Here is a 144,179-nt window from a genome sequence, read left to right on the forward strand (position 1 = left end):
ATCTAATCTCTACAGTAATCCCACATATCTCTACAGTAATCCTACATATCTCTACAGTAATCCTACATATCTCTACAGTAATCCCATATATCTAATCTCTACAGTAATCCCATATATCTAATCTCTACAGTAATCCTACATATCTATACAGTAATCCCACATATCTAATCTCTACAGTAATCCCACATATCTAATCTCTACAGTAATCCCACATATCTAATCTCTACAGTAATCCCACATATCTAATCTCTACAGTAATCCTACATATCTAATCTCTACAGTAATTCCACATATCTCTACAGTAATCCTACATATCTCTACAGTAATCCCATATATCTAATCTCTACAGTAATCCTACATATCTCTACAGTAATCCCACATATCTAATCTCTACTGTAATCCCACATATCTAATATCTACAGTAATCCCACATATCTAATATCTACAGTAATCCCATATATCTAATCTCTACTGTAATCCCATATATCTAATCTCTACTGTAATCCCTTATATCTAATCTCTACTGTAATCCCATATATATAATATCTACAGTAATCCCACATATCTAATCTCTACAGTAATCCCATATATCTAATCTCTACTGTAATACCATATATCTAATATCTACAGTAATCCCACATATCTAATCTCTACAGTAATCCCACATATCTAATCTCTACAGTAATCCCACATATCTAATCTCTACAGTAATCCCATATATCTAATCTCTACAGTAATCCCACATTTCTAATCTCTACAGTAATCCTATATATCTAATCTCTACTGTAATACCATATATCTAATCTCTACTGCAATCCCATATATCTAATATCTACAGTAATCCCACATATCTCATCTTTACTGTACTCCCACATATATAATCTCTACAGTAATCCCACATATCTAAAATCTACTGTTATTCCACATATCTAATCTCTACAGTAATACAACATATCTAATCTCTACAGTAATCCCACATATCTAATCTCTACAGTAATCCTACATATCTAATACCTACTGTAATCCCACATATCTAATCTCTACAGTAATCCTACATATCTAATACCTACTGTAATCCCACATATCTAATCTCTACAGTAATTCCACATTTCTAATCTCTACATTTATCCCACACAATTTCTTATAAATAAGATTCCCAGATATCAAATGATGAACAGCAATCATCTGCAGTAATCCCATATATCTAATCATCTGCACTAATCCCATATATCTAATCATCTGCAGTAATCCCATATATCAATTATTAACAGTAATTATTAATCCCAAATATATTATCATCCTCCCTAATCCTAGGTGTCTGATCATCAATAATAATTCCAGATATATTCTCCTTAATCCCAGGTGTCTGATGATCTATAATAATCCCAGGTTTTAATTTATGACTAATCCTGGACTTAAAAAAAAAAGAATTTTATATTACAGAATTGAACCCAGGGGAAATAAAGTATTGGTTAAGTAATCAGCACATGATAATCCGGGTATAAATGGTGGATAAATCCCTGCACAGAAGAGGATGTCCAGATGGGAAGAAACACAAGTTCAGATGACTGGAAAAGGCGCAGAATGACCTCTGGGTATTAATGCTGTCGGAGGCGTGCAATAATCTGCCGCAATCTGATCTAGAGAATACAGACTGACAGCAGTGTCTCATCCAGATCCCAGCACTGCACTCTTCAGGAATGATGATTAATAATGTAATAATAGCAATCATACTGCTCTGTGTGAGGTGTTTGTTCCTGTGGACCCTCTCTACACTATACACTATGCTGTGCACTATGATGACATCACTGTTCTGTGTGAGGTGTTTGTTCCTGTGGTCCTTCTCTACACTATACACTATGCTGTGCACTATGATGACATCACTGTTCTGTGTGAGGTGTTTATTCCTGTGGACCCTCTGTACACTATACACTATGCTGTGTACTATGATGACATCACTGTTCCGTGTAAGGTGTTTGTTCCTGTGGTCCTTCTCTACACTATACACTATGCTGTGCTCTATGATGACATCACTGTTCCGTGTAAGGTGTTTTTTTCCTGTGGACCCTCTCTACACTATACACTATGCTGTGCACTATGATGACATCACTGTTCCGTGTAAGGTGTTTGTTCCTGTGGACCCTCTCTACACTATACACTATGCTGTGCACTATGATGACATCACTGTTCTGTGTAAGGTGTTTGTTCATGTGGTCCTTCTCTACACTATACACTATGCTGTGCACTATGATGACATCACTGTTCTGTGTAAGGTGTTTGTTCATGTGGTCCTTCTCTACACTATACACTATGCTGTGCACTATGATGACATCACTGTTCTGTGTAAGGTGTTTGTTCATGTGGTCCTTCTCTACACTATACACTATGCTGTGCACTATGATCAAGTCACTGTTCTGTGTGAGGTGTTTGTTCCTGTGGACCCTCTCTACACTATACACTATGCTGACATCACTGTTCTGTGTGAGGTGTTTGTTCCTGTAGACCCTCTGTACACTATACACTATGCTGTGCACTATGATCAAGTTACTGTTCTGTGTGAGGTGTTTGTTCCTGTGGACCCTCTCTACACTATACACTATGCTGACATCACTGTTCTGTGTGAGGTGTTTGTTCCTGTAGACCCTATGTACACTATACACTATGCTGTGCACTATGATGACATCACTGTTCTGTGTGAGGTGTTTGTTCCTGTAGACCCTCTGTACACTATACACTATGCTGTGTACTATGATGACATCACTGTTCCGTGTGATGGGTTGTGTTTGTCCCTATGGACCCTCTCTACACTATACACTATGCTGTGCACTATGATGACATCACTGTTCTGTGTGAGGTGTTTGTTCCTGTGGTCCTTCTCTACACTATACACTATGCTGTGCACTATGATGACATCACTGTTCTGTGTGAGGTGTTTGTTCATGTGGTCCTTCTCTACACTATACACTATGCTGTGCACTATGATGACATCACTGTTCTGTGTGAGGTGTTTGTTCCTGTAGACCCTCTGTACACTATACACTATGCTGTGTACTATGGTGACATCACTGTTCAGTGTGATGGGTTGTGTTTGTCCCTATGGTCCCTCTTTACACTATACACTATGATGACATCACGGTTGTAGTGTTCCTATGCTCTATACTAAATGCTGGTGTCACTATACTATATACTGCGGTGCAGTCGTGTTATAATACATCTTCTCTCTCCATATTATGATGTGTTTGCATCCAATGAAATCTATGTTCTCTACAAGAATAATACATGCGATAATGAGAACAGATGTATAGCGTTACTGTTATGTTTCTGACTGTTCAGTATTCTGTACCATGATGATATTACTGCCGTGATATTATACGTGTGGTTTTGGTGTGTTCTCATGCTTTTATCTGCTTTTCTCTGTGTCGCTGGGTAGACAGGGAGGGTGATATCCACGTGTTCTCATTGTTCGGCATGTATCCACTATATACTGTATACTATAGGATTATATTCTGGGGTTATCCTTGTGGTGTTTGTATCCTCTATATCTCTCATCTTTTAAATGGGCGGGCACTGTGGAGGTCACTGTTAAAGGGGCAGGCACTATTAAAGGGGTGGGCACTGTAGAGGTCACTATTATGGGGGAAACTGTCGATATCTTTTTATGACACACGGAAACATAAAATGAAAGATTAAATATCCCCGTGTGAAGCCGGGTCCTTCCGCTGGTCTCTTATATATACAGTTGCAAGAAAAAGTATGTGAACCCTTTGGAATGATATGGATTTCTGCACAAATTGGTCATAAAATGTGATCTGATCTTCATCTAAGTCACAACAATAGACAATCACAGTCTGCTTAACTAATAACACACAAAGAGTTAAATGTTACCATGTTTTTATTGAACACACCATGTAAACATTCACAGTGCAGGTGGAAAAAGTATGTGAACCCCTAGACTAATGACATCTCCAGTAGCTAATTGGAGTGAGGTGTCGGCCAACTGGAGTCCAATCAATGAGATGAGATCGGAGGTGTTGGTTACAGCTGCCCTGCCCTATAAAAAACACACCAGTTCTGGGTTTGCTTTTCACAAGAAGCATTGCCTGATGTGAATGATGCCTCGCACAAAAGAGCTCTCAGAAGACCTACGATTAAGAATTGTTGACTTGCATAAAGCTGGAAAAGGTTATAAAAGTATCTCCAAAAGCCTTGCTGTTCATCAGTCCACGGTAAGACTAATTGTCTATAAATGGAGAAAGTTCAGCACTGCTGCTACTCTCCCTAGGAGCGGCCGTCCTGTAAAGATGACTGCAAGAGCACAGCGCAGACTGCTCAATGAGGTGAAGAAGAATCCTAGAGTGTCAGCTAAAGACTTACAAAAGTCTCTGGCATATGCTAACATCCCTGTTATCGAATCTACGATACGTAAAACACTAAACAAGAATGGATTTCATGGGAGGATACCACAGAGGAAGCCACTGCTGTCCAGAAAAACCATTGCTGCACGTTTACAGTTTGCACAAGAGCACCTGGATGTTCCACAGCAGTACTGGCATAATATTCTGTGGACAGATGAAACCAAGGTTGAGTTGTTTGGAAGAAACACACAACACTATGTGTGGAGAAAAAGAGGCACAGCACACCAACATCAAAACCACATCCCAAATGTGAAGTATGGTGGTGGGGGCATCATGGTTTGGGGATGCTTTGCTGCGTCAGGGCCTGGACGGATTCCTGTCATCGAAGGAAAAATGAATTCCCAAGTTTATCAAGACATTTTGCAGGAGAACTTAAGGCCATCTGTCCACCAGCTGAAGCTCAACAGAAGATGCAACAGGACAACGACCCAAAGCATAGAAGTAAATCAACAACAGAATGGCTTAAACAAAAGAAAATACACCTTCTGGAGTGGCCCAGTCAGAGTCCTGACCTCAACCCGATTGAGATGCTGTGACATGACCTCAAGAAAGCGATTCACACCAGACATCCCAAGAATATTGCTGAACTGAAACAGTTCTGTACAGAGGAATGGTCAAGAATTACTCCTGACCGTTGTGCGCGTCTGATCTGCAACTACAGGAAACGTTTGGTTGAAATTATTGCTGCCAAAGGAGGTTCAACCAGTTATTAAATCCAAGGGTTCACATACTTTTCCCACCTGCACTGTGAATGCTTACATGGTGTGTTCAATAAAAACATGGTAACATTTAACTCTTTGTGTGTTATTAGTTTAGGCCGACTGTGATTGTCTATTGTTGTGACTTAGATGAAGATCAGATCACATTTTATGACCAATTTGTGCAGAAATCCATATCATTCCAAAGGGTTCACATACTTTTTCTTGCAACTGTATAAAATTGAATTCCTCTCTGTCCGGACGTTCTTTATGCGCGACCAAATGACTGGACTGATCTTCACCAAATTTGGCACACAGGTACATCAGGTGTCCGGGAAGGTTTTAGACCTAGGACGTACCGTTTCTGAGATATTCCCAAAAAATGAGCCCCCCCAATACCAGCCTGCAAATCTTTCTCTTCAAATACCAACTGCCATAAACACGTTCTTTATGCGCAACCAAACGACTGGACTGATCTTCACCAAATTTGACAGGCACAGTGGAGGTAACAGTTATTAAAGGGGCAAGCTCTATGAAGGTACCTGTTAAAGGGGCGTTGACTGTGAAAGTCACTGTTAAAGGGGCGGTGACTGTGAAAGTCACTGTTAAAGGGCTGTCACTGTGAAAGTCACTGTTAAAGGGCTGTCACTGTGAAAGTCACTGTTAAAGGGGCGGTGACTGTGAAAGTCACTGTTAAAGGGCTGTCACTGTGAAAGTCACTGTTAAAGGGGCGGTCACTGTTAAAGGGGCGGTGACTGTGAAAGTCACTGTTAAAGGGGTGGTGACTGTGAAAGTCACTGTTAAAGGGGCGGTGACTGTGAAAGTCACTGTTAAAGGGGCGGTCACTGTTAAAGGGGCAGTGACCGTGAAAGTCACTGTTAAAGGGGCGGTGACTGTGAAAGTCACTGTAAAAGAGGCGGTCACTATGAAAGTCACTGTTAAAGGGGCGGTCACTGTTATAGGGGCGGGCACTGTGAAAGTCATTGTTAAAGGGGCAGCCACTGTGAAAGTCACTGTTAAAGGGGCGGTCACTGTGAATGTCACTGTTAAAGGGGCGGTCAGTAAGAAAGTCACTGTTAAAAGGGCAGTCACTGTGAAAGTCACTGTTAAAGGTGCGGTCACTGTGAATGACACTGGTAAAGGGGCGGTCAGTAAGAAAGTCACTGTTAAAAGGGCAGTCACTGTGAAAGTCACTGTTAAAGGTGCGGTCACTGTGAATGACACTGGTAAAGGGGCGGTCAGTAAGAAAGTCACTGTTAAAAGGGCCGCCGCGGTTAAAGGGGCTGTCACTGTTAAACGGGCGGTCACTGTGAAAGTCACTGTTAAAGAGGCGGTCACTATGAAAGTCACTGTTAAAGGGGCGGTCACTGTGAAAGTCACTGTTAAAGGGGCAGTCACTGTGAAAGTCACAGTTAAAGGGGCGGTCACTGTGAAAGTCACTGTTAAAAGAGCGGTAACTGTGAAATTCACAGTTAAAGGGGCGGTCACTGTGAAAGTCACTGTAAAAGGGGCGGTCACTGTGAAAGTCACTGTTAAAGGGGCGGTCACTGTGAAAGTCACTGTTAAAGGGGCGGTCACTGTGAAAGTCACTGTTAAAGGGCCGGTCACTGTGAAAGTCACTGTTAAAGGGGCGATCACTGTGAAAGTCACTGTTAAAGGGGAGGTCACTGTGAAAGTCACTGTTAAAGGGTCGCCACTGTTAAAGGAGAGGGCACTGTGAAAGTCATTGTTAAAGGGGCGGTCACTGTAAAAGTCACTGTTAAAGGGGCAGTCACTGTGAAAGTCACAGTTAAAGGGGCGGTCTCCTTGAAAGTCACTGTTAAAGGGGTGGTCACTGTGAAAGTCACTGTTAAAGGGGCAGTCACTGTGAAAGTCACAGTTAAAGGGGCGGTCTCTGTGAAAGTCACTGTTAAAGGGGTGGTCACTGTGAAAGTCACTGTTAAAGGGGCGGTCACTAAGAAAGTCACTGTTAAAGGGGCGGTCACTGTGAAAATCACTGTTAAAGGGGCTGTCACTGTTAAATGGGCGGTCACTGTGAATGTCTCTGCTAAAGGGGCGGTCACTGAAAGTCACTGTTAAAGGGGCGGTCACTGTGAAAGTCACTGTTAAAGGTGCGGTCACTGTGAAAGTCACTGTTAAAGGGGTGGTCACTAAAATTCACTGTTAAAGGGGCGGTCACTGTGAAAATCACTGTTAAAGGGGCTGTCACTGTTAAATGGGCGGTCACTGTGAATGTCTCTGCTAAAGGGGCGGTCACTGAAAGTCACTGTTAAAGGGGCGGTCACTGTGAAAGTCACTGTTAAAGGAGTGGTCACTGTGAAAGTCACTGTTGAAGGGGAGGTCACTGTGAAAGTCACTGTTAAAGGGGTGGTCACTAAAATTCACTGTTAAAGGGGCGGTCACTGAAAGTCACTGTTAAAGGGGCAGTCACTGTGAAAGTCACTGTTAAAGGGGCGGTCACTGTGAAAGTCACTGTTAAAGGAGTGGTCACTGTGAAAGTCACTGTTGAAGGGGAGGTCACTGTGAAAGTCACTGTTAAAGGGGCGGTCACTGTGAAAGTCACTGTTAAAGGGGCGGTCACTGTGAAAGTCACTGTTAATGGGGTGGTCACTGTAAAAGTCAATGTTAAAGAGGCAGCCACTGTGGAAGTTAATGTTAAAGGGGGGAACTGTGGAGGACATTGTTAAAGGGGCGGGTACTGTAGAAGTCACTGTAATGGGTGAAATTGCACATTAAAGGCATGCTTAAAGGGGTGTTCTGGTTTACGCAAATGTAGTGCAGTACTGCAGACTGCAGTCATTATATAATAAAGCATTCGGTAACTTTCCAATATCTGTTATGTTTCATTTCCTCACAAGGGGGGTGGGGGGGGGGATCTGTGGTGGGTTGCCCAGGTCCAATCAATACTAATGGGCCTTGGAATAGCCAAATAATAAAAAAAATATGCTACCAGGCCAGCATAACATTCGGGGCATTGGACAAAACATCCGGGGCTCAAGCCCTGAATGTTTTGATCTAACGACGCCCCTGTTGTGGAGGTCACTGTTATTAAAGGGGTGGGCGCTATGAAGGTCCCTGTTAAAGGGGCGGGCACTGTTAAAGTCACTGTTAAAGGGGAGGTTACTGTGAAAGTAACTGTTAAAGAGGCGGTCACTGTAAAAGGTGCGGTCACTGTGAAAGTCACTGTTAAAGGGGCAGTCACTGTAAAAGTCACTGTTAAAGGGGCAGTCACTGTGAAAGTCACTGTTAAAGGGGCGGTCACTGTGAAACTCACTGTTAAAGGGGTGGTCACTGTGAAAGTCACTGTTAAAGGGGCGGTCACTAAGAAAGTCACTGTTAAAGGGGCGGTCACTGTGAAAGTCACTGTTAAAGGGGTGGTCACTGTTAAATGGGCGGTCACTGTGAATGTCTCTGCTAAAGGGGCGGTCACTGAAAGTCACTGTTAAAGGGGCGGTCACTGTGAAAGTCACTGTTAAAGGGGCGGTCACTGTGAAAGTCACTGTTAAAGGGGCGGTCACTGTGAAAGTCACTGTTAAAGGAGCTGTCACTGTTAAAGTCACTGTTAAAGGGGCGGTCACTAAGAAAGTCACTGTTAAAGGGGCGGTCACTGTAAAAGTCACTGTTAAAGGGGTGGTCACTGTTAAATGGGCGGTCACTGTGAATGTCTCTGCTAAAGGGGCGGTCACTGAAAGTCACTGTTAAAGGGGCGGTCACTGTGAAAGTCACTGTTAAAGGGGCGGTCACTGTGAAAGTCACTGTTAAAGGGGCGGTCACTGTGAAAGTCACTGTTAAAGGGGCGGTCACTGTTAAACGGGCAGTCACTGTGAATGTCACTGTTAGCCTCTTATATATATAAAAATGAGTCTCTGTCTGTCTGTCTGGACGTTCTTTATGCGCAACCAAACGACTGGACTGATCTTCACCAAATTTGACACACAGGTACATCAGGTGTTCGGGAAGGTTTTAGACCGGGTCTCATCTCTCTAGGACATACCGTTCCGGAGATATTCCCAAAATATGACCTGCATTAGCCAATAGAAGCCAGCAAGCCTTTCACTTAAATCCGAACTGCCAATTACACGGTCACATGTCCCTTATTAGCCAATAGAAGCTTGCAGGTCCTACTCCAGGCTGCTATAACAACTGATCACAGGTTTTAGCAGTTTGCAGGTCCTTAAATATTCAGTCATATGACGTATGACGGCACAACTACACTGCTACATGCATGGGGGCAGGGGCCACTATTAAACGGACGGCCGCTGTGGAGTTCACTGTTAAAGGGGCGGGCACTGTGGAGGTCTCTGTTAACGGGGCGGTCACTGTTAAAGGAGGGGGCATTGTGGATGTCACTGTGGAGGTCACTGTTAAAGGGGCGGACACTGTGGAGGTCACTATTAAAGGGGTGGGTACTGTGGAGGTCACTGTTAAACAAGCGGGCACTGTAAATGGCTCTGTTAAAGGGGCGGGCACTGTGGAAGTCACTGTTGAAGGGGCGGGTACTGTGGATATCACTATTAAAGGGGCGGCCATTATGAAGGTCACTGTTTAAGGGGTGGTCAATGTTAAAGGGGCCGGCACTGTGGAGGTCATTGTTAAATAGTCGGACACTGTGCAGGTCACTTTTAAAGGGGCAGGCACTGCGGAGGTCACTGTTAAATGAGCGGGCACTGTGGAAGTCACTGTTAAAGGGGTGGGTTCTGCTGAAGTCACTGTTAAAGGGGCGGGCACTGCGGAGGTCACTGTTAAAGGGGCAGTCACTGTAGAATTCACTGTTAAAGGGGCGAGTACTGTGGAAGTCACTGTTAAAGGAGAGGCCACTAGGAAGGTCACTGTTAAAGAGGTGGTCATTGTTAAAGGGGCGGGCACATTGGAGGTTACTGTTAAAGGGGCTGGCACTGTGGAAGTCACTGTTAAAGGGGCAGCCACTATGAAGTTCACTGTTAAAGGGGTGGTTAATGTTAAAGGGGCGGGCACTGTGGAGGTCACTGTTAAAGGGATGGTCAATTTTAAAGGGGCGGGCACTGTGGAGGTCACTGTTAAAGTGGCAGGTACTGTGGATGTCACTGTTAAAGGGGTGGACACTGTAAAGGGCACTGTTAAAGGGGCGGGCACTGTGGAGGTTACTGTTAAAGGGGCGGTCACTATTAAAGGGATGGGCAATGTGCAAGTCACTGTTAAAGGGGCGGGCAGTGTTAATGGGGCGGGCATTGTGGAGGTCTCTATTAAAGGGCTGACACTGTGTAGGTCACTATTAAAGTTTTGGGCACTGTTAAAGTGGCGGTCACTGTTAAAGGGGCAGGCACTATGGAGGTCACTGTTAAAGGGGCAGGCACTGTGGAGGTCTCTGTTAAAGGGGCAGGCACTGTGGAGGTCTCTGTTAAAGGGGCGGGCACTGTGGAAGTCACTGTTAAAGGGGCCGGTACTGTGGAGGTCACAGTTAAAGGGGCGGCTACTATGAAGGTTACTGTTAAAAGAACAGGCACTGTGAAGGTCACTGTTAAATGGGCGGCCACTATGAATGCCACCGTTAAAGGGGTGGTCACTGTTTAAGAGGCGGGCACTGTTAGAGGGGCGGGCACTGTGGAGGTCCCTGTTAAAGGGGCGGGCACTGTGGAGGTCACTATTAAAGCGACAATCACTGTTAAAGGGGTGGGCACTGTGGAGGTCTCTGTTAAAAGGGCAGGTACTTTGCAGGTAACTGTTAAAGATGCGGTCACTGTTAAAGGGGTGGCACTGTTGAAAACAATGTTAAAGGGGCAGGCACTGTGGAGGTCAATGTTAAAGGGGGATATTGTTGATATCTTTTTATTACACACGAAAACATGAAATTAAATAGATTAAATATATCCGTGCGAAGCCGGGTCCTTCTGCTAGTACTGTATACTATATGGTGTCTGTATCCTCTATATACTGTATACTATATGGTGTCTGTATCCTCTATATACTGTATACTATATGGTGTCTGTATATTCTATATACTGTATACTATATGGTGTCTGTATCCTCTAGATACTGTATACTATATGGTGTCTGTATCCTCTATATACTGTATACTATATGATGTCTGTATCCTCTATATACTGTATACTATATGATGTCTGTATCCTCTATATACTGTATACTATATGGTGTCTGTATACTCTATATACTGTATACTATATGGTGTCTGTATCCTCTATATACTGTATACTATATGGTGTCTGTATACTCTATATACTGTATACTATATGGTGTCTGTATCCTCTATATACTGTATACTATATGGTGTCTGTATATTCTATATACTGTATACTATATGGTGTCTGTATCCTCTATATACTGTATACTATATGGTGTCTGTATCCTCTATATACTGTATACTATATGATGTCTGTATCCTCTATATACTGTATACTATATGGTGTCTGTATCCTCTATATACTGTATCCTATATGGTGTCTGTATCCTCTGTATACTGTATACTATATGGTGTCTGTATACTATATGATGTCTGTATCCTCTATATACTGTATACTACAGTGGAGGAAATAATTATTTGACCCCTCACTGATTTTGTAAGTTTGTCCAATGACAAAGAAATGAAAAGTCTCAGAACAGTATCATTTCAATGGTAGGTTTATTGTAACAGTGGCAGATAGCACATCAAAAGGAAAATCGAAAAAATAACTTTAAATAAAAGATAGCAACTGATTTGCATTTCATTGAGTGAAATAAGTATTTGAACCCTCTAACAAAAAAAGACTTAATACTTGGTGGAAAAACCCTTGTTTGCAAGCACAGAGGTCAAACGTTTCTTGTAATTGATGACCAAGTTTGCGCACATTTTAGGAGGAATGTTGGTCCACTCCTCTTTGCAGATCATCTCTAAATCCCTAAGGTTTCGAGGCTGTCTCTGTGCAACTCTGAGCTTGAGCTCCCTCCATAGGTTTTCGATTGGATTAAGGTCCGGAGACTGACTAGGCCACTCCATGACCTTAATGTGCTTCTTCTTGAGCCACTCCTTTGTTGCCTTTGCTGTATGTTTTGGGTCATTGTCGTGCTGGAACACCCATCCACGACCCATTTTCAGTTTCCTGGCAGAGGGAAGGAGGTTGTCGCTCAGGATTTCACGATACATGGCTCCGTCCATTTTCCCGTTTATGCGAATAAGTTGTCCTGTGCCCTTAGCAGAAAAACACCCCCAAAGCAAAATGTTTCCACCCCCATGCTTGACGGTGGGGACGGTGTTTTGGGGGTCATAGGCAGCATTTTTCTTCCTCCAAACACAGCGAGTTGAGTTAATGCCAAAGAGCTCTATTTTGGTCTCATCAGACCACAGCACCTTCTCCCAGTCACTCTCTGAATCATTCAGGTGTTCATTAGCAAACTTCAGACGGGCCTGCACATGTGCCTTCCTGAGCAGGGGGACCTTGCGAGCCCTGCAGGATTTTAATCCATTGCGGTGTAATGTGTTTCCAATGGTTTTCTTGGTGACTGTGGTCCCTGCTAATTTGAGGTCATTAACTAACTCCTCCCGTGTAGTTCTAGGATGCTTTTTCACCTTTCTCAGAACCATTGACACCCCACGAGGTGAGATCTTGCGTGGAGCCCCAGAGCGAGGTCGATTGATGGTCATTTTGTGCTCCTTCCATTTTCGAACAATCGCACCAACAGTTGTCACCTTCTCTCCCAGCTTCTTGCTAATGGTTTTGTAGCCCATTCCAGCCTTGTGCAGGTCTACAATTTTGTCTCTGACATCCTTGGACAGCTCTTTGGTCTTTCCCATGTTGGAGAGTTTGGAGTCTGCTTGATTGATTGATTCTGTGGACAGGTGTCTTTTATACAGGTGACTAGTTAAGACAGGTGTCCTTAATGAGGGTGACTAATTGAGTAGAAGTGTCTAACCACTCTGTGGGAGCCAGAACTCTTAATGGTTGGTAGGGGTTCAAATACTTATTTCACTCAATGAAATGCAAATCAGTTGCTATCTTTTATTTAAAGTTATTTTTTCGATTTTCCTTTTGATGTGCTATCTGCCACTGTTACAATAAACCTACCATTGAAATGATACTGTTCTGAGACTTTTCATTTCTTTGTCATTGGACAAACTTACAAAATCAGTGAGGGGTCAAATAATTATTTCCTCCACTGTATATGATGTCTGTATCCTCTATATACTGTATACTATATGGTGTCTGTATCCTCTATATACTGTATACTATATGGTGTCTGTATCCTCTATATACTGTATACTATATGGTGTCTGTATCCTCTATATACTGTATACTATATGATGTCTGTATCCTCTATATACTGTATACTATATGGTGTCTGTATCCTCTATATACTGTATACTATATGGTGTCTGTATCCTCTATATACTGTATACTATATGGTGTCTGTATCCTCTATACTGTATACTATATGGTGTCTGTATCCTCTATATACTGTATACTATATAATGTCTGTATCCTCTATATACTGTATACTATATGGTGTCTGTATCCTCTTATATACTGGTATACTATATGGTGTCTGCATATTCTATATACTGTATACTATATGGTGTCTGTATCCTCTATATACTGTATACTATATGGTGTCTGTATCCTCTATATACTGTATACTATATGGTGTCTGTATATTCTATATACTGTATACTATATGGTGTCTGTATCCTCTATATACTGTATACTATATGGTGTCTGTATCCTCTATATACTGTATACTATATGGTGTCTGTATCCTCTATATACTGTATACTATATAATGTCTGTATCCTCTATATACTGTATACTATATGGTGTCTGTATCCTCTATATACTGTATACTATATGGTGTCTGTATCCTCTATATACTGTATACTATATGGTGTCTGTATCCTCTATATACTGTATACTATATAATGTCTGTATCCTCTATATACTGTATACTATATGATGTCTGTATCCTCTATATACTGTATACTATATGATGTCTGTATCCTCTATATACTGTATACTATATGGTGTCTGTATCCTCTATATACTGTATACTATATGGTGTCTGTATCCTCTATATACTGTATACTATATGATGTCTGTATCCTCTATATACTGTATACTATATGGTGTCTGTATCCTCTATATACTGTATACTATATGGTGTCTGTATCCTCTATATACTGTATACTATATGATGTCTGTATCCTCTATATACTGTATACTATATGATGTCTGTATCCTCTATATACTGTATACTATATGATGTCTGTATCCTCTATATACTGTATACTATATGATGTCTGTATCCTCTATATACTGTATACTATATGGTGTCTGTATCCTCTATATACTGTATACTATATGGTTCTGTATCCTCTATATACTGTATACTATATGATGTCTGTATCCTCTATATACTGTATACTATATGGTGTCTGTACCTCTATATACTGTATACTATATGGTGTCTGTATCCTCTATATACTGTATATTATATGGTGTCTGTATCCTCTAGTATACTGTATTTACTTATACTATATGGTGTCTTGTATCCTCTATATACTGTATACTATATGGGTGTCTGTATCCTCTATATACTGTATACTATATGGTGTCTGTATCCTCTATATACTGTATACTATATGGTGTCTGTATCCTCTATATACTGTATACTATATGGTGTCTGTATCCTCTATATACTGTATACTATATGGTGTCTGTATCCTCTATATACTGTATACTATATGGTGTCTGTATCCTCTATATACTGTATACTATATGGTGTCTGTATCCTCTATATACTGTATACTATATGATGTCTGGATCCTCTGTATACTGTATACTATAGGATGTCTGTATCCTCTATATACTGTATACTATATGATGTCTGTATCCTCTGTATACTGTATACTATATGGTGTCTGTATCCTCTATATACTGTATACTATATGGTGTCTGTATCCTCTATATACTGTATACTATATGGTGTCTGTATCCTCTGTATACTGTATACTATATGATGTCTGTATCCTCTATATACTGTATACTATATGATGTCTGTATCCTCTATATACTGTATACTATATGGTGTCTGTATCCTCTATATACTGTATACTATATGGTGTCTGTATCCTCTATATACTGTATACTATATGTCTGTATCCTCTATATACTGTATACTATATGGTGTCTGTATCCTCTATATACTGTATACTATATGGTGTCTGTATCCTCTATATACTGTATACTATATGGTGTCTGTATCCTCTATATACTGTATACTATATGGTGTCTGTATCCTCTATATACTGTATACTATATGATGTCTGTATCCTCTATATACTGTATACTATATGGTGTCTGTATCCTCTATATACTGTATACTATATGGTGTCTGTATCCTCTATATACTGTATACTATATGGTGTCTGTATATTCTATATACTGTATACTATATAATGTCTGTATCCTCTATATACTGTATACTATATGATGTCTGTATCCTCTATATACTGTATACTATATGATGTCTGTATATTCTATATACTGTATACTATATGATGTCTGTATCCTCTATATACTGTATACTATATGGTGTCTGTATCCTCTATATACTGTATACTATATGGTGTCTGTATCCTCTGTATACTGTATACTATATGGTGTCTGTATCCTCTATATACTGTATACTATATGGTGTCTGTATCCTCTGTATACTGTATACTATATGATGTCTGTATCCTCTATATACTGTATACTATATGTCTGTATCCTCTATATACTGTATACTATATGGTGTCTGTATACTCTATATACTGTATACTATATGGTGTCTGTATCCTCTATATACTGTATACTATATGATGTCTGTATCCTCTATATACTGTATACTATATGATGTCTGTATCCTCTATATACTGTATACTATATGATGTCTGTATCCTCTATATACTGTATACTATATGATGTCTGTATCCTCTATATACTGTATACTATATGGTGTCTGTATCCTCTATATACTGTATACTATATGTGTCTGTATCCTCTATATACTGTATACTATATGGTGTCTGTATCCTCTATATACTGTATACTATATGATGTCTGTATCCTCTATATACTGTATACTATATGATGTCTGTATCCTCTATATACTGTATACTATATGTGTCTGCTATCTCTATATACTGTATACTATATGATGTCTGTATCCTCTATATACTGTATACTATATGATGTCTGTATCCTCTATATACTGTATACTATATGATGTCTGTATCCTCTATATACTGTATACTATATGGTGTCTGTATCCTCTATATACTGTATACTATATGGTGTCTGTATCCTCTATACTGTATATATATGATGTCTGATCCTCTATATACTGTATACTATATGATGTCTGTATCCTCTATATACTGTATACTATATGGTGTCTGTATCCTCTATATACTGTATACTATATGGTGTCTGCATATTCTATATACTGTATACTATATGATGTCTGTATCCTCTATATACTGTATACTATATGGTGTCTGTATCCTCTATATACTGTATACTATAATGTGTCTGTATCCTCTATATACTGTATACTATATGAGTCTGTATCCTCTATATACTGTATACTATATGATGTCTGTATCCTCTATATACTGTATACTATATGGTGTCTGTATCCTCTATATACTGTATACTATATGATGTCTGTATCCTCTATATACTGTATACTATATGGATGTCTGTATCCTCTATATACTGTATACTATATGGTGTCTGTATCCTCTATATACTGTATACTATATGATGTCTGTATCCTCTATATACTGTATACTATATGGTGTCTGTATCCTCTATACTGTATACTATATGATGTCTGTATCCTCTATATACTGTATACTATATGTGTCTGTATCCTCTATATACTGTATACTATATGGTGTCTGTATCCTCTATATACTGTATACTATATGGTGTCTGTATCCTCTATATACTGTATACTATATGGTGTCTGTATCCTCTATATACTGTATACTATATGATGTCTGTACCTCTATATACTGTATACTATATATGTCTGTATCCTCTATATACTGTATACTATATGTCTGTATCCTCTATATACTGTATACTATATGGTGTCTGTATCCTCTATATACTGTATACTATATGGTGTCTGTATCCTCTATATACTGTATACTATATGATGTCTGTATCCTCTATATACTGTATACTATATGGTGTCTGTATCCATCTATATACTGTATACTATATGGTGTCTGTATCCTCTATATACTGTATACTATATGGTGTCTGTATCCTCTATATACTGTATACTATATGGTGTCTGTATCCTCTATATACTGTATACTATATGATGTCTGTATCCTCTATATACTGTATACTATATGGTGTCTGTATCCTCTATATACTGTATACTATATGGTGTCTGTATCCTCTATATACTGTATACTATATGGTGTCTGTATCCTCTATATACTGTATACTATATGGGTGTCTGTATCCTCTAGATACTGTATACTATATGATGTCTGTATCTCCTATATAACTGTATACTATGGTGCTGATCCTCTATATCTGTATACTATATGTGTCGTATCCTCTATAATACTGTATACTATATGGTGTCTGTATCCTCTATATACTGTATACTATTGAGTCTGTATCCTCTATATACTGTATACGATATGGTGTCTGTATCCTCTATATACTGTATACTATATGATGTCTGTATCCTCTATATACTGTATCTATATGATGTCTGTATCCTCTATATACTGTATAACTATATGATGTCTGTATCCTCTATATACTGTATACTATATGGTGTCTGTACCCTCTATATACTGTATACTATATGGTGTCTGTATCCTCTATATACTGTATACTATATGGTGTCTGTATCCTCTATATACTGTATACTATATGATGTCTGTATCCTCTATATACTGTATACTATATGATTGTCCTGTATCCTCTATATACTGTATACTATATGTGTCTGTATCCTCTATATACTGTATACTTATGGTGTCTGTATCCTCTATATACTGTATACTATATGGTGTCTGTATCCTCTATATACTGTATACTATATGGTGTCTGTATCCTCTATATACTGTATACTATATGGTGTCTGTATCCTCTATATACTGTATACTATATGGTGTCTGTATCCTCTATATACTGGTATACTATATGATGTCTGTATCCTCTATATACTGTATACTATATGGTGTGCTGTATCCTCTATATACTGTATACTATATGGTGTCCTGTATCCTCTATATACTGTATACTATATGATGTCTGTATCCTCTATATACTGTAACTATATGATGTCTGTATCCTCTATATACTGTATACATATGGTGTCTGGATCCTCTATATACTGTATACTATATGTGTCTGTATCCTCTATATACTGTATACTATATGATGTCTGTATCCTCTATATACTGTATACTATATGGTGTCCTGTATCCTCTATATACTGTATACTATATGGTGGTCTGCATATTTATATACTGATACTAATGATGTCTGTATACTGATATAATGTCTGTATCCTCTATATACTGTATACTATATGGTGTCTGTATCCTCTATATACTGTATACTATATGGTGTCTGCATATTCTATATACTGTATACTATATGGTGTCTGTATCCTCTATATACTGTATACTATATGGTGTCTGTATCCTCTATATACTGTATACTATATGGTGTCTGTATCCTCTATATACTGTATACTATATGATGTCTGTATCCTCTATATACTGTATACTATATGATGTCTGTATCCTCTATATACTGTATACTATATGGTGTCTGTATCCACTATATACTGTATACTATATGATGTCTGTATCCCTATATACTGTATACTATAGATGTCTGTATCCTCTATATACTGTATACTATATGATGTCTGTATCCTCTATATACTGTATACTATATGATGTCTGTATCCTCTATATACTGTATACTATATGGTGTCTGTATCCTCTAGTATACTGTATACTATATGTTCTGTATCCTCTGTATACTTGTATCCTCTGTATACTGTATACTATATGGTGTCTGTATCCTCTATATACTGTATACTATATGATGTCTGTATCCTCTATATACTGTATACTATATGGTGTCTGTATCCTCTATATACTGTATACTATATGATGTCTGTATCCTCTATATACTGTATACTGTATGATGTCTGTATCCTCTATATACTGTATACTATATGGTGTCTGTATCCTCTATATACTGTATACTATATGGTGTCTGTATCCTCTATATACTGTATACTATATGATGTCTGTATCCTCTATATACTGTATACTATATGGTGTCTGTATATTCTATATACTGTATACTATATGGTGTCTGTATCCTCTATATACTGTATACTATATGGTGTCTGTATCCTCTATATACTGTATACTATATGATGTCTGTATCCTCTATATACTGTATACTATATGGTGTCTGTATCCTCTATATACTGTATACTATATGGTGTCTGTATCCTCTATATACTGTATACTATATGATGTCTGTATCCTCTATATACTGTATACTATATGGTGTCTGTATCCTCTATATACTGTATACTATATGGTGTCTGTATCCTCTATATACTGTATACTATATGGTGTCTGTATCCTCTATATACTGTATACTATATGGTGTCTGTATCCTCTATATACTGTATACTATATGGTGTCTGTATCCTCTATATACTGTATACTATATGGTGTCTGTATCCTCTATATACTGTATACTATATGATGTCTGTATCCTCTATATACTGTATACTATATGGTGTCTGTATCCTCTATATAGTGTATGGACTATTTCTATTTGGCAGCCGGCGGGCGATGCCGGTGGGCGCTGGGCACTCAGATACCCCCGTGGCATGGACATAGAAAGTCCTCAGACAGATGGAGACCTTCATGCCCCTGCACAGAGCCCTGGATACATGTGAGTGCGGGCAGCCTTGCCATCTGATGGGGCAGGTGCCATGTCAGAGTCTGATGCCCAGGTCGGTCCTTACTGCCACTGACAGGACCATCCAGAGGACATGGCAGCAGAGCGGAGCCCCATCAGCTGGAAGTATAACCACCAGCGTCCCCCTCTTGAGCTCTGAGGGTGTAACCTGATAGACCTTGTTGTCTTCTCCTGGCTCCCTGCATGTGGAGGACCTCAGGGTGGGGGATCTCTGGACTCTTCTGCACATTGATAAGAAGCAGCAGAAGTCCCTGGACCCTGACTGCAGCCTCTTCAGGGGGAGGGGGCATTTGTTTTGGAAGGACCCCCCCCCCATTATCTGGCACTGAATATTCATTAGGGACAGCTCACGGTGGGTGGGGACCCGGCCAAGTATTCATTCTATAAATGCAGGATTGTTTGCCTTGTCAGGGACTGCTTTGAAAAATTGCCACAATCTGATTTGATTCCCCTGCCCCAAGCCAAGTGCTGCTCCTGGAAGGTAAGTGCTGCTGCTGTGCTACTTACCTGTGTGTGTGATAGGGGGAATAGCTGAGGGGCGTCTTCTAATGGGCGTTAAAGAGTCAACATGAAAATGGGTAAAAATAATATAGAGAAGGAAAAAGACTGAGCAAGAATGGAAATAAAATATGCAATAAATAAAAAAACTGGGAGATAAAATATATTTTTAAAAGGCCAGAAAATGCTAAAATTAAGGAACATTTTTTAATTAAAAAGATGGAAAAAAGAATCATTTTTAGAAGACAGTAAGACCCCAAAATGCATGAATGGAATCATCAGCTGCCTTGTAGAGAGCTGCTGCAGTGTAAAGTAATTCCTTCTGCTCCTATCATTACTCCAGGGGGGGGACAATGAGCAGATAATGGAATTACAGTGACTTGGCTGCTGATTGCCGAGAAGCAATATCGTTCCGTTTCGTTAAGGCTCTAATGAGCGGAACGGCGCGCGGCTCGGCGGCTGCGCAGATGGTTTACATGCGAATGGTCGAATGCGTGCGCAACAATTTCTGGTTTGCTTCACGTTATTGTCTTTTTTTTTTTTTTTTTATTAACTTACCGCGTTGTTTTAAGAGAGGGCGATACGTTAAGAAATGTAAAAAAAATACCCCAAATCTTGATGCATTTTAGAGAATTTGGAGGGATGCTCACCTCAGCTCTGCTACACTGACGAGCTCAGCTCTGCTACACTGACGAGCTCAGCTCTGCTACGCTGACGAGCTCAGCTCTGCTACATCTGTATTAATACTGCAATGGGAAGTGAAGTTGATACGTTGTACAATGCCGGCGTGCTGCTGGGGGACGTTATTTTGAGGTGTGCGATCCGTTGTCGTTGACGGTTTTGTGGTTTCATGATCGGATCCGTTCGCCTGATCCGTGATTCCGTAGTAGCGAGCGGTTTGGAATTGATTCTGTCACAGCAAACACTTCCGTGAATCAGTCCCAGCTGCACAATCCGGTATAAAAAAATATAATGTTCTCGCCCCCTCTGTGTTCTGTAACCTGTGGTGTAGCAGAGCTGAGTGTGTTAAGCTTTTGTTTTCACAAGGCTTTACGTGATGTAGCAGAGTCAGCAGAGCTTTCTGTCTGCATTGCTATAATTAGCTGCAGTCCTGTGTAAAAGCGTACTTGGAATTTGGGCACCTTCCACTCATCTGCGGTGGAGCGGCAAATTATCAGGACCTGATGGTCACACGCTGAGCGGCAGGTGCTGTCACATCATCATCCTACTGTACGAGGGAAGGGTTAACCGCACGATTATTCGGAACACGCAGCCGATGAAGGAGCCGGCTTTCTGTCATCAGGACGGCAGACGCGCGATTACCGGCCGCACAGCTCCACGTGTAATCCGGGACGGAGCAGAACGGGGGAGGAAGGAATCGTGCGTCAGGCAGTGCGAGAACACTTTACATGACGGATGTAGCAGAGCTAACAGTCATAGCTATATGTGATACCAAGTGTGTGTTAGCTCTGCTACATCTGTATATAGGAGGACAGTATATGGTGCCACGTAATGGTTGTGCTTCTAAAAGACGGGCACCGAGATACCAGGCAGTTCAGGGCATTAATGTCATTCTGACTCTGTTTAGTGCATTGTGATAATGTAGCAGTTTGTACCTGCAGTCCTATGTAACGCCACACATAACACAGTGATAACTCTCTGAGTACAGATAATGTAGGAGATGTCACCTGCAGTCCTATGTAACACCACACATAACACAGTGATAACTCTCTGAGTACAGATAATGTAGGAGATGTCACCTGCAGTCCTATGTAACACCACACATAACACAGTGATAACTCTCTGAGTACAGATAATGTAGTAGATGTCACTTGCAGTCCTATGTAACACCACACATAACACAGTGATAACTTTCTGAGTACAGATAATGTACCAGATGTCACCTGCAGTCCTATGTAACACCACAGATAACACAGTGATAACTCTCTGAGTACAGATAATGTAGTAGATGTTACCTGCAGTCCCATGTAACACCTCAGATAACACAGTGATAACTCCCTGAGTACAGATAATGTAGTAGATGTCACCTGCAGTCCCATGTAACACCACAGATAACACAGTGATAACTCTCTGAGTACAGATAATGTAGTAGATGTTACCTGCAGTCCTATGTAACACCACACATAACACAGTGGTAATTCTCTGAGTACATATAATGTACCAGATGTCACCTGCAGTCCTATGTAACACCACAGATAACACAGTGATAACTCCCTGAGTACAGATAATGTACTAGATGTTACCTGTAGTCCTATGTAACACCTCAGATAACACAGTGATAACTCTCTGAGTACAGATAATGTAGTAGATGTTACCTGAAGTCCTATGTAACACCACAGATAACACCGTGATAACTCTCAGAGTACAGATAATGTACTAGATATTACCTGCAGTCCTATGTAACACCACAGATAACACAGTGATAACTCTCTGAGTACAGATAATGTACTAGATATTACCTGCAGTCCTATGTAACACCACAGATAACACAGTGATAACTCTCTGATTACAGATAATGTAGCAGATTGTACCTGCAGTCCTATGTAACACCACAGGTAACACAGTGATAACTCTCTGATTACAGATAATGTAGCAGATTGTACCTGCAGTCCTATGTAACACCACACATAACACAGTGATAACTCTCTGAGTACAGATAATGTAGTAGATGTCACCTGCAGTCCTATGTAACACCACACATAACACAGTGATAACTCTCTGAGTACAGATAATGTAGGAGATGTCACCTGCAGTCCTATGTAACATCACAGATAACATAGTGATAGCTCTCTGAGTACAGATAATGTAGGAGATGTCACCTGCAGTCCTATGTAACATCACAGATAACATAGCGATAGCTCTCTGAGTACAGATAATGTAGTAGATGTCACCTGCAGTCCTATGTAACATCACAGATAACATAGCGATAACTCTCTGAGTACAGATAATGTAGTAGATGTCCCCTGCAGTCCTATGTAACATCACAGATAACATAGTGATAGCTCTCTGAGTACAGATAATGTAGTAGATGTCACCTGCAGTCCTATGTAACATCACAGATAACATAGCGATAACTCTCTGAGTACAGATACTGTAGTAGATGTCACCTGAAATCCTATGTAACACCATGAGTACAGATAATGTACTAGATGTTACCTACAGTCCTATGTAACACCTCAGATAACACAGTGACAACTCCCTGAGTACAGATAATATAGTAGATGTTACCTGCAGTCCCATGTAACACCACAGATAATAACACTGATAACTCTCTGAGTACATATAATGTAGTGGATGTCACCTGCAGTCCTATGTAACACCACAGATAACACAGTGATAACTCTCTGAGTGCAGATAATGTAGTAGATGTTACCTGCAGTCCTATGTAACACCTCAGATAACACAGTGACAACTCCCTGAGTACAGATAATGTAGTAGATGTCACCTGCAGTCCCATGTAACACCACAGATAACACAGTGATAACTCTCTGAGTACAGATAATGTAGGTGTCACCTGCAGTCCTATGTAACACCACAGATAACATAGTGATAACTCTCTGAGTACAGATAATGTACTAGATGTTACCTGCAGTCCTATGTAACACCTCAGATAACACAGTGACAACTCCCTGAGTACAGATAATGTAGTAGATGTCACCTGCAGTCCCATGTAACACCACAGATAACACTGATAACTCTCTGAGTACAGATAATGTAGGTGTCACCTGCAGTCCTATGTAACACCACAGATAACACAGTGATAACTCTCTGAGTACAGATAATGTACTAGATGTTACCTGCAGTCCTATGTAACACCTCAGATAACACAGTGACAACTCCCTGAGTACAGATAATATAGTAGATGTTACCTGCAGTCCCATGTAACACCACAGATAACACTGATAACTCTCTGAGTACAGATAATGTAGTGGATGTCACCTGCAGTCCTATGTAACACCACAGATAACACAGTGATAACTCTCTGAGTACAGATAATGTAGTACATGCCACCTGCAGTCCTATGTAACACCACAGATAACACAGTGATAACTCTCTGAGTACAGATAATGTAGTACATGCCACCTGCAGTCCTATGTAACACCACAGATAACACAGTGATAACTCTCTGAGTACAGATAATGTAGTAGATGTCACCTGCAGTCCTATGTAACACCACACATAACACAGTGATAACTCTCTGAGTACAGATAATGTAGGAGATGTCACCTGCAGTCCTATGTAACATCACAGATAACATAGTGATAGCTCTCTGAGTACAGATAATGTAGGAGATGTCACCTGCAGTCCTATGTAACATCACAGATAACATAGCGATAGCTCTCTGAGTACAGATAATGTAGTAGATGTCACCTGCAGTCCTATGTAACATCACAGATAACATAGCGATAACTCTCTGAGTACAGATAATGTAGTAGATGTCCCCTGCAGTCCTATGTAACATCACAGATAACATAGTGATAGCTCTCTGAGTACAGATAATGTAGTAGATGTCACCTGCAGTCCTATGTAACATCACAGATAACATAGCGATAACTCTCTGAGTACAGATACTGTAGTAGATGTCACCTGAAATCCTATGTAACACCATGAGTACAGATAATGTACTAGATGTTACCTACAGTCCTATGTAACACCTCAGATAACACAGTGACAACTCCCTGAGTACAGATAATATAGTAGATGTTACCTGCAGTCCCATGTAACACCACAGATAATAACACTGATAACTCTCTGAGTACATATAATGTAGTGGATGTCACCTGCAGTCCTATGTAACACCACAGATAACACAGTGATAACTCTCTGAGTGCAGATAATGTAGTAGATGTTACCTGCAGTCCTATGTAACACCTCAGATAACACAGTGACAACTCCCTGAGTACAGATAATGTAGTAGATGTCACCTGCAGTCCCATGTAACACCACAGATAACACAGTGATAACTCTCTGAGTACAGATAATGTAGGTGTCACCTGCAGTCCTATGTAACACCACAGATAACATAGTGATAACTCTCTGAGTACAGATAATGTACTAGATGTTACCTGCAGTCCTATGTAACACCTCAGATAACACAGTGACAACTCCCTGAGTACAGATAATGTAGTAGATGTCACCTGCAGTCCCATGTAACACCACAGATAACACTGATAACTCTCTGAGTACAGATAATGTAGGTGTCACCTGCAGTCCTATGTAACACCACAGATAACACAGTGATAACTCTCTGAGTACAGATAATGTACTAGATGTTACCTGCAGTCCTATGTAACACCTCAGATAACACAGTGACAACTCCCTGAGTACAGATAATATAGTAGATGTTACCTGCAGTCCCATGTAACACCACAGATAACACTGATAACTCTCTGAGTACAGATAATGTAGTGGATGTTACCTGCAGTCCTATGTAACACCACAGATAACACAGTGATAACTCTCTGAGTACAGATAATATAGTACATGCCACCTGCAGTCCTATGTAACACCACAGATAACACAGTGATACCTCTCTGAGTACAGATAATATAGTACATGCCACCTGCAGTCCCATGTAACACCACAGATAACACAGTGATAACTCTCTGAGTACAGATAATGTAGTGGATGCCACCTGCAGTCCTATGTAACACCACATATAACACAGTGATAGCTCTCTGAGTACAGATAATGTAGTGGATGTCACCTGCAGTCCTATGTAACACCACAGATAACACAGTGATAACTCTCTGAGTACAGATAATGTAGTGGATGTCACCTGCAGTCCTATGTAACACCACAGATAACACAGTGATAACTCTCTGAGTACAGATAATGTAGTAGATGTCACCTGCAGTCCTATGTAACACCACAGATAACACAGTGATACCTCTCTGAGTACAGATAATATAGTACATGCCACCTGCAGTCCTATGTAACACCACAGATTACACAGAGAAATCCTGAAACCAGGGAGAAAGGCTGAAACCTGTACAGACCCCACACTGTTCACAGCTGAGGGTCTGTTACAATAGCATCCAGTCTCCTCCGATATCTTGTTACAATGTATCAGTGCACAGAGCAAAGTTTAGACTGAATACGATTGTAGCAAGCTGTAAGCCATGAGAAATGGTGGGCTGTATGGGTTTCATTCATAAGAATGTTCTCATTCACTGACAGCAAGCAGACATCTTGTAAATGAGGAACTGAGAAGCAAATCCTGTTTGCAGAACCTCATTAAAGGGGTATTCTGCTATGAATTGATAACCTATGCAGTAAACAGGTGATGACCGCTGGGTCCTGTGCCCCCCATTTGGATGGAGGGGTGGTCACGCATGCACACTGTAGTCTATATAGTCGGCTTGGGATTAGGGCGCCGGCCCTTTAAGAATCCCCGGTGGCTTTGGTCAGGTGCTGTTCTGCATCCACGCAGACAGGGATGATTCTGAAGTGGCTCGGCAGAAGGGGATTCGTGGCCGTGGTACAAAGCGGGGCAGTGGTCAGGCAGATTGTGTGGTTTAACCCCTGACTGACTGCACATTGTATCACTGTTGACAAACAATATCTGATCATGGCGACCATCATCAGTACGATCAGATCTGATGAAAAATACTCCCCAGCCACCATTAGTGCTAAGAGAACGGTGACGGATGGGACTGATCTCCTCTGGTGCTCGGGAGTAGGAGGTCCCCACCCATCACTGTCCCACCGGGGCTCAGGGCTCCGGACTCGGCCATGTCCAGGACCCGAAAACTCAATGGAAAGGTGGAAAAATCCATGGTCCAAAAATGTCCTGCTCTTGTTTATGGGAAAAGGAAGGAGCGTGGACCTCAAATATGACTGTGTAAGTGTTCTCTTCTCTGTATACTCTCTATACACTCTCTGTATACTCTCATCATACTCTCTATACACTCTCTGTATACTCTCTATACACTCTCTGTATACTCTCTATACACTCTCTGTATACTCTCTGTATACTCTCATCATACTCTCTATACACTCTCTGTATACTCTCTGTATACTCTCATCATACTCTCTATACACTCTCTGTATACTCTCTGTATACTCTCATCATACTCTCTATACACTCTCTGTATACTCTCTATATACTCTCTGTATACTCTCATCATACTCTCTATACACTCTATGTATACTCTCTATATACTCTCTGTATACTCTCATCATACTCTCTATACACTCTCTGTATACTCTCTATACACTCTCTGTATACTCTCATCATACTCTATACACTCTCTGTATACTCTCTATACACTCTCTGTATACTCTCTATACACTCTCTGTATACTCTCTATACACTCTCTGTATACTCTCTGTATACTCTCTATACACTCTCTGTATACTCTCTATACACTCTCTGTATACTCTCTATACACTCTCTGTATACTCTCTATACACTCTCTGTATACTCTCTATACACTCTCTGTATACTCTTATCATACTCTCTATACACTCTCTGTATACTCTCTATATACTCTCATCATACTCTCTATACACTCTCTGTATACTCTCTATACTCTCTGTATACTCTCATCATACTCTCTATACACTCTCTGTATACTCTCATCATACTCTCTATACACTCTCTGTATACTCTCTATATACTCTCATCATACTCTCTATATACTCTCATCATACTCTCTATACACTCTCTGTATACTCTCTATACACTCTCATCATACTCTCTATACACTCTCTGTATACTCTCTATATACTCTCTGTATACTCTCTGTATACTCTCATCATACTCTCTATACACTCTCTGTATACTCTCATCATACTCTCATCATACTCTCTATACACTCTCTGTATACTCTCTATATACTCTCGTCATACTCTCTGTATACACTCTCTGTATACTCTCTATACACTCTCTGTATACTCTCATCATACTCTCTATACACTCTCTGTATACTCTCTATACACTCTCTGTATACTCTCATCATACTCTCTATACACTCTCTGTATACTCTCTATATACTCTCATCATACTCTCTATACACTCTCTGTATACTCTCTATATACTCTCTGTATACTCTCATCATACTCTCTATACACTCTCTGTATACTCTCTATACACTCTCTGTATACTCTCATCATACTCTATACACTCTCTGTATACTCTCTATACACTCTCTGTATACTCTCTATACACTCTCTGTATACTCTCTATACACTCTCTGTATACTCTCTGTATACTCTCTATACACTCTCTGTATACTCTCTATACACTCTCTGTATACTCTCTATACACTCTCTGTATACTCTCTATACACTCTCTGTATACTCTCTATACACTCTCTGTATACTCTCTATACACTCTCTGTATACTCTTATCATACTCTCTATACACTCTCTGTATACTCTCTATATACTCTCATCATACTCTCTATACACTCTCTGTATACTCTCTATACTCTCTGTATACTCTCATCATACTCTCTATACACTCTCTGTATACTCTCATCATACTCTCTATACACTCTCTGTATACTCTCTATATACTCTCATCATACTCTCTATATACTCTCATCATACTCTCTATACACTCTCTGTATACTCTCTATACACTCTCATCATACTCTCTATACACTCTCTGTATACTCTCTATATACTCTCTGTATACTCTCTGTATACTCTCATCATACTCTCTATACACTCTCTGTATACTCTCATCATACTCTCATCATACTCTCTATACACTCTCTGTATACTCTCTATATACTCTCGTCATACTCTCTGTATACACTCTCTGTATACTCTCTATACACTCTCTGTATACTCTCATCATACTCTCTATACACTCTCTGTATACTCTCTATACACTCTCTGTATACTCTCATCATACTCTCTATACACTCTCTGTATACTCTCTATATACTCTCATCATACTCTCTATACACTCTCTGTATACTCTCTATATACTCTCGTCATACTCTCTGTATACTCTCATCATACTCTCTATACACTCTCTGTATACTCTCTATACACTCTCTGTATACTCTCTATATACTCTCATCATACTCTCTATATACTCTCATCATACTCTCTATACACTCTCTGTATACTCTCTATACACTCTCTGTATACTCTCTATATACTCTCGTCATACTCTCTGTATACATTCTCATCATACTCTATATACTCTCATCATACTCTCTATACACTCTCTGTATACTCTCTATATACTCTCGTCATACTCTCTGTATACACTCTCATCATACTCTCTATATACTCTCTGTATACTCTCTATACACTCTCTGTATACTCTCTATATACTCTCATCATACTCTCTGTATACTCTCTATACACTCTCTGTATACTCTCGTCATACTCTCTGTATACTCTCATCATACTCTCTATACACCCTCTGTATACTCTCTATACACTCTCTGTATACTCTCTATATACTCTCATCATACTCTCTATATACTCTCATCATACTCTCTATACACTCTCTGTATACTCTCTATACACTCTCTGTATACTCTCTATATACTCTCGTCATACTCTCTGTATACATTCTCATCATACTCTATATACTCTCATCACACTCTCTATACACTCTCTGTATACTCTCTATATACTCTCGTCATACTCTCTGTATACACTCATCATACTCTCTATATACTCTCATCATACTCTCTATACACTCTCTGTATACTCTCTATATACTCTCATCATACTCTCTGTATACACTCTCGTCATAATCTCTATATACTCACTGTATTCTCTTTATATACTCTCTATATCATCTCTTTATTCTCTATATTCTCTCGTCATACTCTATATTTTCTCTCTATCTCTGTATTCTCTCTATATGCTCTTGTCATACTCTATATACTCTCTGTATTATCTATATATTCTCTCTATATACTCTGTATTCTCTCTATATGCTCTTGTCATACTCTATATACTCTCTGTATTATCTATATATTCTCTCTACATACTCTGTATTCTCTCTATATGCCCTCGTCATACTCTCTATATACTTTCTCTATATGCTCTCATCATACTCTCTATACACTCTCGTCATACTTTCTATATACTCTCTGTATTCTCTATATATTCTCTCCACATACTCTACTCTCTGTATTCTCTCTATATGCTCCCATCATACTCTCTGTACACTCTCATAATACTCTCTATATGCTCTCATCATACTCTATATACTCTCTGTATTCCCTCTTTATGCTCCCGTCATACTCTCTATATACTCACTGTATTCTCTTTATATACCCTCTGTATCATCTCTGTATTCTCTCGTCATACTCTCTATACACTCTATATGCGCTTGACTCTCTATATACTCTCTGTATTATCTATATATTCTCTCTATATACTCTATACTTTGTATTCTCGCTATATGCTCTCATGATACTCTCTATGTACTCTGTATTCTCTCTATATACTCTATACTCTGTATTCTCTTGATATACTTTCTCTATATTCTCTCTATATGCTCTCATCATACTCTCGTCATACTCTCTATATACTCTCTGTATTCTCTATATATTCTCTCCATATAATCTATACTCTCTGTATTCTCTATATATACTCTCTGTATTCTCCCGTCATACTCTTTATATACTCTCTGTATTCTCTATATATTCTTTCCATATAATCTATACTCTCTGTATTCTCTATATATACTCTCTGTATTCTCTATATTTTCTCTCTATCTCTATATTCTCTCTATATGCTCTTGTCATACTATCTGTGTACTTTCTCTATACTCTCTGTATTCTCTCTTCATGCTCTCGTTATACTCGCTGTATTCTCTATATATTCTATACTCTCTATATTCTCTGTTCATACTATCTATATAATCTCTATATACGCTACCCACTATTTGTATAATACATACATCTTTTCTATATACCCACTAGAAAATATATATACTTATTTACTATGGATAGCATGTAAACTCTCTATATACACTCTATATACTGTTTACTATGTAGACTCCCTATATACCCTCTATATACTGTTTACTATGTAGACTCCCTATATACACTCTATATACTGTTTACTATGTAGACTCTCTATATACACTCTATATACTGTTTACTATGTAGACTCTCTATATACACTCTATATACTGTTTACTATGTAGACTCTCTATATACCCTCTATATGCTGTTTACTATGTAGACTCTCTATATACCCTCTATATACTGTTTACTATGTAGACTCTCTATATACACTCTATATACTGTTTTCTATGTAGACTCCCTATATACACTCTATATACTGTTTACTATGTAGACTCTCTATATACCCTCTATATGCTGTTTACTATGTAGACTCCCTATATACACTCTATATGCTGTTTACTATGTAGACTCTCTATATACCCTCTATATGCTGTTTACTATGTAGACTCCCTATATACCCTCTATATACTGTTTACTATGTAGACTCCCTATATACCCTCTATATACTGTTTACTATGTAAACTCTCTATATACACTCTATATGCTGTTTACTATGTAGACTGTATTTAGTGTCTATCATCTATAGACTATTTACTTTGTATACTCTCTATATACCTGCTATAATCTATAAACTCTTTATGTACTGTCTATACTCTCATATACTATTTATTCCCTGTCTATATACCTGATATAACCTATAAACTCTTTATGTACTGTCTATACTCTCATATACTATTTGTTCCCTGTCTATACTCTCTATATACCTGATATAACCTATAAACTCTTTATGTACTGTCTATACTCTCATATACTATTTACTGTCTATACTCTCTATAAAGAATCTACCTACTATATACTCTGTGCTCCCTATACACATCTATAGACTCTGTATTTACTCTCTATATTCTAGATGTACTATTTACTGTCTATACTCTCTATATACATTTTATAGACTGCTTTCTATATTCTCTAAATACACTAGAAACTCTTTATATACTGTCTACACTCTCTATATACCATGTTTAATCTCTATACATGCAATATATAAACTCTGTATACCCTATTTACCCTCCAATACCTACTCTATATATACTCTACACCATCTTTATTTACTGTCTATGCTTTCTATACTGTTTTCCATATATACCCCAGTATAGTCTCTATACTCTATATATCTGTCATAAACCTGCTGTCTAAACTCTAGATATCCCCCGTATTCTCCATGTTCTCTCTATACACTCGTTATTATACTACCCTCTCTATAATGTCTATATATTTTCTGTATATTGCAGTCTATACTGTAGGTACTCTCAGTACTCTGTTTTCTCTGACTCCACTCTTTATCTTCTGCCTATACTCTCTATGTCTTTATACTCTATATACTCTCTATAATATCTTTATACCCTATATATTCTCTGAGCACTCTCTTCATGCTCTAGATGCACCTTAAATGGTTTCTGCTCCTGAAAACATCTCAAATCTTAGTATTTAAACAAATAAAACATAACTATGATGCACATTAGATGTATGGTGTCTAAAGCCATTGATTTCTGTGAAATGGGACGATCATCGGAAGTGTATGGGGCCTCCAGACTCTCCCCTGATGGCGGACCTCAGGGACAGAAGATTGGACAGTTGGATTTCAACTTGCTCAATCCTTTTGTTCTCAAGTGGTGTCATGCGGTGGCTTTCTCACCTCCCCCATTCATGACACTTGCATGCTCGGCTGAGGGTGTATGTGTATAAGGGAATTGGTGGAGGTAGCTATGGACTGGTTGAGTGTTTGGCAGACAGGAGCATTTCAGAGCCTACATGTAGTCTTAAAGAGATTGAATCGCCTTGTAAAGACCATGATCATACACATGAGATGACTACCAGCCAGGTGTTGCCCCTCTTGAAAAGCATCACTTATGAATATGGCTGATATGATGGACTCCTCAGTTGTTGGGAGCGGTCTGTCAGGTCACACCTATAGTATATGGTAAGGAAAGTCCATATATTGGTGGAGGACACTTGTACTCCACTACTGGGAGCTGATAGGGCAGGATACTGGAGGACATCTGTATCTAAAGATATTTATCTGTCCAGGCTGAGGGGCAGCGCTATTGACAGAATCCAGACCTCTAGCTGCCATCATATGAAGAGCTCCAAACTATTTTAAGAGCTCTATTAGGTGTTAATGTAGGTGGCCCCCATTCTCATTGATTAGAGAGACTCTTATGCTGAGGACCTCTTAGTGGTACGGCCCATTATCTTCAATAAGAACAGTGCAATGCTTCACTTCACCAGTGGTGGTGCTGAACTTATGCTGCTGGGCATCCAGACCACCCGCTCTCCCACCTGCGTAAATAACCTTCAAACTCCTAGGTGGGAGCCAATTGAGTAGCCGGAGCAGAACCCAAAGGGGAGTTGTATAGCCACTATGTGAACCCAAGAGTGCTCTCCTAGACCTCCCTCCACGTGTCCACCACCATGATTTACAGGAGGGAATAACTGGAATATTCTGGGATAATTCTGTACCAGCATATAGATGGTGGATGTAGAGGAATCCCAAGGTAAGCGCCTGTTTAGTTTCAGTTGGTTCTTGTCTTCCATAGTATGGCTCCAGACGTAGACTGGGTCAGGAGTCTCCATCAGGAAGAGCAGGAGGTTCTCAGTTTGGCTCATTTTGATACATTGTTCTTATTGAGGCCACAACAGTGGAAAACAGTGTATTAAAATGTATCAAAAAGAGCAAAAATAGAATCTTGAAGGATCTCTGATCTACATTCCTACCCCATCACCTTCCATGCATTTTCATGAATCATTGCTTCACCTGAGCAGTTAGAAGAGATGATGAACCTTCAGGCTCTGCTCCATGGGAAGAACATCTAAAGATAACCCCTGGAGATGGAGCTTCTATGTGGCATAGGCTTCGGGTGATGCAATGCTTTCTTCTACACCTTTGATTGGTCACCTCAATGAAGGCTTGGGTTGTCCTGGACCAATTACCAGGGAAATTCTCATTGTATCCTCAGATTATAGAAGCACAGAATTTCTTGGACTTTGTTAATACTATTGGATCCTGGGGAACTTCAGAACCACCATTCCAGAGTCCAAGGCAGCTTCCATCTGAGGTCAAAGACTGAAGGGCGTTCTCCGCTGCCAAGTCCACATTCAAAACTCCCCACTGTCTTCTTCAGTAGCTGATTGGAAAACCTCTGGAGAAGTGACGTCTTCCTTCTTGGAAGCAGATTTGATTGTGGATTTTTATAGAAGCCAAAGGAGAAGCAAAGAAACCTCAAAACTCTTCTAATAATCTTGTAAAAACTCCTCTAAAACTTCCACCAAACTACAAATCTGCCACCAAACCACCTGTTTTCAGCAACCGATTTTTCAGCTGTGGATTTTAGACGTGTGAACACATCCTGAGAGTAATATAGTGTAAGGAGCGGGCAGGGGCGGATTGGCCATAGATCTTACAGGGAGATTTCTGGGAGGACCGAAGCCCAGAGGGCCGCCTGGGTCCTCCTCACGGCAGGCCAGTGGAAGTATTTGGGTATGTATTTTGTGCTGCTGGCAGTATTTTGTGATGGACTGTGGTATTTGGCTCTGTTTGGGCGGTATAATGTGCCCCAATATGGTATTGCTGGCCCTTCCTTCCATCAATTTGGACCCGACTATGAAAATGGGCCACTTTTAGTATTTCTTCCAGGGCCACTTTTAGGTTCCCAGTCCGCTCCTGGGAGCAGGACACTCGGCAACACAGAGTATTTTAGCAGCAAAGGGTGCAGATTTTAAAATTACATAATGGAGGGATTAAGTACCCCATCAGCACAGAGTATTTAAGCAGAGGAGTGTGCTGATCTTGTGGAAGTCACAGGCTGAGAGTTACATAGTAGATGGAGCAGGATCCTCCCAGCAGCACAGAGGATTTCAGGAGAGGAGTGTGCTGATCTTGTGGAGGTCACAGGATGAGAGTTACATAGTGGAAGGAGCAGGGTCCCAGCAGCACAGAGGATTTCAGGAGAGGAGTGTGCTGATCCTGTGGAGGTCACAGGATGAGAGTTACATAGTGGAAGGAGCAGGGTCCCAGCAGCACAGAGGATTTCAGGAGAGGAGTGTGCTGATCTTGTGGAAGTCACAGGCTCAGAGTTACATAGTGAATGGAGCAGGATCCTCCCAGCAGCACAGAGGATTTCAGAAGAGAAGTGTGCTGGTCTTTTGGAGGTCACAGACTGAGAGTTACGAAGTGGGAGGGGCAGGGTCCTCCCAGCAGCACAGAGGATTTCAGGAGAGGAGTGTGCTGATCTTGTGGAAGTCACAGGCTGAGAGTTACATAGTGGATGGAGCAGGATCCTCCCAGCAGCACAGAGGATTTCAGAAGAGAAGTGTGCTGGTCTTTTGGAGGTCACAGACTAAGAGTTACGAAGTGGGAGGAGCAGGGTCCTCCCAGCAGCACAGAGGATTTCAGCAGAGGAGTGTGCTGATCTTGTGGGAGGTGAGAATAGTAATATGAAGCCCCCATCTTATAGTATTGGGGGGCTGTGATGTCAGACTATGTATAATATAAAGGTCATACGCCCAACAGATATAAATTCTTTTGGAAACAGTAAATATCAAGCGAAGGTCAACTACATTCCTCCCTGCTGCGTCCCGCTCAGGTGAAGGCTCGGGTGGGGTGGGGTGATGGCTCCCAGGCTTCTCTCGGGTGAGGAATGCCATAGCTGACCGTCCAGGTCTTGCTTTCATGATGTAATTGCTGCAGTCAACACTGTACTGTGACCTTTCTATCACTTAGGAGGCCATGAGGCTCCATACTGGGTCCCGCTGGTCCACACCGGCAAGGACAAGCAGATGTCCCACCATATTTCAGGAAGTAAAATTAATTATTGATGATAGATCACAATCGTCAGCTCCCAGTCCAGCTTTCTGTCTCATCCAGTCCTTTGGCTTGGGCCATCACCTTCAGATACAAGGAGGAAAAATGTGGACTAATGATGGCCATTGACTCATCAATCCATGGAAGACCAAATGTACGTAGAGGGAGAGAGGCAGCTGTAGGCTATGGGCGATGTGACAATGTTCTGGGTACAGGTGGTGACGGGGACATGGAGAGAGGTTGAAATCCATATGTAGTCTATGATTCTGAGTCTATGGTGGAAGAAATGGGTGTTTGGTGGAGGATGTGGGTGATATTGGGTATATTGTAGAGGATGGGGGTGATATTAGGTATATGGTAGAGGATATGGGTGATATTGGATGTATGGAGGAGGATATGGGTGATATTGGATGTATGGAGGAGGATATGGGTGATATTGGGTATATTGTAGAGGCTGTGGGTAATATTGGATGTATGGAGGAGGATGTGGGTGATATTGGGTATATGGTAGAGGATGGGGTAATATTGGGTATATTGTAGAGGCTGTGGGTAATATTAGGTATATGGTAGAGGATATGGGTGATATTGGATGTATGGAGGAGGATATGGGTGATATTGGGTATATGGTAGAGGCTGTGGGTTATATTAGGTATGTGGTAGAGGATATGGGTGATATTGGATGTATTGGAGAGGATGTAGGTGATATTGGAGAGGATGTGGGTGATATTGGTTGCATGGAGGATATTGGATCAACTTGCAGGATAACAGGCCGAACTGGATGGACAGATGTCTTTTTTAGACCTTATATACTATGTTACTATGATATGGGTGATATTGGAGAGGATGTGGGTAATATTGGTTGTATGGAGGAGGATATGGGTGATATTTGGTGTATTGTAGAGTATTCGGATGATACTGGGTCTATAGCAGGTGGCGTAACTACCATAGCGACAGACCATGTGACTGCTTTGGGGCCCAGGGCAAGAGGGGGCCCAGTCTTAGTTGGGATTATCTCATCTTCTACTGGAGGTGAAAACTTGGTCAGGATTCTACCCTCTAAAGGAAAAACTTTTAGCAAATGAGGCAGGGTCATTGAAAAGGGTTTAGGCAGAAACCCTTCTGTCCTGTGTGGGGGGCCCGGTTTGATCCTTGCTATGGGGCCCTTACTTCTCTATGTACGCCACTGGTCTATGGTAGAGGATGTGGGTGATATTAGATGTATTGGAGAGGATGTGGGTGATACTGGGTATATGGTAGAGAATGTGGGTGATATTGGGTGTATGGAGGAGGATATGGGTGATATTGGGTGTATGGAGGAGGATATGAGTGATATTGGGTGTATGGAGGAGGATATGGGTGATATTGGGTGTATGGAGGAGGATATGGGTGATATTGGGTGTATTGGAGAGGATGTGGGTGATACTGGGTATATGATAGAGGATATGGGTGATATTGGGTATATGGTAGAGGATATGGGTGATATTAGATGTATTGGAGAGGATGTGGGTGATACTGGGTATATGGTAGCGGATGTGGGTGATATTGGGTGTATTGGAGAGGATGTGGGCGATACTGGGTATATGATAGAGGATATGGGTGATATTGGGTATATGGTAGAGGATATGGGTGATATTAGATGTATTGGAGAGGATGTGGGTGATACTGGGTATATGGTAGCGGATGTGGGTGATATTGGGTGTATTGGAGAGGATGTGGGCGATACTGGGTATATGATAGAGGATATGGGTGATATTGGGTATATGGTAGAGGATATGGGTAATATTAGATGTATTGGAGAGGATGTGGGTGATACTGGGTATATGGTAGCGGATGTGGGTGATATTGGATGTATTGGAGAGGTTGTGGGCGATACTGGGTATATGATAGAGGATATGGGTGATATTGGGTATATGGTAGAGGATATGGGTGATATTAGATGTATTGGAGAGGATGTGGGTGATACTGGGTATATGGTAGCGGATGTGGGTGATATTGGGTGTATTGGAGAGGATGTGGGCGATACTGGGTATATGATAGAGGATATGGGTGATATTGGGTATATGGTAGAGGATATGGGTGATATTAGATGTATTGGAGAGGATGTGGGTGATACTGGGTATATGGTAGCGGATGTGGGTGATATTGGATGTATGTGGGCGATACTGGGTATATGATAGAGGATATGGGTGATATTGGGTATATGGTAGAGGATATGGGTGATATTAGATGTATTGGAGAGGATGTGGGTGATATCGGGTGTATGGAGGAGAATATGGGTGATATTGGGTGTATGGAGGAGGATATGCGTGATATTGGGTGTATGGAGGAGGATTTGTGTGATATTGGGTGTATTGGAGAGGATGTAGGCAATACTGGGTATATGGTAGAGGATCTGGGTAATATTGGGTATATGGTAGAGGATATGGGTAATATTGGGTGTATGTACAGTATGTGCTTGATGTTACTGGGTGCACAGGATAAGATGAGAGTGATTCTAGGTCTATGATGGAGGATGAGGGTACTGATATCATTAGTCTGTAATATAAAAGTCAACCATTGTGTGACCTTTGAAAAAAGCCAAGAGATATTTTACAGTCCTTTCACAGTCTGGTCTGCACATGTTCTCCTAGGATTGTCCACCATCTTGCTTCTTCTAGGACACTACCACATGAGCCCATGTACAGATGTCAGCCTTAATGATCCTTCTCCAAATCTGGTGCCTCTTCTCATATTTTGGAGAAGCAAAGCCCAGCCTGCTCTCCATAGTCATCAGATTGCTGGAGCTCATGTCTACGGCCAGTCATGGTGATGATGTCTTAGTCTTTCCTCCTTGCAGGAGGTCAGGGGTCAGCAACCTCCGGCACTCCAGGTGCAGTGAAACTACAACTTCCAGCATGGTCCATTGACTTACATGGGAGGTCTGAGAACAGCTGAGCACATGCTGGTAGTAGTGGTCTCACAATAGCTGACGTAGTGAAGTTGCTGTAGTAGCTATGCTCTAATGTTTGGTCAGTCCCAGTAGAGGTGTCTCCATGACAGACACAGGAGCCTGCACCCGGGACTATTAGATACATGGAGACACTGGGAACGCGTGGTGCCAAATCCCTGCCCTTTGATCACACGGGAACGTCTTCCTGTCAAGAGGCTCAGTGACAACTTGTTAAAACAGGCAGAAAGTAATTACAAGCGGGTAATTAAGAGCGAGGATCTAATCGCAGCCGCCAGCGCAGCGTCTGGACTGACAATAAATCAGTGGATATTCGCTGTGACATCACGTCTGCCGCCATTAATACTGCGAGCAGTGTCTGCTAAGTGTCTAGTGCTGGATACCATTACTACTACTGCAACTACTGTTAATACTACTGTTACTATTACTGCAACTACTGCTACTATTACTACTACTGCTATTATTGCTGCAACTACTACTATTACTGCAACTACTGCTACTATTACTACTGCTTCTATTACTATTACTGCAACTACTGCTACTATTACTACTGCTATTATTGCAGCAAATACTTACTATTACTGCAACTACTGCTACTATTACTACAGCTTCTATTACTATTACTGCAACTACTGCTACTATTGCTATTATTGCTGCAACTTCTTACTATTACTGCAACTACTGCTACTATTACTACAGCTTCTATTACTATTACTGCAACTACTGCTACTATTGCTATTATTGCTGCAACTACTACTATTACTGCAACTACTGCTACTATCACTATAGCTTCTATTACTATTACTGCAACTACTGCTACTATTGCTATTATTGCTGCAACTACTACTATTACTGCAACTACTGCTACTATCACTACTGCTTCTATTACTGCAACTACTGCTACTACTGCTATTATTGCTGCAACTACTTACTATTACTACAACTACTGATACTATTACTACTGCTTCTATTTCTATTACTGCAACTACTGCTACTATTAATACTACTGCTATTATTGCTGCAAATACTTACTATTATTGCAACTACTGCTACTATTACTACAGCTTCTATTACTATTACTGCAACTACTGCTACTATCACTACTGCTTCTATTACTATTACTGCTACTACTGCTATTATTGCTGCAACTACTTACTATTACTACAACTACTGATACTATTACTACTGCTTCTATTTCTATTACTGCAACTACTGCTACTATTAATACTACTGCTATTATTGCTGCACATACTTACTATTACTGCAACTACTGCTACTATTACTACAGCTTCTATTACTATTACTGCAACTACTGCTACTATCACTACAGCTTCTATTACTATTACCCTGGGTTCACACCTGGGCGTTTTACAGCGCGTTCAAACGCGCTGTAAAACGCTTAAGACATGAAAACCAATGCTTCCCTATGGGAAGGGTTCACACCTGGGCGTTTTACAGCGCGTACGAACGCGCTGTAAAACGCCCGACGCTCAAACAAGTACTTGAGCTTCTTTGGGGCGTTTTGACGCGCTTTTGTGGCCATAGGACAATGACACAAACGCGCGTCAAACGCGCGTTTACTATTACAAAAAACGCGCGACAAAAACGCGCGTAAAACGCGCGTTTGAGGAACGCTCAGGTGTGAACCCAGGGTTACTGCAACTACTGCTACTATTACTACAGCTTCTATTACTATTACTGCAACTACTGCTACTATCACTATAGCTTCTATTACTATTACTGCAAATACTGCTACTATTGCTACTACTGCTATTATTGCTGCAACTACTACTAATATTACTACAGGTTCTATTACTATTACTGCAACTACTGCTACTATTACTACTACTGCTATTATTGCTGCAACTACTACTTTTACTGCAGCTACTGCTACTATTTTTTACTGCTACTATTACTGCTGCTACTTGTACTGCAACTACTATTACTACTACTGCTATTACTGCAACTACCACTACTTTCATTACTACTATTACTACCATGGCTACTACTACTGCAACTACTACTATTACTGCTTAATTTATTACTACTGCTACTACTAGTACTACTGCATCTTCTGCTACTATTAGTAATAATGCTACTATTACTGCAAGTACTACCACTGCTGCTACTTCTACTGCTGCTATTACTGCTTTATACCACTACCGCAACTACTATTACTACTGCTACTTCTACTACTACTACTACTACTATTACTACTACAATTACTGCCACTATTACTACTACTGCTACTACTATTTCTACTGTTATGACTACTGCTATTACTTGTTTTATTACTGATACTAATAAGATTACTGATGCTATTACTACTTCTATTATTACTACTAGTACTACTATAGTTACTACTGCTACTATGAGTATTGCCCCTACTATTTATGCTACTGATACTACTTATTCTATTGCTGCTGCTTCTATTGCTACTACTACTAGTACTTCCACAGCTACTACTGCTACCATTACTAGTAATAGTATTGCCACTAATAGTTCTACTACTGCTGTTGATATTTATTCTATTACACCTACTGCTGCTTTTATTACTACTGTTACTACTTCTAATATTACTACATCTACTATTGCCACTATTTCTACTGCTACGGTTCTTACTTGTTCTGCTACTTTTAACTATTGCTTTTACTACTACTAAAACTACTACTGTTACTACTGCTAATACTTAATTCTACTGCTGCTTCTATCACTACCATTACTAATACTGCTACTATTACTGATATTACTTGTTCTGTTACTTCTGCTGCTTCTATTACTACTGTTACTACTACTTTTTCTACTAGTAATACTAAAGCTACTACCGATACTTACTGCTGCTATTACGACTATTGCAACTACTATTTCTACTACAACTAAGATTACTACTACTAGTACTACTTGTTCTATTACTTCTACTGCTGCTTGTATTATTATTACTAGAACTACTGTTACTACTACTAGTAATACTTCTATTACTACTACTCCTGATACTTCTGCTATTACTCCTCCTACTAGTGCTGCTACTTCTAGTGATACTTCTATTACTACTGCTGCTACTATTACTGTTGGTAATACTTTATTTATTACTGCTACTAGTAGTACATACTAACATAGTACATAAGGTCGAAAAAAGCCCTCTGTCCATCCAGTTCGGCCTGTCATCCTGCAATTTCATCCAGAGGAAGGCAAAAAAAAAAACCCTGTGAGGTAGAAGCCAATTTTCCCCACTTTGGGGGAATAAAAAATTCCTTCCCGACTCCAATCAGGCATCAGAATAACTCCCTGGATCAACGACCCCTCTACTACTACTGATATGAATGTTTTTAAATACTTCTACTACTGCTACTAGAGCTAATAATGCTACTGCTTCTAACACCACTGCTACTATTACTGCGACCTGTATTACTACACCTACTACTACTTTTACCACTACTGCTACTACTACAGCTATTATTACTGCTAATTCTATTACTACTGCTACTACTACTGCCGCAATTAATACATCTATTACTGCTTTTAGTACCAACAATGCTACTGCCTCTATTACTACCAAAACTACTACTAGTTCTATTACCACAAAAACTAGTACTACTGCAACTATTACAACTGTTCCTACTTCCACTATAGCTACTGCTATTACTACTCTTACTACTAATACTGCCACTGTAACTAATGGTATTATTAATTCTGCTTTTATTACAACTGGTGTTTGTACCACTGTGACTACTGGTGTTACTATTATTAACTACTACTGTACTACTAGAACTATGACTGATATTACTACTACTGTTACTACTAGTATTACGGCTACTGCTCCTATATCTACTGTTATTACTACTGCAATTACTGCTGGTAGTATTAATGCTGTTACTATGACTACTGGTATTACTCCTACTTTTATTACTACTGGTATTAGTACTCATTATTACTACTGCTACTATGACTACTAGTATTACCTCTACTTCTGTTACTAACACTACTGGTATTACTACTACTACAAGTATCACGATTATTACTTCTACCGCAGGTATTACTATTACTAGCATTGCTGTGAGGGGGCAGCCTCTCTGCGGTCAGCACTGCTGAGGTGTGGGCATGGCACTGCAGTGCTATTAAAGGGGCAGTGAGGGTAGACCACCAGGATATGCCTCACTTGTAATTGTGGGGCTGACCTCTGGGAAATCATAGGCGGTTTGGTGGCGGTATTTGCCACATCATGTCCTCCTATATTATGCCGTGAGGGTACTGGCTGGTGGGTATAGAATGAGATGGGGCTGTACCACATGTGACCACTAGGTGGAGATACAGGGTAAAAAGTGAGAATACAGTGTTCACTTCCAGCAGCCAAGACCTGTGCTTCAACTTTACAACATAGAGGGACATAGAGGAGGAGGAGGGGGAGGGAAAGGCACACAGAGGTCTATTCTCACTCCACACTCTTAGATAGAAGTGGTTTTGGGGAGGGAAATTAGATCCAGTTCACCCAAACACACACAGGGCGCTCACAGACCCGGCGCGGCCCCGCTGCAGAACAATGTGACGGACACGAGAGGTTCACATTCCTCGCTTACATCCAATAGACTTAAAACAGCTGGAGAGGTGGACGGCGAATCAATGAACTTTTGTTTTCCCGAAATGTAAAGCAAATGCGGCGGTGAATTGGCCCTCTGTGGCACGCTGGCCGTCTCCAACAGGCGTGTGGCTGTATCATGCTGCTAGGCACACACGTGGTTAATCCACGGCCGGACACAATCCCTCAAAGCGCCCCCACTGTCGAAATAACTGTCTACGTCATACCGGCACAAGAGAGGCGATAGTTGGAGATGTAGGTGAACAGGTCTTTCCCCTGAGCGATCGGCAGACAGAAGAATGCCGCGTCTTCCCAGGATGCAGCCGGATGACTTCTTATTGAAGCTCCGATAGGAGGAGAAGCTAGCTGCATCCTGATTCACCGAGGCTCTGGATGAACTACACGCTCCAGACTCGTTTTATTTGTCCAAAGAAAAAAACTCCAGAGATCAGATCATGTTTCACATTCTACAGACACAGATACAATCATGTCCTAACTGCCAGGAAGAGCTTATGGAGGATCGACTGGGCGACAGAGCCGTCCCATAAGAGCGGACATGACTGACCCTGGAGCCAAACTATAATCACCTTCTCCAGCACTGGTTTAATGTGTAGAGATCAAAGGTACATATAATCCCGGTCATCATGGGATAGTAATAAGATCCTGGTCATCACTGGACAGTAATGAGATCCTGGTCATCACTGGACAGTATTAAGATCCTGGTCATCACTGGGCAGTAATAAGATCCTGGTCATCACTGGACAGTATTAAGATCCTGGTCATCACTGGGCAGTAATAAGATCCTGGTCATCACTGGACAGTAATAAGATCCTGGTCATCACTGGGCAGTAATAAGATCCTGGTCATCACTGGACAGTAATAAGATCCTGGTCATCACTAGGCAGTAATAAGATCCTGGTCATCACTGGACAGTAATAAGATCCTGGTCATCACTGGGCAGTAATAAGATCCTGGTCATCACTGGACAGTAATAAGATCCTGGTCATCACTAGGCAGTATTAAGATCCTGGTCATCACTGGGCAGTAATAAGATCCTGGTCATCACTGGGCAGTATTAAGATCCTGGTCATCACTGGGCAGTAATAAGATCCTGGTCATCACTGGACAGTAATAAGATCCTGGTCATCACTAGGCAGTAATAAGATCCTGGTCATCACTGGACAGTAATAAGATACTGGTCATCACTGGACAGTAATGAGATCCTGGTCATCACTGGACAGTAATAAGATCCTGGTCATCACTGGACAGTAATGAGATCCTGGTCATCACTGGACAGTATTAAGATCCTGGTCATCACAGGGCAGTAATAAGATCCTGGTCATCACAAGACAGTAATAAGACCCTAGCCATCACAGGACAGTAATACGATCCTGGTCATCACTGGGCAGTAATAAGATCCTGGTCATCACTGGACAGTAATAAGATCCTGGTCATCACTGGACAGTAAGAAGATCCTGGTCATCACAGCATAGTAATAAGATCCTGGCCATCAAAGGACAGTAATAAGATCCTGGTCATCACAGGACAGTAATAAGATCCTGGTCATCACAGGACAGTAATAAGATCCTGGTCATCACTGGACAGTAATAAGATCCTGGTCATCACTGGACAGTAATAAGATCCTGGTCATCACTGGACAGTAATAAGATCCTGTTCATCACTGGACAGTAATAAGATCCTGGTCATCACAGGATAGTAATAGGATCCTGGCCATTACTGGATAGTAATAAGATCCTGTTCATCACTGGACAGTAATAAGATCCAGGTCATCACTGGACAGTAATAAGATCCTCGTCATCACAGGAGAGTAATAAGATCCTGGCCATCACAGGATAGTAATAAGATCCTGGCCATCACGGGACAGTAATAAGATCCTGGTCATCACTGGACAGTAATAAGATCCTGGTCATCACTGGACAGTAATAAGATCCTGGTCATCACTGGATAGTAATAAGATCCTGGTCATCACTGGGCAGTAATAAGATCCTGGTCATCACTGGACAGTAATAAGATCCTGGTCATCACTGGACAGTAATAAGATCCTGGTCATCACTGGACAGTAATAAGATCCTGGTCATCATGGGACAGTAATAAGATCCTGGTCATCATGGGACAGTTGGGACAGTAATAAGATCATGGTCATCACTGGACAGTAATAGGATCCTGGTCATCATGGGACAATAATAAGAGGCTGGTCCTCACTCGGCAGAAATAAGATCCTGGTAATCACAGTAATAAGATCCTGGTAATCAGGGAACAGTAATAAGATCCTGGTCATCACTGGACAGAAATAAGATCCTGGTCATCACAAGACAGTAATAAGATACAGGTTATCAGTGGACAGAAATATGATCCTGGTCATCACTGGATAATAATAAGATCCTGTTCATCACCTGACAGTAATAAGATCCTGGTCATCACTCAGCAGAAATAAGATCCTGGTCATCACTGGACAGTAATAAGATCCTGGTCCTCACCGGACAGTAATAAGATCCTGGTCATCACTCAGCAGAAATAAGATCCTGGTCATCACTGGACAGTAATAAGATCCTGGTCATCACTGGACAGTAATAAGATCCTGGTCATCACAGGAGAGTAATAAGATCCTGGTCATCACAGGATAGTAATAAGATCCTGGTCATCACAGGACAGTAATAATATCCTGGTCATCACCGGACAGTAATAAGATCCTGGTCATCACTCAGCAGAAATATGATCCTGGTCATCACTGGACAGTAATAAGATCCTGGTCATCACTGGACAGTAATAAGATCCTGGTCATCACTGGACAGTAATAAGATCCTGGTCATCACTGGACAGTAATAAGATCCTGGTCATCACCGGAGAGTAATAAGATCCTGGTCATCACTGGACAGTAATAAGATCCTGGTCATCACTGGACAGTAATAAGATCCTGGTCATCACTGGACAGTAATAAGATCCTGGTCATCACAGGATAGTAATAAGATCCTGGTCATCACAGGACAGTAATAATATCCTGGTCATCACCGGAGAGTAATAAGATCCTGGTCATCATTGGACAGTAATAAGATCCTGGTCTTAATTGGACAGTTATAAGACCATGATCATCACTGTAACGTAATATGATCCAGGTCATTGCTAGGCTATACTATGATCCTTGTCATTGGTTGATAGTAATATGATCTAGGTGATTACCCAACAGAAAAATGATCCTGGTCATTACTGGACATTAATAAGATCCTGGTCATCATTGGACAGTAATGTGATCCGTGTCATCACTGGACAGTAATAGGATCATGATTATTACTGTAAAGTAATATGATCCAGGTCACCACTGACCTATAATATGATCCGTATCATTGCTGGATATGATATGATCTAAGTGATCACCCTACAGTAATATAAATCACTGGACAGTAGTAAGATCCTGGTCATCGCCATAAAGTAATGTGATCCATGTCATCACCAGACATTAGTATCATCCAGGACATCACCAGACATTAGTATCATCCAGGTCATCACTGGACTGTAATATGATCTTGACCATTGCTGTGTGTGATATCATCATCATCTACTCTGCTTTCTATTCATTTGCTACCAGTGATAGTTAGATTGCTGGAGAGTGGCTGCTGGCCATGGTACTGATTTTGTGAAAGCCAATAATCTCCCCTCACATGTGATAAGTTTTTCACCGAGCATCATGAAAGAATTACTGCCATAGGGGACATGCTAAATGTGTTATTCTCCAGAAGGTCCACGGAATTCAGTCTGTTTGGAAAGTGCAGGTTTTTGGAGTCTTAGATTCAAACCAGAGCTTTACTTGTGATAGGAGCAATATTCTGCCAGAGGACACCGGGTATTATACTGATCATCAAGTCTATATGTGTAAAAACACCTGAAGACGCCCAGGTTATACCAGCATGCTCCATATCACTATATACAGAAGATGTATAACTTATACCAGCTGTACATATATAATTATATACAGGAGATGCCCAGGTTATACCAGCTGTACATATATAATTATATACAGGAGATGCCCAGGTTATACCAGCATGCTCCATATCACTATATACAGAAGATGTATAACTTATACCGGCTGTACATATATAATTATATACAGGAGATGCCCAGGTTATACCAGCATGCTCCATATCACTATATACAGAAGATGTATAACTTATACCGGCTGTACATATATAATTATATACAGGAGATGCCCAGGTTATACCAGCATGGTCCATATCACTGTATACAAGAAGATGTATAACTTATACCAGCTGTACATATATAATTATATACAGGAGATGCCCAGGTTATACCAGCTGTACATATATAATTATATACAGGAGATGCCCAGGTTATACCAGCATGGTCCATATCACTGTATACAAGAAGATGTATAACTTATACCAGCTGTACATATATAATTATATACAGGAGATGCCCAGGTTATACCAGCTGTACATATATAATTATATACAGGAGATGCCCAGGTTATACCAGCTGTACATATATAATTATATACAGGAGATACCCAGGTTATACCAGCTGTACATATATAATTATATACAGGAGATGCCCAGGTTATACCAGCATGGTCCATATCACTATATACAAGAAGATGTATAACTTATACCAGCTGTACATATATAATTATATACAGGAGATACCCAGGTTATACCAGCATGGTCCATATCACTATATACAGAAGATGTATAACTTATACCAGCTGTACATATAGAATTATATACAGGAGATGCCCAGGTTATACCAGCTGTACATATATAATAATATACAGGAGATACCCATGTTATATCAGCATGGTCCATATCACTATATACAAGAAGATGTATAACTTATACCAGCTGTACATATATAATTATACACAGGAGATACCCAGGCTATACCAGCATGGTCCATATCACTGTATACAAGAAGATGTATAACTTATACCAGCTGTACATATATAATTATATACAGGAGATACCCAGGTTATACCAGCTGTACATATATAATTATACACAGGAGATGCCCAGGTTATACCAGCATGGTCCATATCACTGTATACAAGAAGATGTATAACTTATACCAGCTGTACATATATAGTTATATACAGGAGATGCCCAGGTTATACCAGCTGTACATATATAATTATATACAGGAGATGCCCAGGTTATACCAGCATGGTCCATATCATTATATACAAGAAGATGTGTAACTTATACCAGCTGTACATATATAATTATATACAGGAGATGCCCAGGTTATACCAGCATGCTCCATATCACTGTATACAAGAAGATGTATAACTTATACCAGCTGTACCTATATAATTATATACAGGAGATGCCCAGGTTATACCAGCATGCTCCATATCACTATATACAAGAAGATGTATAACTTATACCAGCTGTACATATATAATTATATACAGGAGATGCCCAGGTTATACCAGCATGGTCCATATCACTATATACAGGAAGATGTATAACTTATACCAGCTGTACATATATAATTATATACAGGAGATGCCCAGGTTATACCAGCATGGTCCATATCACTGTATACAAGAAGATGTATAACTTATACCAGCTGTACATATATAATTATATACAGGAGATGCCCAGGTTATACCAGCTGTACATATATAATTATATACAGGAGATACCCAGGTTATACCAGCATGAACTATATCACTATATACAAGAAGATGTATAACTTATACCAGCTGTACATATATAATTATATACCGGAGATACCCAGGTTATACCAGCATGCTCCATATCACTGTATACAAGAAGATGTATAACTTATACCAGCTGTACATATATAATTATATACAGGAGATACCCAGGTTATACCAGCATGCTCCATATCACTATATACAAGAAGATGTATAACTTATACCAGCTGTACATATATAATTATATACAGGAGATGCCCAGGTTATACCAGCTGTACATATATAATTATATACAGGAGATACCCAGGTTATACCAGCTGTACATATATAATTATATACAGGAGATACCCAGGTTATACCAGCATGCTCCATATCACTATATACAAGAAGATGTATAACTTATACCAGCTGTACATATATAATTATATACAGGAGATGCCCAGGTTATACCAGCTGTACATATATAATTATATACAGGAGATACCCAGGTTATACCAGCATGCTCCATATCACTATATACAAGAAGATGTATAACTTATACCAGCTGTACATATATAATTATATACAGGAGATGCCCAGGTTATACCAGCATGGTCCATATCACTATATACAAGAAGATGTATAACTTATACCAGCTGTACATATATAATTATATACAGGAGATGCCCAGGTTATACCAGCTGTACATATATAATTATATACAGGAGATACCCAGGTTATACCAGCATGCTCCATATCACTATATACAAGAAGATGTATAACTTATACCAGCTGTACATATATAATTATATACAGGAGATGCCCAGGTTATACCAGCATGCTCCATATCACTATATACAGGAAGATGTATAACTTATACCAGCTGTACATATATAATTATATACAGGAGATACCCAGGTTATACCAGCACGCTCCATATCACTATATACAGAAGATGTATAACTTATACCAGCTGTACATATATAATTATATACAGGAGATGCCCAGGTTATACCAGCTGTACATATATAATTATATACAGGAGATGCCCAGGTTATACCAGCTGTACATATATAATTATATACAGGAGATACCCAGGTTATACCAGCATGCTCCATATCACTATATACAAGAAGATGTATAACTTATACCAGCTGTACATATATAATTATATACAGGAGATGCCCAGGTTATACCAGCATGCTCCATATCACTATATACAAGATGTATAACTTATACCAGCTGTACATATATAATTATATACAGGAGATGCCCAGGTTATACCAGCTGTACATATATAATTATATACAGGAGATGCCCAGGTTATACCAGCATGGTCCATATCACTATATACAAGAAGATGTATAACTTATACCAGCTGTACATATATAATTATATACAGGAGATGCCCAGGTTATACCAGCTGTACATATATAATTATATACAGGAGATACCCAGGTTATACCAGCTGTACATATATAATTATATACAGGAGATACCCAGGTTATACCAGCATGCTCCATATCACTATATACAGGAGATACCCAGGTTATAGAAGAATGACATATGACAAATAACACAGAAAATACCTGTGCAGCATGGAGGGGCAGTCTATTGTATAAGATGTGACAGAACCCAGTGCAGCACAGCATTGTTGTCAGCAGGTTACGGTAATCGTTACATTAGTAATAACAGGACAGAGGACTAGTATTAGTAGATGCATATTACAGAAGTAGTAATAGTAGTAGCAGCAGCAAGATTGGTATTGGTGCTAGCAGATTACAGTATTTGTAACTTTAGTAACAGTGGGGTAGAGCAGTGTTTCCCAACCAGTGTGCCTCCAGTTGTTGCAAAACTACAACTCCCAGCATGCCCGCACAGTCAAAGGCTGTCCAGGCATGCTGGGAGTTGTAGTTTTGCAACAGCTGGAGGCACACTGGTTGGGAAACACTGGGGTAGAGAATGATTAGTGGCAGATGTAGTGATAGTAGTATTAGTAGAGTATAGCCCTAGTATTGATGGCAACAGGTTACGGTAATAGTAACAGTAGATATAAAAGGGTAAAGAACTAGTATTAGTGACAGTATATTACAGAAGTAGTAATAGCAGTATTAGCAGAGTATAGAACTAGTATTGGTGGCAGCAGGTTACAGTTGTAGTAGTAACATTCGTAATAAAAGGGTAGAGAACTGGTATTAGTGGCAAAATGTTACAGAACTAGTAATAGTAGTCTTAACAGAGTATAAAATTAGTATTACTGGCAGAAGGTCACAAAAGTAGTAATTGTAGTATTATCAGAGTATAAAACTAGTATTAGTGGCAGCAGGTTGCAGTAGTAGTAACAGTAGTTATACCAGGGTAGGGCAAAAGTATTAATGGAGCAGTTTACAACAGTAGTTACATTAGTAACAGCGGAGAAGCGAACTGATATCAGTGACAGCATGTTAAAGTAGTAATAGTAGTATCAGCAGAGTAAAGTACTAGTATTAGAGGGCAGCAGATCACATTAATAGTATTATTGGTAAAATCAGGGCAGAAAACTAGTATTAGTAGAAGCATGTTACAGAAGTACTAATAGTAGTATTAGTAAAATTGTGGCAGTAGGTTACATAAATAGTAATAGTAGTATCAGCTGAGTATATAAGTAGTATTTGTGGCAGCAGGTTACAGTAGTAACAGTAATAGCAGGGCAAATAACTAGTGTTAGTGGCAGCATGTTACAGAAGTAGTAATAGTAGTAATAATTAGCAGAGTGCTAGTGTTAGCGGCAGGAGGTTATAGTAGTAGGAACTGTCATTATAGTAGGGTAGAGTACAACTGTTAATGGAGCAGGCTACAATTCTAGTTACATTAGTAACAGCAGAGTAGAGAACTAGCATTAGTGATAGCATGTTGCAGACGTACACTAATAGCAGAGTAAAATGCTAGTATTGGTGGCAGCATATTTCAGTAGTAGAAACATTAAAAATAGGAGGGCAGAGAACTAGTATTAGTGGCATCATGTTACAGAAGTGCTATAGTAGTTTAGCAGAGTAATGTGCAAGTGTTAGTGACAGCAGGTTACAGTAGTATTAACAGTAGTATTAGCAGAGTATAGCTCTAATATTAGTGTCAGCATGTTTCCAAAGTAGTAATAGTAGTATTAGCAGAGTTAAGTGATAGTGTTAGTGACAGCAGGTTACAGTAGTAGTAACAGTAGTATTAGCAGAGTATAGCTCTAATATTAGTGTCAGCATGTTTCCAAAGTAGTATTAGCAGAGTTAAGTGATAGTGTTAGTGACAGCAGGTTACAGTAGTATTAGCAGAGTGCAGCTCTAATATTAGTGTCAGCATGTTTCCAAAGTAGTAATAGTAGTATTAGCAGAGTTAAGTGATAGTGTTAGTGACAGCAGGTTACAGTAGTATTAGCAGAGTGTAGCTCTAATATTTGTGTCAGCATGTTTCCAAAGTAGTAATAGTAGTATTAGCAGAGTTAAGTGTTAGTGACAGCAGGTTACAGTAGTATTAGCAGAGTGTAGCTCTAATATTAGTGTCAGCATGTTTCCAAAGTAGTAATAGTAGTATTAGCAGAGTTAAGTGATAGTGTTAGTGACAGCAGGTTACAGTAGTAGTAACAGTAGTATTAGCAGAGTATAGCTCTAATATTAGTGTCAGCATGTTTCCAAAGTAGTAATAGTGGTATTAGCAGAGTTAAGTGATAGTGTTAGTGACAGCAGGTTACAGTAGTAGTAACAGTAGTATTAGCAGAGTATAACTCTAATATTAGTGTCAGCATGTTTCCAAAGTAGTAATAGTGGTATTAGAAGAGTTAAGTGATAGTGTTAGTGACAGCATGTTACAGTAGTAGTAACAGTAGTATTAGCAGAGTGCAGCTCTAATATTAGTGTCAGCATGTTTCCAAAGTAGTAATAGTAGTATTAGCAGAGTTAAGTGATAGTGTTAGTGACAGCAGGTTACAGTAGTATTAGCAGAGTGTAGCTCTAATATTTGTGTCAGCATGTTTCCAAAGTAGTAATAGTAGTATTAGCAGAGTTAAGTGTTAGTGACAGCAGGTTACAGTAGTATTAGCAGAGTGTAGCTCTAATATTAGTGTCAGCATGTTTCCAAAGTAGTAATAGTAGTATTAGCAGAGTTAAGTGATAGTGTTAGTGACAGCAGGTTACAGTAGTAGTAACAGTAGTATTAGCAGAGTATAGCTCTAATATTAGTGTCAGCATGTTTCCAAAGTAGTAATAGTGGTATTAGCAGAGTTAAGTGATAGTGTTAGTGACAGCAGGTTACAGTAGTAGTAACAGTAGTATTAGCAGAGTATAACTCTAATATTAGTGTCAGCATGTTTCCAAAGTAGTAATAGTGGTATTAGAAGAGTTAAGTGATAGTGTTAGTGACAGCAGGTTACAGTAGTAGTAACAGTAGTATTAGCAGAGTATAGCTCTAATATTAGTGTCAGCATGTTTCCAAATTAGTAATAGTAGTATTAGCAGAGTTAAGTGATAGTGTTAGTGACAGCAGGTTACAGTAGTAGTAACAGTAGTATTAGCAGAGTATAGCTCTAATATTAGTGTCAGCATGTTTCCAAAGTAGTAATAGTAGTATTAGCAGAGTTAAGTGATAGTGTTAGTGACAGCAGGTTACAGTAGTAGTAACAGTAGTATTAGCAGAGTATAGCTCTAATATTAGTGTCAGCATGTTTCCAAAGTAGTAATAGTGGTATTAGCAGAGTTAAGTGATAGTGTTAGTGACAGCAGGTTACAGTAGTAGTAACAGTAGTATTAGCAGAGTATAACTCTAATATTAGTGTCAGCATGTTTCCAAAGTAGTAATAGTGGTATTAGCAGAGTTAAGTGATAGTGTTAGTGACAGCAGGTTACAGTAGTATTAGCAGAGTATAGCTCTAATATTAGTGTCAGCATGTTTCCAAAGTAGTAATAGTAGTATTAGCAGAGTTAAGTGATAGTGTTAGTGACAGCAGGTTACAGTAGTAGTAACAGTAGTTATAGCAGAATGGAGCTTGAGTATTAACGCAAGCAGGTTACATTAGTAGTGGTAAGCAGTAGTATTAGACATGCTTTCAATTAAAGCAGTAGAAGTAATCCTAACATTTGTGTGTATTACTGTATGTGGGTGCAGTATTAGTAGTGGTGACAGCAGCAGTGGTAGTAACAGAATCCACACAAGGGGTAGTAATAGTAGCTTCATTAATGATGGCAGTGTAAAGCAGCAGGGATGTCAGTACAACAGGAGAAGTCATGCAGAAGTATACAGCTGAAGTAGCATTTGTGGTGACAGCATTGGTTAGAGTGTATAAAAGTATTCCTAATAATATTAGTGGTAATAAAAAATCACTAGGAACCTTAGTGATAACATTTACAGCATTACTACGGGTAGCAGCATAGATCTTACCAGTAGCCTAGCATTGGATGTATCACAGTATATTGCACTGGCAGCGCTCTCTATCAGGGGGTCTACGTTGTGGTTGGCAGAGTATAGTAGTATTAGCAGTTTATGACCCAGTAGTAGTAGCATTAGTTGTAGGGGTCTATAACTATAGTAGTATTATTACAGAGGATGGTACACAGTACTTAAAGTGTGATAATGATTGCTAGCAGTGCCCACTCTGATGCCAGCTTTCATGCCCAGAACCTGTTTGGGTCAGGCTGCGCTCCACTGTATCTGATGCGGGCATCGCCCTCTGTATGCTGGCAGTGTAAGATCCGTGGCCCAAATTTATTTTATTCCTTAAATCGCCCTTTTTCGTGCCCACTTTGATGCCCATTTTGTGCCCATCTTTCGTACTTTAATGCCGCTTCCAGCTGATTTACGTTACTGACCGCTCGCTGTAACTTTTCCCGTTACTGTAGAGAAGGTGTCCTCAAAATTCACAAAAAAAACCCCAAACTACAAATGATGTGAATAAGAAACTGCGGAATAAGAGAGAGAGTGGAGCCTGGTGTAGAGGGCTCCGTCTCCCCGCCTCCGCCAGTCCAGCAGCCAGTAGAGACAGCACCTGGCCTCCAGCCCGCAGCCTCCCTCCTCTATATAAGAGGCTGCAGTGTGTACAGGAGGAGTAGCATTAGGTGTAGTAGTAGTGTACAGTAGTAGAGGGCTCAGTCTCTCCGCCTCCCTCAGTACAGCAGCCAGTAGAGACAGTACCTGGCCTCCAGCCCGCAGCCTCCCTCCTCTTTATAAGAGGCTGTCGTGTGTGGAGCTGCAGCAGTCTGGCTGCCGGTGCTCGGTCCCTCAGTCTCTGGGCTATGAGTGACGCTCTCTCCCTCCCCAGGTGCTCTGGTCGCTGAGGATGGTGTTGTGGTGCCTGGCCGCTCTGGCCGCCTGCCTGGTCTCCGTGCTCCTGCTCCTCGCCATCTCCCAGCAGCTCTGGCAGTTGCGCTGGGCGGCTACTCGGGACAAGTCCTGCAAACTGCCCATGCCCAAGGGCTCTATGGGATTTCCACTGGTGGGCGAAACTTTCCACTGGATCTTACAGGTACTGACCTCTGTGTGAGTGTGAGTGTGCACTAGCGATATTTCTGTGGTACTTACCTGCCTGTTTTACTGTGTATGTTACCTGTCAGCCACACTAGTGACAGCAACTTACCTGTCAGCCACACTAGTGACAGCAACTTACCTGTCAGCCACACTAGTGACAGCAACTTACCTGTCAGCTACACTAGTGACAGCACCTTACCTGTCAGCCACACTAGTGACAGCTTCTTAACTGTCAGCCACACTAGTGACAGCACCTTACCTGTCAGCCACACTAGTGACAGCACCTTACCTGTCAGCCACACTAGTGACAGCAACTTACCTGTCAGCCACACTAGTGATAGCCCCTTACCTGTCAGCCACACTAGTGACAGCAACTTACCTGTCAGCCACACTAGTGACAGTACTTTACCTGTCAGCAACACTAGTGACAGTACCTTACCTGTCAGCCACACTAGTGACAGCACCTTACCTGTCAGCCACACTAGTGACAGCACCTTACCTGTCAGCCACACTAGTGACAACACCTTACCTGTCAGCCACACTAGTGACAGCACCTTACCTGTCAGCCACACTATTGACAGCTTCTTACCTGCCAGCCACACTAGTGATAGCGCCTTACCTGTCAGCCACACTAGTGACAGTACCTTACCTGTCAGCCACACTAGTGACAGCAACTTACCTGTCAGCCACACTAGTGACAGCACCTTACCTGTCAGCCACACTAGTGACAGCACCTTACCTGTCAGCCACACTAGTGACAGCACCTTACCTGTCAGCCACACTAGTGACAGCACCTTACCTGTCAGCCACACTAGTGACAGCAACTTACCTATCAGCCACACTAGTGATAGCCCCTTACCTGTCAGCCACACTAGTGACAGCAACTTACCTGTCAACCACACTAGTGACAGTACTTTACCTGTCAGCAACACTAGTGACAGTACCTTACCTGTCAGCCACACTAGTGACAGTGCCTTACCTGTCAGCCACACTAGTGATAGCCCCTTACCTGTCAGCCACACTAGTGATAGCCCCTTACCTGTCAGCCACACTAGTGACAGCAACTTACCTGTCAGTCACACTAGTGACAGCACCTTACCTGTCAGTCACACTAGTGACAGCACCTTACCTGTCAGCCACACTAGTGATAGCCTCTTACCTGTCAGCCACACTAGTGACTGCCCCTTAACTGTCAGCCACACTAGTGACAGCCCCTTACCTGTCAGCCACACTAGTGAGAGCCCCTTACCTGTCAGCCACACTAGTGACAGAAACTTACATGTCAGCCACACTAGTGACAGCCCCTTACCTGTCAGCCACACTAGTGACTGCCCCTTAACTGTCAGCCACACTAGTGACAGCCCCTTACCTGTCAGCCACACTAGTGAGAGCAACTTACCTGTCAGCCACACTAGTGACAGAGACTTACCTGTCAGCCACACTGGTGACAGCAACTTACCTGTCAGCCACACTAGTGACAGAGACTTACCTGTCAGCAACACTGGTGACAGCACCTTACCTGTCAGCCACACTAGTGATTGTACCTTACCTGTCAGCCACACTAGTGACAGCAACTTACTTGTCAGCCACACTAGTGACAGCTTCTTACCTGTCAGCCACACTAGTGATAGCGCCTTACCTGTCAGCCACACTAGTGACAGTACGTTACCTGTCACCCACACTAGTGACAGCAACTTACTTGTCAGCCACACTAGTGACAGCACCTTACCTGTCAGCCACACTAGTGACAGCAACTTACCTGTCAGCCACACTAGTGACAGCACTTTACCTGTCAGCCACACTAGTGACAGCTCCTTACCTGTCAGCCACACTAGTGACAGCACCTTACCTGTCAGCCACACTAGTGACAGCTCCTTACCTGTCAGCCACACTAGTGACAGCTCCTTACCTGTCAGCCACACTAGTGACAGCACCTTACCTGTCAGCCACACTAGTGACAGCAACTTACCTGTCAGCCACACTAGTGACAACAACTTACCTAACAGCCACACTAGTGACAGCTCCTTACCTGTCAGCTACACTAGTGACAGCTCCTTACCTGTCAGCCACACTAGTGACAGCACTTTACCTGTCAGCCACACTAGTGACAGTACCTTACCTGTCAGCCACACTAGTGACAGTACCTTACCTGTCAGCCACACTAGTGACAGCTCCTTACCTGTCAGCCACACTAGTGACAGCTCCTTACCTGTCAGCCACACTACTGACAGCACTTTACCTGTCAGCCACACTAGTGATAGCACCTCACCTGTCAGCCACACTAGTGACAGCACTTTACCTGTCAGCCACACTAGTGACAGCTCCTTACCTGTCAGCCACACTAGTGACAGCTCCTTACCTGTCAGCCACACTAGTGACAGCTCCTTACCTGTCAGCCACACTAGTGACAGCAACTTACCTGTCAGCCACACTAGTTACATAGTTGCACAGTTAATACAGTTGAAAAAACACATGAGTCCATCTAGTGACAGCAGCTCACCTGTCCTCCATACTAGTGATGCTACCTGCCTGTGACATGTTATAGTGTATATCACGGCTCTGCTGCACTAGTGACATTATAGAATCTACATGTGACCCAGGTCATGGAAAGTTACCCCTGTTTTTCACTAGTGATGTTATATCACCTGTCTGTGATTCTAGTGATATTATATTATCTGTCTGTGACACTAGTGATGGTATATGACCTGTATCTGACACTAGTGATGTGATATTATTTGCCAGTGACACTGGTTATGTTATATTGCCTCTGTCTGTGATATTATATAACCTTTCAGTGACCCTTGTGATATTGTGTTACCTTTCTGTGATACTATTGATGGTCTATATAGGACCTTATTTATGTTAGATAAATATCACAAGTGATATGATTATACCTGTTTGTGATGCTACTGATGTTATCTTACCTGTCAGTGACCCTAGTGATATTGTGTTACCTCTCTGTGACACTGGACACGTTATATTATCTGCCTATATATATGTGTATGTCACCAGTGATGTTATATTATCTATGTGTTATCCCATTGATATTATCTATAAATGACACTAGTGATGTGATATTACCTGTCTGTGACACTAGTGATGTAATATTACCTGTTTGTGACACTAGTGATGTAATATTACCTGTCTGTGACACTAGTGATGTAATATCACCTGTCTGTGACACTAGTGATGTAATATTACCTGTCTGTGACACTAGTGATGTAATATCACCTGTCTGTGACACTAGTGATGTAATATTACCTGTTTGTGACACTAGTGATGTAATATTACCTGTCTGTGACACTAGTGATGTAATATTACCTGTCTGTGACACTAGTGATGTAATATCACCTGTCTGTGACACTAGTGATGTAATATTACCTGTCTGTGACACTAGTGATGTAATATCACCTGTCTGTGACACTAGTGATGTAATATTACCTGTCTGTGACACTAGTGATGTAATATTACCTGTCTGTGACACTAGTGATGTAATATTCCCTGTCTGTGACACTAGTGATGTAATATTCCCTGTCTGTGACACTAGTGATGTAATATCACCTGTCTGTGACACTAGTGATGTAATATCACCTGTCTGTGACACTAGTGATGTAATATTACCTGTCTGTGACACTAGTGATGTAATATCACCTGTCTGTGACACTAGTGATGTAATATTACCTGTCTGTGACACTAGTGATGTAATATTATCTGTCTGTGACACTAGTGATGTAATATCACCTGTCTGTGACACTAGTGATGTAATATTATCTGTCTGTGACACTAGTGATGTGATATTACCTGTCTGTGACACTAGTGATGTAATATTACCTGTCTGTGACACTAGTGATGTTTTTTTTATCTTCTTGAGACACTACTGTCTGTGGACATTCTGTTAGTGGGTGTGATGGTGTGCCCCTTGACCCATCCTCCGCTGTCACCTCTGGGATTATATTATTCAGGGCTAAAGTTTTAATTTGTGACATCACCACCATTTGACCTGCCTCTGTTAGTGACATCACCAAGTGTTTGGGACTGGCAATGAACAGGTGCCTAACATGGAGACCTGTTGCTGGTCTATAATAAATGTCACTGATCTATAATACATATTATTGGTCTATAATATATATCGGTGGTCTATGACATACATCAGTGGTCTATAATATACATCAGTGGTCTATAATATATATCAGTGGTCTATAATAGATATTGGTGCCCTATAATACATATTGTGGTCTATAATACATATCACTGATCCCTTATAGAAATCTTTGTTCTGTAGTGCCCGGGTCTGCTCTATAGTGCCCGGGTCTGCTCTGTAGTGCTCGGTTCTGCTCTGTAGTGCCCGGGTCTGCTCTATAGTGCCCGGGTCTGCTCTGTAGTGCCCGGGTCTGCTCTATAGTTGCCCGGGTCTGCTCTGTAGTGCCCGGGTCTGCTCTATAGTGCCCGGGTCTGCTCTATAGTGCCCAGGTCTGCTCTGTAGTGCCCCGGTGTGCTCTGTAGTGCCCGGGTCTGCTCTATAGTTGCCCCGGTGTGCTCTGTAGTGCCCGGGTCTGCTCTATAGTGCCCGGGTCTGCTCTATAGTGCCCCAGTCTGCTCTGTGGTGCCCCGGTATGCTCTGTAGTGCCCGGGTCTGCTCTGTAGTCCCCCGGGTCTGCTCTGTAGTGCTCGGTTCTGCTCTATACTGCCCGAGTCTGCTCTATAGTGCTCGGTTCTGCTCTATGGTGCCCGGGTCTGCTCTGTAGTGCTCGGTTCTACTCTATAGTGCCCGGGTCTGCTTTATAGTGCCCGGGTCTGCTCTGTAGTGCCCGGGTCTGCTCTATAGTGCTCGGTTCTGCTCTATAGTGCCCGGGTCTGCTCTGTAGTGCTCGGTTCTACTCTATAGTGCCCGGGTCTGCTTTATAGTGCCCGGGTGTGCTCTGTACTGCCCCGGTCTGCTCTATAGTGCCCGGGTGTGCTCTATAGTCCCCGGGTCTGCTCTGTAGTGCCCCGGTCTGCCTTTGTAGTGCCCCGGTCTGCTCTGTAGTGCCCCGGTCTGCTCTGTAGTTCCCCGGTCTGCTCTGTAGTGCCCCGGTATGCTCTGTAGTGCCCCAGTATGCTCTGTAGTGCCCGGGTCTGCTCTGTAGTGCCCCAGTATGCTCTGTAGTGCCCGGGTCTGCTCTGTAGTGCTCGGTTCTGCTCTATAGTGCCCGGGTCTGCTCTATAGTGCCCGGGTCTGCTCTGTAGTGCCCGGGTCTGCTCTGTAGTGCCCCGGTCTGCACTGTAGTGCCCCGGTATGCTCTGTAGTGCCCCGGTCTGCTCTGTAGTGCCCCGGTCTGCTCTGTAGTGCCCCGGTCTGCTCTGTAGTGCCCCGGTATGCTCTGTAGTGCCCCGGTCTGCTCTGTAGTGCCCCGGTATGCTCTGTAGTGCCCCAGTATGCTCTGTAGTGCTTGGTTCTGCTCTATGGTGCCTGAGTCTGTTCTTTAGTGCTCGGGTCTGCTGTATAGTGCCCAGGTCTGCTCTATAGTGCTCTAGTCTGTTCTGTAGTGCCCCGGTCTGCTCTGTAGTGCCCCGGTCTGCTCTGTAGTGCCCCGGTCTGCTCTGTAGTGCCCCAGTCTGCTCTGTGGTGCCCCGGTATGCTCTGTAGTGCCCCGGTCTGCTCTGTAGTGCCCCGGTCCTGCTCTGTAGTGCCCCGTTCTGCTTTGTAGTGCCCCGGTATGCTCTGTAGTGCCCGGTTCTGCTCTATAGTGCCCGGGTCTGCTCTGTAGTGCTCGGTTCTACTCTATAGTGCCCGGGTCTGCTTTATAGTGCCCGGGTGTGCTCTGTACTGCCCCGGTCTGCTCTATAGTGCCCGGGTGTGCTCTATAGTCCCCGGGTCTGCTCTGTAGTGCCCCGGTCTGCTCTGTAGTGCCCCGGTCTGCTCTGTAGTGCCCCGGTCTGCTCTGTAGTTCCCCGGTATGCTCTGTAGTGCCCTGGTATGCTCTGTAGTGCCCGGGTCTGCTCTGTAGTGCCCCAGTATGCTCTGTAGTGCCCGGGTCTGCTCTGTAGTGCTCGGTTCTGCTCTATAGTGCCAGGGTCTGCTCTATAGTGCCCGGGTCAGCTCTGTAGTGCCCCGGTCTGCTCTGTAGTGCCCTGTTCTGCTCTGTAGTGCCCCAGTCTGCTCTGTGGTGCCCCGGTATGCTCTGTAGTGCCCCGGTCTGCTCTGTAGTGCCCCGGTCTGCTCTGTAGTGCCCCGGTATGCTCTGTAGTGCCCCGGTCTGCTCTGTAGTGCTCGGTTCTACTCTATAGTGCCCGGGTCTGCTTTATAGTGCCCGGGTGTGCTCTGTACTGCCCCGGTCTGCTCTATAGTGCCCGGGTGTGCTCTATAGTCCCCGGACCTGCTCTGTAGGGCCCCGGTCTGCTCTGTAGTGCCCCGGTCTGCTCTGTAGTGCCCCGGTCTGCTCTGTAGTCCCCCGGTCTGCTTTGTAGTGCCCCGGTCTGCTCTGTAGTGCCCCAGTATGCTCTGTAGTGTCCAGGTCTGCTCTGTAGTGCCCCAGTATGCTCTGTAGTGCCCGGGTCTGCTCTGTAGTGCTCGGTTCTGCTCTATAGTGCCCGGGTCTGCTCTATAGTGCCCGGGTCTGATCTGTAGTGCCCGGGTCTGCTCTGTAGTGCCCCGGTCTGCACTGTAGTGCCCCGGTATGCTCTGTAGTGCCCCGGTCTGCTCTGTAGTGCCCCGGTCTGCTCTGTAGTGCCCCGGTCTGCTCTGTAGTGCCCCGGTATGCTCTGTAGTGCCCCGGTCTGCTCTGTAGTGCTCCGGTATGCTCTGTAGTGCCACAGTATGCTCTGTAGTGCTTGGTTCTGCTCTATGGTGCCTGAGTCTGTTCTTTAGTGCTCGGGTCTGCTGTATAGTGCCCAGGTCTGCTCTATAGTGCTCTAGTCTGTTCTGTAGTGCCCCGGTCTGCTCTGTAGTGCCCCGGTCTGCTCTGTAGTGCCCCGGTCTGCTCTGTAGTGCCCCAGTCTGCTCTGTGGTGCCCCGGTATGCTCTGTAGTGCCCCGGTCTGCTCTGTAGTGCCCCGGTCTGCTCTGTAGTGCCCCGTTCTGCTTTGTAGTGCCCCGGTATGCTCTGTAGTGCCCGGTTCTGCTCTATAGTGCCCGGGTCTGCTCTGTAGTGCTCGGTTCTACTCTATAGTGCCCGGGTCTGCTTTATAGTGCCCGGGTGTGCTCTGTACTGCCCCGGTCTGCTCTATAGTGCCCGGGTGTGCTCTATAGTCCCCGGGTCTGCTCTGTAGTGCCCCGGTCTGCTCTGTAGTGCCCAGGTCTGCTCTATAGTGCTCTAGTCTGTTCTGTAGTGCCCCGGTCTGCTCTGTAGTGCCCCGGTCTGCTCTGTAGTGCCCCGGTCTGCTCTGTAGTGCCCCAGTCTGCTCTGTGGTGCCCCGGTATGCTCTGTAGTGCCCCGGTCTGCTCTGTAGTGCCCCGGTCTGCTCTGTAGTGCCCCGGTCTGCTCTGTAGTGCCCCGGTATGCTCTGTAGTGCCCCAGTATGCTCTGTAGTGCCCCAGTATGCTCTGTAGTGCTTGGTTCTACTCTATGGTGCCTGAGTCTGTTCTTTAGTGCTCGGGTCTGCTGTATAGTGCCCAGGTCTGCTCTATAGTGCTCTGGTCTGCTCTGTAGTGCCCCGGTCTGCTCTGTAGTGCCCCGGTCTGCTCTGTAGTGCCCCGGTCTGCTCTGTAGTGCCCCGGTATGCTCTGTAGTGCCCCAGTCTGCTCTGTAGTGCCCCAGTCTGCTCTGTAGTGCCCCGGTATGCTCTGTAGTGCCCCGGTCTGCTCTGTAGTGCCCCGGTCTGCTCTGTAGTGCCCCGGTATGCTCTGTAGTGCCCCAGTCTGCTCTGTAGTGCCCCGGTATGCTCTGTAGTGCCCCGGTCTGCTCTGTAGTGCCCCGGTCTGCTCTGTAGTGCCACGGTCTGCTCTGTAGTGCCCCGGTATGCTCTGTAGTGCCCCAGTATGCTCTGTAGTGCTTGGTTCTGCTCTATGGTGCCTGAGTCTGTTCTTTAGTGCTCGGGTCTGCTGTTTAGTGCCCAGGTCTGCTCTGTAGTGCTCAGTTTTGCTCTATAGTGCCCAGGTCTGCTCTATAGTACTCGGGTGTGCTCTATAGTGCCCTGGTGTGCTCTATAGTTCCGGGGTCTGCTCTGTAGTGACCATGTCTGCTGTATAGTGCCCGGGTCTGCTGTATAGTGCCCAGGTCTGCTCTATACTGCCCGAGTCTGCTGTATAGTGCCCGGGTCTGTTGTATAGTGCCCGGGTCTGCTCTGTCTGTGCTCCCATTACTGGTGTTTCTCAGCAGCCTGCGCTGTCACCTGCCTGTGCACTGTCACCTGTCATTACTGTGCAACCTTTCTTCCAGTCGGTGCACCTGGTATACCCCAGTAACCTGTCTGACCTGTGTGACCAAGTTATTGAGAGATTACCCATAGACTGGGGCACCCCTGCTCTACTGATAGCATTACACTGACAGTTCAATGACAATGGGCTGAGAACATTAACAGCATTAAAGACAAACCTATCAAATTCAGTGTAATATAAGAGATAAATGAAAGTAATACACAGGAAAAACACTGCATTGTCATACACTGTAATGTCAGTGACTTGTATAATACTGTAATATTATGATAGTGCTGTATACTAGTGTATAATTGGTAGGGCTGTTATACTAACGTAATATGAGTGACACTGCTGTATACTAGAGTAATATCAGTGACAGAGCTGTATACTAGTGTAGTATCAGTGACAGAGCTGTTTACTAGTGTAATATCAGTGACAGAGCTGTATACTAGTGTAATATCAGTGACAGAGCTGTATACCAGTGTAATATCAGTGACAGAGCTGTATACCAGTGTAATATCAGTGACAGAGCTGTATACCAGTGTAATATCAGTGACAGAGCTGTATACCAGTGTAATATCAGTGACAGAGCTGTATACTAGTGTAATATCAGTGACAGAGCTGTATACCAGTGTAATATCAGTGACAGAGCTGTATACTGGTGTAATATCAGTGACAGAGCTGTATACTGGTGTAATATCAGTGACAGAGCTGTATACTGGTGTAATATCAGCGACAGAGCTGTATACTAGTGTAATATCAGTGACAGAGCTGTATACCAGTGTAATATCAGTGACAGTGCTGCATACCAGTGTAATATCAGTGACAGAGCTGTATACTAGTGTAATATCAGTGACAGTGCTGTATACTAGTGTAATATTAGTGACAGAGCTGTATACTAGTGTAATATCAGTGACAGAGCTGTATACTGGTGTAATATTAGTGACAGAGCTGTATACTAGTGTAATATCAGTGACAGAGCTGTATACTAGTGTAATATCAGTGACAGAGCTGTATACTAGTGTAATATTAGTGACAGAGCTGTATACTAGTGTAATATCAGTGACAGAGCTGTATACTAGTGTAATATCAGTGACAGAGCTGTTATACAAGTGTAATATCAGTGACAGAGTTGTATACTAGTGTAATATCAGTGACAGAGCTGTATACTAGTGTAATATCAGTGACAGAGCTGTATACTAGTGTAATATCAGTGACAGAGCTGTATACTAGTGTAATATCAGTGACAGAGCTGTATACTAGTGTAATATCAGTGACAGAGCTGTTATACTAGTGTAATATCAGTGACAGAGCTGTATACTAGTGTAATATCAGTGACAGAGCTGTATACTAGTTTAATATCAGTGACAGAGCTGTATACCAGTGTAATATCAGTGACAGAGCTGTATACCGGTGTAATATCAGTGACAGAGCTGTATACCGGTGTATTATCAGTGACAGTGCTGTATACTAGTGTAATATCAGTGACAGAGCTGTATACTAGTGTAATATCAGTGACAGAGCTGTATACTAGTGTAATATCAGTGACAGAGCTGTATACCAGTGTAATATCAGTGACAGAGCTGTATACTAGTGTAATATCAGTGACAGAGCTGTATACCAGTGTAATATCAGTGACAGTGCTGTATACTAGTGTAATATCAGTGACAGAGCTGTATACTAGTGTAATATCAGTGACAGAGCTGTTATACTAGTGTAATATCAGTGACAGAGCTGTATACTAGTGTAATATCAGTGACAGAGCTGTATACTAGTTTAATATCAGTGACAGAGCTGTATACCAGTGTAATATCAGTGACAGAGCTGTATACCGGTGTAATATCAGTGACAGAGCTGTATACCGGTGTAATATCAGTGACAGTGCTGTATACTAGTGTAATATCAGTGACAGAGCTGTATACTAGTGTAATATCAGTGACAGAGCTGTATACTAGTGTAATATCAGTGACAGAGCTGTATACCAGTGTAATATCAGTGACAGAGCTGTATACTAGTGTAATATCAGTGACAGAGCTGTATACCAGTGTAATATCAGTGACAGTGCTGTATACTAGTGTAATATCAGTGACAGAGCTGTATACTAGTGTAATATCAGTGACAGAGCTGTATACTAGTGTAATATCAGTGACAGAGCTGTATACTAGTGTAATATCAGTGACAGAGCTGTATACTAGTGTAATATCAGTGACAGAGCTGTATACTAGTGTAATATCAGTGACAGAGCTGTATACTAGTGTAATATCAGTGACAGAGCTGTATACTAGTGTAATATCAGTGACAGAGCTGTATACCAGTGTAATATCAGTGACAGAGCTGTTATACTAGTGTAATATCAGTGACAGAGCTGTATACTAGTGTAATATCAGTGACAGAGCTGTTATACTAGTGTAATATCAGTGACAGAGCTGTATACTAGTGTAATATCAGTGACAGAGCTGTATACCAGTGTATTATCAGTGACAGAGCTGTATACTAGTGTAATATCAGTGAGAGGGCTGTATACCAGTGTAATATCAGTGACAGTGCTGTATACTAGAGTAATATCAGTGACAGAGCTGTATACTGGTGTAATATCAGTGACAGAGCTGTATACTAGTGTAATATCAGTGAGAGGGCTGTATACCAGTGTAATATCAGTGACAGAGCTGTATACCAGTGTAATATCAGTGACAGAGCTGTATACTAGTGTAATATCAGTGACAGAGCTGTATACTAGTGTAATATCAGTGACAGAGCTGTATACTAGTGTAATATCAGTGACAGAGCTGTATACTGGTGTAATATCAGTGACAGAGCTGTATACTGGTGTAATATTAGTGACAGAGCTGTATACTAGTGTAATATCAGTGACAGAGCTGTATACTAGTGTAATATCAGTGACAGAGCTGTATACTAGTGTAATATCAGTGACAGAGCTGTATACTAGTGTAATATCAGTGACAGAGCTGTATACTAGTGTAATATCAGTAACAGAGCTGTATACTAGTGTAATATCAGTGACAGAGCTGTGTACTAGTGTAATATCAGTGACAGAGCTGTATACTAGTGTAATATCAGTGACAGAGCTGTATACTAGTGTAATATCAGTGACAGAGCTGTATACCAGTGTAATATCAGTGACAGAGCTGTATACCAGTGTAATATCAGTGACAGAGCTGTATACCAGTGTAATATCAGTGACAGAGCTGTATACTAGTGTAATATCAGTGACAGAGCTGTATACTAGTGTAATATCAGTGACAGAGCTGTATACCAGTGTAATATCAGTGACAGAGCTGTATACCAGTGTAATATCAGTGACAGTGCTGTATACTAGTGTACTATCAGTGACAGAGCTGTATACTAGTGTACTATCAGTGACAGAGCTGTATACTAGTGTAATATCAGTGACAGAGCTGTATACTAGTGTAATATCAGTGACAGAGCTGTATACTAGTGTAATATCAGTGACAGAGCTGTATACTAGTGTAATATCAGTGACAGAGCTGTATACTGGTGTAATATTAGTGACAGAGCTGTATACTAGTGTAATATCAGTGACAGAGCTGTATACTAGTGTAATATCAGTGACAGAGCTGTATACTAGTGTAATATCAGTGACAGAGCTGTATACCAGTGTAATATCAGTGACAGAGCTGTATACTAGTGTAATATCAGTGACAGAGCTGTATACTAGTGTAATATCAGTGACAGAGCTGTATACTAGTGTAATATCAGTGACAGAGCTGTATACTAGTGTAATATCAGTGACAGAGCTGTATACCAGTGTAATATCAGTGACAGAGCTGTATACCAGTGTAATATCAGTGACAGAGCTGTATACCAGTGTAATATCAGTGACAGAGCTGTATACCAGTGTAATATCAGTGACAGTGCTGTATACTAGTGTACTATCAGTGACAGAGCTGTATACCAGTGTAATATTAGTGACAGAGCTGTATACCAGTGTAATATCAGTGACAGAGCTGTATACCAGTGTAATATCAGTGACAGAGCTGTATACCAGTGTAATATCAGTGACAGAGCTGTATACCAGTGTAATATCAGTGACAGAGCTGTATACCAGTGTAATATCAGTGACAGAGCTGTATACCAGTGTAATATCAGTGACAGAGCTGTATACTAGTGTAATATCAGTGACAGAGCTGTATACTAGTGTAATATCAGTGACAGTGCTGTATACCAGTGTAATATCAGTGACAGAGCTGTATACCAGTGTAATATCAGTGACAGAGCTGTATACTAGTGTAATATCAGTGACAGAGCTGTATACTAGTGTAATATCAGTGACAGAGCTGTATACTGGTGTAATATCAGTGACAGAGCTGTATACTAGTGTAATATCAGTGACAGAGCTGTATACCAGTGTAATATCAGTGACAGAGCTGTATACCAGTGTAATATCAGTGACAGAGCTGTATACTAGTGTAATATCAGTGACAGAGCTGTATACTAGTGTAATATCAGTGACAGTGCTGTATACCAGTGTAATATCAGTGACAGAGCTGTATACCAGTGTAATATCAGTGACAGAGCTGTATACTAGTGTAATATCAGTGACAGAGCTGTATACTAGTGTAATATCAGTGACAGAGCTGTATACTGGTGTAATATCAGTGACAGAGCTGTATACCGGTGTAATATCAGTGACAGAGCTGTATACTGGTGTAATATCAGTGACAGAGCTGTATACTAGTGTAATATCAGTGACAGAGCTGTATACCAGTGTAATATCAGTGACAGAGCTGTATACTAGTGTAATATCAGTGACAGAGCTGTATACTGGTGTAATATCAGTGACAGAGCTGTATACTGGTGTAATATCAGTGACAGAGCTGTATACTAGTGTAATATCAGTGACAGAGCTGTATACCGGTGTAATATCAGTGACAGAGCTGTATACTGGTGTAATATCAGTGACAGAGCTGTATACCAGTGTAATATCAGTGACAGAGCTGTGTACTAGTGTAATATCAGTGACAGAGCTGTATACCAGTGTAATATCAGTGACAGAGCTGTATACTAGTGTAATATCAGTGACAGAGCTGTATACCGGTGTAATATCAGTGACAGAGCTGTATACTGGTGTAATATCAGTGACAGAGCTGTATACCAGTGTAATATCAGTGACAGAGCTGTATACTAGTGTAATATCAGTGACAGAGCTGTATACTGGTGTAATATCAGTGACAGAGCTGTATACTAGTGTAATATCAGTGACAGAGCTGTATACAAGTGTAATATCAGTGACAGAGCTGTATACCAGTGTAATATCAGTGACAGAGCTGTATACCAGTGTAATATCAGTGACAGAGCTGTATACTAGTGTAATATCAGTGACAGAGCTGTATACTAGTGTAATATCAGTGACAGAGCTGTATACCAGTGTAATATCAGTGATATAGATATTTTCTTTCCATCTTGTATCAGTCTTTTATTTATATCTATGTCTGTGTAAATAAATAAATAAATATATTTCCTTCTTTTTTACATCTATTGTCATTGTATTTCTCGCGTCCTCTGTCTGTGTGTCCTGGTCTATCTGTAGTTCTGTCTCCCGTCCTCTGTCTGTGTGTCCTGGTATCTGTAGTTCTGTCTCTCGTCCTCTGTCTGTGTGTCCTGGTCTATCTGTAGTTCTGTCTCCCGTCCTCTGTCTGTGTGTCCTGGTCTATCTGTAGTTCTGTCTCCCGTCCTCTGTCTGTGTGTCCTGGTATCTGTAGTTCTGTCTCTCGTCCTCTGTCTGTGTGTCCTGGTCTATCTGTAGTTCTGTCTCGCGTCCTCTGTCTGTGTGTCCTGGTCTATCTGTAGTTCTGTCTCGCGTCCTCTGTCTGTGTGTCCTGGTCTATCTGTAGTTCTGTCTCTCGTCCTCTGTCTGTGTGTCCTGGTCTATCTGTAGTTCTGTCTCTCGTCCTCTGTCTGTGTGTCCTGGTCTATCTGTAGTTCTGTCTCTCGTCCTCTGTCTGTGTGTCCTGGTATCTGTAGTTCTGTCTCACGTCCTCTGTCTGTGTGTCCTGGTCTATCTGTAGTTCTGTCTCACGTCTATGTGCCTCACCATCTCGTATCCTTTACCTAGTTTTCTAAGTATTATCTATCTCCTATCTATCTCCGTCCGTCTATGTAATCTGTGCAGTGTGGTTGTCAGGGGCCCCCGGTGTGGGCTCCTGTCTAGCGCCTCCCCCCGGCGGGTCCCACGGCCATTGCCCCTTTAAGGCTGTGCGGAGTGCGGGGAGCAGTGCTGCGGTGTGTGCCGTCCGGTTACATTGTAGCAGATGCCGCAGGATATCCAGGGGGTTGGATACTTTCAGCCCGAGGATTTTACACCCGGATTTATTAACCCTTCCTATACGGATCGCTCTTGCTTGTGGCTGGTGTCGGAGGGTCGCGGGTCTGGACTCCTGCCACCTCCTCCCCTCCTCGGAGTCCGGTAACGGGTCGCATTAACCCCTTCTACCCCTGCCTGTCACGATGACGGAGGCTCCTGTGTAGGGGGATCCCCTCCGGTGACGTCACTGCACATGAATGAATGGCCGCTACTTGCACGCCCCCCCCCCGCTCTGTTAACTCCTTCAGTGCTGGAGCTGCGCTGCATTTGTAATAGTTTAGCAATGAATATATAAATATGAATACATATATTATAGTATTATATATCAGGTCTGTATGTTATAGTATTATATATCAGGTTTGTATATTATATTATTATATATCAGGTCTGTATGTTATAGTATTATATATTAGGTTTGTATGTTATATTATTATATATCAGGTCTGTATATTATAGTATTATATATCAGGTCTGTATGTTATATTATTATATATCAGGTCTGTATATTATAATATTATATATCAGGTCTGTATATTATAATATTATATATCAGGTCTGTATATTATAATATTATATATCAGGTCTGTATATTATAATATTATATATCAGGTCTGTATATTATAATATTATATATCAGGTCTGTATATTATATTATTATATATCAGGTCTGTATATTATAATATTATATATCAGGTCTGTATATTATATTATTATATATCAGGTCAGTATATTATAGTATTATATATTAGGTTTGTATGTTATAGTATTATATATCAGGTCTGTATATTATATTATTATATATCAGGTCTGTATATTATAGTATTATATATCAGGTCTGTATATTATAATATTATATATCAGGTCTGTATATTATAATATTATATATCAGGTCTGTATATTATAATATTATATATCAGGTCTGTATATTATAATATTATATATCAGGTCTGTATATTATATTATTATATATCAGGTCTGTATATTATAGTATTATATATTAGGTCTGTATATTATATTTTTATATATCAGGTCTGTATATTATATTATTATATATCAGGTCTGTATATTATATTATTATATATCAGGTCTGTATATTATATTATTATATATCAGATCTGTATGTTATAGTATTATATATCAGGTCTGTATATTATATTATTATATATCAGGTCTGTATATTATATATGTATAAAATATACTATACCTGTAGCACATAACCTATAGATCAGGCATGGCCAACCTGCTGCTCTCCAGCTGTTGAAAAACTACAACTCCCAGTATGCCTAGACTGCCTACAGCTATCAGCCTATACTGCTGCACATACACCTATAGATTATACTGTACATATATCACATACACCTATGGGCTGTAGTCTGAACTATCCAGCAGGGTCCCCTGCACTGCCACATCCAACCCCCAAGTGTCCCTCTCCTCTCCTTACATGTCCCTCTCCTCCCCTTACATGTCCCTCTCCTCTCCTTACATGTCCCTCTCTCCTCTCCTTACATGTCCCTCTCCTCTCCTTACATGTCCCTCTCTCCTCTCCTTACATGTCCCTCTCTCCTCTCCTTACATGTCCCTCTCCTCTCCTTACATGTCCCTCTCTCCTCTCCTTACATGTCCCTCTCTCCTCTCCTTACATGTCCCTCTCTTCTCCTTACATGTCCCTCTCTTCTTCTTACATGTCCCTCTCTCCTCTCCTTACATGTCCCTCTCCTCTCCTTACATGTCCCTCTCCTCTCCTTACATGTCCTTCTCTTCTCCTTACATGTCCCTCTCCTCTCCTTACATGTCCCTCTCCTCTCCTTACATGTCCCTCTCCTCTCCTTACATGTCCCACTCTCCTCTCCTTACATGTCCCTCTCCTCTCCTTACATGTCCCACTCTCCTCTCCTTACATGTCCCTCTCCTCTCCTTACATGTCCCACTCTCCTCTCCTTACATGTCCCTCTCTCCTCTCCTTACATGTCCCTCTCTCGTCTCCTCACATGTCCCTCTCCTCTCCTTACATGTCCCTCTCTTCTCCTTACATGTCCCTCTTTCCTCACATGTCCCTCTCTCCTTCCATGTCCTTCTCCTCTCCTTACATGTCCCTCTCTTCTCCTCACATGTCCCTCTCCTCTCACATGTCCCTCTTTCCTCACATGTCCCTCTCTCCTTCCATGTCCCTCTCCTCCTTACATGTCCCTCTCCTCCTCACATGTCCCTCTCCTCTCCTTACATGTCCCTCTCTCCTCTCCTTACATGTCCCACTCTCCTCTCCTTACATGTCCCACTCTCCTCTCCTTACATGTCCCTCTCCTCTCCTTACATGTCCCACTCTCCTCTCCTTACATGTCCCTCTCTCCTCTCCTTACATGTCCCTCTCTCCTCTCCTCACATGTCCCTCTCCTCTCCTTACATGTCCCTCTCTTCTCCTTACATGTCCCTCTCTCCTCACATGTCCCTCTCTCCTTCCATGTCCTTCTCCTCTCCTTACATGTCCCTCTCTTCTCCTCACATGTCCCTCTCCTCTCCTTACATGTCCCTCTCCTCCTTACATGTCCCTCTCCTCCTCACATGTCCCTCTCCTCTCCTTACATGTCCCTCTCTTCTCCTTACATGTCCCTCTCTCCTCACATGTCCCTCTCCTCTCCTTACATGTCCCTCTCCTCCCCTTACATGTCCCTCTCTCCTTCCATGTCCTTCTCCTCTCCTTACATGTCCCTCTCTTCTCCTCACATGTCCCTCTCCTCTCCTTACATGTCCCTCTCCTCCTCACATGTCCCTCTCTCCTTCCATGTCCCTCTCCTCTCCTTACATGTCCCTCTCCTCCTTACATGTCCCTCTCCTCCTCACATGTCCCTCTCCTCTCCTTACATGTCCCTCTCCTCTCCTTACATGTCCCTCTCCTCTCCTTGCATGTCCCTCCCTTCTCCTTACATGTCCCTCTCTCCTCTTCACATGTCCCTTCCTCCTCTCCTTACATGTCCCTCTCTCCTCTCCTTACATGTCCCTCTCTTCTCCTTACACGTTCCTCTCCTCTCCTTACACGTCCCTCTCTCCTCCTTCTATGTCCCTCTCTTCTCCTTACATGTCCCTCTCCTCTCCTTACATGTCCCTCTCTCCTCACATGTCCCTCTCTTCTCTCCTTACATGTCCCTCTCTCCTCCTTACATGTCCCTCTCTCCTCCTTACATGTCCCTCTCTCCTCCTTACATGTCCCTCTCTCCTCTCCTTACATGTCCCTCTCTCCTCCTTACATGTCCCTCTCTCCTCTCCTTACATGTCCCTCTCTCCTCTCCTTACATGTCCCTCTCTCCTCTCCTTACATGTCCCTCTCCTCTCCTTACATGTCCCTCTCTCCTCTCCTTACATGTCCCTCTCTTCTCCTTACATGTCCCTCTCCTCTCCTTACATGTCCCTCTCTCCTCCCCTTACATGTCCCTCTCTCCTCCCCTTACATGTCCCTCTCTCCTCCCCTTACATGTCCCTCTCTCCTCCCCTTACATGTCCCTCTCTCCTCCCCTTACATGTCCCTCTCTCCTCCCCTTACATGTCCCTCTCTCCTCCCCTTACATGTCCCTCTCTCCTCCCCTTACATGTCCCTCTCCTCTCCTTACATGTCCCTCTCCTCTCCTTACATGTCCCTCTCTCCTCCTTACATGTCCCTCTCTCCTCTCCTTACATGTCCCTCTCTCCTCTCCTTACATGTCCCTCTCTCCTCTCCTTACATGTCCCTCTCCTCTCCTTATATGTCCCTCTCTCCTCTCCTTACATGTCCCTCTCTCCTCTCCTTACATGTCCCTCTCTCCTCCTTACATGTCCCTCTCTCCTCTCCTTACATGTCCCTCTCCTCTCCTTACATGTCCCTCTCTCCTTCTTACATGTCTCTCTCCTCCTTACATGTCCCTCTCTCCTCTCCTTACATGTCCCTCTCTCCTCTCCTTACATGTCCCTCTCTCCTCTCCTTACATGTCCCTCTCCTCTCCTTACATGTCCCTCTCCTCTCCTTACATGTCCCTCTCCTCTCCTTACATGTCCCTCTCTCCTCCTTACATGTCCCTCTCCTCTCCTTACATGTCCCTCTCTCCTCCTTACATTTCCCTCTCTCCTCTCCTTACTGTCCCTCTCCTCTCCTTACATGTCTCTCTCCTCCTTACATGTCCCTCTCTCCTCCCCTTACATGTCCCTCTCCTCTCCTTACATGTCCCTCTCTCCTCTCCTTACATGTCCCTCTCCTCTCCTTACATGTCCCTCTCTCCTCCTTACATGTCCCTCTCTCCTCCCTTACATTCCCTCTCCTCTCCTTACATGTCCCTCTCTCCTCCCCTTACATGTCCCTCTCCTCTCCTTACATGTCCCTCTCTCCTCCTTACATGTCCCTCTCTCCTCCTTACATGTCCCTCTCTCCTCCTTACATGTCCCTCTCTCCTCCTTACATGTCCCTCTCTCCTCTCCTTACATGTCCCTCTCTCCTCCTTACATGTCCCTCTCTCCTCTCCTTACATGTCCCTCTCTCCTCTCCTTACATGTCCCTCTCTCCTCTCCTTACATGTCCCTCTCCTCTCCTTACATGTCCCTCTCCTCTCCTTACATGTCCCTCTCCTCTCCTTACATGTCCCCTCTCTCCTCCCCTTACATGTCCCTCTCTCCTCCCCTTACATGTCCCTCTCTCCTCCCCTTACATGTCCTCTCTCTCCTCCCCTTACATGTCCCTCTCTCCTCCCCTTACATGTCCCTCTCTCCTCCCCTTACATGTCCCTCTCTCCTCCCCTTACATGTCCCTCTCTCCTCCCCTTACATGTCCCTCTCTCCTCCCCTTACATGTCCCTCTCCTCTCCTTACATGTCCCTCTCCTCTCCTTACATGTCCTCTCCATCTCCTCCTTACATTCCCTCTCTCCTCTCCTTACATGTCCCTCTCTCCTCTCCTTACATGTCCCTCTCTCCTCTCCTTACATGTCCCTCTCCTCTCCTTATATGTCCCTCTCTCCTCTCCTTACATGTCCCTCTCTCCTCTCCTTACATGTCCCTCTCTCCTCCTTACATGTCCCTCTCTCCTCTCCTTACATGTCCCTCTCCTCTCCTTACATGTCCCTCTCTCCTTCTTACATGTCTCTCTCCTCCTTACATGTCCCTCTCTCCTCTCCTTACATGTCCCTCTCTCCTCTCCTTACATGTCCCTCTCTCCTCTCCTTACATGTCCCTCTCCTCTCCTTACATGTCCCTCTCCTCTCCTTACATGTCCCTCTCCTCTCCTTACATGTCCCTCTCTCCTCCTTACATGTCCCTCTCCTCTCCTTACATGTCCCTCTCTCCTCCTTACATTTCCCTCTCTCCTCTCCTTACATGTCCCTCTTCTCTCCTTACATGTCTCTCTCCTCCTTACATGTCCCTCTCTCCTCCCCTTACATGTCCCTCTCCTCTCCTTACATGTCCCTCTCTCCTCTCCTTACATGTCCCTCTCCTCTCCTTACATGTCCCTCTCTCCTCCTTACATGTCCCTCTCTCCTCCCCTTACATGTCCCTCTCTTCTCCTTACATGTCCCTCTCTCCTCCCCTTACATGTCCCTCTCCTCTCCTTACATGTCCCTCTCTCCTCCTTACATGTCCCTCTCTCCTCTCCTTACATGTCCCTCTCCTCCCCTTACATGTCCCTCTCTCCTCCTTACATGTCCCTCTCTCCTCCTTACATGTCCCTCTCTCCTCCCCTTACATGTCCCTCTCTCCTCCCCTTACATGTCCCTCTCTCCTCCCCTTACATGTCCCTCTCTCCTCCCCTTACATGTCCCTCTCTCCTCCCCTTACATGTCCCTCTCTCCTCCCCTTACATGTCCCTCTCTCCTCCCCTTACATGTCCCTCTCCTCTCCTTACATGTCCCTCTCCTCTCCTTACATGTCCCTCTCTCCTCCTTACATGTCCCTCTCTCCTCTCCTTACATGTCCCTCTCTCCTCTCCTTACATGTCCCTCTCTCCTCTCCTTACATGTCCCTCTCCTCTCCTTATATGTCCCTCTCTCCTCTCCTTACATGTCCCTCTCTCCTCTCCTTACATGTCCCTCTCTCCTCCTTACATGTCCCTCTCTCCTCTCCTTACATGTCCCTCTCCTCTCCTTACATGTCCCTCTCTCCTTCTTACATGTCTCTCTCCTCCTTACATGTCCCTCTCTCCTCTCCTTACATGTCCCTCTCTCCTCTCCTTACATGTCCCTCTCTCCTCTCCTTACATGTCCCTCTCCTCTCCTTACATGTCCCTCTCCTCTCCTTACATGTCCCTCTCCTCTCCTTACATGTCCCTCTCTCCTCCTTACATGTCCCTCTCCTCTCCTTACATGTCCCTCTCTCCTCCTTACATTTCCCTCTCTCCTCTCCTTACATGTCCCTCTCCTCTCCTTACATGTCTCTCTCCTCCTTACATGTCCCTCTCTCCTCCCCTTACATGTCCCTCTCCTCTCCTTACATGTCCCTCTCTCCTCTCCTTACATGTCCCTCTCCTCTCCTTACATGTCCCTCTCTCCTCCTTACATGTCCCTCTCTCCTCCCCTTACATGTCCCTCTCCTCTCCTTACATGTCCCTCTCTCCTCCCCTTACATGTCCCTCTCCTCTCCTTACATGTCCCTCTCTCCTCCTTACATGTCCCTCTCTCCTCCTTACATGTCCCTCTCTCCTCCTTACATGTCCCTCTCTCCTCCTTACATTTCTCTCTCTCCTCTCCTTACATGTCCCTCTCTCCTCCTTACATGTCTCTCTCTCCTCTCCTTACATGTCCCTCTCTCCTCTCCTTACATGTCCCTCTCTCCTCTCCTTACATGTCCCTCTCCTCTCCTTACATGTCCCTCTCCTCTCCTTACATGTCCCTCTCCTCTCCTTACATGTCCCTCTCTCCTCCCCTTACATGTCCCTCTCTCCTCCCCTTACATGTCCCTCTCTCCCTCCCCTTACATGTCTCTCTCTCCTCCCCCTTACATGTCCCTCTCTCCTCCCCTTACATGTCCCTCTCTCCTCCCCTTACATGTCCCTCTCTCCTCCCCTTACATGTCCCTCTCTCCTCCCCTTACATGTCCCTCTCTCCTCCCTTACATGTCCCTCTCCTCTCCTTACATGTCCCTCTCCTCTCCTTACATGTCCCTCTCCTCCTCCTTACATGTCCCTCTCTCCTCTCCTTACATGTCCCTCTCTCCTCTCCTTACATGTCCCTCTCTCCTCTCCTTACTATGTCCCTCTCCTCTCCTTATATGTCCCTCTCTCCTCTCCTTACATGTCCCTCTCTCCTCTCCTTACATGTCCCCTCTCTCTCCTTACATGTCCCTCTCTCCTCTCCTTACATGTCCCTCTCCTCTCCTTACATGTCCCTCTCTCCTTCTTACATGTCTCTCTCCTCCTTACATGTCCCTCTCTCCTCTCCTTACATGTCCCTCTCTCCTCTCCTTACATGTCCCTCTCTCCTCTCCTTACATGTCCCTCTCCTCTCCTTACATGTCCCTCTCCTCTCCTTACATGTCCCCTCTCTCCCTCGGGCTTACATGTCCCTCTCCTCTCCTTACATGTCCCTCTCTCCTCCTTACATTTCCCTCTCTCCTCTCCTTACATGTCCCTCTTCTCTCCTTACATGTCTCTCTGCCTCCTTACATGTCCCTCTCGTCTCCCTTACATGTCCCTGCTCCTCTCCTTACATGTCCCTCTCTCTCGTCCTTCATTTCCCTTCTCCTCTCCTTACATGTCCCTCTCCTCCCTTACTGTCCCTCTCTCCTCCTTACATGTCCCTCTCTCCTCCCCTTACATGTCCCTACTCCTCTCCTTACATGTCCCTCTCTCCTCCCCTTACATGTCCCTCTCCTCTCCTTACATGTCCCTCTCTCCTCCTTACATGTCCCTCTCTCTCCTCTCCTTACTGTCCCTCTCCCTCCCCTTACATGTCCCTCTCTCCTCCTTACATGTCCCTCTCTCCTCCTTACATGTCCCTCTCTCCTCCCCTTACATGTCCCTCTCCTCTCCTTACATGTCCCTCTCTCCTCCCCTTACATGTCCCTCTCTCCTCCTTAGATGTCCCTCTCTCCTCCCCTTACATGTCCCTCTCTCCTCCCCTTACATGTCCCTCTCTCCTCCCCTTACATGTCCCTCTCCTCTCCTTACATGTCCCTCTCTCCTCCTTACATGTCCCTCTCTCCTCTCCTTACATGTCCCTCTCCTCCCCTTACATGTCCCTCTCCTCTCCTTACATGTCCCTCTCTCCTCCTTACATGTCCCTCTCTCCTCTCCTTACATGTCCCTCTCCTCCCCTTACATGTCCCTCTCTCCTCCTTACATGTCCCTCTCTCCTCCTTACATGTCCCTCTCTCCTCCCCTTACATGTCCCTCTCCTCTCCTTACATGTCCCTCTCTCCTCCCCTTACATGTCCCTCTCTCCTCCTTAGATGTCCCTCTCTCCTCCCCTTACATGTCCCTCTCCTCCCCTTACATGTCCCTCTCTCCTCCTTACATGTCCCTCTCTTTGATCTGAGGCGTAGATTTGTAGCGTTACATTTATGTCTTTGTCCGGTTCCTCTCTATATTAGAGCCATCTTGTATATTATTTCATTATTAGATGCAATTTGGATTTTAGAAATTTCTATATTTGGATAATTTTACATTATTTCCTAAGGGAAAACTATATTACTGTCTAAATATGAAGTTTGGAGGTCTGCCACATTGTGATAGACGCCCCGGATTTCCTGATTTCTGCTGCACTTTTGCCCTGCACGTCCCTCAGCCATGAGTAGTATTAGTAAACAAGAAGGTTCCCAGTCACTGACAGCAAGCAGAGACCATGAAAACAGGGAGCAGTTAAAAAAAAAAAGTGCATCACCAATTTGTAGAACAGACGATAAAACTTAGACCCCTTTACGTAAATGGGATGTTTTTTTTACGGCCACAGGTGCTGCAGAGCGACCCCGTCCGCAGCCGTCCTCACCAGTCTGTATTGGAATATTTTTGGACTGGGCTGCAATGCCCTATGTGACCAATAGGTGTCACCATCTGTTTTCACAAGCTGCCAAAACCAATGGACAGAAGAGAAGGAATCCCGGAGAGGGAGGAAGAGCACATCTGCAGCTCTGCATCCCCAGGTGCTAAACTAAACCCTGACCTGTTCCTTTAAAAATGCAAATGATTAAAAATGCAAATGAGTCCAGGCCCCTATTAACCATGTGTCACCTGGTGCAGAGGTTTATGAAGGGGGCTCCTGTTAAGTCCTGGGGGGATAATCTTTACAATGCGGACATGAGATTTGTCAAGGTCTTCATCTGTGTCATGTGTGGCTACGTTGTGGTTACACTTCTACCACGCCTCAGCTGCTGCAGAACCTCATAATACATCTCAGCTGCTGCAGAACCTCATAATACACCTCAGCTGCTGCAGAACCTTATAATACACCTCAGCTGCTGCAGAACCTTATAATACACCTCAGCTGCTGCAGAACCTCATAATACATCTCAGTTGCTGCAGAACCTCATAATACACCTCAGCTGCTGCAGAACCTTATAATACACCTCAGCTGCTGCAGAACCTCATAATACATCTCAGCTGCTGCAGAACCTCATAATACACCTCAGCTGCTGCAGAACCTTATAATACACCTCAGCTGCTGCAGAACCTTATAATACACCTCAGCTGCTGCAGAACCTCATAATACATCTCAGTTGCTGCAGAACCTCATAATACACCTCAGCTGCTGCAGAACCTCATAATACACCTCAGCTGCTGCAGAACCTCATAATACACTTCAGCTGCTGCAGAACATCATAATACACACCTCAGCTGCTGCAGAACCTCATAATACACCTCAGCTGCTGCAGAACCTTATAATACACCTCAGCTGCTGCAGAACCTCATAATACATCTCAGTTGCTGCAGAACCTCATAATACATCTCAGCTGCTGCAGAACCTCATAATACACCGCAGCTGCTGCAGAACCTCATAATACACTTCAGCTGCTGCAGAACATCATAATACACACCTCAGCTGCTGCAGAACCTCATAATACACCTCAGCTGCTGCAGAACCTCATAATACACCTCAGCTGCTGCAGAACCTTATAATACACCTCAGCTGCTGCAGAACCTCATAATACACACCTCAGCTGCTGCAGAACCTCATAATACACCTCAGCTGCTGCAGAACCTTATAATACACCTCAGCTGCTGCAGAACCTTATAATACACCTCAGCTGCTGCAGAACCTCATAATACACACCTCAGCTGCTGCAGAACCTTATAATACACCTCAGCTGCTGCAGAACCATATAATACACACCTCAGCTGCTGCAGAACCTCCTAATACACACCTGTGCTGCTGCAGAACCTCATAATACACCTCAGCTGCTGCAGAACCTCATAATACACCTCAGCTGCTGCAGAACCTCATAATACACCTCAGCTGCTGCAGAACCTCATAATACACCTCAGCTGCTGCAGAACCTCATTATGCACACCTGAGCTGCTGCAGAACCTCATAATACACCTCAGCTGCTGCAGAACCTCATAATACACCTCAGCTGCTGCAGAACCTTATAATACAACTCAGCTGCTGCAGAACCTCATAATACAACTCAGCTGCTGCAGAACCTCATAATACAACTCAGCTGCTGCAGAACCTTATAATACACCTGAGCTGCTGCAGAACCTCATAATACACTTCAGCTGCTGCAGAACATCATAATACACACCTCAGCTGCTGCAGAACCTCATAATACACCTCAGCTGCTGCAGAACCTCATAATACACCTCAGCTGCTGCAGAACCTTATAATACACCTCAGCTGCTGCAGAACCTCATAATACACCTCAGCTGCTGCAGAACCTTATAATACACCTCAGCTGCTGCAGAACCTTATAATACACCTCAGCTGCTGCAGAACCTCATAATACACACCTCAGCTGCTGCAGAACCTTATAATACACCTCAGCTGCTGCAGAACCATATAATACACACCTCAGCTGCTGCAGAACCTCCTAATACACACCTGAGCTGCTGCAGAACATCATAATACACACCTCAGCTGCTGCAGAACCTCATAATACACCTCAGCTGCTGCAGAACCTCATAATACACCTCAGCTGCTGCAGAACCTTATAATACACCTCAGCTGCTGCAGAACCTCATAATACACACCTGAGCTGCTGCAGAACCTCATAATACACCTCAGCTGCTGCAGAACCTCATAATACACCTCAGCTGCTGCAGAACCTCATAATACATCTCAGCTGCTGCAGAACCTTATAATACACCTCAGCTGCTGCAGAACCTCATAATACACCTCAGCTGCTGCAGAACCTTATAATACACCTCAGCTGCTGCAGAACCTCATAATACATCTCAGCTGCTGCAGAACCTTATAATACACCTCAGCTGCTGCAGAACCTCATAATACACACCTCAGCTGCTGCAGAACCTCATAATACACACCTCAGCTGCTGCAGAACCTTATAATACACCTCAGCTGCTGCAGAACCTTATAATACACCTCAGCTGCTGAAGAACCTTATAATACACACCTCAGCTGCTGCAGAACCTCATAATACACACCTCAGCTGCTGCAGAACCTCATAATACACTTCAGCTGCTGCAGAACCTCATAATACACACCTCAGCTTCTGCAGAAACTCATAATACACCTCAGCTGCTGCAAAACCTCATAATACACCTCAGCTGCTGCAGAACCTCATAATACACACCTCAGCTGCTGCAGAACCTCATAATACACACCTCAGCTGCTGCAGATCCTCCTAATACAACTCAGCTGCTGCAGAACCTCCTAATACACCTTAGCTGCTGCAGAACCTCCTAATACACCTCAGCTGCTGCAGAACCTCCTAATACACACCTCAGCTGCTGCAGATCCTCCTAATACACACCTCAGCTGCTGCAGAACCTCATAATACACACCTCAGCTGCTGCAGAACCTCCTAATACACACCTCAGCTGCTGCAGAACCACATAATACACACCTGAGCTGCTGCAGAAACTCATAATACACCTCAGCTGCTGCAGAACCTCCTAATACACACCTCAGCTGCTGCAGAACCACATAATACACACCTCAGCTGCTGCAGAAACTCATAATACACCTCAGCTGCTGCAGAACCTCCTAATACACACCTCAGCTGCTGCAGAACCTCCTAATACACACCTCAGCTGCTGCAGATCCTCCTAATACACCTCAGCTGCTGCAGAACCTCCTAATACACACCTCAGCTGCTGCAGAACCTCTGATAAAGGAGGAAGGTTTGGAGTCAATCCTGCTGCAGGTGTGTTATATGGCATTGTATTATAGGATCCTACTTTTCAGTGATTATCACCTCGTCGTTAGGGTGGGGGTCATTATCACGTATATAAGGGTGTGGCCACACAGCGACTTGTGCTGTGTGCCCACGTATCGCAGTGTAGCAGGGCAGCCATAGAAATTATTGGGGTCACAGATTGTTTTGCGATTCTGGGGTAACGGTCACAACATACGAGTTACTCAGCAACCTCATTCATTTCTATGGTAGCACTGCTACACTGCCATCCCACCGCTGTCGCATGACCGTGTAGCCCAACCCTAAACGTCACACAGAAGGCGCTGTCCCGATCCCCCTTATGCCCAGCGGCACAATATGTCCACTGGTCAAGAAGGTGCCACCGATCCGTTTCCTCCACCCCAGTTTCCGTTTCCTGCACTGGTTCAGCCCAGTCTTCTTCTGAGTAACATATTCTAGAAATCAGTAAACACGACTTTTTCGTGCAGCGCATCTACGGGATTCTTTTCGGCGGGGCGGCAGAGGGTATATTCCTTTTTCCACAGGCTTCGTCCAAAAACAGTCGAAGGCTAAAAATACTATATTTTTTTTTTGTATAAATTGGACTCCGGTCGTTGCTGCTCCCACACAAAGGTGGTCTTTGTGCCGCTGTGGAAATGTTGTACAAATATCTCTTTATTAATGGCACAAAAATGACTTTAATTATATTTACGTAGATCAGAAACACGGTCACCTGAACTTTGAAAGCTTCACAACTGCCCTCCTGTTTGCCTGCAGGACCCTGGAGGATTTCTTCTCTCTATAAGCAACAGAGGCGCTTAGATTACCTCCATATTTATATTATATTAACCCTTATATTTGTTTTTATGATGCCAAGCTGCGGGGGGAGACAACATAATGGTATGGCCCACAGAGCTTGCAGTCACTCTTCATGCGCGATAGCCGTTTTCTGTTTAGCCAAAGGAGACTGGCAGCGTAAAATAGCAAATAAACTTCTGGTAAGACTGTACAGAGACATGCTCAGTGGTGGGGGACGGGTGCTAGAGCCTAGATCCAGTGTACATTCATTGGGAAATGTTAAAGGGGTCTCCTAGTCTGAAGCATGTTTCACCTATCCACTGCTGGATAGGTGAAGATTCGACCACTAGGACTGCACAAGACTGTAGTTAGGAGGTGTTTGAATGAAGCAGTGGTCAACCCACCATAGATGTATCATCCAGTGTCTTGAGCTTCCGGATCTCAAAGAGCATCTCTCTGGAGGCCCCGGCACATTGTGTGTTGCATGATCTTATGCAATCCTTCAGTTCCCCTGTGGTGGCGCTGTACGGGAATTAAACACTTGCTGCTGGTTTTCTCCACAGAGGATCTCAGGGGAACTCCTAAGATCAGCTTATTTTTGGAGGACTCCCATAAATAAAGTGACTGTTCCCATCCAAAATTTATAACAACAGTATTCATACAATAGAGCAGTGTTCCCCATCCTGTGGTTCTTCAGCTGCAAACTCTCAGGGCACGCAGTCATGGTTTTCCAACAGCTAAAGAGTCACAAGGTGGGAAACATTGCTCTGGAGCCATTGCATGTTTGTGTGCTCAGGGACTCAAGGAATATCTGGGATGGTTGGATAGCTGAGACTGCTCTCATACTCGCGTCACCATAAATGGAGCAATAATGGAGGAGGTGAAACAACCCAAGGGTTATTTTGCCATTCTTTAGTAGAATAATAGGAATGGAAGAGTCCTAGGGTTTGTGTGGTAGAATCAACAAGCACCAGGTGTAAGGTTCTGTTTTGTTATGTGCTATGGCCTCCTCCATCTTTACCCATAGTTACAACTCCTTCTTGAGTCACCATAGACGTCTAGAATATCACATGTTGGTTCTTGGTTGGATAGCCCTATACAATCAATTTTCTTAGAAGGCACACGTTCTAACTTACAACAGATTTCATGTTGGCTTGGATGGAAGAAAGTCCTCATTAAGTTTGATGAAGTCCATTATGATGACAAGACTATGAGATAACCCTTAGGACTAAGTAACCTCAGTGTCATAGTTTACTGTATGTAAGTATATGTAATCCTTCTGACTGGTCTACTTTGTGTAGATCTTGATCAATTCCCGAAGCGTAGTATCCAAGGTCCATGGCAAAAAATTTGGAGTGGAATACAATTGTAGAAAGACTTGCTCGATTATGTTCCCTAGTCCTATGGGGTCCTAGACTGTCCCATCAAGTCTGATCTAGCTCCTCGTGACCATATATAAAGTGTTTCTCTGGAATATTAGTGTGTTATTTTTTTTTTTGAGGTGCCTCAATGAGATCTTAATGGTTCCTACTGTGGTATGCATGGCTTGCTGCTGGTTGTCGTCTGTATTTCTCTTAAAATTTTCAAGACATAAGTATCTTCTCCAATGAGATATATCTTCTTTTTATTATCTAGAATATAATGAAGCTTCAGTTTGGTCATGTATGCTTCAAGGGAAAGTGTTGATTTGATTCAATCAAGGTTCCAGTTGGGTTGATTTGGTCAGGATCCAGTTAGATTGATTTGTTGAGGAATCCAGTTGGGTTGATTTGGTCTGGGATCCAGTTAGATTGATTTGGTCAGGGATCCAGTTGTATTGAGTTGGTCAGGGATCTAGTTGAATTGATTTGTTCAGGGGCCCAGTTGGATTGATTTGTTGGAATATTCCATACACATTAGATGGTCCTAACTAAATTGGCAGTTTTGTCTGCTGTCTAAGAGTATGTCCACATGGTCAGGGTTCCAGATGCAGTTTTGGATACCAAAATCAGGAGTGGATTCAAATAAGGGAGAAGTCATATCTGCCCTTTATACTTTCTATCCTTTTATAATTCACTCCAGATTTTGGCTTTCAAAACTGCACCAGGAGACCTGACCATGTGTCTTTACCCCAAGATGCAAGACCAGTTTAATGGATGAGAAGTATGAAGCCCTGGAGTCCCCCGGTGGGGAAGGTGACCAGAGGAGCGGCATGTACCAGCATCAGGATAGGATCTTATTTTTATTTTAGATTTTTTTTCTAGAAGCTCACATTGTTTACTTGTGTGTTTCTGATGCCTTGACGTGGGCAGCTCTGGTATGTTTGTGTATTTTGTCACACTGCACGCCTGGTGCTGGGACAGCCTAACAACCACAACCTCAAAGGAATGTTCTCCTTCATTCCAGCCTTAAGTTCCCTCACGGTGGCCGTTGCAGAGCATTGCTACTGAAATAAGGTCAGGGAGTCATATTTTGGCTGGAAGGGTGAGACCTTCAGGTGTCCAGAAAAGCTGGGTGACATACCCTGTAATGGTGGACATGTTGTTCATCAGCTGTCCATAACATATAGAACAGGTGGACATCAGTGTGGGACTTATAGTGACTATTGGAATATATGACTTTTAAGGGTGGAATCTCACATGCAGGTTTTTATGCAGTTTTTGCTTTTTAAACAAAGCTCATATTTCCCATTTTTGTGTGAATTTGGTGCAAAAAGCGCCATGAAAACCGTACAGACGACAGAAAACCTTGAAAACTACAACAAAAACTGTGATGAACATTGCACAGTAAACTGCATAAAACTGCACTAAACTCTGCTGAAAACTGCGCTAAAAACGGCATCAAAATCTGCACAAAAAGTTGCACAAAAACTGCAGCCTGAAAGAAGCAGCAGCCCAGGGTCTTCACAGTTCTAGACTCCCAAGGACGGTAATTGAGGCAGAGGGAAAACCTTGTAATCACTGAGATTGCTGCTCTGTAACCTTTCACACCCCGACTGTAGCTCCGTATGTGACCCCAGACAATGCACCTTTCACTATTCCGCCTGCCAGTCTGCACAGCCAGACACATCTGGTTCTCCCTTTGCAGCCAAACACCTCCAGTAATTACACCGTCCACGTGCTATCTGCCCGGGGCCAGCTGGCTGCCAGCACCCCGCCAGTCACCGGGCACAACGCTGCCACTCTGGGCGCTCCACCTACCCTCCGGTCCCCCAGGACTGGGAAACACATTAACAGACGGAGAAGCTTTCGCAACTCCGCAACTAAAATAGATCTAATAGGAGGAAAGGGAAAAAAAATAAAAAATCGGAACCAAAGCGAAACAGAAAAATAACAAAGTAACAAAACGAAATAAAGATGCCCAAAGCCGATCGAAATATCCCCGGCCATAGAATTCTCGCGCTACTTATCGCTTTACTGAATTCAAAAACTTTACATTAGACGTTTTTCTAAATGTTTTTGGCGCCGTCTCCAGGCAATTGATAAAAAAAACATGTAATTTGATGATTTGTATTGTATGGTGAGCGGCATAACCGGTGGTAGCGTCACCTGTTGTCACAACATTCCCAGGTTCAATGGCAATTTACACTCCGCGCTCACGCACACGACCGCAAAACACGGATCTGCAAAAAATAGGTCCGTGTGACATCCATATTGCATCAATTTTTTTTTTTTTTGCTAATCCATTGTAACAATGCCTAGCCTTGTCCGCAAAACGGACAAGAATAGGACATGTTCTATATTTTTGGCGCAACGGTGAATTGTTCTGCATACGGGCCGCCAAAAAAAACGGAACAGACACAGAAAAAAAAAACACGGTCGTGTGCATGAGCCCTTAGGGTATGTTCACACTGAGTTTTTTCCCAGCGTGGGTTTTTGGTGCAGATTTTGCTCCCTCAAAACCATCATTTACCTTGATTTCAGCGGGAAGACCACTTGGTAGTTCACTCAGCGCCTTGATTTTTTTTACACATTGTTTTTAAAAACCTCAGCGTGGAAAAAAAAAGTTATTTTTTCCACGCTTGGTGCAGATTCTGCCTCGAATCTAAAAAAAAAATAAAAACACACAAAAAAACCTCTGTGTGAACATAACCCAATCATACATGCAGTTTTTGGGGCTGTTTTTCCTGAACCAAAGCCAGGAGTGGAAGTAATGGGAGGATTTCTACCCGACGTTTTATAACTACGTGTTTCTGCGCGTTCCGGACTCCACAGATGATATAAGATCCAGGATTACTGAACCCGGTGTGAAGATTTTTGGCAGCTCCTCAGTGCCCTCTAGGGGAGTCACATAGAACTATTAGTCCATCTCGGGCCAGTTCTTGGAATTATTCATTTTGTTGGTTATTTTACCTTTTTCCCGTGTTTCTTCCATAATTTCTAATGGCTGAATCTTCTCCGTCTCGCCCCTTCAGGGTTCCAACTTCCAGTCCTCCAGAAGAGAAAAATATGGCAGCGTCTTCAAGACTCACTTGCTGGGTCGTCCGCTCATCAGGGTGACAGGAGCTGAAAATGTAAGGAAGATCCTGATGGGGGAGCACCACCTGGTCAGTGCGGAGTGGCCCCGCAGCACACGCATGTTACTGGGGCCCAACAGCCTGACAAATTCCATTGGAGACATCCACCGACACAAGAGAAAGGTAGGTGGCAAAATGAATCCTTACATCATAGTAACCCCTCATAACGTGTAACACCTGGGTGCAGTGTCCACGGGAGTCGGGCACCCATTCCAGGTGGCTCCTGTGCCTCTAGTAATAGGTGGTGGGATCTTGTACAGTGATCTGGTCTCCAGACAGAGGAACATGAACCACCATGCTTCACCTTAGGGATGGTATTGGGCATGTGATGAGGAGCGCCTGGTTACCTTCAGACACGATGCTTAGGATTTAGGCCAAAAAGTTCAATCTTGGTTTCACCAAACCAGAGAATCTTGTTTGTCACAGTCTGAGAGTCCTTTAGGTGCATTCATGTATCTTTTACTGAGGAGAGGCTTCTTTATGGCAACTCTGCCATACAGCCCAGATTGGTGGAGGCTGCAGTCATGGTTGACCGTCTGGAAGTTTCTCCTATCTACACTCAGGATCTTTGGAGCTCAGTCAGAGTGACCATTGGGCAGCTATCCCCCGATTACTTAGTTTGGTGTCTCAGCCAGCTCTAGACAGAGTCCTAGATGTTCCAAACTTCTTCCATGTAAGAATTATGGAGGCCATTGTGCTCTTGGGACCTTTCAGTGCAGTTTTTGACTCCAGATCTCCACACAATCCTGTCTCTGAGCTGTACAGGCAGTTCTCTTCTTCTCATAGCTTTTGCTCTGCTATGGATTGTCCGCTGTGAGATCTTATATAGACAGGGCTGTGTCTTTCCAAATCATGTCCAATCACCTAACACCTAACACCCCAAGGTGTAGAACATCTCAGAGATGATCCAGAGAAATGGGAGGCCCCAGAGCTAAATACCAAGTGTCACAGCAAAGGGTCTGAATATTTATGTCCATGGAGAATTGTAGTTTTTTGTTTTCTTTTCCAAAGATTTCTAATATTCTGTTCTCACTTTCTCATTATGGGGATTGAGTGCAGAATTATGGGGGGAGAACGAGGAGGGAACGTATGAAAATGTGTAAGGAGTGAGAGGGTCTGAAGACTCTCCAGATGCACGGTATATTGCCTTTACTAGGGAAGCTCAGATATATATGACAGTTCACACCTAAGGTCAGACTAGTGGTAGCGTCGGCAGCAGGACCCTCCATGTAGATAGTCCTCAGCAGTCCCCATCAGAGAGTGAACAGCTGGGAAATCCGGGCACATAGTAAACGATACATTGTAACCGATACATTGTAACAAACACGTTGTAACCGATACATTATAACTGATACATTGTAACCGATACATTGTAACCGGCACATTGTAACCGATACATTGTAACTGATACATTGTAACCGATACATTGTAACTGACACATAGTAATCGATACATTGTAACCAACACATTGTAACCAACACATTGTAACCGATACATTGTAACTGACACATAGTAATCGATACATTGTAACAGACACGTTGTAACCGATACATTATAACTGATACATTGTAACTGATACATTGTTACTGACACATTGTAACCGATAATTTGTAATTGACACGTTGTAACTGACACATTGTAACCGATACATTATAACTGATACATTGTAACTGATACATTGTTACTGACACATTGTAACCGATAATTTGTAATTGACACGTTGTAACTGACACATTGTAACCGATACATTGCAAATCATACATGGTAATCGATACATTGTAACTGATACACTGTAACCAACACATTGTAACTGATACATTATAATCGATACAGTGTAACTGACACATGGTAAACGATACATTGTAACCGATACATGTAACCTATACATTGTAAGCGATACATTATAATCGATACATTGTAACTGAAACATGGTAACTGATACATTGCAACTTACACATTGTAACCAACACATTGCAACTGATACATTGTAACCGATACATTGTAAGGGTGGGGTTCACAATATACTTGTATTTCTGTTTGGTCAATGACCCCCTATGTCTGTACAGTTCTTCGGTCTCTGTATGCAAACAGGAGTGTTCCCATTCACTGACATCAAGCAGAGTTCATTCTTTAGAGAATGGCGAGGAATTGAAACTTTATTAGAATATTATTATTAGTATATTAGAAAGTTACCAAGGGTTTCAGTCTACAATGATGGGGGCAGTAGTCTTTTCATGGCTTAATCCTATAAAGTGCATATGACAGACCCAGTGTGTGAGGGGGACCTGGAGACTGGAGCAGGCTGTTAAGGGGTTAATCGGAAGGGTTTCCCCCGGTGGTCCCCATTGAGGCTGCAGAGAGCAGACAAACAATAGCAGCCCCTCTTCAGGGCTCGGTGGCCCCGTCTGCGGTGTGTATGCTGCTTGTGGCACGTGCTGGATGAACTGCAGTAACCCGCAGCGCACCGCGCCTCACCAGCCTCTTAAAGCGGCAATCCCTCCAGCTCCGCAGTCTGCGCAGCGCTGCGCCTACCTGCAATAGATGAGTGATGGTGGGGGTCGTAGTCATCTGCGTATAGAGTATAACAGAATTGTATTATGGTCATGTCCAGTGGTCAGGTCATGTTGAGGGTTGTAGTTCTCTATGTATAGAGTATAACAGAATTGTATTATGGGATGGTCTAGTGGTCAGTTCATGTTGGGGGTTGTAGTGCTCTATGTATAGGGTATGTATTAGGCCTCTTTCACGCGACTGTATGTATTTTGCAGTCCGCAAAAAACGGATCCGCAAAAATTATGGATGACGTCCGTGTGCATTCCGTATTTTGCAGAACGGAACAGCTGGTCCCTAATAGAACAGTCCTATCCTTGTCCATAATGCAGACAAGATATTTTTTTGCGGCATGGAAATGCGGACATACGGAAACGGAATGCACACGGCAAAAACAGAACGGACACTGAGAAAAAATACATTTGTGTGCCAGGCCCCGTTTACATGAGCGAGTATTCTGCGCGGGTGCAATGCGTGATGTGAACGCACTGCGCCCGCACTGAATCCTGACCCCTTCATTTCTATGGGGCTGTGCACATGAGCGGTGATTTTCACCATCACTTGTGCGTTGTGTGAAAATCGCAGTATGCTCTATATTCATAGTAGTGAATGGGGCTGCGCGAAAACCACATTGTATCCGCAAGCAAGTGACATGCGCGTGAAAAACGCATCAATTCGCATTGCACTCGCAGGATGGAGATAGTCAGAGCATTGCACCCTGGTGCACAGGATGGAGATAGTCAGAGCATTGCACCCTGGTGCACAGGATGGAGATAGTCAGAGCATTGCATCCTGGTGCACAGGATGGAGATAGTCAGAGCATTGCATCCTGGTGCACAGGATGGAGATAGTCAGAGCATTGCACCCTGGTGCACAGGATGGAGATAGTCAGAGCATTGCATCCTGGTGCACAGGATGGAGATAGTCAGAGCATTGCACCCTGGTGCACAGGATGGAGATAGTCAGAGCATTGCACCCTGGTGCACAGGATGGAGATAGTCAGAGCATTGCATCCTGGTGCACAGGATGGAGATAGTCAGAGCATTGCACCCTGGTGCACAGGATGGAGATAGTCAGAGCATTGCATCCTGGTGCACAGGATGGAGATAGTCAGAGCATTGCACCCTGGTGCACAGGATGGAGATAGTCAGAGCATTGCATCCTGGTGCACAGGATGGAGATAGTCAGAGCATTGCACCCTGGTGCACAGGATGGAGATAGTCAGAGCATTGCACCCTGGTGCACAGGATGGAGATAGTCAGAGCATTGCATCCTGGTGCACAGGATGGAGATAGTCAGAGCATTGCACCCTGGTGCACAGGATGGAGATAGTCAGAGCATTGCACCCTGGTGCACAGGATGGAGATAGTCAGAGCATTGCACCCTGGTGCACAGGATGGAGATAGTCAGAGCATTGCATCCTGGTGCACAGGATGGAGATAGTCAGAGCATTGCACCCTGGTGCACAGGATGGAGATAGTCAGAGCATTGCACCCTGGTGCACAGGATGGAGATAGTCAGAGCATTGCACCCTGGTGCACAGGATGGAGATAGTCAGAGCATTGCATCCTGGTGCACAGGATGGAGATAGTCAGAGCATTTCACCCTGGTGCACAGGATGGAGATAGTCAGAGCATTGCACCCTGGTGCACAGGATGGAGATAGTCAGAGCATTCCACCCTGGTGCACAGGATGGAGATGGTCAGAGCATTGCACCCTGGTGCACAGGATGGAGATAGTCAGAGCATTCCACCCTGGTGCACAGGATGGAGATGGTCAGAGCATTGCACCCTGGTGCACAGGATGGAGATAGTCAGAGCATTGCACCCTGGTGCACAGGATGGAGATAGTCAGAGCATTGCACCCTGGTGCACAGGATGGAGATAGTCAGAGCATTGCATCCTGGTGCACAGGATGGAGATAGTCAGAGCATTTCACCCTGGTGCACAGGATGGAGATGGTCAGAGCATTGCACCCTGGTGCACAGGATGGAGATAGTCAGAGCATTGCACCCTGGTGCACAGGATGGAGATGGTCAGAGCATTGCATCCTGGTGCACAGGATGGAGATAGTCAGAGCATTGCACCCTGGTGCACAGGATGGAGATAGTCAGAGCATTGCACCCTGGTGCACAGGATGGAGATAGTCAGAGCATTGCATCCTGGTGCACAGGATGGAGATAGTCAGAGCATTGCATCCTGGTGCACAGGATGGAGATAGTCAGAGCATTGCACCCTGGTGCACAGGATGGAGATAGTCAGAGCATTGCATCCTGGTGCACAGGATGGAGATAGTCAGAGCATTGCATCCTGGTGCACAGGATGGAGATAGTCAGAGCATTGCACCCTGGTGCACAGGATGGAGATAGTCAGAGCATTGCACCCTGGTGCACAGGATGGAGATGGTCAGAGCATTGCACCCTGGTGCACAGGATGGATGTAGTCAGAGCATTGCACCCTGGTGCACAGGATGGAGATACTCAGAGCATTGCACCCTGGTGCACAGGATGGAGATAGTCAGAGCATTGCACCCTGGTGCACAGGATGGAGATGGTCAGAGCATTGCACCCTGGTGCACAGGATGGAGGTAGTCAGAGCATTGCACCCTGGTGCACAGGATGGAGATAGTCAGAGCATTGCACCCTGGTGCACAGGATGGAGATACTCAGAGCATTGCACCCTGGTGCGCAGGATGGAGATGGTCAGAGCATTGCACCCTGGTGCACAGGATGGAGATAGTCAGAGCATTGCATCCTGGTGCACAGGATGGAGATAGTCAGAGCATTGCACCCTGGTGCACAGGATGGAGATGGTCAGAGCATTGCACCCTGGTGCACAGGATGGAGATGGTCAGAGCATTGCACCCTGGTGCACAGGATGGAGATAGTCAGAGCATTGCACCCTGGTGCACAGGATGGAGATGGTCAGAGCATTGCACCCTGGTGCACAGAATGGAGGTAGTCAGAGCATTGCACCCTGGTGCACAGGATGGAGATAGTCAGAGCATATCACCCTGGTGCACAGGATGGAGATGGTCAGAGCATTGCACCCTGGTGCACAGGATGGAAAATGAGAATAGTTTAGGAATATACCATGTGATATACATTTGTGGGGGAGGGGCATTATACCACAGATGGAGATTTAGTGCCCTGGATTTGCCAGTGTTGCCCCCGGTTCATGTTGCTTCCTCCTCAGTGTATGTAGGAGCCACTCTTGGAAAGGTTTAGTCACCGACTACTGGGATCTCTCTTATGGATGAAAAAGACAGACATGATATCTAAGCAAACGCAAACCTCGGTAAACAGGAGCATTGTGAAAATAGGGCAGGAGCCAGGAAAGTATTACATTCACTGACTGCTGCTGACTTGTGGGGAAATTCTTCCCTTCATACACTGCTTGTGTTTCTTACGAGTTCAGACTGACAAATATCCTGCCGTATTTTGGTCTTCTACTCGTGGTCAATCATGTTTCAAGAAGCTGAACTTTACTTTGGCTCGATGAATTCCACGCTTATGTTAGATTCTAGCTCAGCGGTTGCCAAGCGACCATGTCGGAACGCTACGCCTGTGCTGGACTTGGCAGCCTGATGACGGAGTAGGCGTTACAGACCTCATTGTGGATCTTGCTTGTGTTCTTTTCTGCCCCAAATAAGTTTAAAAGGTCTAGAAAAAAATGTAACTAATTGTGTAATTATTTATCTTTCAAAGGTCTTCTCGAAAATATTCAGCCATGAGGCTTTGGAGACCTACCTGCCGAAAATACAGTTGGTTATCCAAGACACCCTGAGGGTATGGAGCAGTCATCCTGGGTCTATCAATGTCTACTGTGAGGCACAAAAGTTGACTTTCCGCATGGCCATCCGAGTCCTGCTAGGATTCCGACTCTCCGATGAAGAACTCAACCATTTGTTCCTGGTATTTCAACAGTTTGTTGAGAATGTGTTCTCATTGCCAGTGGATGTGCCATTCAGTGGCTACCGACGGGTAAGTGACGGGTAGCTCATGGACCATGTCATAATACATCATAATATACAAGTCTCAGGCTTTCTAGATACCCAAAGTACTGGGATCTCATGTGTGTTCTATAAACCCAAATTATTCAGGTGTCAAATGCATTCTAAATGTCCAAAGTTTTCATGTCTTATGTGTGTTCTTGGTTCCGAAAACATTGCGGTCTTATATGTGTTCTAGATACCCAAAGTCTTCAGTTCTCATGTGTGTTCTAGATACCCAAAGTCTTCAGTCCACACGTGTGTTCTAGATACCCAAAGTCTTCAGTTCTCATGTGTGTTCTAGATACCAAAAGTCTTCAGTTCTCATGTGTGTTCTAGATACCCAAAGTCTTCAGTTCTCATGTGTGTTCTAGATACCCAAAGTCTTCGGTTCTCGTGTGTGTTCTAGATAACCAAAGTCTTCAGTTCTCATGTGTGTTCTAGATATCCAAAGTGTTCAGGTCTTATGTATGTTGTAGATGTCTAAAGTATTCAAGTCTTATGTGTCTTGTAGAGGCCAAAAGTATTCAGATCTCATGTGTATTCTAGATATCTAAAGCATTCGGATCTCATAGGTGTCCTGGTTACCTAAAAGTATTTCGTTTTCATGTGTATTTTAGATATCCAAAGTATTCAGGTCTCATGTATGTTGTACATGCCTAAATACCCAACGTATGCAGTTCTCCTATGTGTTCTAGATGCCCAAAATATTTAGGTCTCATAGGTGTTTTAGACCACACCACATCCCTCTTAATGCGAAATTTCTAGAGGACATCAGTGTATGGCAATGACAGATTAAGAGCAAGGTTGGATTTATGGTATTATATTTGATATATAACATTAATTTATTTAGGTTAAGTATGGGATTGCAGTTTATGGTTAGAAGACAATCCAACTTGGTGGTACAGAGGCTAGCTCAAGAGGTGATGCTGTGTACCTGACCTATTTATACTGTAACACTATTCTCCCATGCAATGATCCTCAATCTGTTAGTCTCCACTAGTTCCAGGGCTACAACCCCCATCATGCCTTGGCAGTCATGCATTTTCAGGGTATGCTGGGTGTTGTAGTTTTGAACAGATGGGGAGCTGCTGGTTGGGGATCACAAGCTCTAATGTTTTGTCCTTGGATCTTATTATTAAGTCTGTTACCCACAAAAGAGAACTGAGCATAAAATTCATGAGAGCAAAAGATCTCACTCCTCACTTATGACTAATTGGTGAAGCCAATTTGTTTTATTAAAATTTGGGATTAAGGGAAATGTCTCATAACTCATTGAACTTGGAGACATTTGTGTGCTTGATACTCACTTTTGAAATACCTGCATTTTTAATGGGATTTCGGGCAGTGCTAGACATGCGAAGAATATGCGGCATGATTTCTTATACCTCGTAAATAGCTTTCTGAGAAAATTCACAGGCATTGTGTCAGATGGAAGGTCATACAGCTGGTGGCATCATGTTACTTGGCACACATGACTATGCGTCAGTGTGTGATGTGGTGTTACATTCAGAGTACGGTATAAGGAGATAAGTTACTTAGGTTGAAGAAAGACCTAGGTTCATCAAGTCCAACCTATAATTCTACCACAAAGAAGCGGTGTCCATTTTAGGTAAAAATTCCATCTCAACTCCCCATATGGCAATCTGAATAAATTTCTGGATCAGCATCCCTGTTCCAGAAATCTGGTGCCTGTAACCTGTGATATCATTACCTTCATGAAAGGCATCCAGGTCCCTACTGAAGGTGTTCAATGAATCAACCACTATAATGTCCTATACTGCTCTTACAGTTAGGAATCAGGTTCAGTTTAAAACACAACTAGTTAGTCCACCCTAACTTCTAGCAAGATGCACCAAATGTATTATTCAGCATGAGCCACTGGGATAAATTTGCCACGTCTGCCCAAATCTCTGCTTAGATATATAACGTCTGCTCATATTTGTATCTTACTGTTGACATCTTGGATAGAAAGTCATGCTCTTTTTCTTCGACAGGGTATTCGAGCGCGAGAGACTCTACTAAAGGGCCTGGAGAAAGCTATCCAGGAGAAATTGCAGAACACTCAAGGGAAAGATTATACTGATGCCTTAGATGTTTTGATCGAGAGCGGGAAAGAGCATGGCAACGAGTTGACTATGCAAGAGCTGAAGGTAAGAAATCATCAACAATTTTTTTTTTCCTATAGATCTACTGCATAACTCTACTGATATGAGTGTACATGGAGAAGTCATCTACTTGAGCATACTAACTATCAATGACCATTGTGGTATCTTGAATCCGTGTTGGACTATGTGTAAAAAAACATCAAAGGGAAATCATCGCCACCACGATTCCTTGCATCCCATGTATGGGATGTCATCCTTGATGTTACCTACAAGTGGCCAGAATTGCCGTTACATCAACTAAGCATGTTCAGGTCTCCAGCCAACCCCTTTAACTTGTGAAGACCTGATATTTTGTGTTTGAGGACAAAGAATCCCATGATGTCTACATGAAATTTGGAGACTGAGTTTTGGTTAAATTGCTTAATGTTTCCATATTTGTAGACTTGTTGATGGTGATATGACTGGTATTCACTTGAGACAGTTTTAGTAATACAAGCCTACTTTGACAATAGGCTTTAATTTTTGGTGTTCATCCAAAACTAGATATCAAGGATGGTGCCAATGGAATATTTTGATCATTGCTATGATATATGAAACTTTTGATCCGAAAGATGTAGTCAGTGGAATTGTTGAGTTTCTAGCCGCTCTTTGAGCATGAAGTCACAGGTTTGATGGGCTTGTGGCTAGTATTTTCAGATACTGTGTACGTGCTACTTAATGACTTAGAGTATCCCAGTAATCCTGACAAGCTTTCCTGCTGTTCACCTCCCAAGTGAGGTGCATAGGCTGGAGAGAAGGTGTCCTGCTCGTTCTTGCCCGAGAGTCATATGTTTCTCAAGAATGGCTGGAGATTAGTTAGCTCACAATGCTGAATTGAGATATGGTTACATCATATGGCGGTAATGGCAGATGCCATAAATTACTTACATGTTGAGGAATTATACTTGGACAATTTGGCTGTTGCCCAGATTGATTTCCGTGCCAAGTATCTAGACTGTTAAATGCCAGCCACCGAAGAAAGACTTCGCATGCGGGAGATTTCTTTGAAAGCACGTTTCCATTACAATAGAAACGTCAAATGTCCATATAACTGCCCAGGTTTTCCAAAAACCTTGGTAGACAGTGAGCGTTAGATGTTTTCTCTTGTAGATTTCAAAACACATTTTTTTTTTACCTGCAGGATGCTACCTTGGAATTGATATTTGCAGCTTACGCCACCACGGCAAGTGCCAGTACCTCACTTATTATGCAACTTCTTAAGCATCCAGCAGTCTTGGAGAAGCTGAAAGAGGAGCTTAGAGGGAATGGGATCCTCCATAACGGCTGCATCTGTGAGGGAGCCTTACGCGTGGATACCATCAGCAGTCTGCGTTACCTTGACTGCGTCATTAAGGAGCTTCTGAGGCTCTTCACCCCCATCTCAGGGGGCTATCGAACTGTGCTGCAAACCTTTGAGTTGGATGTAAGTAGTATGGATGACATTTCCAATGAACAAGAACGAATAGCAATGTCAAAGTACTTTTGACAATAAAAATATTTTATATTAGTGCCGATTTCTTAACTATAGAATTTAACAAGTTGTCCAGATGCCTAAAATGTCAAAAAATTCATTTAGACTGCCTTAAAATAATAGATTAAGGAATAATCACCTTACTGATTCCCCACGGCTCCCATACCAATTTCTTCCGGGTCCTTTGCCGGTCTCTTTCTTCTGCTCTGGTCATCATGACGTGTCACCATGGACATCTGACGCTGCAGCCAATATCTGGTGTCAACACTAATATCAACATTACTGAGATCACCGCTATGGCCAATGATTGGTTGCAGTGGCCATATGTCCTTGTTGACACATAATCATTGGAACAGGAAGGACAGAGATCGACGGGCCAAGAGGTGTCGCCACCAGAGCAGTGGAAGATTGGTAGGTATTACTTGATTTATTACTTTATAGCATTGTGACTGGTTATAAAAATTTTAGGTGGCTGGACAACCCCTTACCAATGACCTGTCAACTCTCCTGAGAGGCTTGTTTTAGTAAATACTTGTATTCTCCATGAAGTACCAATTCGGGAGTCTGTTATTATGAATAAAATGACAACAGGGGCGTTACTATTTCCTTTGTCAAAGAGGTGTTTCCCTACAAAGTATGATGCTTTCAATACTGACTGGTTAGTGTGAGTGTGTAGGGACACACCTCCAAGTGGTGACACCCATGAGGAATAAGAGAGGAGAAGTACAACACACTGTTCTAAGAAAAGAGGTCCCAGACTTATTATTTTGTTAGGAATACAAGTATTTAGTAAAACATTGTTGATGAAAATATTTAAAAAAAATCCAATTTCTGTTAGAATTTATATGATCTTCTCCTCTTCCGTACTCTTCCCATCTCAGAGATATTGTTCTTTTAGGTGTAAAAGATCACCTTTAGGTATAATTTTGTATGTTAAAACTGGTTCTCAAGTGACCATGTATGGGACTGTTCTAACAGGAGTAATTTGTTGTCACAGGGCTTCCAAATTCCAAAAGGATGGAGCGTTTTGTATAGCATCAGAGACACGCACGACACAGCTCCAGTCTTCAAGGATGTTGACGTCTTTGACCCCGATCGCTTTGGACAAGATCGTACGGAAGACAAAGATGGCAGGTTCCACTATTTGCCATTTGGTGGTGGAGTAAGGAACTGCTTGGGCAAACAGTTGGCCAAACTTTTCTTGAAGACCCTGGCAATTGAATTGGCCAGCATGAGCAGGTTTGAACTGGCAACCAGAACTTTCCCAAAAATCATGCCAGTCCCTGTGGTTCATCCAGCTGGCGAACTAAAAGTCAGATTTTATGGACTTGATTCCAACCAAAATGAAATTGTGACGGAAACAGAAGCCATGTTGGGAGCAACAGTGTAGCCTTCAATATCTCAATTTCAAGAATGAAAAGTGGGAAATAAGCACAAGATCAACAACCAGAGCTACACAGTAATGACCAAGAAAAATATATCCATATACTAACTTAAGTATACCGAGCCACCAAACCATGAATATATCTCTGTGGAATGCTTAACTTAAATATAGTAACATATATACTTTAAGTGACAAAAATGGATCCATGTCCTGTATTTATGAATCCTGCTGCAGAGAAGGACACTCAGAGAACACCAGCTGGAGATTGACCTGATAAATGGATTATTGCGAAGCTGGTTGTTCTCATTATTGAGGGATTCTTGGATGGTCTTCAGCTGTTTACAAGACCATCCTTTAAAGTTGCATTTTCATCTTTATTCCAAAAGCTTGTTTCAGTGTTACACACATCAGGGATACCAGGGTTTTCCTACTGTTGTTTCTAGACCTGCCTTATTATATTGTCTATGTGAAAAAAGAGGAGCTTTTTGACTAAAGCTTGTTGTGACGGGTCAACACATTGGGTATTCTGTAGTGATAGAATGCTAGCAGTTTACATTACAACCATGGTGGTCAAGATCTTGAATGCAGGACCCAGCAAAATCACTGGAAGCACAGAATGTTCTTTCCAATAAGATGAAGCTAAAGGTGGACACCACTGATAGGTCTTCTCCCCGTCCCATTATAGCACTTTGGTGATGAACATGGTTGGGCCAAGTGGTCTTCAGTCTACTCTTAGCATGACTTTTGCAATATCACCCATCATAATAGTTCAGATGGGAGAACTTCAGAAGTTCCATGCTGTTGGGAGTGATAAAGAAGTATAAATACATCCAGCACACGAGGATTGGAGAAAAATCTTAAGATCTCTAGATTTAGAAACCAGTGCCTTAACTGAACAAGGTCTTATTTACTTGCTTTGCTGGGAGGGCGTATCTTGCAACATAGAGAAGTCCACCAGTCTAAAACAGGACCCTGTGATCTGTTTATCTTACAGTACCTCTACGACATTCCTGTTTCTGGTAGTTCAGTGGCCTTTCCTTCAAGTCTAGGTTCATATCTTTGTTGGAGGCTAAGTTCAAAGCCTCTGTCACAGATTCAGTAATATACTTATGACAAAAAATGTTAAGCAGATGGACACCATAATGCAAGCTAGTAGCTGTTTTTTTTAAGTGTGAGCACCAAGGTACCCACCATATAATATATGTGTCACAGCTTCAATTCCAGCTTTCTGCTGCTGTGATGGAACAGAAAAGCATAATTCATGGTACAGATATGAACCTAGTCTTATACACATATTTTCCAAGATCATTTTTGCTGGGGGTTTCATCCATGGACCAAGCTGCGAATACATCACTTGGCCTTACATGCACACGCCCTTTGTTTTAAACAAGTATTTTAGTCATAACAGGGGATCCATAGCTAATATGTTTGCCAGATTATTTACATTTTGTATGGTCTAAGCTGTCACAACAATGTTCTTAACCCAAATTTCCATAATTTTAATTCATTAAAATACAAATTCAATGACCAAGTTACCAGTGACAGTCTTCTCAAAAATGTTAAAAACATTTCTTTTAACGGGGCAAAGACTTTAGCATTTCCATGGTTACTTCTTAAGATCAGAGAATTAAGCATTTTTATAAAAAGTCAATTTATATAAACGTGGATATTTGGTTATAAGTAAGCTAGATAAATCTCATATTCATGGTGTTGAGGTTAGACAGAAAATAGTAGTCACTGGAGTGCAACCTTTATGCTACCCTGTGTATTATTTATATACTATTTATTCACACTATAAAAGCTGGAGGGGTTATACTTGTCCGTCCCAATGGCTTTCAGTTATGTACAGAAATAGTCCCTCTCTTTAGCCATCTGCATGTTCCAAAGAGAAATTGCCTACAACCTGACCACTCATTCCCATTGCTGTCAAATACCAAATTCCATCCACCTTCGTTGATTAAATACTAGCTGACCATGAAAATGCTCCCTAAAGGCCGAGATAAAATTAACAGCAATTCTTTTGTCCAAAATTTGACCCAAAATGTTTTGCAACCAATTGTTATTGGCATCTGCTGTGGTGATCTCCATTGTTGAGTGAAGTTTGTTGGCCACCAGAGGAAGTCTTTCTGGGGTCCCTACTACAAGCATCAAGAACCAAGTGCCAATTTAACTTATTAACATGGTTTAGACTCCACGGTCACAGGGACTCCTCGGCTATCCATCAAATGGCCTAGAAACGTGATAGACCAGACGGTGGCTGCTGGACCTCATGGACTTATCACTTATCATGTTGGGCAAGTCAAGGCCAGGACTGGATTGGCCCAAAAGAAGATTGAAATATTCTCTGGGGGACCCAACAGGTGACACGATGATAAAGTCAGATGTTGGATCTTCCAGTCTTCTGTTGGAACAATCCAGTCCTAGTCTTGTCATCAACAATTATTGCAACATGTTTGAGTTGGGGCTTGGTTTGGATTAGTTTTTGTTCGGTGAACTTACTCATGAGGGACTATATTGTGAATTTCTAACTATATAAGTACACATGTTCCATATATGTCTACGTTGATGTACATCTACATGTATCGGCATAATTTACCTACCTATGTAGTTTTATATGATATAGAATTATATAAAGACCAGTTTTGATGCCCTTTTCATTATTCTACACCTCAGTTCACTGCCGCCATTCATACTGTGCCACAATATAATGGACTTCTGAGGCTTCTCCAAAAACACCCTTTCTTGTCCTTCAAGTCAACCCGAGAGTTCATCCATTCATCAGTGGTCCTGCAATAGATTTGCAGATTAAGCACTTTGAATATCAGATTTTATTTCACTTGTGCAGTCCGATGGACTAATTCACTAGGATATTTTCAATGCATCATTCACTGACACCCACCCCATTATAAGCGCCATTTTTGTTCTATGCCAGATAGATGTTTAGTATAAGGTTTTTCCGCCCCTCCTGTTGTTATATAATTGTTATTTTAGTAACGTATGGTTTGCCCTGTATTTGTACACATGGTTCAGATATTAATATGTTTATATAGCTGTCATTTTTAATATTAAAAGAAGCACTTGTGTTTATTTTATTATTTTTATTATTATTGTTTTTTTTTTGTTATTATAAATTGATGCCCAATGAACGTGTCTCTCGTTTTATGTTGTGTTTTTTTCTGGTGTATGTATATAATATTATGTGTCATATATTAAAATTTAATGTTGTGTATTTTTTGTGATCTTAAAATAATCAGTACAACAATTTTATAGAGTTCAGTAATAAAAAGACAAAAATGAATGCAAATTGGGGTTTTTGTGTCTTAATCCTGATGACTGTGGAGTATGTAACTAGTGGAAGAATCACACAGAGGCGAATCACCTTTTATTAAAGGGGTTTTCCAGACTCTTGATATTGATGACCCCCCCCCCCTCATATCAAACCTCAGATCAGACCCTCATTAGACCTCCATGTCAGACCCCCCAAGTATCAGACCTCAGATCAGACCCTCATTAGACCTCCATGTCAGATCCCTCAAGTATCAGACCTCAGATCAGACCCTCATTAGACCTCCATGTCAGACCCTCCAAGTATCAGACCTCAGATCAGACCCTCATTAGACCTCCATGTCAGATCCCTCAAGTATCAGACCTCAGATCAGACTCACTAGCGCTCACTAGTATTCCCTTTATAAGACGCACTTTGTCTTATAAAGTGAAAAATACAGCGCCACTGGCAAGGGGTGCCCGGTGGGCCCTCCTGGCCTAGGGGCCCAATTGCAACTGCAACCGCTGCGACCGCTATAGCTATGCCAGTGGCAGTGGGACCCCCCAGGAGCAGTGCACCAAGATATGCCGGGTACTGATGCCCACCATGGCTGTTCCCTGCAGCCTATGGTACTGGAACTAGCACTATCAATGGAGAGGGAACCACAAGTGACCATGCAAGGTTACTGCAGCTCGGCCCGCCCACTACACTTTGAACAGAGCTGTTACTTGGTGCCGGAGGCGGCATGGATTGGTGAGGGTGTGAGGATCGGACAGATAGGATATTGACCTGTCCTGAGGATTGGTTATCAATATCAGGAGCCTGAAAAAAACCTTTACTTTTTACTATACAAACCCATAATATGGCACATAATTCTCTGGTATATTCATGTTACCCCCCCCCCCCCATCCATGTAGAGGAGAGTTGCCACTTGACCCTTGGACTGGTTTACCACTACCTTGCTGGATATTGTTCTGTAGGTAGTAAAGAAGGGGTACCATAAAAATGTTCACCCTACCCCATGGCTGTGGGAAGTGTCACAACCTAGGCCAAAGGCTTCTACATATGACCGTATATTGTCTCGATCTTTAATAAGAATGTGTCAACAGGATCAACCCTATTAAACAAAGCATTCTACCTGGTAGGGTTGATTATTCTGATTAAAAGCTTCAGTGCACTAAGGCATCAGCAACCTCCGGTTGTGAAACTACAACTCCCAGCATGCATATTTACTCTGCTCTTCTCCAAACTTCCATAAAAGTGAATGAAGCATGCTGGGAATTGTAGTTTCACAGCAGCTGGAGTTCCGAAGGTTGCTGATCGCTGGTCTAGTCCCTCAGTGCTCCTCACCTTTCCAGTAATGATGACCACACCCACATACAGTCCTGAACGAATGGCAATCGACAATATGCAAGTTGATTGTCGCTCGTTTTTATATAGCTCAATGCACACTGAATGGGGGATGAATGATCATTACTATGATCGTTCTTCCCCCTTTCAGTTTGTAAACATCCCCTGTTTGAGCATTTTCTCATTTGTCACGTTTGTGATGGTGTATTTATACAGGGCAATGATTGGGAATGACCTTTTTTTTTGTTCCCGATGATCAGCAAGTTCATAAACAAAAAGTCACATACAACCCAAAAAGTCACCTTGTAAGGTCACCAGGTGACCATCCCTCCCTTCTTCTAGCTTGTGGGCCAATGAGAAGGCTTTGTCACAGCTTAGCAACATCCCTAGCAACCAATAGAAAAGTTGCCTACTAGTGATGAGCGGCAGGGGCAATGGTAATATTTTTTAGAATATTCGACTTATATTCGTGAATTCGAGAAATTCGGCAATTTATTATTCACGTAATGCGTGGGGTAGGCAACTTTTCTATTGGTTGCTAGGGATGTTGCTAAGCTGTGACAAAGCCTTCTCATTGGCCCACAAGCTAGAAGAAGGGAGGGATGATCACCTGATGTGTACTGTGTTAAAAAAAAACAAAAAAAAACTAACGAATATTCGTCATTCCGAATATCTAGCACTATTTCTAAATATTCGCAAATTCTCAAAGTGCCGATATTCGCTGAAAATTAGCTTTTTGAATATTCGCAATCTGTCCATATAAATGTGTTGTCGATCACCCGACGAACAAGTGAAATGGTCCTTCATCGGGTGATCCTGTCGTTGATGCAGGTACTTATATTTGTGGGCAGCAGATCGTGCTGTCTAAACAGCGATCTGCTGCCCAGAAACAATGCAGCTGTATGAGGACAAGCGATCCCTCGTTTTCATACTGTGGAGGTGTTCTCTGCATGTAAATGTGTCTCCTCCACTGAGCGAGCAGCAGAATGTTGGGAAAGAACGCTTTCTTCCCAACAATCTGCTGCTGCTCGGGGTGTCTAAATGCGCCTTAAGGCTTTGTGCTAGCTGTGAAGCACAGGCGCCATTCTGTACTCAGCCACCGATGTGATAGGACATGTCTTCCATGTCTCTGAACGACAACAATTACAGACACAAGCCAGCCATCTCAGTTTACAGGACAGTGTAGCGATTGAGGAGAAGATATATTTAGAAAGGTAGATGGAATTACTAAGTAGAAAGTCAGGTTTTACCAGTAGGGAGAGCTTAGGGGCAGTTAGCATTCTGGGACTGGGTGTCTTACAGTGTAGGCAGCTGCTGGAGCTGTCAATGTCTTGCACTGCCTGCACAAAGATCCTGCATGAAGATCATTTTTTCTGTTCATCCGCCAGCCTTTTCTCCCAACACCCTGTTACAAAACTTGTGGAGGTCATGTGTTATATAGGCATATTTCCAGCACTGCTAGCAGCATATATTTCGCTGTATATGCTGCACAATTGTGCCTTTTTTCGTTCCAAAAAGCAGTTGCAATTTTGCTGCCATTTTTAATTGCGCAATTTCACACGTTTCAGTGTGTCAATACCAGTTTTTGTAGCAGGAACGTTTAATTGCACCTTTGTTGATTACAAAAAAAAACTTAAAATATTCCTACCATTTATAATTGCATAATTGACCTCATTTCAGTGCACAGTGTGGTCGCAGAATGGCCTGTGTTAATTAAAAAAAAAAAAAACTGCTGCAATTTTGCTATGATTTATAAGTGTGCAATTCAATACATTTTAGTAAGTCAATACCAATATGCTTGTAGCAGGGCACATTTAATTGCACATATGCTAATTACCAAGAAAACTTGTTGTCATTTTGCTACTGTTTATAAGTGCACAATTCATAGTATTTTAGTGTGTCATTACCAGTTTATACTGTGTTCGTAGCAGGGAAAATTTAATTGCGCCTTTGTTGAGGCTGGGCAAGAAAAAAAAAATGCTGAGCCTGGGCAATAAAAGCCACACAGAAAATTATCATAATAACCCACAACGACCTATCGGACTGAATGCCACCTTAACCCAGTGCACAAATAAAATATAACTTTTAATTGCTGTTCATTAAAACACACAAGGAGTGAGCCAAAAACAAAAGGAATTAAAAATTAACTGTTTCTTGTCTCAGTGGCTAACGTATAAATGTATGTCTGCTCATGACACCAATAGGGATGTGCACTCTCCCCACAATGGTCACTCACTGACTAATGGCAGAACACTGTCTCTTTACAGTGACTAAATGTGCCTACATACTTGGCTAGTATTTAACATAACACTACCACTCATTGGACTGAATGAGACACTGATTGAAGCTCAGAGACAGGTTGACAGTTTATCTAAAACCTAAAAACTCCCCCCCCCCCCCGACATGTTTCACCAGCTAACCTGGCTTCTTCAGGGGTTTGGGCAGCAATGTGTCAATACCAGTTTATACTGTGTTTGTAGTAGAGAAAATGTAATTGCGTCTTTGTTAATGCTGGGCAAGAGAAAAAAACTGCTGAGCCTGGGCAAGGGAAGCCACACAGCAAATCATTTGCTAATTTGCGTCAAGCAGCAAATTTTCCCGTTGGATGTTTCCCAACCAACAACAACTGGGCAAGGTGGATTGAGGGGAAATAACACATGCTGATGCACAACACCACCATAGCAGGGAGCATGGGTTATTTTGAGCTCACGTAGTGGCAGCTCATCAGGGACACGTATCTCATACTCAGGCCCTTTAAAGAGGCCACTAGATTTGTCAGAGGGGACAACTAAGGCATCAACATTATCATCCTTCTGATAATTATATTAGAGGAAATGCTCACAATGATACAACCAGGAATGGTGGAAGAACAGCCTTCACAGTGCTATGGAGGAGGAAGTGGAGGATGAGGAGCTACCACTGGAGAAGTTGGTGATGCAGGAGGAAGAGGATGATGATGACGACACTGGCTATTGTAACCAATCATCACAGTGGGGGAGGAACCAGAAATAACTGGGTCTTCAGGCATTTTTTGTACACATGGCAAGCTGTATGCTTGCATGCTTACCTGTTGACAGGTGTATTGTTAGCAACAAGCAAACTGGTGATTACTGGACAGCCATGCTTTTAGACCCTTGCTATCAAAGCAAAATGAGGGAATTTTTGTTAAAACTCAAAAATGAATTCAAGCATCTCACACACGTAGGTCAAGAAACTGAAGGCATTACAGATGGTTGTTCCATCACATCTAGACTATGATGCTTGCCTTGGAGACACCAAGCCTAAGACGCTGGAACGCCCCAACAAGATGTAAAGAGTCAGAGAAATTCCACCACGCAAGCTGAAATGTCATATTGAAATGTCAGCAGGAGGTTAGGGATGGCAATCATTGCATTTAATTATGTGTAAGCCCTTTAATTGTTCCATCTGGCTTAATAATATTCATACAGTCATTAAATTAATCATGAAAAACTAGTTCTACTTCTGCTTACAAATCTGGCATCCCCTGCCCTATAGTTACACATACAATGGACATTAAACAGCATCTGTCAGCAGGATCAACCCTATTAAACCAGGCAGTACTTTTAATACATATGCAAATGAACCCAGGCCCAGGCCACTCTGTGCACCCCTACTCGTCCTCTTTCCTTTACCAGCCCCTCTCTTTTCTTCTTGATTGGAAGGACCAAGTTCCTACATAGTCATCCCGTGAGGCTCTGTCAAATCAAGAAAGAGGTGGGGCTGGCAAAGAAAGCAGAAGGAGGAATGGTGCACAGAGTGGCTTGGGACCACCCTTGGCCCACTTAAACTGGTGTAGGCCATGGTAGATCTGGGGGTTCGATGTTGTGACAGGATGTAAAGTATAAAATGCACTAAGACATGAGGGAGTGAAGTGTTACACATTTATGCATTGGTCGTCTCTTCTATTCCTCCCAAGACGCAGTCCTGACTCTGACTCTCTACTGCTCTCCCATGTAACCTGCTCCAAACCCCCTTGTCTATTCTTCTACAAAGACTGCTACTTACCCTTGTAGTTTCCATTTTAATTGCTATAGCAAAAATTTCCAAAGATTTCTGCCAGAGCAAGCACAAAGCGTTATTTGGAGTGAACGCATGGTTGACGGCATAGACTGAGGGGGTCTTGAGTTTACGTTCTCTGGTGCCTGACCGCAGGCTCGGAATCCATTTCCCATTTTTTAGGACTGCAAATATATGGAAAAGTATCCCCGTCTGGGTATATTCCAGGTGCAACAGAAATCCCAGCAGGTGTTCCCCTCTGCAGGCTATTCTTGGACTTTTAAAACCTCTGTGATTTTATATAATTTTCAATTTAAAATAAATGCAATTTTTTGTCTGTGGAAACTCAATGCGGAGTACGTCATTTTGGGGAACATGCTAGCTGTTTCTGGCCGACCTAAGACTTCTTCCTTTATGGTTACCCGGAATGTAGTGGAGTTATCATCCACATCAATTACTTACAAAGTCATATTGCAATTATCATGGTAGAACTTTTCATAATAAGGTGGACCTACTTACCTTTCATAACAAGTTCAACCTACTGTTCTAGTGTTGATCCAGAAGAAGGTCAAAGAAGATTCCAATTGATCAAATTTTATCTGTATATCCTTGAATCAATGAGATATCTAATATGGGTGGATATCCTGTGACATTCTTTCTTTCAAAAAAAAAAAGGTATCTAGAATTTCCAGTTTTCATCGTGTGGCAGAAAGAATCCCCATCTATGTTGTTAGAGATACCATCTTTCCTCTAGTCGAGACGTAGAGAATGACACCTTTTCTGTGTTGGCATTTTGGTAGTGGTTAAGGGGGTGCCACAGCTAATCATAGCTGCAACCAGTGATTGGCTGAGAGGGCAAGTCAAGGAATTTACTGGGTGCCAGGACTGGGTGCTGGAAGTGGAGAAGAGTATGGACCTGGGTAGCGTCAGAACTTCAGTGGCCGGGAAGGTGCCATCTCCTTTGTTTAGACAGTTTCCTCTTTTTTTTATTTCACTTCTGTCTTTTTACTTCTTCCCTTCATTCTCGTTTGGGGCCTGTTGTCACACAACGCCCTGATGGTTCTTGTAGTGTATTCCTAGGTGACATAATCCTTGTGTCATTTGTCAATGTCATGAGTGTGACTGTGAAGGTTGATAAGTCATGTCTAGATAAGCCATGGCCCACAATCTAGTTCACCTTCCCAGATGTCTTCCTAGGTGTCTAAAGTTTTATTAAAAAGTTTCTCTAGACACATGAATGGAACGGTGTCCAAACACACTGGATAAATGGCGACCACCACCACTGAGTTCAGAAGCATCGGATTATCTCATGTGTGGAGGGGATTTTCTTGTCTTTGGTTTGCACAAGTTAAGCCTCTGCCAAAAGTATAAAGTTTGCCATACACACATTAGATGTATGTCGGCCGAAACCATCGATTTCATTGCAACTATCTCTTCTGTATGGAGACCTACCGGCTCTCCCCTGGTGCCACATGTTGGAACAAAAAAGGATTGGTCTATTGGATTTTAACATTTCCCATCTTTTTGTTCTCAGGAGAGATGAGTCACTGCCAAAGGTATCTGGAAGGTGTTGGGCAGCAGTTTACTCCCTTCTCCCTCTGGAGAACAGAAAGAGAGAAATAGCGTTGAATTATATTTTATGTCCTATAAACACACAGGGGCGCGTTTTTTAGACGCCGGTCTTAATAAAGCCCCAAGCTGATGGTGGATCCGCCGAAGTTATGAAGAGGCGCCAGCCTCTCCGCCAGTTCTAAATGTAAGCCAATTCCAAGCTGTCTTTAATTTAGACCTTTCTGTTGGCCTGCCAGTCCTCTTCCCCTCCACACCCACAATTTTAGACCTGGCATGAGCTGGGGAGTCACCTAATTTAGGCATATTTCAGATTGATAAATGACCCCCTCAGTGTTCAATTAAAAATTATCCTCTTTCCGAAATACAATCTGCTCATTCCACACTCCCCACTGAGCAAACATGGACACTTGGCCAAGCATGTGTATGGTAGAATCCATAAGATCAGCTGTTGACAGAACAAAATACATGCACAACCCCCACAAAGCTTCACTTAGTAAACAAAAAAAGAAAAAAGAAAAAAAAAATATAATAATCCTCAAACCAAGGGCTATGTGGGGACTTTGGCAGTGCAACATTAAGAATGTGGTCATGTTGAAAGCTTAGAAGTTCTGCTGTCCCATGGAGGCAGGACCGGCGCCACCCATAAGCAGAGAAGGCCACCGCGTAGAGCGCACTCTGCCTGGGGGCGCCGGCAGGAGTCCGAATCCCAAGCAGTAGCACCCAGCCGCCACCTACTTGTGATCCACCTGACATCATCTCCTTCACTTGCCGGCCAGATGCGCTGCGAGTATGAGTTTGTTTAGTCACTTCGGGCAGCACACAGCTATGAGACCCTGGTGTATTTAAATCTCATTTAGACTGTCTTTCAGAAAAGTTTCTACTGGGATTCAAACTCACGACCTTTACACAGCAGAGGCAAGGCATTTACCCACACAGCTATGAAAGCTGTCTAGCCAGTTACTTAAAAAATAAAAAAAATATAAAAGAAAAAGAAAAAAAATATAAGACTTCTACTGTAGGTAACTTTGATACCTAGTGTACAACCATACACATGACAGCTGCCCCAACACACCCAGCTCTGCTACATCCATACACAGTGTACTGGCGCAGCTGTCATGTGTTTTGTACACTAGGTATCAAAGTTACCTACAGTAGAAGTCTCATATATATATATTTTTTTAAGTAACTGGTTAGACAGCTCTCATAGATTTGTGGATAAATGCCTTGCCTCTGATGTGAAAGGTCGTGAGTTTGAATCCCAGGAGAAACTTTTCCGAAAGTTTTTTTTTTTTTAAATACTGGACTGTTACTTTACTGCCACGGGGGAGGGGGGGGGCTATTGGCGCCATGATACTGGCACATGGAGGTGGGAGGAGAGAGGCACTTGATACTGGCACATTAGGGGGCAGGGGGAGAGGATGGCACTATGATATTAGCACATGGGGGGGCAAGAGATGGACATGAATCATGAGGGGCAGAAATGTGAAATGAGGGGGGGGCGCCAAAATGTAGATTCGCTTGTGTTGACAAAAATCCTTGCACTGGCCCTGACTTCGGGCGCGCAATCCCGCGAGACCAGTGACCTCCAGAGGTGGGACTCGCGGGATCACGCGCCGAAGACACATGATCTTGGAAAGAGCCAAGGCAATGTGGACCTGCAGCACAGCGAGGAGCAGAACCTGGTGAGCACTCCTGGCAACCGCACTCTGACAACCTGCACTAGGGTGTCAGAGGCTGCAGGACAGTGACTGGCAGCAGGGTGGCACACACTTGTGTACAGGGGTCAGGGCACACCTGCTGCTTGACTAGGGGCCATAGATTCTGACTAGCACAGGGTGCCCAGCAGTGGCACATGGAGCCTAATAGGTGGCACAGACTGTCTAAAGGGCTATGAATGGTACAGGGTGCAGGACAGTGCCAGACTGGCAGAGGGCACAAGGCAGCATACTGTTTTATGTTGCCCTAGTGACACAGGATTTCAGACAGTGGCTGAATGGCGCCTGGCAGTGAATAGGTGGCACTGCTCGTGTTTGGTGTGCCAACCTGCTGAACAGCGCAGAGTGATTGGCATCACTGGGATGGTACTAGGTGGCAGACAATGGCTGGATATTATATATACATGACCATAGTCAGAATGGCACAGGGTACGCGACCATAGTCAGACTGGCACAGGGTACATGACCATAGACTGGCACAGGGTACACGACCATAGTTAAATGTTGCATGCAATAGGTGGCTGAAAAAGGGGCGGGTAAAGGGGTGTGGCCAATGGGTGGAGTCAAGGGGGCGGCAAAATTAGCTTTTGCCTAGGGTGGCAAAAATCCTTGCACCAGCCCTGCATTGAGGTCATGGTAACTATCCTTAGTTGCAATTTAGCAGTGTGACATTGCATTCTTAATGTTACGTGGTCAATATTACCTCGTAGCCATAGCCCAAATGTCATAAATAATATTATGAATGAATCCTAGAGCAATGGGTAAAGTCTCCAAGGGTCCATTCTCTGGAGAGGGAATCTTGAGATTTGTGAGGTTCTTCATATGAATTACTATTATATTTGCCTTTGTCCACATATGCAGGTCCATAACGTTCTCCAGTTATCCCTTTGGACAATCTTCTCATCTATGAGAACATATAAGGAAGTGATGTCAGTCTTTAAGGTCTGTCCACCTCCCACCAGGAGGTATATTCTGCCTCACACATAGTCATATTTGTAATATGATTGAAAGGATTATTGCAAGAAATCACTGGTAATAACATCTAAACATATGCAAACATATTTTATTGTCCTCGAGGGATATATTAGCTAATAGGGTTGAGGAACACTGTACGAAGCTTCACTATGTGAGCAGTGAGGTCAGGATTGTGATGCCTTGGTTACAGTACACAACCATCAACAGTGAGGAGAAATGAGCAGAAATATATGGATGGAAGACGAATATAATGCATTGCCTAATGCAGCACAACTAATCATCCATACAGAATGTATACGACAAGAATGGGTTGGAAGCAGGAAAAATAGGTAAGAGTAAGAATCTGAGTGACTGTGACAAGGGCCACATTGTGCTGCCTAGACAACTGGGTCAGAGCATCTCTAAAAAGACAGATCACGTGGAGTGTTCCAAGTATGTAGTCGTACCTACTGAAGGTGATCCACGGAAGGACAACCAATGAACCGGTGACAGGGTCCGAGGTGCTCGATTGGGGAGTGAAGACTAAGCAATTTAGTCTGATACCTCAAAAGAGCTGCTGAAAAAGGAGGCTGTATAGGTGCTGTCCATGTTGATTCCTGTCCACTTCCAAAATCATCTACGATGGGAACATGAGATCAGAACTGGACCATGAATCTATGGAATAAGACGGCCTGGTTTGAAGAAACACAGACGGCCGAGGGTGTGTGTATGTCATTTACCTGGGCAAGCACTATGGGAAGAAGACAGCCTGGCCTGATAAATCATGTTACATTATGTGGATGGCTGGGGGGTGCATCACTTATCTGGGGGAGAGATGGCACCAGTGCACAATGGGAAGAAGACAAGGTGGAGAGGCACTGTGATGGCCATGGCTAGAGATGACGGAATTTCTTAAAAATTTGATTCACAAAAAAATTCACTTCGTGATGAATTACTTCGCCATGAAGCGCATCTTATTGTAAGTAGCGGGTGCAATGACAGGGAGCTGCGATAGCGCCGCCCCCGTCACTGTACCCCTCAGATGCCGCGTTCATGCACTATTGAGGCATCTGAGTGTACAAACAGTGTCAAATTACATCAAACTTACCGCGTCCATTTGCTCGTGACGGGGCGGCCGCCAGCCTTCTTGCTTGAAGAAATCACGTGCAACGCGAGATTACGTCATCACGCCGGCCGGCATGATGATGTAATCTCACGCCACACTGGGTTTCAGCCGAGATCTTCAAGCAAGATGGAGGCTGGCGGCCCTTCACTCGCAAATGGAGGCGGTAAGTTTGAATTTCAGGATTAATCGATTTGCTGACACAAAGCACGAGGGAATTTGGCTTCTAGGTGAATCGAATAATTACTAAAATTCTGATCGAATTCCACTTCGTGGGATTTGATTCTCTCATCTCTAGTCATGGCATCATGGCTGGGACGTATTACCTACCTAAACATTGTACAGACATGAACCCCCCCCTGGCCACACTGCAAAGAGTCTTCAAGAATGAGGAACATGACAAAAATTTCAAGGTAGTGACTTTTCTCTAAATTCCCAGATCTCAATCCAATCGTCATCTGTGGGATGTGGTGATAAAACAAGTCCCATCCATAGAGGTCGCACCGATTTGTTGGTGACGTGCGGTTTACCACAGGACACTTCAGAGGTCTTGTGGAGTCCAGGTCTCTAAGCATCAGAGCTGCGGAGGTGAACCTATAAAATATTAGGTTATTTTTGTGTTATGGCTGATCAGTATAGATATACACTACTCACAAAGAGTTAGGAATTTGACTTGTGGGTGAAATATAAGAATAAACCTAAAATGCACTCTAACCTTTACAGGTGAACTTAATGTGACCTTCTCTTAACTTTTCAATGCACATGTCCAACTGTTCAATGTTTCAGTACTTTTTGCACAACTTGCTGTTCTCTAACGAGGAGCTTAACGGCAAAATTCACAACAGAGGTTTGATCCATCAATAGTAACATAGTAACATAGTCTATAAGGCTGAAAAAAGCCCTCCGTCCATCCAGTCCGGCCTGTCATCCTGCAAGTTGATCCAGAGGAAGGCAAAAAACCCCTGTGAGGTAGAAGCCAATTTTCCCCACTTAAGGGGAAAAAAATTCCTTCCCGACTCCAATCAGGCATCAGAATAACTCCCTGGATCAGCGACCCCTCTCTAGGAGCTATAGCCTGTAATATTATTACGCTCCAGAAATACATCCAGGCCCCTCCTGAATTCCTTTATTGTACTCACCATCACCACCTCCTCAGGCAGAGAGCTCCATAGTCTCACCGCTCTTACCGTAAATAATCCTTTTCTATGTTTGTGTACAAACCTTCTTTCCTCCAGACGCAGAGGATGTCCCCTCGTCACAGTCACAGTCCTGGGGATAAATAGATGATGGGATAGATCTCTGTACTGACCCCTGATATATTTATACATAGTAATTAGATCTCCCCTCAGTCGTCTTTTTTCTAAAGTGAATAACCCTAATTTTGATAATCTTTCAGGGTACTGTAGTTGCCCCATTCCAGTTATTACTTTAGTTGCCCTCCTCTGGACCCTCTCCAGCTCTGCTATGTCTGCCTTGTTCACAGGAGCCCAGAACTGTACACAGTCCTCCATGTGTGGTCTGACTAGTGATGTGTAAAGTGGTAGGACTATGTTCTCATCACGGCATCTATGCCCCTTCTGATGCAACCCATTATCTTATTGGCCTTGGCAGCAGCTGCCTGACACTGGCTTTTGCAGCTTAGTTTGCTGTTTATTAAAATTCCTAGGTCCTTTTCCATGTCAATGTTACCCAGTGTTTTACCATTTAGTATGTACGGGTGACTTGCATTATTCCTTCCCATGTGCATAACTTTACATTTGTCAGTGTTAAACCTCACCTGCCACTTATCTGCCCAAGCCTGTAATCTATCCAGATCCATCTGTAGTAGTATACTGTCCTCTGTAGTATATATACAGTATACTGTCCTCTGTAGTATATATACAGTATACTGTCCTCTGTAGTATATATACAGTATACTGTCCTCTGTAGTACATATACAGTATACTGTCCTCTGTAGTATATATACAGTATACTGTCCTCTGTAGTATATATACAGTATACTGTCCTCTGTAGTATATATACAGTATACTGTCCTCTGTAGTATATATACAGTATACTGTCCTCTGTAGTATATATACAGTATACTGTCCTCTGTAGTATATATACAGTATACTGTCCTCTGTAGTATATATACAGTATACTGTCCTCTGTAGTATATATACAGTATACTGTCCTTTTTAGTGTTAATTACTTTACACAGTTTAGTGTCATCTGCGAAAATTGATACTTTACTATGCAAGCCTTCTACAAGATCATTAATAAATATATTGAAGAGAATAGGGCCCAATACTGACCCCTGAGGTACCCCACTAGTGACAGTGACCCAATCTGAGTGTGTACCGTTAATAACCACCCTCTGTTTTCTATCACTCAGCCAGTTTCTTACCCACATACAGACATTTTCTCCCAGTCCGAGCATTCTCATTTTATATACTAACCTTTTATGCGGTTCAGTGTCAAATGCTTTGGAGAAGTCCAGATACACGACATCCATTGATTCGCCGCTGTCAAGTCTAGAACTTACCTCCTCATAGAAACTGATTAAATTAGTCTGACATGACCGATCCCACATGAAGCCATGTTGATATGGCGTTATTTGCTTATTTTCACTAAGGTGCTCCAAGATAGCATCTCTTAGAAAATCTTCAAACAGTTTACCTACGACAGATGTTAAACTTACCGGCCTATGGTTTCCCGGCTCTGTTTTTGGACCCTTTTTGAATATTGGCACCACATTTGCCATGCGCCAATCCTGTGGAACACTCCCTGTCATTATAGAGTCCTTAAATATCAGAAATAAGGGTCTGGCTATGACATTACTTCATTATCTTAAGATACGGGGGTGTATGCCATCTGGTTCCGGCGATTTGTCTATTTTAATCTTTTTAAGACGCCGCCGTACTTCTTCCTGGGTCAGACAGGGCACTTTTAAAGGGGAATTTACTTTTACATTCTGCATTTCATCTGACAGTTTATTTTTTTCAGTGAATACAGTGGGGAAAAAAATATTTAACAGCTTTGCTTTCTCCTCGTCGCTCTCTACAACTCCTTCCTTATTACTCTGTAGAGGGCCGACACCTTCAGATTTATACTAGTTACCATTTATATAACTGAAGAACATTTTAGGGTTAGTTTTACTCTCTTTGGCAATTAATCTCTCTGTCTCTAGTTTAGCTGCTTTTGTCTTTTACATATTCTATTTTTTCCTTATAGTTTTTCCCCTCCTGTTTTAGTGATTTAAATGCTTTCTTTTTGTAATTTATTGCTTTCTTTACATTTCTATTTATCCACATTGGTTTCTTCTTGTTCCTTAACCCTTTTTTCTCATAAGGTATGTACCTCTCACAATGAGATTTTAGAATGGTTTTAAAAATATCCCATTTTGTGGCTGTATTTGTATTTTTGACGACTTCGTCCCAGTTAGCCTATGGCCTATCTTAGTTGGCTAAATTTAGATTTTTTGAAGTTTGGTATTTTTGTTCTTTCCTGAAGAAACGCTCTTTTGAATGATAATTGGACGGTTATTACTTTGTGGTCACTATTTCCCAGGTGTCCTCGGACCTGCACATCTGTTCTTCAGGTCTATTGGTTAATACTAAGTCCAGTATTGCTGTCCCTCTAGTCGGGTCCTGAACCAGTTGGGAAAGGTAATTGTCTTTGGTTATTGCCAGGAACCTGTTTCCCTTATGAGATATAAAGGTTTCAGTTTCCCCTTCTATATCTGGGTAGTTGAAGTCCCCCATAATAACCACCTCATTATGATTTGCCGCCTCGTCTATCTCGTTTAGTAGTAGATTTTCTGTGGACTCTGGTATATTAGGTGGTTTATAATAAACTCCTATTAAGAATTTATTATTGTTTTTGCCTCCATGTATCTCTACCCCCAGTGACTCCACATGTCCATGTCCCTCACTTATATCTTCTCGGAGTGTGGGCTTTAGACAGGACTTTACATAAAGGCAGACCCCCCCCCCCCTCTCCGGTTTTGACAATCCTTTCTAAACAGACTGTAACCCTGTACATTAACTGCCCAGTCATAGCTATCATCCAGCCATGTCTCAGTTATTCCCACTGTCATAGCTCTCATCCAGCCGTTCAGTTATTCCCACTGTCATAGCTATCATCCAGCCGTGTCTCAGTTATTCCCACTGTCATAGCTATCATCCAGCCTGTCTCAGTTATTCCACTGTCATAGCTATCATCCAGCCGTGTCTCAGTTATTCCCACTGTCATAGCTATCATCCAGCCGTGTCTCAGTTATTCCCACTGTCATAGCTATCATCCAGCCGTGTCTCAGTTATTCCCACTGTCATAGCTATCATCCAGCCGTGTCTCAGTTATTCCCACTGTCATAGCTATCATCCAGCCGTGTCTCAGTTATTCCCACTGTCATAGCTATCATCCAGCCGTGTCTCAGTTATTCCCACTGTCATAGCTATCATCCAGCCGTGTCTCAGTTATTCCCACTGTCATAGCATCATCCAGCCAGTCTCAGTTATTCCCACTGTCATAGCTATCATCCAGCCGTGTCTCAGTTATTCCCACTGTCAGCTATCATCCAGCCGTGTCTCAGTTATTCCCACTGTCATAGCCTATCATCCAGCCATGTCTCAGTTATTCCCACTGTCATAGCTATCATCCAGCCATGTCTCAGTTATTCCCACTGTCATAGCTATCATCCAGCCATGTCTCAGTTATTCCCACTGTCATAGCTATCATCCAGCCATGTCTCAGTTATTCCCACTGTCATAGCTATCATCCAGCCATGTCTCAGTTATTACCACTGTCATAGCTATCATCCAGCCGTGTCTCAGTTATTCCACTGTCATAGCTATCATCCAGCCATGTCTCAGTTATTCCCACTGTCATAGCTATCATCCAGCCATGTCTCAGTTATTCCCACTGTCATAGCTATCATCCAGCCATGTCTCAGTTATTACCACTGTCATAGCTATCATCCAGCCTGTGTCTCAGTTATTCCACTGTCATAGCTATCATCCAGCCATGTCTCAGTTATTCCTACTGTCATAGCTATCATCCAGCCATGTCTCAGTTATTCCCACTGTCATAGCTATCATCCAGCCATGTCTCAGTTATTCCCACTGTCATAGCTATCATCCAGCCGTGTCTCAGTTATTCCCACTGTCATAGCTATCATCCAGCCGTGTCCTCAGTTATTCCCACTGTCATAGCTATCATCCAGCCATGTCTCCGTTATTCCTACTGTCATAGCTATCATCCAGCCATGTCTCAGTTATTCCCACTGTCATAGCTATCATCCAGCCATGTCTCAGTTATTCCCACTGTCATAGCTATCATCCAGCCTGTCTCAGTTATTCCCCTGTCATAGCTATCATCCAGCCATGTCTCAGTTATTCCCACTGTCATAGCTATCAGTCCAGCCGTGTCTCAGTTATTCCCACTGTCATAGCTATCATCCCAGCCATGTCTCAGTTATTCCCCCTGTCCTAGCTATCATCCAGCCGTGTCTCAGTTATTCCCATGTCATAGCTATCATCCAGCCATGTCTAGTTATTCCCACTGTCATAGCTATCATCCAGCCATTGTCTCCAGTTATTCCCACTGTCATAGCTATCATCCAGCCATGTCTCAGTTATTCCCTACTTTCATAGGCTATCATCCCACTGCCATGTCTCAGTTATTCCCACTATTCCGGGTCCAGTTAGTCCACTGTCAAGCTATCATCCAGCCATGTCTCAGTTATTCCCCCTGTCATAGCTATCATCCAGCCGTGTCTCAGTTATTCCACTGTCATAGCTATCATCCAGCCGTGTCTTAGTTATTCCCACTGTCATAGCTATCATCCAGCCATGTCTCAGTTATTCCCACTGTCATAGCCTATCATCCAGCCATGTCTCAGTTAGTCCCACTGTCATAGCCATCATCCAGCCATGTCTCAGTTATTCCCACTGTCATAGCCATCATCCAGCCATGTCTCAGTTATTCCCACTGTCATAGCTATCATCCAGCCGTGTCTTAGTTATTCCCACTGTCATAGCTATCATCCAGCCATTGTCTCAGTTATTTCCTACTGTCATAGATATCATCCGCCATGTCTCAGTTATTCCCACTGTCATAGCCTATCATCCAGCCGTGTCTCAGTTATTCCCACTGTCATAGATATCATCCAGCCATGTCTCAGTTATTCCCACTGTCATAGCTATCATCCAGCCGTGTCTCAGTTATTCCCACTGTCATAGCTATCATCCAGCCATGTCTCAGTTATTCCCACTGTCATAGCTATCATCCAGCCGTGTCTCAGTTATTCCCACTGTCATAGCTATCATCCAGCCGTGTCTCAGTTATTCCCACTGTCATAGCTATCATCCAGCCGTGTCTCAGTTATTCCCACTGTCATAGCTATCATCCAGCCGTGTCTCAGTTATTCCCACTGTCATAGCTATCATCCAGCCGTGTCTCAGTTATTCCCACTGTCATAGCTATCATCCAGCCATGTCTCAGTTATTCCCACTGTCATAGCTATCATCCAGCCGTGTCTCAGTTATTCCCACTGTCATAGCTATCATCCAGCCGTGTCTCAGTTAGTTCCACTGTCATAGCTATCATCCAGCCGTGTCTCAGTTATTCCCACTGTCATAGCTATCATCCAGCCGTGTCTCAGTTATTCCCACTGTCATAGCTATCATCCAGCCGTGTCTCAGTTATTCCCACTGTCATAGCCTCATCCAGCCATGTCTCAGTTATTCCCACTGTCATAGCTATCATCCAGCCATGTCTCAGTTATTCCCACTGTCATAGCTATCATCCAGCCGTGTCTCAGTTATTCCCACTGTCATAGCTATCATCCAGCCATGTCTCAGTTATTCCCACTGTCATTAGCTATCATCCAGCCGTGTCTCAGTTATTCCCACTGTCATAGCTATCATCCAGCCAGTGTCTCAGTATTCCACTGTCATAGCTATCATCCAGCCGTGTCTCAGTTATTCCCACTGTCATAGCATCATCCAGCCAGGTCCTCAGTTATTCCACTGTCATAGCTATCATCCAGCCATGTCTCAGTTATTCCCACTGTCATAGCTATCATCCAGCCATGTCTCAGTTTATTCCCACTGTCATAGCTATCATCCCAGCCATGTCTCAGTTATTCCCACTGTCATAGCTATCATCCAGCCAGTGTCTCAGTTATTCCCACTGTCATAGCCTATCATCCAGCCGTGTCGCAGTTTATTCCCACTGTCATAGCTATCATCCAGCCATGTCTCAGTTACTTTCCCCACTGTCATAGCCTATCATCCAGCCATGTCTCAGTTATTCCCTAATGTCATAGCCTATCCTCCAGCCCATGTCTCAGTTATTCCCACTGTCATAGCCTATCATCCAGCCTGGTCTCAGTTTAATTCCCACTGTCATAGCTATCATCCAGCCAGTGTTCTAGTTATTTCCCACTATGGTCATAGCTCCATAATCAGCATGTCTCAGTTATTTCCTACTGTGCATAGCTTATCAATCCAGCCAAGCTGTCTCAGTTATTCCCTACTGTCCATAGCTATCATCCAGCCGTGTCTCAGTTATTTCCCAACTGTCATAGCTATCATTCCAGCCCGTTGTCTCAGTTATTTCCCACTGTCATAAGCTATCATCCAGCCATGTGTCTCAGTTATTCCTATGTCATAGCTATCATCCAGCCATTGTCCTCAGTTATTCCCACTTGTCATTAGCCTATCATCCAGCCATGTCTCAGTTATTTCCCACTATGTCATAGCTATCATTCCAGCCATGTCCTCAGTTATTCCCCCTGTCATAGCTATCATCCAGCCATTGTCTCAGTTATTCCCACTGTCAAGCTCTCATCAGCCGTGTCTCAGGTTATTACACCACTGTCATAGCTATCATCCAGCCGTGTCTCAGTTATTCCCACTGTCATAGCTATCATCCAGCCGTGTCTCAGTTATTCCCACGTCATAGCTATCATCCAGCCGTGTCTCAGTTATTCCCACTGTCATAGCTATCATCCAGCAGTGTCTCAGTTATTCCCACTGTCATAGCTATCATCCAGCCGTGTCTCAGTTATTCCCACTGTCATAGATATCATCAGCCATGTGTATTCCCACTGTCATAGCTATCATCAGCCAGTGTCTCAGTTATTCCCACTGTCATAGCTATCATCCAGCCGTGTCTCAGTTATTCCCACTGTCATAGCTATCATCCAGCCGTGTCTCAGTTATTCCCACTGTCATAGCTATCATCCAGCCGTGTCTCAGTTATTCCCACTGTCATAGCTATCATCCAGCCATGTCTCAGTTATTCCCACTGTCATAGCTATCATCCAGCCGTGTCTCAGTTATTCCCACTGTCATAGCTATACATCCAGCCAGTGTCTCAGTTATTCCCACTGTCATAGCTATCATCCAGCCGTGTCTCAGTTATTCCCACTGTCATAGCCATCATCCAGCCGTGTCTCAGTTATTCCCACTGTCATAGCCTATCATCCAGCCATGTCTCAGTTATTCCCACTGTCATAGCTATCATCCAGCCATGTCTCAGTTATTCCCACTGTCATAGCCATCATCCAGCCATGTCTCAGTTATCCCACTGTCATAGCTATCATCCAGCCATGTCTCAGTATTCCACTGTCATAGCTATCATCACGCCGTGTCTCAGTTATTCCCACTGTCATAGCTATCATCCAGCCTGTCTCAGTTCTTCCCACTGTCATAGCTACATCCAGCCGTGTCTCAGTTATTCCCACTGTCATAGCATCATCCCAGCCATGTCTCAGTTATTCCCACTGTCATAGCTATCATCCAGCCATGTCTCAGTTATTCCCACTGTCATAGCTATCATCCAGCCATGTCTCAGTTATTCCCACTGTCATAGCCTATCATCCAGCCATGTCTCAGTTATTCCCACTGTCATAGCTATCATCCAGCCAGTGTCTCAGTTATTCCACTGTCATAGCCATCATCCAGCAGTGTCTCAGTTATTCCCACTGTCATAGCCATCATCCAGCCATGTCTCAGTTATTCCCACTGTCATAGCTATCATCCAGCCGTGTCTCAGTTATTCCCACTGTCATAGCCATCATCCAGCCGTGTCTCAGTTATTCCCACTGTCATAGCTATCATCCAGCCGTGTCTCAGTTATTCCCACTGTCATAGCTATCATCCAGCCGTGTCTCAGTTATTCCCACTGTCATAGCTATCATCCAGCCGTGTCTCAGTTATTCCCACTGTCATAGCTATCATCCAGCCGTGTCTCAGTTATTCCCACTGTCATAGCTATCATCCAGCCGTGTCTCAGTTATTCCCACTGTCATAGCTATCATCCAGCCGTGTCTCAGTTATTCCCACTGTCATAGCTATCATCCAGCCGTGTCTCAGTTATTCCCACTGTCATAGCTATCATCCAGCCGTGTCTCAGTTATTCCCACTGTCATAGCTATCATCCAGCCGTGTCTCAGTTATTCCCACTGTCATAGCTATCATCCAGCCGTGTCTCAGTTATTCCCACTGTCATAGCTATCATCCAGCCGTGTCTCAGTTATTCCCACTGTCATAGCTATCATCCAGCCGTCTCAGTTATTATCCCACTGTCATAGCTATCATTCCAGCCATGTCTCAGTTATTCCACTGTCATAGCTATCATCCAGCCATGTCTCAGTCTATTCCCACTGTCATAGCTCTCACTCACAGCCATTGGTCTCAGTTCTTCCCACTGTCATAGCCTATCATCCAGCCATTGTCTCAGTTATTCCCACTGTCATAGCTATCATTCCCGCCGTTGTCTCAGTTATTCCCATGTCATAGCTATCATCCAGCCAGGTCTCAGTTATTACTACTGTCATAGCTATCATCCCAGCCATGTCTCAGCTTATTCCCACTGTCATAGCTAATCATCCAGCATGTCTCAGTTTATCCCACTGTCATCGCTATCCTCCAGCCATTCTCAGTTAATTCCCACTGTCATAGCTATCATCCAGCCGTGTCTCAGTTATTCCCCACTGTCATAGCTATTCATCCAAGCCGTTGTCTCAGTTAGTTCCCACTGGTCATAGTCATCATCCAGCCATGCTCTCAGTATCTCCCTACTGTCATAGCTATCATCCAGTCAGGGTCCAAGTTATTCCACTTGTCATAGCCTATCATCCAGCCATGTCTCAGTTATTTCCCATCTGTCATAGATCATCATCCAGACATGTCTCAGTTATTCCCACTGTCATAGCCATCATCCAGCCGTGTCTCAGTCTATCCCACTGTCTAGCCATCATCCAGCCGTGTCTCAGTTATTCCCACTGTCATAGCCATCATCCAGCCGTGTCTCAGTTATTCCACTGTCATAGCCATCATCCAGCCGTGTCTCAGTTATTCCACTGTCATAGCCATCATCAGCCGTGTCTCAGTTATTCACATGTCATAGCCATCATCCAGCCATTGTCTCAGTTATTCCCACTGTCATAGCCATCATCAGCCGTGTATCAGTTATTCCCACTGTCATAGCCCATCATCCAGCCATGTCTCAGTTATTTCCACTATGTCATAGCCATCAATCCAGCCATGCTCAGTTATTCCCACTGTCATAGCCATCATCCAGCCGTGTCTCAGTTATTCCCACTGTCAATAGCCATCATCCAGCCGTTGTCTCAGTTATTCCACTGTCATAGCCATCATCCAGCCATGTCTCAGTTATTCCCACTGTCATGTCCTCCTCACACTCACTAATTCCAGTTCCCCGGTTTATTAGTCAGGCTTCTGCCATTAGTATACAGACATTTGAGAGGTTTATGTATATTTTTTACCCTACACCTTTCCTTCTGAACTGTTCTAGTCCCTCCTTCCATTCCTCCCCCAGTCCCACTACCTCCCCCAGTCCCACTACCTCCCCCAGTCCCACTACCTCCCCCAGTCCCACTACCTCCCCCAGTCCCACTACCTCCCCCAGTCCCACTACCTGCCCCCAGTCTCTATCTGCACTATCTTCCCCTTCTATAATGTAATTACCCCTCCCCCCAGTCCCTAGTTTAAACACTCCTCCGACCTTCTAGCCATCTTTCTCCCCAGCACAGCTGCCCCTTCCCCATTGAGGTGCAGCCCGTCCCTACGATAGAGCCTGTAGCCGATAGAGAAGTCGGTCCAGTTCTCCAGGAACCCAAACCCCTCCTTCCTACACCAGTTCTTGAGCCACTTGTTCCCCTCCCTAATCTCCCGCTGACCACATGCGCCATCGTCTTGCATGGGCCAGTTAGCATCTACACTGGACCAGGTAATAGTGGGCCTCAGAGATGTTCACTGATGAAAGTCGATTCATGTTGAGCTGAAATGATGGCCGCCAACGATGTTGGAGACGTCAAGGAAAGCGCTATGCATCAGCCACTGTTGTCATCAGACGCGTCTTTGATGGTGGTGGTGTTACAGTGTGGGCAGGTGTGTCTAGTCAATACAGAACTGCCCTACACTTTGTGAATGGTCCAGCGACATGCCCAGACTACATGAATAACATCATCAATCCAATCATTGTGCCTCTGCATGAACAACACAGGCCTAATGTCATCTTCATGGAGGACAATGCTCCAGCTTATCGAGATCGCATCATTAGGGCAACGGCTGCTGGAGACTGGGGGACCTCAAATGGCCTGCACTTTCTCCAGACCTGAATCCCATTGAAAACCTAAGGGATCAGCTGAGTCGTCGTGTAGAGGCTCTTAACTCTGTACCCCAGAACCTCATTGACCTGAGGGCCGCCCTTCAAGAAGAGTGGGATGCCATGCCGCAGCAGAGAATAAGTCAACTTGTGAACAGCAGGAGACATCCCTGTCAAGCTGGAATTGATGCTGAAGGCCACAGGACAAGTTATGGAGACACATTTTGTGGCCGTATACCCAGCACTGGTGTCGGCTTTTGTTTCAGTAAATTGTTTGAGGTGAGGAAATCACCATTGCTGCTTCTACCTAAATGCCCGACTTTCATGAAATAATATCACTGGAGCCTGAACTTTTTATGTTTTCCATAAATTTCACCAAAAAATCTAATATCCCTAACTTTTTGTGAGTAGTGTATATATTTACTGACAACTGCAATACCAGTATGATGATTATTTGCTGAAAATCCGATTCCAATCCATGTACTAACCAGCTCCTATACATTTGGGCCACCCTGTGTGTCTGAGGAGCATGCTCTTACTGAATGCTATATAGCGGTCACATTTACATCCGGGCTAATTCCACGAGGCGGCTGGGTAGATTTATTGGTGGGAACAGGACACAATGGGGGCGACAAGGAGAACTGTCATTCCTTGTAATGATTTCCACCTCAGAGCAGGTAAGAAGAGGTCACCGGGACACACAGGGAAACTGGAGAATAAGTCAATTAACTCCAGATGTCAGGAAGCTGCAGAGAGTTCATAAAAGCAATAGAAGTCCTCACGGGCATTCTGTCCCGGCCTGGAACAGTGGGGCAATTCACTCAGCAATTAGTTGGCTTCCTGAAAACGTCACTTTCCCTCCTACAACAATTGCAGCCCTTTTTTTTCCAGGCTTCAGCACTCCTATAATTGTAGGCTGAGAGGTGACTGTAATTTTAGGGTCAGGTGCAGTCAGACTGATGGCTGGAGGCTACCTCCCGGGCCTACTGTGCTTCATGTTCAAAGGCCAAATGTGAAGCTGGATGAGAAAACAGCATGTACACCCGTCTCCTTCCGTGTTACGGAAACCAGGCAGCTGGGCTGTGAATGACAGGGTGTGGGGACCTATGTGGATGTACTCAGTCTAGAGGTATAACCCATTCAACTGTATGAGACATGGGGGAGGAAAGTTGTAAGAGAGCAAGTGGCTCCGTTCTACTTGGCGGACTATATCCTGACATGTGCCGCTGTTATATCAGCCTTTCGGTAAATAGGAAGGGTCTTCCAGTTTCTTGTCTGCAAGCCGGACACATCTCTACTGAAAACCTGTGATGTTATGATGACATTACAACGTTACCAAAGTCACTGGGGCAATACAATGCAGGGAGGAGGCCAGCAGCATGTTACACGGGCCTTGTATCCAGGCTAGAGGCTGTATCTAATCTTGTATCCAGGCTAGAGGCTGTATCTAATCTTGTATTCAGCCTAGAGGCCATATCTCATCTTGTATCCAGGCTAGAGGCCGTATCTAATCTTGTATCCAGGCTAGAGGCTGTATCTAATCTTGTATTCAGGCTAGAGGCTGTATCTAATCTTGTATTCAGGCTAGAGGCTGTATCTAATCTTGTATCCAGGCTAGAGGCTGTAACTAATCTTGTATCCAGGCTAGAGGCTGTATCTAATCTTGTATCCAGGCTAGAGGCTGTATCTAATCTTGTATCCAGGCTAGAGGCTGTATCTAATATTGCATCCTTGCTAGAGGCTGTATCTAATCTTGTATTCAGGCTAGAGGCTGTATCTCATCTTGCATCCATGCTAGAAGCCGTATCTAATCTTGAATGCAGGCTAGAAGCCGTATCTCATCTTGTATCCAGACTAGAGGCTGTATCTCATCTTGTATCCAGGCTAGAGGCTGTATCTTATCTTGTATCCATGCTAGAGGCCGTATCTCATCTTGTATCCATACTAGAGGCCGTATCTCATCTTGTATCCAGGCTAGAGGCTGTATCTCATCTTGCATCCATGCTAGAAGCCGTATCTAATCTTGCATCTATCCTAGAGGCCGTATCTCATCTTGTATCCAGGCTAGAGGCCGTATCTCATCTTGTATCCAGGCTAGAGGCCGTATTTCATCTTGTATCCAGGCTAGAGGCCGTATTTCATCTTGTATCCAGGCTAGAGGCCGTATCTCATCTTGTATCCAGGCTAGAGGCCGTATCTCATCTTGTATCCAGGCTAGAGGCTGTATCTCATCTTGCATCCATGCTAGAAGCCGTATCTAATCTTGAATGCAGGCTAGAAGCTGTATCTCATCTTGTATCCAGACTAGAGGCCGTATCTCATCTTGTATCCAGGCTAGAGGCCGTATCTTATCTTGTATCCATGCTAGAGGCCGTATCTCATCTTGTATCCAGGCTAGAGGCCGTATCTCATCTTGTATCCAGGCTAGAGGCCGTATCTCATCTTGTATCCAGGCTAGAGGCCGTCTCTCATCTTGTATCCAGGCTAGAGGCTGTATATAATCTTGTATCCAGGCTAGAGGCCATATTTCATCTTGTATCCAGGCTAGAGGCCGTATCTAATCTTGTATCCAGGCTAGAGGCCGTATCTCATCTTGTATCCAGGCTAGAGGCTATATCTCATCTTGTATCCAGGCTAGAGGCCGTATTTCATCTTGTATCCAGGCTAGAGGCCGTATCTCATCTTGTATCCAGGCTAGAGGCTGTATCTCATCTTGTATCCAGGCTAGAGGCCGTATCTCATCTTGTATCCAGGCTAGAGGCCATATTTCATCTTGTATCCAGGCTAGAGGCCGTATCTAATCTTGTATCCAGGCTAGAGGCCGTATCTCATCTTGTATCCAGGCTAGAGGCTATATCTCATCTTGTATCCAGGCTAGAGGCCGTATTTCATCTTGTATCCAGGCTAGAGGCCGTATCTCATCTTGTATCCAGGCTAGAGGCTGTATCTCATCTTGTATCCAGGCTAGAGGCCGTATCTCATCTTGTATCCAGGCTAGAGGCCGTATCTCATCTTGTATCCAGGCTAGAGGCCGTATCTCATCTTGTATCCAGGCTAGAGGCTGTATCTCATCTTGTATCCAGGCTAGAGACTGTATTTAATCTTGTATCCAGGCTAGATGCCGTATCTCATCTTGTATCCAGGCTAGAGGCCGTATCTCATCTTGTATCCAGGCTAGAGGCTATATCTCATCTTGTATCCAGGCTAGAGGCCGTATTTCATCTTGTATCCAGGCTAGAGGCCGTATCTCATCTTGTATCCAGGCTAGAGGCTGTATCTCATCTTGTATCCAGGCTAGAGGCCGTATCTCATCTTGTATCCAGGCTAGAGGCCGTATCTCATCTTGTATCCAGGCTAGAGGCCGTATCTCATCTTGTATCCAGGCTAGAGGCTGTATCTCATCTTGTATCCAGGCTAGAGACTGTATTTAATGTTGTATCCAGGCTAGATGCCGTATCTCATCTTGTATCCAGGCTAGATGCCGTATCTCATCTTGTATCCAGGCTAGATGCCGTATCTCATCTTGTATCCAGGCTAGAGGCCGTATCTCATCTTGTATCCAGGCTAGAGGCCGTATCTCATCTTGTATCCAGGCTAGAGGCTGTATCTCATCTTGTATCCAGGCTAGAGACTGTATTTAATCTTGTATCCAGGCTAGATGCCGTATCTCATCTTGTATCCAGGCTAGATGCCGTATCTCATCTTGTATCCAGGCTAGAGGCTTTATCTCATCTTGTATCCAGGCTAGAGGCCGTATCTCATCTTGTATCCAGGCTAGAGGCCGTATCTCATCTTGTATCCAGGCTAGAGGCCGTATCTCATCTTGTATCCAGGCTAGAGGCCGTATCTCATCTTGTATCCAGGCTAGAGGCCGAATCTCATCTTGTATCCAGGCTAGAGGCCGTATCTCATCTTGTATCCAGGCTAGAGGCCGAATCTCATCTTGTATCCAGGCTAGAGGCTGTATTTCATCTTGTATCCAGGCTAGAGGCCGTATTTCATCTTGTATCCAGGCTAGAGGCCGTATCTCATCTTGTATCCAGGCTACAGACTGTCCTAAAGCCTTCTTTCAGGTGTACAGCTTTTCTCAGTAGACCTCTCCTTTCCTCTAATACTGTAATCACTTCCATTTATCATCATTACAGTCACACAGAGAAAGCTTCATGATTCCATCTCCTTCTCGGTGCAGGATTTTGTTGTAAATGAGTGGATCTGTAGAGATAATGTGATGTATTCAAAGTAATATTTATTAGCTCTGGACTAACGACTCTTGGTCAGAAACGGGTTATTACAGAAGTTCACTGCTATATGTTGCATTGACAGGTGGAAAGTTCAGACCCATCATTGGCTTTACTATGAGACCTCTATGGTCACCATCCCATCAACATAGACTGTATACTGTCCCTAGGAATGGAGCAGTATACGATATACAGAACACCACCCTACATTCAGAGGACCCAAAAAGGGACAACTTCTGCTAATTCATTTTTCCATTAAGCACACCCCTAACCCTGTCCAATCCCTGCCATACGTCCCCAATCCTGCCAAGTCTCCTTTGTGCCCCCACTAAATTAGGTGCATCTTATTCTTAGTGCCCCCACACATTAAGGATGCCTCCTTAGTAGAGTTGAGCGAACACCTGGATGTTCGGGTTCGAGAAGTTCGGCCGAACATCCCGGAAATGTTCGGGTTCGGGATCCAAACCCGATCCGAACTTCGTCCCGAACCCGAACCCCATTGAAGTCAATGGGGACCCGAACTTTTCGGCACTAAAAAGACTGTAAAACAGCCCAGGAAAGAGCTAGAGGGCTGCAAAAGGCAGCAACATGTAGGTAAATCCCCTGCAAACAAATGTGGATAGGGAAATGAATTAAAATAAAAATTAAATAAATAAAAATTAACCAAAATCAATTGGAGAGAGGTCCCATAGCAGAGAATCTGGCTTCACGTCACCCACCACTGGAACAGTCCATTTTCATATATTTAGGCCCAGCACCCAGGCAGAGGAGAGAGGTCCCGTAACAGAGAATCTGGCTTCATGTCAGCAGAGAATCAGTCTGCATGTCATAGCAGAGAATCAGGCTTCACGTCAGCCACCACTGCAACAGTCCATTGGCATATATTTAGGCCCCGGCACCCAGACACAGGAGAGAGGTCCCGTAACAGAGAATCTGGCTTCATGTCAGCAGAGAATCAGTCTGCATGTCATAGCAGAGAATCAGGCTTCACGTCAGCCACCACTGTAACAGTCCATTGTCATATATTTAGGCCCAGCACACACACAGGCAGAGGAGAGAGGTCCCGTAACAGAGAATCTGGCTTCATGTCAGCAGAGAATCAGTCTGCATGTCATAGCAGAGAATGAGGCTTCACGTCACCCACCACTGTAACAGTCCATTGGCATATATTTAGGCCCAGCACCCAGGCAGAGCAGAGAGGTCCCGTAACAGACAATCTGGCTTCATGTCAGCAGAGAATCAGGCTTCACATCACCCAACATTGGAACAGTCCATTGGCATATATTTAGGCCCCGGCACCCAGACAGAGGAGAGGTTCATTTAACTTTGGGTAGCCTCGCAATATAATGGTAAAATGAAAATAAAAATAGGATTGAATGAGGAAGTGCCCTGGAGTCCAATAATATATGGTTATGGGGAGGTAGTTAATGTCTAATCTGCACAAGGGACGGACAGGACCTGTGGGATCCATGCCTGGTTCATTTTTATGAACGTCAGCTTGTCCACATTGGCTGTAGACAGGCGGCTGCGTTTGTCTGTAATGACGCCCCCTGCCGTGCTGAATACACGTTCAGACAAAACGCTGGCCGCCGGGCAGGCCAGCACCTCCAAGGCATAAAAGGCTAGCTCTGGCCACGTGGACAATTTAGAGACCCAGAAGTTGAATGGGGCCGAACCATCAGTCAGTACGTGGAGGGGTGTGCACATGTACTGTTCCACCATGTTAGTGAAATGTTGCCTCCTGCTAACACGTTGCGTATCAGGTGGTGGTGCAGTTAGCTGTGGCGTGTTGACAAAAGTTTTCCACATCTCTGCCATGCTAACCCTGCCCTCAAAGGAGCTGGCATTGACACAGCTGCCTTGGCGACCTCTTGCTCCTCCTCTGCCTTGGCCTTGGGCTTCCACTTGTTCCCCTGTGACATTTGGGAATGCTCTCAGTAGCGCGTCTACCAACGTGCGCTTGTACTCGCGCATCTTCCTATCACGCTCCAGTGCAGGAAGTAAGGTGGGCACATTGTCTTTGTAGCGTGGATCCAGTAGTCCGCACAGGTTAAAATGTGGGCAACTCTGCTGTCGTTGCGCAGGCACTGCAGCATGTAGTCGCTCATGTGTGCCAGGCTGCCCAGGGGTAAGGACAAGCTGTCCTCTGTGGGAGGCGTATCGTCATCGTCCTGCGTTTCCCCCCAGCCACGCACCAGTGATGGACCCGAGCTGCGTTGGGTGCCACCCCGCTGTGACCATGCTTCATCCTCATCCTCCTCCACCTCCTCCTCATCCTCGTCCTCCTCGTCCTCCAGTAGTGGGCCCTGGCTGGCCACATTTGTACCTGGCCTCTGCTGTTGCCAAAAACCTCCCTCTGAGTCACTTCGAAGAGACTGGCCTGAAAGTGCTAAAAATGACCCCTCTTCTTCCTCCTCCTCCTCCTCCTCCTGGGCCACCTCCTCTTCCATCATCGCCCTAAGTGTTTTCTCAAGGAGACATAGAAGTGGTATTGTAACGCTGATAACGGCGTCATCGCCACTGGCCATGTTGGTGGAGTACTCGAAACAGCGCAACAGGGCACACAGGTCTCGCATGGAGGCCCAGTCATTGGTGGTGAAGTGGTGCTGTTCCGCAGTGCGACTGACCCGTGCGTGCTGCAGCTGAAACTCCACTATGGCCTGCTGCTGCTCGCACAGTCTGTCCAGCATGTGCAAGGTGGAGTTCCACCTGGTGGGCACGTCGCATATGAGACGGTGAGCGGGAAGGCCGAAGTTACGCTGTAGCGCAGACAGGCGAGCAGCAGCAGGATGTGAACGCCGGAAGCGCGAACAGACGGCCCGCACTTTATGCAGCAGCTCTGACATGTCGGGGTAGTTGTGAATGAACTTCTGCACCACCAAATTCAGCACATGCGCCAGGCAAGGGATGTGCGTCAAACCGGCTAGTCCCAGAGTTGCAACGAGATTTCGCCCATTATCGCACACCACCAGGCCGGGCTTGAGGCTCACCGGCAGCAACCACTCGTCGGTCTGTTGTTCTATACCCCGCCACAACTCCTGTGCGGTGTGGGGCCTGTCCCCCAAACATATGAGTTTCAGAATGGCCTGCTGACGTTTACCCCGGGCTGTGCTGAAGTTGGTGGTGAAGGTGTGTGGCTGACTGGATGAGCAGGTGGAAGAAGAGGAGGAGGAAGCCGAGAAGGAGGAGGTGACAACAGGAGGCAAAGAATGTTGCCCTCCGATCCTTGGCAGCGGAAGGACGTGCGCCAAACAGCTCTCCGCCTGGGGCCCAGCTGCCACTACATTTACCCAGTGTGCAGTTAGGGAGATATAGCGTCCCTGGCCGTGCTTACTGGTCCACGTATCTGTGGTTAGGTGGACCTTGCCACAGATGGCGTTGCGCAGTGCACACTTGATTTTATCGGATACTTGGTTGTGCAGGGAAGGCACGGCTCTCTTGGAGAAGTAGTGGCGGCTGGGAACAACATACTGTGGGACAGCAAGCGACATGAGCTGTTTGAAGCTGTCTGTGTCCACCAGCCTAAATGACAGCATTTCATAGGCCAGTAGTTTAGAAATGCTGGCATTCAGGGCCAAGGATCGAGGGTGGCTAGGTGGGAATTTATGCTTTCTCTCAAATGTTTGTGAGATGGAGAGCTGAACGCTGCCGTGTGACATGGTTGAGACGCTTGGTGACGGAGGTGGTGGTGGTGGTGTTGGTGGTACATCCCCTGTTTGCTGGGCGGCAGGTGCCAACGTTCCTCCAGAGGCGGAGGAAGAGGCCGAGGCAGCAGCAGCAGATGAGGCCGAGGCGGCAGCAGCAGAAGAGGCCGAGGCGGCAGCAGCAGAAGAGGCCGAGGCGGCAGCAGCAGAAGAGGTAGCAGGGGGAGCCTGAGTGACTTCCTTGGTTTTAAGGTGTTTACTCCACTGCAGTTCATGCTTTGCATGCAGGTGCCTGGTCATGCAGGTTGTGCTCAGGTTCAGAACGTTAATGCCTCGCTTAAGGCTCTGATGGCACAGCGTGCAAACCACTCGGGTCTTGTCGTCAGCACATTGTTTGAAGAAGTGCCATGCCAGGGAACTCCTTGAAGCTGCCTTTGGGGTGCTCGGTCCCAGATGGCGGCGGTCAGTAGCAGGCGGAGTCTCTTGGCGGCGGGTGTTCTGCTTTTGCCCACTGCTCCCTCTTTTGCTACGCTGTTGGCTCGGTCTCACCACTGCCTCTTCCTCCAAACTGTGAAAGTCAGTGGCACGACCTTCATTCCATGTGGGGTCTAGGACCTCATCGTCCCCTGCATCGTCTTCCACCCAGTCTTGATCCCTGACCTCCTGTTCAGTCTGCACACTGCAGAAAGACGCAGCAGTTGGCACCTGTGTTTCGTCATCATCAGAGACATGCTGAGGTGGTATTCCCATGTCCTCATCATCAGGAAACATAAGTGGTTGTGCGTCAGTGCATTCTATGTCTTTCACCGCTGGGGAAGGGCTGGGTGGATGCCCTTGGGAAACCCTGCCAGCGGAGTCTTCAAACAGCCTTAGAGACTGCTGCATAACTTGAGGCTGAGACAGTTTCCCTGGTATGCATGGGGGTGATGTGACAGACTGATGGGCTTGGTTTTCAGGCGCCATCTGTGCGCTTTCTGCAGAAGACTGGGTGGGAGATAATGTGAACGTGCTGGATCCACTGTCGGCCACCCAATTGACTAATGCCTGTACCTGCTCAGGCCTTACCATCCTTAGAACGGCATTGGGCCCCACCATATATCGCTGTAAATTCTGGCGGCTACTGGGACCTGAGGTAGTTGGTACACTAGGACGTGTGGATGTGGCAGAACGGCCACGTCCTCTCCCAGCACCAGAGGGTCCACTAACACCACCACGACCATGTCCACGTCCGCGTCCCTTACTAGATGTTTTTCTCATTGTTATGGTTCACCACAACAACAAAAATATTATTTGGCCCAATGTATTGTATTCAAATTCAGCAGGATATAAATTTGAGGCCTAGTATTTAGGCGCTGGGTGACCGGTATGGATTTACTAACAGAATTAGACTTGGAAATGCACAGTAGCGGGTGTGTGTGAAGTTATTCTGAATGACCCTATGTGCACCTTGAATATTATATACCCTTTTAGGGATAGATTTCAAATAGCTCTGATATAGCAGAAACCACTAAATTATGAAATTGCTAAATTGGGAATTGTACTTCAACCCAGAACAAAAAATGTGCTTTGACGGACACTAAATAACTTTCCCAGCCACAACAGTACAGCGGTAACGAGAGATTTAGCGGGATATAAATTTGAGGCCTAGTATTTAGGCGCTGGGTGACCGGTATGGATTTAGTGACAGAATTAGACTGGGATATGGCCAAAAAATAACCACACTATTGCTGGTTAAATGCACTTGGTGACGGGCGCAGCTTGCCCCTGATGTAGTATATGGCCAAAAAATGAACAGACTATTGCTGGTTCAATGCACTTGGTGTGATAGCTTGACCAACCACACTACTGAGGGTTAAATGCACTTGGTGACGGGCGCAGCTTGCCCCTGATGTAGTATATGGCCAAAAAATGAACAGACTATTGCTGGTTAAATGCACTTGGTGACGGGCGCAGCTTGCCCCTGATGTAGTATATGGCCAAAAAATGAACAGACTATTGCTGGTTAAATGCACTTGGTGTGACAGCTTGACCAACCACACTACTGAGGGTTAAATGCACTTGGTGACGGGCGCAGCTTGCCCCTGATGTAGTATATGGCCAAAAAATGAACAGACTATTGCTGGTTAAATGCACTTGGTGTCACAGCTTGACCAACCACACTACTGAGGGTTAAATGCACTTGGTGACGGGCGCAGCTTGCCCCTGATGTAGTATATGGCCAAAAAATAAACAGACTATTGCTGGTTAAATGCACTTGGTGTGACAGCTTCACCCTGATGTAGGCTTTAGCCAAAAAACAACCACACCATTGAGGGTTAAATGCACTTGGTCGCAGCTTGGATGCACTTGGTCGCAGCACCGCACAAGACACAAAATGGCCGCCGATCACCCCAGAAAAAAGTGACTGACAAACGGTCTGTGCAGCCTAAAAACAGTGAGTGAGCATTTGAATTTCAGCAGCTCAATGATGCACAGCTGCAGATCGATCGATTAATCAAGTGAAGTCCTTTGGAGGAGTTAATCTGCCTAATCTCGCCCTACTGTCGCATCCGCAACCTCTCCCTACGCTAATCAGAGCAGAGTGACGGGCGGCGCTTTGTGACTCCAGCTTAAATAGAGGCTGGGTCACATGGTGCTCTGGCCAATCACAGCCATGCCAATAGTAGGCATGGCTGTGACGGCCTCTTGGGGCAAGTAGTATGACGCTTGTTGATTGGCTGCTTTGCAGCCTTTCAAAAAGCGCCAAGAAAGCGTCACAAAAGCGCCAAGAAAGCGACGAACACCGAACCCGAACCCAGACTTTTACGAAAATGTCCGGGTTCGGGTCCGTGTCACGGACACCCCAAAATTCGGTACGAACCCGAACTATACAGTTCGAGTTCGCTCATCCCTACTCCTTAGTAACCCAACACAGTAATGATATGCAAAATAACCGTGGAGCCCCAGTTATGGGTCTTCAACACAGTGAAAGCCAGATATCCCTTCAAAGGATATCTGGCTTTCACTGTGTTGAAGACCCATAACTGGGGCTCCACAGTTATTTAGCATATTACTGTTTCCCAGGGAGCTATGCACTTTGGATTGCTGTGTCGAGACTCTTAAATGAGGCTCCACAGTGTTTTCTGTAGTTGGTCTCCCTAAGATCAGCCATTGTTTTGTTTTAACACAGTAACGATGCCTCCTTAGTGTCATTCACCCAGTAATGATGCCTCCTTAGTGTTGTTCACACAGTAATGATGCCTCCTTGGTGCCGTTCACCCAGTAATGATGCCTCCTTAGTGTTGTTCACACAGTAATGATGCCTCCTTGGTGCCGTTCACCCAGTAATGATGCCTCCTTAGTGTTGTTCACACAGTAATGATGCCTCCTTAGAGCCCCCACATTAAGAATGCTTGCTTAGTGCCCCCACACCATAAGGATGTCTCCATAGTGCCCCCACACAGTAATGATGTCTCTTTAGTGCCACCCAACACAGAATAGATGGCCACTTTTTGTCCTCACAGAGTAGTGATGGCTACTTAGTGGCTACCCAGAGAGGGCCTTCTTAGTGCCCCCCACAGTAAAGATTTCTGCTTAGAGTCTTCCACACAGAAGTAGTGCTCCTAGTGATGCTGTCATAGTGCCCGCCACATAGTGATACCACCTTGATGAGATCCCTGTTGGTCAGTGGAAAGTTCAGTGGACAGTCCCTACAGCTCCAGTGGTTTCATACTGGTGGCCCAGTGGTTGAATTCATGGGGACAATCTAAATGTAGAAAGTGACCATTTATAGTGCAGTCTGGACATTTTCTCCTTGAAGTCCTAACCTTTTGATTAAATTCACTTGAAAAAACACAAAATTACATGGCCTCTGCTTCCTATCCGTAAACTTAGCACAAATACTGCCCACCCAACAGAGAGAAAGGGAGGGAGGAAGGAATAATATAAAACTTAACCTTTAATAGACCTTGATTCAAATTAATGGAAAAATCAAGTAACTCAAATTAAACACCACAGTGCACTAAAGTGTATAGAAGAAAAAATGGCGGTTACACCATAAAGTTACTGCTGATATTCACAAGGTGTTACCTTGAGCAAAAAATGAATAATGGTTAGATGTTACCGGATCCTGTAGTGTATTTCTCTGAGGATCTGGATAGGTTGGACATGATTCTGGATGCACTTTCAAAAGGATGGTCCCAAGTGGAGAGGTGTCTTATTGTATAGGGACTATGGCGCAGTCCAGAGCCACCTAACCCTAGGTGAACCCTATAGAAGTTGGGAAAGGACTGTGGTGCCCTACCTACCTATCTAACACAGAGCAGCCGCCCCAAAAGGGGCAACTCCGTCCGGATCCTGTGCTTATCTATGGACAAATCCCTAATCCTGTCCCTAAATACTTGTTCCCAAGTATAAGCCTCTAGTGATGCTTGGTCAATGATCACACAACCAAGGTGGTGTCCCCTTTATTTTGGGTTCTGAAGTAGGGTATATGATGAGGCAGGGTCACATTAATACTGGTTGGTATCTCCACTTGTTGTGGTCATTCCAAGTTTTTTCAACTTAGACCCTTAGTTCAGCCAAGGTGGTTGTTGGCTGCTATGCATGGGAGATTCATCTATTCATCCAGTCCCAGAATTTCTCAATGGGCAAGAGCTCTGGGAATCAAGTTCTCCAGGAGAGCCGATGGGTAGTCTGAAGATCACTTTGTGTAGCGTGGGCAGTGTGTGGGTGGTGTTATCTTGTTGGAACATTATGTCTCTGTAGTGTCCTGGAGAAAGTAAACTTTGGACTGTGGAAGTTTGTGGACTTTGCCCCTATTGCTACTGCGCAAAGATATCAACTAGGTACTTTAATGCACTGGGAAGGGTTAACTTGCACTATGGTTTATGCCTTTTTTTTTACACTTATACTGTTTTTTATTGTTCAACTGCATTTTATATGTTTATTGTAATATATCCTGTACATTTGCCCTGGGATTGCACTGCACTGTGGAAACGGTTAGTGCACAGCCAGCTAATACTGAGAGATTATGGGACTCTCTTTCTATGTACTGAAAGTTAGAAATCTTCCATAGTTACTATGATGTACTACACAAAGTTTTGGAGGGGAAAAAACACACACACACACACACTGTATGGTTTAACTGTATTGTTTATGTTTGAAGACTTGTTTATGTCTGGAATACTGCTTAGTCTTTCCCATAGACTTGTATTGAAACTCTATACAAGTCTATGACAGACTGAAACGGCAACATTGCTTCTGTTTAGGCTTTGCGTCTTCACTCCACCCCTCCCACTAGAAGGTTGTAGTTCAGTTAAAAACTGTATATAAGGGGATCAGTCAGAGCCTCTAGTTGTCTGAAGATAGGGACAAGTGCTTAGCAGGAGAAACTCTTCCAGAATGCACAAGTGATCAGTAGAAGACACTGAGATGGGTATCCTCTGCCACAGATCCTGGGTCACCAGCCGTTTGGCAAGGGTACCAGCCTTCTGAGAGTGAGAGATTGAAAGCTAGATCAGGCCTTTCCTCAGTACTGAACCTTATTCTGCCAGGGAGAAGATTGGAGAAGCCAGCTCAGTGCTTTGCCTGTATTTTTTTGCACCTAAGGTTCCTCCAGTATAGAAGCACACTACTGCAGACCCTGACTCTCTGGACGTATTATTTTCCATTGGGTTGCACCATGCCTTCCGAAGAGCAGGAACACATGGTGACACATTGACGGTGTCCGGGGGACCCAGCGTAATGTTTAGACCACCCCATACCCAGACACTTCTTCTCCTGAGTAAAAAAGAGGCAGGGGGACTGGTTCCACAATGACCTGGACGTGCCGGAGGCTGGTCAATGTTCCCTCCAATGGATACCAGATGAGAAGGGCATGGTAGCTAATGCCACCCAACATCATGACTAGGCTTGAGCAAATCGAGCTTTGGATCATAGATCCGAAGTTGATTAGTTCAAAAACTTTGGTTTTAATGCTTTTTCCGTACAGCATTAAAATGTATTGGCTCCAAACCTCGTCTCGGCTGAGGTGGCACAAGACGTTTGTGAATTACCTCGTTATTCCTATGTGCGTAATTCAAAAACATTTTAAAATAGGAATCCGAAGTGGACTTTGGTACTGAGGTACCAGCCAGTACTAAAGCCCACTTCCTATTTTAAAATGTTTTTCAATACTCACATAGGAATACTAAAGTTTTTCACCAAAGTCTTGCGCCACTTTGGCCAAGATGAAGTTTTAATACTGTACGGAAACAGCATTAAAACCAATGTTTTTGAAATAATTGACTTTGGATCTACTGTATGATCCAAAGTTTGATTCGCTCAGACTAACCATGACACCAGGTGCTGGTCCTGTGTGTATTTCCACTATACATGATGACAGGGCTCTCCAGCCCTCCTGCAAACTCTGATGCAGCCATCATTAGTACCAAAGCAGAACCAGCTTTCATCACTGAACATGGTTGTTTGCCATTCATGCCTCCAGTGGGCTCTCTCATGGCATCAGTGGAGGCACGCATGGTGATGATGAGAAGACAGTGGCAAACTAGCTAGTGCAGTGTGTGAATGCAGTCCTGCTTCAAGTAGACGGTTCCTTACCTAGCAGGTGGTCACTACTGCAGAACTAATGTGTGATGTTGTGGCAGTCTAACATCCAGCAGCTTCTTATACAGAGATCTTGGTGTGCATCTCTCTGTCTTGACCATCCAAAACCCTCTCTATTTGTGTAAACTCCTTCCTTTAGCCACTGTTGACTCCACAAATGCACTACAGAAACTTCTCAGTTTTCCTCGGCCAGCTCTTTCTGAGATTTGACAGACCATCCAGCTTCTGGAAGTCCTATTATTCTTCCCTTTTCGAAGTCCATTAATTTCATAAATGGGGCATGTCTTCATCTAGCAGGCATATTGAACACTTCAACAACACCCAACCAACAGTCCTGTAAGAGAGAAGATGATAAACAGTGCAATCAGACAAAAATCAACAGTGATGCCAGACAAACAAAAGTCTGTGGAGCATCTATGTAAAGCAAGCATCTTGGAACTTCGATCACGACATGTAGCACCTTCCGGCATCGCCATACCGTAAAATAGGCTTTTTCTCTCTTTCTAGCTGTTCTTCTTTTTATTTTCCGGTGGTGTATTACACTTTTATATGTTACATATTTATGTATCTTAAATCTATTGTGCAACAATATTGCGTAATTTACCTTTAATACAATTGCAAAATACCTGAATGTAAAACTTTCCACTTCCTTTTTTTTTTGCCAGGGATGTTTTTTCCAGAATTACAACCTGGAGTGTGTGGTCTCCATGAGCTTTGCATCAATTGATGCTGTAATTTCATCAGTTTTGTCAAATTGCAATTCAATGATCGGCCATTTTCAAGTCCAGTCATGCGTTATCTGCTGGAGTTAGGTCAGGTCTTTCACTTGATCGCTCCAGAACATGAACAGCATTGTTTTCATGCTTTTTGTTGGAGGTCAGTAATGATCTTGTACCAGTTCTCTTGTAGACTGCAGCAGGAGAAATGTAGTATTACATGGTGGCCAAGTAATACAGGAATGTCTCGAGTCCATCAGAACACAAGGTCAAGGGATGTCTTCCCTATGGAAATGCAGTCTGTAAAGTATTCATCAAGTAAATGCATGTGTGGATATCATTGTATTAATCACCACATCTTTTATTATGTTGCAATATTACATAACATTCTGAAAATCCTCGGATTTTGCAATAATCATAGTACTTGACCCATCTAGCCTGGAGGCATCTGTAAGTGTGTAATCACCCGAATAATATATGACTGCCACTTATATTGGCCATGGTACAAATGACTATAACTCGTTGTGTGATTTACTTATTGCTTCTAATGAAATAAAATGTGTGGAAATCAAATACTGCAGAGCAATGACCCACGCACCAGGGTTGTGTGTGTACTCACTCAAACAGAGCAGGTCAGGAGCAAATTTCACCACCAGGGGAACACACAAATGTGCGGGGCCCCAGAGATAAATTTGGGGTATCCTTGCTAACCTCTGGCAACCAAGCACTTCCTCTGTATCAGCACCACTTTCACCTTCCTCTATGTGCTCAGGACGTGGATACAGTTAGATACGATGGTGAGGCGGGAAGCTGTCACCTACCTTCCTCACCACTCACCCTACAACTGGTGATCTTGCACCAGATTTGGCACAATGACGTTACATGCAGGTGTCACGGATGGTGTTGCAGAAAGCTGGAACTTATAAATAAGCATCCGACTGGCTTGATCCCAAACTAAGGAGCATATGGGTAAGCCCTATAAAACCCCTAGAGCTCTCCCTGACTGCTATGCCCATGCAAAGGTCTTTATGGTAGACGATTGCATGTCCATGTACATCATACTATGTGACACCTGAAAACCCTATAATAGTGAGGGGACACGACCACCGGCTCCCTGCACTTAATACGGACTGAGTCAGGGTCATCTACAATCAAGCCAGCAAGGAAACACAAATAAAGGAAACAGACTTATCTAAGGAATCAGCAGAAGCACAATCCAGCAGTGAACACAATCCAGGAAGAAGTATAAAACGCAAAGTGAGGCAGTATGGGAGGGAATATAAAGGGAGACAATCAGGTGACAGCTGGGAGAAGGAAAGGAGATAGAAACTGAACATCACACAACAGGTAGAGAAGAACATCTGCCAGATCTTCTCACAGAGCTGGCGGTGACAGCAGGCTGCACCTAGCCACTAGACAGACTGTACAGGATCTGCTCTGTTCATCATGGGCTAGGTGAGTATTGATTATGGAGACACTAAAGGGGCACCATATTGCATGGGGCACTGTATTGCGTTGCATACTTATAAGTTGCATACAATAAGTCCCGCCCCTTGAGAACAGCTTGACGCTCCCCAGGAACACCCAGGCTAAGCCCCGACCTAGGCCAGTGACGTCTCAGAACACCAGTCACATGGCCTAGGTGCAGCTCAGGCTGAATTAACTGAACGGGGCTGAGCTGCAATATGAAGCACAGCCACTATCGGTTGAGGATAGGCCATCAATATAAAGTTAGCGGATAACCCCTTTAAATAAGAGAAGACAGCGGACCACATGCCAGACCAGATCCCCTAAACAAATACAGACCCAAGACCAGACCCTTTAAAGGGGTTTTCCATCTTTATGGAGCTCTCGGGCAGAAGCCCTCATGTGGCCAGACCTGCGAAAAGAAGACTACTTACCCGCACCCTGCTGCTGGGTTCTAGCTTCTTCGCTCCCCTGCCGCTGCTGCAGAGCTCCGGTTCCCACCGGTCAACATCCAGTTTGATGACTGCTGCAAACAATCACTACCTGCAGCATTGACACATCACATCAATTGGTCACCAGCGCCAAGAGGTTGGCTGCAGAGGCCGTCAAACCAAATGTTGACATGGAGATAGGAGCTGTGCAGCAGCGATGGCGCAGCGAAGGAAGGAGTGGCGGGGAGCAGGTGATTATGCTTCATTCCACAGATCCAACCATGTGATGGGTATAACTAACGAGCTCCCAAAGATGGAAAAGTTCCCGAAGGTGAAGTCCAGATCAAACCACATAGACCTTCATAGCAGCTTATACAGTGCCTTGAAAAAGTGTTCATATCCCTTGAACTTTTCCACATTTTACATGTTACACCCACAAACTTAAATGTATTTTATTGGGATTTTATGTGATAGACCACCACAAAGTACCGTAGCATGTATGTGTGAAGTGAAAAGACAATTATATAGGGTTTTAAAAATAAATAAATAAAATCTGGAAAGTGTGGCATACATTTGTCTTCAGCCCCCTGTACTCTGATACCCCGAAATAAAACGTCACAACTTGGGTTTCGGGACCCGAACTTTGCTGGAAAAGTTCAGGTTCGAGTTCGGTGTTAGGGCATTTAATAAAGCTTGTTGGAAGGCTGCAGGGCAGCCACTCAACAAGCTTTCAAGCTGTGGGCACTTAGAAGCCATCACAGCCATGCCTAGGAATGGCATAGCTGTGATTGGCCGGTGCCAATCATGTGACCCAGCCTCTATACAAGCTGGGTCACATGTAGCACCGCCCATCAGCTCTCAGTAGTGCAGGGACAGGAAGCAGCCGAAGTGAGGGAAAGTGTTAGGAATTTCATCTGGCTATTTATTCGTAGTGATTTTTTTGTGGGTGCAACACACCAGCATTGCACCACTGACAAAGAAATATTATAATAATCTGGCAGTTAATTCTGCGGGTGACGTATAGCGATCTCTTGTGGGTGCAATACACCATCTTTGTACCCCTGCCACAAAAATATAATAGTTAATCTGACTGTTAGTTTGGTGGGTGACAGATACCCATTTTTGGTGGGAGGTACACCTGCACTGCATCCGTGACAGGGAAATTAATATAGTTAATCCGTCTGTTAGTTCGGTGGGTGACATGAAAGAATGAGGAGAGCATCAAATAAGGGACGTGGCCCAGGTCGTGGTGCTGCTGGTGGAGCTCCTGTTGCAGGGAAAGGACGTGGTCGATCTGTGCCAGGTATGCGCCCAAATCAAATACCTTCCTCAGGTGCGAGTAGGCGACAGAACGTTCAGCGTTATTTTGTAGACCTGAATACCGGTGTACAAATGGTGAGGCCAGAACAAGTACAGGCGATAGTAGATTCGGTGGCTGACAGTGCCTCCAGTTCCTTAACATTGTCTCCCACCCAGTCTCCTGCTGAAAGACCACAGTTGGCACCTGCAGCTGATGGCCATCAATCACCTCACTCCCTTGCAAATCAGCCAAACAGTCTGAGCCCCAAGTCATGCAGCAATCTCTTATGC

At 43.5% G+C, this 144,179-nt stretch overlaps 1 protein-coding gene across 1 annotated transcript; it reads left to right on the forward strand.

The window, feature by feature from the left end:
• The first annotated feature begins 20,471 nt into the window (after positions 1-20,471).
• Positions 20,472-103,197, forward strand: LOC122938772 (cytochrome P450 26B1). The gene is made up of 7 exons (XM_044294536.1): positions 20,472-20,596; positions 55,919-56,122; positions 88,250-88,474; positions 94,608-94,883; positions 96,889-97,044; positions 98,180-98,461; positions 99,507-103,197. The coding sequence occupies exons 2-7, from the start codon at positions 55,937-55,939 to the stop codon at positions 99,897-99,899; spliced, it is 1,518 nt and encodes a 505-aa protein (XP_044150471.1). The 5' UTR covers positions 20,472-20,596; positions 55,919-55,936; the 3' UTR covers positions 99,900-103,197.
• The last annotated feature ends 40,982 nt before the right edge of the window (positions 103,198-144,179 follow it).

The sequence above is a fragment of the Bufo gargarizans genome, chromosome 1, assembly GCF_014858855.1.
Source record: "Bufo gargarizans isolate SCDJY-AF-19 chromosome 1, ASM1485885v1, whole genome shotgun sequence".
Classification (NCBI taxonomy): domain Eukaryota; kingdom Metazoa; phylum Chordata; class Amphibia; order Anura; family Bufonidae; genus Bufo; species Bufo gargarizans.

What these genes read in the sequence shown, in the direction of transcription:
- LOC122938772 (XM_044294536.1), top strand. Translation starts at nt 55,937, where the DNA reads ATGGTGTTGTGGTGCCTGGCCGCTCTGGCCGCCTGCCTGGTCTCCGTG. An exon ending in CTTTCCACTGGATCTTACAG is followed by an intron (nt 56,123 to 88,249) that starts GTACTGACCTCT and finishes TCGCCCCTTCAG; the next exon opens with GGTTCCAACTTCCAGTCCTC. An exon ending in TCCACCGACACAAGAGAAAG is followed by an intron (nt 88,475 to 94,607) that starts GTAGGTGGCAAA and finishes TATCTTTCAAAG; the next exon opens with GTCTTCTCGAAAATATTCAG.